Source organism: Salvelinus fontinalis, chromosome 39 (assembly GCF_029448725.1).
Source record: "Salvelinus fontinalis isolate EN_2023a chromosome 39, ASM2944872v1, whole genome shotgun sequence".
NCBI lineage: Eukaryota > Metazoa > Chordata > Actinopteri > Salmoniformes > Salmonidae > Salvelinus > Salvelinus fontinalis.
Window position 1 is genome coordinate 12,815,799 of NC_074703.1, and position 144,179 is coordinate 12,959,977.

Genomic DNA, 144,179 nt, shown 5'->3' on the forward strand with positions numbered 1-144,179 from the left:
TGTGTGGTCACCACCTGCAGAATCACTCCTGTTTTGGGGGGTGTCTTGCTAATTGCCTATAATTTCCACCTTTTGTTTATTCCATTTGCACAACAGTATGTGAAATTTATTGTCAATCAGTGTTGCTTCCTAAGTGGACGGTTTGATTTCACAGAAGTGTGATTGACTTGGAGTTACATTGTGTTGTTTAAGTGTTCCCTTTATTTTTTTGAGCAGTGTATTTATCATACTCCAAGAATTCAAACATATTGCACAAAATAATATTTTACACAAAGAATTTTACTTATTTTCCCCATAAACTGTAGCTGGGTCACATTTAACCCCAATATTCTCAAGGGTAATTGTCTGCTAAATTTCCTCTTGGATCACTGAGGTTAGGATATGTACTTACAGTGCCTTCAGAAAGTATTCATACCCCTTGACTTATTCCACATGTTATTGTTTTACAGCGTGAATTTAAAAAAGTGTTACCTTACCTTCAAATATCACGTTAAACACTATTATTGCACACAGAATGAGTCCATGCAAATTATTATGTGACTTGTTAAGCACATTTTTACTCCTGAACTTATTTGGGCTTGCCATAAAAAAGGGGTTGAATACTTATTGACTCAAGACATTTCAGCTTTTCATTTGTAATTCATTTGTTAAAAAAAATATATATACACTACCGTTCAAAAGTTTGGGGTCACTTAGAATTATCCTTGTTTTTGAAAGAAAAGCAATTTTTTTGTCCATTAAAATAACATCAAATTGATCAGAAATACAGTGTAGACATTGTTAATGTTTTAAATGACTATTGTAGCTGGAAACGGCAGATTTTTTATGGAATATCTACATAGGCGAACAGAGGCCTATTATCAGCAATCATCACTCCTGTGTTCCAATGGCACGTTGTTTTAGCTAATCCAAGTTTATAATTTTAAAAGCCTAATTGATCATTAGAAAACCCTTTTTTGCAATTATGTTAGCACATCTGAAAACTTTTGTCCTGATTTAAGAAGCAATAAAACTGTCCTTCTTTGGACTAGTTGAGTATCTGGAGCATCAGCATTTGTGGGTTTGATTACAGGCTCAAAATGGGCAGAAACAAACAACTTTCTTCTGAAACTCATCAGTCTATTCTTGTTCTGAGAAATGAAGGCTATTCCATGTAAGAAATTGCCAAGAAACTGAAGATCTCGTACAACGCTGTGTACAACTAGCTCTAACCAGAATAAAAAGAGGAGTGGGAGGCCCCGGTGCACAAGAGGACAAGTACATTAGAATTACATTAGAGTGTCTAGTTTGAGAAACAGATGCCTCACAAGTCCACAACTGGCAGCTTCATTAAATAGTACCCGCAAAACACCAGTCTCAACATCAACAGTGAAGAGGCGACTCTGGGATGCTGGCCTTCTAGGTAAAGTTGCAAAGAAAAAGCCATATCTCAGACTGTCCAATAAAAAGAAAAGATTAAGATGGGCCAAAGAACACAGACACTGGACAGAGGAAGATTGGAAAAAAGTGTGATGGACGGATTAATCTAAGTTTGAGGTGTCAGGATCATAAAGAAGAACATTCTTGAGATGCAGAAAAAATGGAAAGAAGCTGGAGGAGTGCTTGACACCATCTGTCAAGCATTGTGGAGGCAATGTGGTGGTCTGGGGGTGCTTTGGTGGTGGTCAAGTGGGAGATTTGTACAGGGTAAAATGGATCTTGAAGAAGTCACTCCATTTTTCAACTCCATGCCATACCCTGTGGATGGCGCTTAATTGGAGCCAATTTCTTCCTACAACAGGACAATGACCCAAGCACAGCTCCAAACTATGCAATAACTATATAGTGAAGAAGCAGTCAGCTGGCATTCTGTCTATAAGGGAATGGCCAGCACAGTCACCAGATCTCAACCCTATTGAGCTGTTGTGGGAGCAGCTTGACCATATGGTATGTAAGAAGTGCCCATCAAGTCATTCCAATTTGTGGGATGTGCTTCAGGAAGCATGGGGTGAAATCTCTTCAGATTACCTCAACAAATTGACAACTAGAATGGCAAAGGTCTGCAAGGCTGTAATTGCTGCAAATGGAGGATTCTTTGACGAAAGCAAAGTTTGAAGGACAATTATTATGTCAATTAAAAATCATTATTTATAACCTTGTCAACATCTTGACTATATTTCCTATTCATTTTGCAACTCATTTCATGCATGTTTTCATGGAAAACAAGGACATTTCTAAGTGACCCCAAACTTTTGAAAGGTAGTGTATATACAGTTGAAGTCGGAAGTTTACATACACCTTAGCCAGTATTTGGTAGCATTGCCTTTAAATTGGTTAACTTGGGTCAAACGTTTCAGGTAGCCTTCCACAAGCTTCCCACAATAAGTTGGGTGAATTTTGGCCCATTCCTCCTGAAAGAGCTGGTGTAACTGAGTCAGGTTTGTAGGCCTCCTTGCTCCCACACACTTTTTCAGTTCTGCTCACAAATTTTCTGTAGGATTGAGGTCAGGGCTTTGTGATGGCCACTCCAATACCTTGACTTTGTTGTCCTTAAGCCATTTTACCACAACTTTGGAAGTATGCTTGGGGACATTGTCCATTTGGAAGACCCATTTGTGATCAAGCTTTAACTTCCTGACTGATGTCTTGAGATGTTGCTTCAATATATCCACATCATTTTCCTACCTCATGACGCTATCTATTTTGTGAAGTGCACCAGTCCCTCCTGCAGCAAAGCACCCCCACAACATGATGCTGTCACCCCTGTGTTTCACGGTTGGGATGGTGTTCTTCGGCTTGCATGCCTCCCCCTTTTTCCTCCAAACATAACGATGGTCATTATGGCAAAACAGTTCTATTTTTGTTTCATCAGACCAGAGGACACTTCTCCAAAAAGTACAATCGTTGTCCCCATGTGCAGTTGCAAACTGTAGTCTGGCTTTTCTGTGGCGGTTTTGGAGCAGTGGCTTCTTCCTTGCTGAGCGGCCTTTCAGGTTATGTCGATATAGGACTCGTTTTACTGTGGATATAGATACTTTTGTACCTGTTTCCTCCAGGATCGTCACAAGGTCCTTTGCTGTTGTTCTGGGAATAATTCACACTTATTGCACCAAAGTACGTTTATCGCTAGAAGACAGAACGCGTCTCCTTCCGGAGCGGTATGACGGCTGAGTGGTCCCATGGTGTTTATACTTGCATACTATTGTTTGTACAGATAAACGTCGTACCTTCAGGTGTTTGGAAATTGCTCCCAGGGATGAACCAGACTTGTGGAGGTTTTTGTCTGAGGTCTTGGCTGATTTCTTCAGATTTTTCCACGATGTCAAGCAAAAAGGCACTGAGTTTGAAGGTGGCCTTGAAATACATCCACAGGTACATCTCCAATTGACTCAAATGATGTCAATTAGCCTATCAGAAGCTTCTAAAGCCATGACATCTTTTTCTGGAATTTTCCAAGCTGTTTAATGGCACAGTCAACTTAGTGTATGCAAACTTCTGACCACTGGAATTGGTATACAGTGAATTATAAGTGAAATAATCTGTCTGTAAACAATTATTGGAAAAATGATTTGTGTCATGCACAAAGTAGATGTCCTAACCGACTTGCCAAAACGAATGTTTGTTAACAAGACATTTGTGGAGTGGTTGAAAACAAGTTTTAATGACTCCAACCCAAGTATATGTAAACTTCCGACTTCAACTGTATATACACTACTGTTCAAATATCATTCCACTTTGAAATTATGGGGTTTTGTGTGTAGGCCAGAGACCAAAATAAATCGAATTTTAATCAATTTTAAATTCAGGCTGCAATACAACCAAATGTGGAAAAAGTCAAGGGGTGCGAATACTTTCTGAGGGCACTCTATCTGTTTCATAATTATTATTATGTTTTTTAAAATCAGATATTGTGCATTTTACCAACATTTTCACAAATTTCTCATTATCGTAAGAGTCCAAAAAAGTAATAAACCAATACATTTCTAATATTTTGTTCACATTTCTCGCCAAATGAAAAAACCTGAGTTAAACATAACACTGAAAATAAATTTAATTATAAAATTATAATAAAATTTATCAGACTTTTTTCCAATTTGAGTGTTTTAGCGGTTTGGTAGTGAGAAGGTCAAGTAAGGTAAAGTGGGTGATTGAGAATAAGAACCTCTATCTGAAGGCATTTAAATGAATACATTAATTTAACCTTAACTACTCCTCTGAATTATGCATCATAGGTTAATAAAACTAAATATGATAGTTTAATGTAAATGTCAACTTGTATTACATTTTTGATTTATGGACAAACTACAGCAACATATTTTGTGTTTTATTCAAATAAGATTGGTTTTTCTAAAGTAAAATTGTATACAATTTTGGACCAGAGAATTTTGTCTGGATGCATTTCGGGTAATGAGAATTTTGTATGAAAATGTACAAAATCCTTTCGAAAATTAAACATGGATTAAAATATACACTTTGCCAAAAACTATACATCTTAGTCCTTAGAATGATAGTTGATTTTTGCAGATGCATCATGGTTTTGTAACTGAATTTGCTACAGATATGTTTAAAACTGGTTTCATGATAATCACCCAGTTGCTGTTTTGTTCGGTGATTTAATTAAATTTAAAATCAGTGCGAGGTTACAATCTCTGCGCTCTGGAACGTACACTAGGACTAGGGACTGGGACCTGCCCAGTTTGATTTGACGTCTCCTGGAGAAAGGAAGTGGCTTGCTTGCAGCAGTTGAAATTCGTAGTACGTTTGAGCGACAGGACGTGGTTGGAGTTGTTCCGCGGAAGCAACAACAGCAATTAAAACGAATTTGTAGCCACGCTATGTTGCACTGGCCTGTCGCAGGAAAGCCTTTATTGAATATCTCACCAAATGTATTGCAAGTGAATGTAGCAGACTAGAAGTAGGATCGTGGGCCTGAAGAAAATGATGTCCTCCTGGCTAATGTACATATTTGTATATGTATTGGTCTGTGATGGAGTTGTAGCACAACTGGAAAGTAAGTCGTGCTTTTAATCTTTTAAAATAAAATTGCCATTTGATGAACTTGTATAACTTTCAGATTACATGAAGGTTGCTGGCTGAAAGCCAATCATACTCTAGCTAACGTCTTATTGTTTTATATGAAGACGATATATACGCCTTCTTTGAATCAGAGATATCAACTCCACTAACTTAATGAATTGTTAACCATTCCTATGTTTGGAGATGTTACCTATTGTTGCAGTTAGTCTTCACATTGAGGCTGGAGAAATTTGAACCACTCTCAAATTCATAGATGGAACTGTGGATGCACGGGCTGATAGTCCATGACATGAACTAACGTTAACTAGTTGTATTTTGAAATGGCATTGTTTGTTTACAAAGACTCACTTATCAACAAAAACAAACAATGGAGTAAAACATCCTTATTGTTTGGGGTATGATGAGGTGAAGACAGTTGTACTAGTTGCTGGAAAAGGGGAAGCATAGCAGTATTCAATATGTCTTCAACAGTAAAATAGTTACGTGGAATTAGTCAGGGATTTCAAAGTAGGCTATTATTGTACATGGTAAAAACAGTTATCTTGCCCTCAATTTCATACCCAGGTTGTAAAGGCTATGTAAATGATACACCAAACATGATAACATTCTGATTGTATACACCCACTCTTACCATGCCAGTATGCACAGCATTCAAAAATAGATATTTCTCTCATGGACTCTAATTCCTTTACTACTACATATAATTGAAATGTAGGGCTAATTACACTGCAAGTGAAATGGTCGCTAGTGAGGCATCTTCGGATTGGCTCTAGTGAACAGATTGGATGCCATTGACATTTAATGCTTGTGAAAGCAGCAGGCATTAGGAATTGGCTGCTTATGTTTTTCCCCCCACATCTCATGTTAAACGAAAGGAAAAGAACCCAACGTGGCAGTCATGCTTCTTTTTCAGTCTAACCTTTGTATCGGTCACGATGAGAATACAGTATACCCTTGCGCAAATTACCCTTGTACCCTGACAAACCATCTCATGTGTTGGAAGATTCAACAGAGAGAGACAAGAGACCAGTGAGAAAGACAGGTGACAATTCAGGAGGTATGGACAGACAGAGACCAGAAAAGTAGACAGAAGGCTGCACAAATGAAGGGGAGCAAGAGAGTAGAAAGTAAAAAATCCATATGTAATACACAATCAGTGAGAACATCCAGTTGCCTATGTGGAGATTAGCTAAGCAGTGTCACAACATTTACAATACAATAGTTATGTTGTGTGAGGATCTGGCCTGCCTTGTTTTTGGTATATGTTGTGGATTGAAGGTGTCATTCTCAGATGTACTTACGATAGGCTCACATCCTGGATGATGTTGTCACAACCACAGGCGTAACCACATAGTCACAGCACCCTGTGCGAGATTTATCAGTGGGCCGTCAACGAAAATCAGAACAGCAGAACTGGAAAGACATTCACACTTACGGGTGAACCAACTCATAAAACATTTTAGAAAAAGGCTCAGTGCTGTTATCCTTGCAAGGTGAGGTATTGAAAACAGCGGTGTCAATATATTTTACCCCTACATTTTTTGGGGAAAAAGTATTACTTGTTCATCTCTTTCTCTGAGCAATTGTATTCGTATAAAATGATGTAATTTCCAAATTTGTTGAGTATAGAATATACTGTAGCTCAGTATTTGAATTTCTTAATTTATACAGTCATTTTGGCTCATCTTTATCAACAGTGTCAATAATTTCAGAACCCCACTGTATATAAATGACCCTAGTAACAGGTTGTGGATAGCCTGGGATGATAATGCTGTAACATATATTTCCTCTCTCAGATCGGGTGGTTTTCCTGTTCAACACCTTTCAGAATATGAATGTGAATGAGAACGAGACAGTGCAGGCAGTGGTCTCCAGAATCCCCCCTGAAGTGTCCTTTATCACCCTCCAGTTCCACACACAGCACAGCAATGCTACGCTGTCCTACACCAGGGTAAGACACTGGCTCACGCACAAACACACATGCTCACAGTAAAATAGATTTTTGTAATAGTCTAATTCAGGTCAGTGTTCATTCATTCAATATGACCTATTACCCTATCAAACATGTACGAACAAACACACACGATTGGCACTGATTGGTCCACTGACTTGTGGAGGGAAGTCAGATGATGTGGAAACAGACTGGTTGCTCATCATGGGAGGAAGACGGGGCATGAGGCAAGGGTAAGATGGGTTGACCAATCCTGGCCTTGGTCACAGAGATCCTTAGGGTTGGGTGAAGAAATAGTCGCCAATCACCCTATCACACACACCGTTTCTAGTGACCCACTTGCGACAGAGTCTTGTGAGATTTGCAGACACTCTGACTGAGTAGAGCTGTGGTCATGTGTTAGGCTGGTCACAAGCTCTTTGGTGCTGACGGAAAACTTTGAACGCCTTTCCCTCTTACTACTGAAAACACTTTGAACTAACTCAAAGTAGTCCTAACTCAAAGTAGTCCTAACTAATGGTGAGAATAGGCTAAAGCAGTTAACATGCTCTGACTGTAGTGAAATCAACAATGAAAACTGTCCCCAACTGTTAAGGGGAAAATGTACCAAACACAGCATAGACAGTTAATGAGTGTCATCTGGAAGTGAATATCACTACAAGTCATTCTTTCTCCACTGTCAAAACCATCTGGCAGGTATAGCCTACAGCTAGGTGAGAAGAGGTGGTCAGCTGGGTATCTGTGCACATTTCAGTTTTACTTTACATTACAGGACTGAATAAAGCAGTAATTTGGTGACTGATTTGGATAGATTAGGGCTGTGTTGTTGACTGACTATTTGAGTGATTTTCTGGTTGTCTGGTCTGGTTGACTACTTTGGGCAGATGCCAGGGCTGGGCCTCTTTCTAACAGCGGTGGACTCAGGCCTTCTCTCACCCCTGATCCCCGGTCAGACCAAGCTCTCCTGGTTCCTGCTGGCCCCTGATGGGGACTCTGTGGCCGGCACTGGGGTCATCCTCCCCTACACCAGCTCTGGTATGTATGCCCTTCCATCTCCGCTTCCCAAAATAATCCACCAATTCCTCTACAGTTTTAGGTGGCCTCCCACTATCTGTCAAGGGGCAACAGTATGTTACTTTACATCACTGTTAGCATTCCAGGATATTTTACCTCTCACTACTCACCCTCAATCCACCATTGTTTTAACCACTCAATATACCATGTCAAAAGAATAGCAAGAGTATCTAGTAGATGTGGAACCTGTTTCAAACAAACCCCAAAACAAAGAATGTCAGTTGGATTATTGAACAAAACAAATCGTCGACTGAGGACAAATTTCAAAGCTGTTTTGCCATCCACCAAACTGATTATGTCTGTGTAGAGTAATCTGCACTCTACAATTTCTCCACAGTCACCAGTAGGCCATCTGCATAGACCAATGGTACAAACTCTCAACAGTCTACTACTGCACTGTCAATGGACCTCAAGAAAAAAACAGTGACTTTTGATTGGCTGGTTTTAATTACGTGTTTTCTCTCTCTGCAGACCCAGTCCCTGGAGCTTGTAATCTGGAGTTTGACCTGGACATTGACCCAAATGTCTATCTCCACTACAACCTTTTTGAGACTACTATCCACTTTGCACCTGCAAATATTGGATATTCAAGGTAACAACACATTAGAGGGTTTATATATGAGCATCGTGGATTTAACCACTTCTGTCTCACTGCAAACAAATGTGAGGCAGGGCACACTCTGCATATGTTTTTGATTATATGTTTTAAAGTTAACCCCGGTGAAAAGCCAACAATTAGCCAAAGAAATAGTCCTGTGACTGAAAGACAATGCATTCTTATGAGTGCATTATGTGCTGTCCTACATTTGTGTGGCTTTCGTTGTGGTGGAAGCAGAGTAAGACATTTCTTAATGCTAGGGCTCTGGCTAGGAATGTGCTTTAATAGAGAAAATAGATTTACCCACAAGTGGTGAGGTACAGTGATTGGAACCCAACCTCTTCAGAATTTTTGGATGGGGAAATCATTGATATTTTCTTATGTAAATAAAGAAAATACTTTGTTGCTATTAATCTGGCTATGGTGTGAAAATTATCATAAGAGTTGGCAAGACAGCCCAAACAGATCTGTTGACCAGGCTATGGGAAGTGCTGGCTCGCATTACACGGACTGCAGAGCGGAAACAAACACCCACAATCTTCCTGTTAAAATGTTAGTGGTCTGTAGACTGAACTGTATCTAAATTTACCTGGAACAAAAATAAACTGATATTTTGAAAAGCAAAAGACCAGGGAGTCTGGGGTGGTCTGTGGCAAAACATTTTTGTTGTTGAATGAGACAAAAGTGATGGGAACACTTATTTTGCGTAGTCTCTAAATTATATATATTTTTTAAAGAAAGAGACTACGGCCCTTTCTGTTGCATTTTCATATTGCTGTGTTTATTATTATTTGTAACAGCCCTTCTGAGCCATCTTATTTCATTGTGAAAAATATATGTTAAAAAATTGTTATAAAAAAAAATCAACATTTCTGTTTTAAAGCTAGAATCCTTAATAGGTGAAAGTGCCATGTCCGTTTCGGATATTACAACAACAACGAAGTTACTGTAAACAACCACTGTTTTTCTCATCTGACATCACTGCACACGCAGTGATAGAACAGCCAAGTATGCAGCGCAATTTTTTTTACCACGCTGCCAGACTCTTCTCTGTTGTCATCAACAAAACAATAACAAAGGCACTGGGGCGAACAGTGTCATTGTTTCCCCAAATGCACATTCGTACTTTAAAGCAAACTTTCAGAAACCATTGTGAACTGACCTCTGTTGGCACCTCTTCAGGGGCTCCAATCCGCCTGCCTGTGACACTGAAGTGGGTGAAAACACTCGCTGGCGCCTGAGGTACGACATCTACCAGTTCTTCCTGCCTGAGAGCGACCTATCAGAGCAGAGCCTCATCACCAGCATCCAGAGTGTGGCCAGTGTGCAGACCATGAGAGAGCATGGGGAAAGGGTGAGTTGATAACAGTGTGAATGTAGTGCAAAATGGACATGTATAAAAATACAGATTGTGATTTTAGACTGTGAACTTGCTGGTTGTGGTGTAATGGTATGGTGAGCTTTTATCTTTTTTTTTCTCCCTGTAGCTCATGACACTATCATCCAATGATAAGACAGAGGTAGTGTTTAGCTCCATCCCGGGCCAGGGTGTTATCTACTCTGTCATAGTCAGAGACCCAGTGCTTAACACCTCTTCCTCGTATATCCCTGTCCACACCTACGCCTGCAGCTTCTCCTCCACCCTGGATGGCTGTGACACTCTGGGTAAGTGGGACAACCAGCACTGGGCCAAAAGGGTCTTTTTGCAGGGAAACGTCAGTCAATATATGTCCATAAATGAGACATTTCCAAAGATATCTGAGTATTCCTGTCTGAATTCCCGGGGCCTTTTTCAATGAGACTTGTTGTTGAGTGGAACGAGAGCATAATGTCATTCTACACAGACATTTACTATACTGCAATCGTTCTGGCTGAGACCTTGAGGGCTATTTCCGTGGAAATCTTATGGAACCTTGAAGGACAGCATGCATTTAAGACCAGGGAAGATCAACACAAGTCCCCTGGGAATATGTTGTCAGCTGAATTCAGTTTCTACTTTGATTAGCAACTGACTTATGAACCCAGATGTCAACTCTCGTCAACAGTAACAAACTGTAACGGAGCAATAAGCAATTTCAGAGCAGGAGAAAGAAGACAAACAGTTGACACAGGGTCTGCTGCTCTTGTTAGACCAACAACAAGTTAGACCAACTATGGGGAAAGACAGAATGACTAAAGGTTGATGTACTTTCTTTTCTTCTAGGGAAGATATCCGCAAGGATCTTCTTCACCATCGCTGGTTTAGCTGGCCTCTTCGTGTGCTTCTTTGGTCACTGCTTCTTCAAATGTGGTGAGTAGGGGGAAACAGGTGTTGACTTACCACGTTTTCCACTACATCACTGGAAGATAAGTCTGGGAAGTCGAGGGCTTTTCCTCCCTATAGAACAGCAGTAATAAATAGCCGCTCCCAACTAGCTGTATCCCAGTTATTTATGGTTTGTGAAAGTCCAACTCTCATTTAAAGTTCATGCCAGCCAGCTAATGAAAATATGGGCTGGAGGTTAAAGGTCTTGTTGTAAACTGTTGCTCCCACATAATATGCAAAAACAATGTGAAAGAAAAATAATAAATACTCTTCGCTGGTCATGTTTTTAGTCCAGTAGCAGGTTTAATCTGGGTCTGGGAAACCAGTTGTAGATGTCATGCTAGAAAATGTGTGTTTACTGTGTTGCTCTCCCGTATGAAACTTTCCTCCCTTGTTCCCCTCTCTCTCTTCCTCTCTCTTAGAGCTATTCTGTATGGGCTTTGTCTTTGCAGCGTTTCTTTTTTTTGTCCTGATCACAAGAACTACAAAACTGGACTATGACAGTAAGTTTAAGTGATTTCTAATGAACATAAGAAGATTGTTGACCTTGTCAGCCAGGTTGATAAGGATATTAATTATGTAGTTTTTTCTATAGTAAACATTGGCTTCAGTTTATTTGGTCATATGCTTGCTCAGTTCTCTCTGTACTCCCGCTGTAGTTTTTAATTAGTCTCCAAAGCATACAGTATTTTGGAATGAAATTAGCCATACAAACTGTCTTTGTGGCAAGACAAATTGCATTAATTGTCACAGGTCACTCATAAATGCAAATTAGATAGTCATGCCATATGAATATGATTCCCCACCCCCCCACCCCCAATTATCCTATTTTCATTTGAAAGCTCCAGTCAGTGCCACCTGAAAGCATAGAGTTTTTCTGTGATTCAATCAGGTCAGCTCAGGTGAAAGAAACTCCTGTTGGTCTCATTAACTGAGAAATGCAATCAGATTAGCCATTGCTAAATCAGTACAGTTGTTACAGTATGGAGATAAGTGATGATATGGGACATGTGCCCCACATGCCATCTAAAAGGCCTAGCAAAATGTCACAAATGCATTTTATGCTTATCTTACAGTTTGTGTATGTTGATTTGGAGAAACCTAGAATGGCTTGCATTGGTGTTCGTGCTCCCCATATGCAAGGTGATGTCAGTGTTGGCTTGTACAGTGAGGGGGGAAAAGTATTTGATCCCATGCTGATTTTGTACATTTGCCCACTGACAAAGAAATGATCAGTCTATAATTTTAATGGTAGGTTTATTTGAACAGTGAGAGACAGAATAACAACAGAAAAACGCATGTCAAAAATGTTATAAATTGATTTGCATTTTAATGAGGGAAATAAGTATTTGACCCCTCTGCAAAACATGACTTAGTACTTGGTGGCAAAACCCTTGTTGGCAATCAGAGGTCAGACGTTTCTTGTAGTTGGCCACCAGGTTTGCACACATCTCAGGAGGGATTTTGTCCCACTCCTCTTTGCAGATCTTCTCCAAGTCATTAAGGTTTCGAGGCTGACGTTTGGCAACTCGAACCTTCAGCTCCCTCCACAGATTTTCTATGGGATTAAGGTCTGGAGACTGGCTAGGCCACTCCAGGACCTTAATGTGCTTCTTCTTGAGCCACTCCGTTGTTGCCTTGGCCGTGTGTGTCGGGTCATTGTCATGCTGAAATACCCATCCACGACCCATTTTCAATGCCCTGGCTGAGGGAAGGAGGTTCTCACCCAAGATTTGACGGTACACGGCCCCGTCCATTGTCCCTTTGATGCGGTGAAGTTGTCCTGTCCCCTTAGCAGAAAAACACCCCCAAAGCATAATGTTTCCAACTCCATGTTTGACGGTGGGGATGGTGCTCTTGGTCATAGGCAGCATTCCTCCTCCTCCAAACACGGCGAGTTGAGTTGATGCCAAAGAGCTCCATTTTGGTCTCATCTGACCACAACACTTTCACCCAGTTGTCCTCTGAATCATTCAGATGTTCATTGGCAAACTTCAGACGGGCATGTATATGTGCTTTCTTGAGCAGGGGGACCTTGCGGGCGCTGCAGGATTTCAGTCCTTCACGGTGTAGTGTGTTACCAATTGTTTTCTTGGTGACTATGGTCCCAGCTGCCTTGAGATCATTGACAAGATCCTCCCCTATAGTTCTGGACTGATTCCTCACCTTTCTCATGATCATTGCAACTCCACGAGGTGAGATCTTGCATGGAGCCCCAGGCCGAGGGAGATTGACAGTTCTTTTTTTTTTCTTCCATTTGCGAATAATCGCACCAACTGTTGTCACCTTCTCACCAAGCTGCTTGGCGATGGTCTTGTAGCCCATTCCAGCCTGGTGTAGGTCTACAATCTTGTCCCTGACATCCTTGGAGATCTCTTTGGTCTTGGCCATGGTGGAGAGTTTGGAATCTGATTGATTGATTGCTTCTGTGGACAGGTGTCTTTTTATACAGGTAACAAGCTGAGATTAGGAGCACTCCCTTTAAGAGTGTGCTCCTAATCTCAGCTCGTTACCTGTATAAAAGACACCTGGGAGCCAGAAATCTTTCTGATTTGAGAGGGGATCAAATACTTATTTCCCTCATTTAAAATGCAAATCAATTTATAACATTTTAAAGATTTTTTTGTTGTTATTCTGTCCATCACTGTTCAAATAAACCTACCATTAAAATTATAGACTAATCATTTCTTTGTCAGTGGGCAAACGTACAAAATCAGCAGGGGATCAAATACTTTTTTCCCTCACTGTATGTGTTAGTCATAGAGGATGGCGGTAAGCGTATGAATTCAGAATTACACACTCGAACCCTAATGTGATTTGGTCAATGGTGGAGCTGATGGATGGATGTCAGAACTCATCCAGGATGCAATTGGAAACTTCCCCAGTGCACAACACACAGTTCAGTTTGAAACAACACATTTCTGCATAGAACAAACATCTCACTGTAAAAGCACGTTCCAGTAATTAAGTTGGCGCACGGGTTCCAACATGCTGAAGAGCACATGATTTAGTGTAAAGACAATTTAAAGAATGTTAATCTATCTGTAGAGCAGTTGAGTTTAGAATTGATGGAGAAATTCCTGGACTTGCTTTCATTTATTTGGGGTGAGTCTGAGTTGGACCCCCTGCCAGAAGCTCATTCTTCTATGGCTCTATGAAAAATAAAGATATTTGTCCAACTCCCTCTCCGTCTGACCCTGACAGAAGTGTCTGTGTTTCCTCCCTGCAGTCCGCCTGACCCTGACAGAAGTGTCTGTGTTTCCTTCCTGCAGTCCGCCTGACCCTGACAGCAGTGATTGGCGTAGTGGGGGGAGTTATCCTGGTGATGAGCTGGTGGCGCTTCGGCTCAGTTATGTCCTGTGTCGTCGTCGTCGGTCTCATGCTGGGGTTCCTCATCTCCTCCATTGTCTTCTTCACGCCTGTCGGTAAAAGAACCAAAAAATACCTACATCAGATTATAATTTATTTGATTGACTAGTTCAAGCAGGATAATGCTCAATCAGATGAATGTTGTATGACACAGGAAGTATTGTAACAACGTTGTAAAAAAATTCTCATCACTTCCTCAGGTGACATACAGGTGTTCCGTTCGAATGTGGTGTTCTGGGTGACGTTCAGCTGCATCGTGGTGGTGGTACCGCTCTTCTTTGTCCGCTGGCCAAGAGAGGTAGGCCCTGATCCCTGCCCTTCTGCACGTTCCTTAAAGTGGCTGTCCAATTCAACGCCATAGTCCCCTCCCACTTTAAACTCAAGAAGGGCTTAGAACTTTCAAAGATTTGGGATGACAAATGTGGAAATGGAGCATATGGGTAATATTGCTGTGTGGGTGTTATCTGTCTGCAGGGTAACATCACTACGTGTGGTGTAGCTGGAGCCTATGCTGTGGTGCTGACTGTGAATGCTTACATCTATACCAGCCTATCCTACATCACTCTTAACATTCTCAAACGCTTCCTCAACGACAACTTTAGCAAGGCCTTTACTGATGTGCCTTTCCAGGACATTGGTGAGTAAAATCACTTCAGAGAGTTATTGTTTTATTTAACCTGCAGGCATGACTTATGTTGGGCACCTGATTTTGACCTACCTTTCAACCTAACATATTTTTGTCCTCTTGGTATTCCAGATTTCATCATGATCACAGTGTGGGTGGTTCTGGGTGTGTCTGGTATCGTGCTACAGCTCTACCGGGAACGCACACGGCCCTTCTTCCCCCCCAGCCCTTACCTCATGTGGCTGCAAGAGCGGGAGCGCCGCAAGACCAATGTTCTCGACCCAAGCCACCACACGTCCTCAATCCCTTCCCGTCTCCTCGCCCGTGCCCGACAGTTGACTGGCAGGAGAGAGTCCGCTGGCGAGCGCACACCCCTCCTCCTTTAAACCCACCCACTCAACTTAGACCCATTTTACCCAGCCAGGTAGACAGATTCACCCCACTAGGAGGGTGCTATGGGGTATGGGCTCTCTATCTACAGGGAAGCACCATTGCGTTTGGAGTCTTTCTATTCCAGGTTATGGATGTTTTGATTCCATTGATGATGGTAACAGTTCATTAAGGTATTATTTATATATGCTGTGGGAGGAACTTTGCCATAAAGTGCACACAGAATTTTCAAAGCATTATTTTTGAGCATGATTTGTTTCACTTCCTCAGTCTTGTGGTATTTGGAAGCATTTTCTTAGAGGGTACTGAGGAAGCTGTTACCGCTGCCACTTAATATTGTACCAAAATAGTTGGGCACCATCTCTCCTAGTACATCACAGTTCCTTTAAACAACAAGGGTTACAGCATACCGGTATGGGCAACATATGTGTTTTAATAGCACTGAATAGCACAAGAAAAATTTTGGAACAGTAAGATGGAGACGCATCATGCAGCCAGTCATTTTGAGGGGGCTTTGACAGCAACTTTTGGTAGGTGGGTATTCATTTTAGTGTAAAAGTAAGTATACTTTGTTTATCTTAACTTCTTCTGGCTGCAAGCCCGAGGCCGCCCACAATATGACAACAGCCACTTCAAGTGCAGGGCGCGAAATTCAAAATATATTTTTTTGAAATATTTAACTTTCACACATTAACAAGTCCAATACAGCAAATGAAAGGTACACATCTTGTGAATCCAGCCAACATGTCCATTTTACAGCGAAAACAGCGCGTATATTTATGTTAGCTCACCACCAAATACAAAAAAGGACAGACATTTTTCACAGCACAGGTAGCATGCACAAAGCCAACCTAACTAACCAAGAACCAACCAAACTAACCAACAAACAACTTCATCAGATGACAGTCTTATAACATGTTATTCAATAAATCTGTTTTGTTTGAAAAATTTGCATATTTCAGGTATAAATCATAGCTTACATTGCAGCTACAATCAGAAATTGCACCGAAAGCAGACAGAATAATTACAGACACCAATGCCAAATACCTAAATACTCATCATAAAACATTTCTGAAAAATACATAGTGTACAGCAAATGAAAGACAGGCATATTGTGATTCCAGCCAATAATTCCGATTTATTAAGTGTTTTACAGCGAAAACACAATATAGCGTTATATTAGCTTACCACAATAGCCAGAAACACAAGCCATTCCCCAGCAGTAAAAGTTAGCGATCGTGACAAACCAGTAAAAGATATAGAATTTTTGACTAACCTTGATATTCTTCATCAGATGACAGTCCTATAACATCAGGTTATACATACACTTATGTTTTGTTCGAAAATTTGCATATTTAGAGCTGAAATCAGTGGTTATACATTGTGCTAAGGTAGCATCTTTTTCCCACAACGTCCGGATATTTTTCTGACACACATATTCTGACCAAATAGTTATTCATAAACATAACTAAAAAAGACATGTTGTATAGGAAATGATAGATCCATTAGTTCTTAATGAAATCGCCGTGTTGGAATTCTAAAAATAACTTCATTACGACATACAGCTTCGGTATAGCTAGAGTACCCAAAAGCTAGGCGCCAACAACTAGTTCACATGTACGACAGATATATGAAATAGCGTCATAAAATGTTTCCTACTTTTGCTGATCTTCCATCAGAATGTTGTACAAGGCGTTCTTTGTCAAGAACAATCGTTGTTTGGATTTAGAACGGCCTCTTTCCCTCTCGATTTAGCAAGCACACTAGCCAAGTGGCACGAATCTCTCCATGTCAACAAACGGAAGAGAACGGAACACGGCAAAACTCGCGAAAAAATTGCAATAATCTGATTAAACTATATTGAAAAAGCATACTTTACGATGATATGGTCACACGTATCGAATAAAATCAAAACTGGAGATAGTAGTCGCCTATAACGAAAGCTTTTCATAAGGCAAATCCAGGTCCCTCCTCGCGCCTTCCTGAAAACAGGAAATGGGTGACACGTCATTCCAAGAGCTGTTATTCCACTTCAGACCAAGATAAACACCCCATTTCTTCTCTCACCGCCTCTTGACATCCAGGGGAAGGTGTATGACGTGCATTTATACTAATACGTATCATGCCCATTTATAGGCAGGACCTAGAAGAGAGCATAGTTTTCAGACTTTCCACTTCCTGGTCAGGAAGTTTGTGCCAAAGGAGTTCTGTTTTACTCACAGATATAATTCAAACGGTTTTAGAAACTAGAGAGTGTTTTCTATCCAATAGTAATAATAATATGCATATTGTACGAGCAAGAATTGAGTACGAGGCCGTTTGAAATGGGCACCTTTTATCTGGCTACTCAATACTGCCCCTGCAGCCTAAACATGTTAATACCACTCAATGAAATTGGAGGGCATATGTCCCCCCAGTTTTAATGGGTATGACACCACTGTCAGGGAGTTCTGGGTATGCCCATTTAGGCTCCAATGGCTGTAAATTGTTTTTAATGTTTTGTCAACATTTTCATATGCAAACTGTCACTTTTACACCATGTTTTGTAAAACTATTTAGAGGCCACTTTTTTTTCTCTTTGCTTTTTACAAATATAAACAATTACATTTTTAATTAATATGAGAGCTGTTATATTGAAATAGGCATGTGTTTAGGGGACCCTTTTTGTGAAACGTAGTTGTTGAATCAAACACTATTAGTGGTATGGGTGGGAACTTGCAGCCTAAAATGTATCCTCTTGATTTCATGGACATGTTTGATAGCACTCTAAAATCATAAACCACAAGTGGTAGGTGTAGGTGGATCCTGAGCACTGATGTTTATAGGAAATGGTGATATAGCCAAGCCCTTCAGTATTTCCTGAAGTGTTAAGCAGTAGCAGGAAGAGCAAACGACAAGTGCCACAGCCTCTATTGCTCTGTCAGGTGGCCTAACGCTTCATTAAAGTGGGCTTGCTGCTTATGTTCTCTATTGCCAGCTTTTGTTTGGTAAAGCATTTGTGTTTCCCCTATGACTTTTTTTTAGCAGTGGTGCAAGGGTAGCTGGGTGGGTGCATTGCTAGTATTGTAAGCACAATGTCCTGCCAGCTGTTCCCATAGACCTCCAATCATTTGAGCCAATGACTATTCCTTTAAAAGCACGCCTCTGCAATTTATTGCAGTGGTGGACCACCGCTAAATGAACCTAGGGGAAACACTGATTTTAAGGGAGTCCAATATGTGTCTTCTGAGACTTTTCTTTAGGTTCTTTGTCTCATTACCCACTCAGTATGAAAAGCTGGCTTGAGGCATTAATGATGTGTACAGGAGTTTGCCTGCAGTCACATGACATGGATTATTAATGCATTCCATGACCAATGTCAGTTTTTCCTCCAGATGTAATATTGAAGCTTGATTAAGTGGATCATTTAAGAGATTATTTTTCCTCTTGTGCAAAACAAGGTATCCTCAGATGCAGTGTAATATCCCACCAGTGATTTTGTAAATCCTCGCCATTTGCACACGATAGGATGTTGAATTAAAATTTGATAGGAAATGAATTGATCTTTTATGATTATCACCTGACAGGATTCAGATTAGGAATAGTGTCAAGGATGAAAGATTGAAATGCAAGTAGAAATGGCCATTTCTACTTTTCTCAGTCTCCAAACCAAAACGCACAGGGGTGTGAGGCCGACATTGTAAAGTTATAGCCATACTGTTGAAATGCCTCACTAGGAAATGCTTCTATGCACTAAGATTACTGATGAAGCTTTCTTAAAAGTTAAGGTTGCCTTCCAGTATTTTTCACTGCAGCTGTTAGGTACTTACCGTGTCATGTTTTAAAATGGGCTGTTTGTCTGTGTTTCTGTTTTGTGTGAGAAATGATTTGATAAATTGTTTTTCCTAAAAATCACTTGTTCATTTCTCTGCTCCTCTGTTCCCAAAATGTGTCATCAGTTAAGTTGTGATGTATCATGGTGCAACCATTAGGTCCAATTTAGTCTACATACAGTAAGTTGTGCATTCAAACGAGTCCTGTTCACGCATACGGTATTTCCACCTCTGGGTTTCAGCTGGAGGGCACTAGCCAAACTTTAACGTGTTTTATTGTCATTCAACAGCAGCACTTTAACGCATTCACACTTTAAAACCCCACAGGCTCATCAGATAGCACAATGCGTGCCAAAACAAAAAATGCATGACAGACTACACCGCTGGAGGATTTTCCCATTTGTCTCAGAGGCTTCCTAATGTATACCTCCATTGTAGTGTGACAGGTGGGCGGCAGTATGACCTGGGGCATCGTTCATTGTTGAGTGCCCTCTGGGAGTCTGTGTGGCTGTAGGTGATTGGGGGGGCATGGGCTGTACAAGGTGGCATATATATATATATATACATACACACACACACACACACACACACACACACACACACACACACACACACACACACACACACACACACACACACACACACACACACACACACACACACACACACACACACACACACACACACACACACACACAGTCTCTTCAAGCTAGTGTTGGTGTGGGCCTAACTCTTCCGCAGGCTGATGTCGGCGCTGGTCAACAGGGCAGACAGGGATGTGCTATCCGAGACCTCCTCTCTCGTCAGAACTAGGAAGGCCTCTTGACTGATCCCTAGCAGCTCGCGAAGACCACTGTTCTCCAGCTGCCCAAAAAAAACATGTATACATTTTTAATAGTATGTTTGAAATAGTACTGTTAGTACTCAGTCAATGCTTTTAGTAAACAGTGAGAATACAGACAACCTGTGTGACTCACCTCTAGTTGCTTGATCCTCTCCTCGTCTTCACACAACCTCCCCTCATCCACTTCGATAGCTTTCCTCATCACCGTAGCCATCTCGTTGATCTTGTCTATGTGCGCTTGCATTTCCTGCAGAGTCAAAATAGAAACTATATAAATATTTGCTTTGAACTTCCTCGATACAAAAGGAAAGGGTAGCTCCTGAGTATGATGTGACACTAGAAGAGGGTGGGTCACTCACAGTGGTGTGCTGCTCCTTTAATTGGGTGACAATGGCTGGGTCATCCTTCTTACTGGCCATGAGGAGTCTGAAGACCTGCTCCCTGTATTTAGTCATGATGAGCTCTATGGCCGACTGGTGTTCCTCCAGGGATGTTCTCAACTCTGCAGGGAGAGAAGACATGGATACACACATTATACTCACACTTTGTGGATTTATCCAGACAGGTTACTTTTTCAACTGGTAATATGCCTGTATTATGAAACCAATAAACAGAGTAGCTTAATTTGTTTTTCAGCTTATCGCACTCTCACACACTGCGCTACCTTTGTTTTCCTGCTGTAGGTCACGGATCTGCCGGTTTTCCTGCTGGATGCCCATGACGAGGCTGGAACGGGGCCGATGCCGGGCCACCTGGTTCAGCGATTCAATCTCCTCCTGATACTGCAAACAGAAACACAGAACTCCAGTCAACTTAGCTCAACAAAGGTCAGTTAAAGGCAAGTGTGTACCCTTTCCAACACCAATCAAAAGAGCTGCACCACCAGTGACATTACCTGTTTCATGGCCTCCACCCTCTTGTTAAGGGACGTTGTCTGTTCGATAAGTACCTCCGCTGCATTGTCATGGTTGCGAAGTCTTTCCACCAGCGACTTGGCGTCTGACAATACATTTTCTAATGAACACGTCATCCCCGTTTGAAAAGTTACACTGGAAGGAAAATAAAAAAGGTTAAGATGTCACTAAAGCCTCACCAAACATGAATACATTATTACATTTCTCCCCCTTCTCCCTAGAATGTGCACTTGCTCACTGCCCCTCAAGGATTTGAAAGCATTGGATTGGTATAAGAATGTTCTAGACTAGAGGGAGATCCAACCATATTTATCATATCAGTCCTAAAGTAACTTAGAGGAAGACTTAAGATCTAAGGCAAAGTTACTCATCATGCAAGGCTACATCTTGGCATCCATTACATAAATACCTGACTCAGATCTTGGCACATAGGTCCTGAGCTTTTCAAAATGCATGGACTAACAGTCTGACAGAGTCACCATATCCAAACAATACTAAACATCATGATCTGGACCCTCATTCATGTACCTTTACTGCCTAAGTAGCTAGCTAACTCGTATCTCCCGGTCAGCAGGGGCGTATTCATTACGTAAACCGTTACCCTTCAAGAACCAAACGGAAGCAAACAGAGAATAACGAGAGTTTCTACTGGACAAGTTAAGGTAGGTCCTGCCCCGTTTGCTTCCGTTTAGGAAACGTTTTACAATATAATCGGCGTAATGAATACGCCCCTGGTACAGCTAACCTTCAGAGTTTGTCTCTGACCAGTGGACATCAGAAGGATGTTTGCAAAATATTCGAACGGAGTACTTTAGCTAGCTGATAACCTACCTTTCCTTCCAAGCACGCTTAATCGGAATGATGTCGTTAGGCAGTTGTCAGTCAGATACTAGCTAGCTATCGTTACAGCTAGCGGATCAACAAGGTTAACGTTAGCTATTTAGATGCTACGGAAATCAGGTGAATCAGTCACTGAAAATACAAGCAAACAAAAGCTGAAAGAGTCTAATGTTGGCATTGTATTTAATTGAAATTTGATATACTTAGCTGTCAGAAGAAAAGTGAAATTACACATAAAACAAACCAATACTCGTAGATTTACCTTAGCGATAAACTCATTAGCCAAGCGGCACAGTTCCTGTTGTTACTGCTGCAGTCTGGGAAAAGTATGGGCACGTTCTTCAGATCAGAAGCTTTTTATTTATTTATTTATTTATTTATCGCCTCCTATAATTCCAGTTAGAATTTCTAGGTCTATCAGACACTTTTCCCCATTCGGATACTGATTTCATTATACACATTATATAGTTAAATAAAGGTTACATTAAAAAAAGGTATAATGATAATACATATATATATATAACATATCTGATACTCCTTTCCCAGTTTTGTTTTGTTTTCTTTGATTTTCTTTCATTGTTCGTTGTGTACTCCAACCTGCGGATGGCAACAACACGCTAAGAAACGTCTTGTCTGTCCGGAAATCCAAGGCGAAGGAGAAACAACAAAGATGGCGGACAGGCTAACGCAACTTCAAGATGCAGTCAATTCTGTATGATTCATTTTTCATTTCGCTATTAGTACACCCCACAAATTATTTAATGCTCAGCAAATTGTCATGTTACGTTTAGATTGACTGACTTCTTAGTATTTGCAAGTGGACTAGGCTGAATAATGACAGCTAGCTAGTTGGCTAAGTTCTCTTTTATTGGTATCTCGGTTGCAAAGTTTGCTGAGTTAACTTTAGTTACCTAACAAATAATCACGTTAATGTCTTATGATTGTGTTAAATCAATATTCTCTCGTGACAATATGTCCATGATATGTGTTTTTGATGTCATTCAGCTTGCTGATCAGTTTTGCAACGCAATCGGGGTGCTGCAGCAGTGTGCGCCGCCAGCTTCGTTCAGCAACATACAGACAGCAATCAACAAGGACCAGCCATCGAACCCCACTGAGGGTAAGGACCTGTCAGATATCAGACCCAAGTTGGATACCACCGTTTGCTACAATTCAAATGTTATTTGTCACATGCGCTGAATACAACAGGTGTAAACCTTACAGTGAAATGCTTACTTACAAGCCCTTAACCAGCAATGCACTGGTGTCAGAAGTGGGTTGTACTCCACAGAAATAGAATCCTTGATTCTATTTCTATGATGTACTCTCCTGTGATGCTGTTGGAGGTAAGGACGGACATAGGAAGTGTTGATAATTGGATAATGGAGAAGGGCGAGCCGGTCAAGGATCGATTCAGACAAGGTGATAAATTGTATGACAAGCGACAGTTTAATTATGAGTAAAGATATCTGGTACAAGCGTATACGGTCTCGTTCCTTCGGCTCATAGAGAACCTCCAGAAAAAGCCCAGATAACAGAGTGCATATACATTTTATACAGTACAGAAAGTAGGTTGAGTCTGGAAGTTCTGGTCCTCTGGTTGGTTCTGATGAGTTGGGCGAGGTCTCCTTCAGGCTAGTATCACTGTCCCATTGGCTCTGAGTAGAGTTCTTTGTCTTCAGAAATGTTCAGACTGAAGAGGAGTTTTTGTGTTTGCGTAGATGTTCCTGTCTTATCTGTGTTTATGAAAGGTTTACGTCAGCCCTCTGTCCTTGGGTATGTGTGTGTCTCAGTACCTCGTGAAATACGGTACCAAGCACCCTTTTCTTGTCAGTGTTTATAAAAGGTCTATGTCAGCCATCTGTCTCTGGGTGTGTGTGGGTCTCATTATCTGCTTTATGAGTTTGTGAGAAACCCTGTTTTGAAAGAAGTTAGTTATAACAATGTAATAGGGATATGCTTGTGTTATATTAAATGGTATTTATTACAGAAGGCACTTGAAAGAAAGTTGGAGTGCTTCCAGTTCTTTGGGGTTTGTATAACGAACCTAGCCAATGTAAGTCTGTTACAACCTTCCCCATGTTGGAGCAGTGTGTTTGCCTTAGGACAGGGTGACCCAATTTCGATAGACACACTCTTGCCATTCGCTTACATTATGTTAGCCACTAGCAATGTAAATCATTTGACACTTTGCTGATACAAATTTAATCTAATTTTGCACAAATATATTACAATTTGTCAGAAATCATGACATTGACCGGACAGCACTATTTGCATATGAAAAGTTTACGGATTACACCTTTTAATTTGAAATGTGGTTGTTTTTTCTTTCCCTAGAGTATGCCCAACTATTTGCTGCACTGATTGCCCGGACAGCTAAGGATGTGGATGTGCTGATTGACTCACTGCCTAGTGAGGAGTCCACGGCAGCTCTACAGGTATGGAGGCTGAATTTACTCCTGTGATTCAACGGGAGTGGAAAACCACCAACTAGAGTGCCATTCCCATGTTGAAAATTATTATAGTACGTTCTTTCAAGTGAAAGCGATAGTTCACTTCTAATTCTGTATTGCTATACTCTTACTTTGGAAATAGCATGTGGGGCCTGGGGAGGATTGGCTGGAATCTGTAACTACTTTGGTTGCAATCCAAGTCAGACTTGCAAGTGGCTATCATTAGCATTGGTTACCATAGCCCTGCCCCGGACATACAAACAAATAGCTTTGGTAAATCACCTTATAAGAAGTGTAGGTGGGAATATTGACTCTCCACTCTCACTTTGGCACACATTACTTCAATGAGTTCACACTCAAATAACTACAATTTCTATGCATTTTGTATGGAGATTTGATCAACTTTCTTTGCTTCCTCTTTTTCCCCTCACCCCCTCTCTCACCTTTCTTATCTTACTCCCTGCCCCTCTCCCTAGGCGGCCAGTCTGCGGCAGTTGGAGGAGGAGAATCATGATGCAGCGGCACGTCTCGAAGAGGTGGTATACCGAGGGGACTTGCTACTAGAGAAGATCCAAAGCGCCCTGGCTGATATTGCTCAGTCACAACTTCGTACTCGCAGTGGAGGGCCCAGCCAGACCACACCGCCTGAATCATGACCCCACACAACATGGGGCAAAGACATTCTCACATCACATCACTTTCTCACATAAACTCACCAGAGGGTGCAAATGTGTGCAGGAAATCAAATAAAGAGCCCATCTGAACAGCTGACCTCTCAAGGTGAATCTATGGAAAATACTTCTCGCAATATGTGAGTGGGACATTGGGAAGTTGGTGCTTGGGGAATTCAGTGAGGCCATGAAGTTGGTGCTTGGGGAATTCAGTGAGGCCATGAACTCACATGTTCCTTTACACAAGGACCTTGAGTTCTGCCAGCAAGGAACTGTTTACCCTGTCCTTTTCTTAGCACACTCTATTTTGGATTAAACAGCACTGCTCCGGCATCAACATCTGCTGTCATTTTCTTAACACTGGTTATTTTGAGGATGCTAGTTAAGGGTCTGCTGTTGGTAGACATTTTTGTACATACTGAAAGAAACTGGTAAAAATAACAACAATCCTAAATTGATAGAAGCCCATTTTACATGCTGCATGCCAGTAAATAATAACGCTTTACATGCAAGCCCTGTTGTGTTTTAGAAAGTAATGTTTTGTATTTTATACCAATGTTTATTTCAAGGCATAAATGGCATTTTAAAATTAAGTCAAGTGTTTGCATTTTATGTGGGATGTTAGTGCTGCACATTTTGATATGCAACACAGACAAACCTTGGCCCCACAGAAAGATGGCTTTCAGAATGCTCCTGTTTTTTAAAGTCTTTTATACTGAGTGGATTCGATTAAGCAGCCCGGATTGAACCAGGCTATGGCCCATCACGTGACTGGGCGAACTCAGTGAGGGAGGTGCACCCTGCTCAAATCGAACGGTAATCTGCGCAGCTCGGTGATATTGTCACCATTGTGCATCATTCAGAAACATGCTATTTTCCATCAAACTAGTTTTCATTGGGACGGCAGATAAACCCTTACAATCAAAAGTAATACATTTGCATGTGAAAAGACAATCCTACTCATTACTACACATGCTTATCCTACATCACTTTTGTTTTGAGCAAATTTGGTACCTGGCTCACCACAGGGAGACAGCCCAGTTTCAAAACGAATGCAAACAACGCTAACCCAATTCCCCCGGCACATAATTAAACTCCTTCACTAGCTGGGAAACCGGCCTTCAACGTTTAATAGACGTGAGAAGTGTTCCCGAGGCTTCCTACATTGCAGTCCTGTCAGATCGTTAAATAATTCCCTGTAATGTACTGTATTTTCAATTACTACAACGTAGGCGGCTTGGAACGCAGGCATGCTCAAGGTAAACCAGTGGACCGAACTGAAAAAGGCATATTACTTTCCTCTGATTGGTAGAAAGCTAGTTTACGTCCCCCAATATTTCCACGAGCGATTGGTTAAAATAAACATCCCTTTCATTTTCTCTTCTTCTATTGGCTAATCTAGGTGTCATTCATGTAGCAGTACTTGCGTGGAGTGAGAGCATTATGTTTTTAATGCATCCATTCCGGGAGTAACGTTAATTGGGTATTTTACTATTTATAGGGAGGGTTCGAGGTCGAAGATGGATGAAAGGAGACGAGCAACGCATACCAAACCCTTGTACTGATAGTCTTGTTAAATATCAGAAATAGTTGTCATTGACTCGAGTCTTATTTTCTCCATACACCGTCCGTGTTTGTAATGTGTGACGCTAGTTCACGCTAGATAGCTAGTACCGAACGTCGAGTCTTTCCCCTCATCCCGTAGCCAAATTTACGGACCTAAATTCTGTCATATTGGAACAGGGCTAGGCAGCTAGCCTAGCCATCAATTGAATCTGGAGCAGGATACAGAGGTAGGTAAAAGCTATTATTAAACCCACGTCTGTCTGTCTGGTGGGAGGGCTTTTCGGTATAGTTTTGACATTATGGTCAACGCCGATCAGCAACTATGAAGAATGACAGCATTCAATACAGTTATCTTCTTTTTGTCAGACTTGTCTCGTTGCATGCATACCTGTGGTTTTGTCATGTTTGTTACGCACCCCAATGCATAAATCATGACAATGACGTATTCATTATCACCTGCTCGTACTGTCCTTATTATAAACACTGGCGCCACATAAGCAGCGTCCTCATCATGGGCATCTTCTTATAGACATTGAGTCATTGTAAGGACATGTTATTTCATTCAATTCCATTCTAATTTTGCGTCTAAGTCCAATAATTTTGGATCTAGCTAGGTATCAAATTCAATAGTTAAAAATTCTAAAATAACAATGGAACCTTCGAAACACTGGTTTCAAATCAAACATCACAATTCACAAGCTTTGGTAGGGCTATTTCTGATGGCCTTATGTCAATTATGCCTGAGTAGTGATGAGATACATAATGTCTGAAATCCACACAACAAAGGACATTACTACTAGCTTAAATCTCAGGAAAATACAATATGTTGTTGTTGCTAAATTGACATACCTAATAGTATAATTAAAGATGGCCTTTGCATAGGTGAAGCAGAAGAAACTTCAAGGTTGAAGTTTTAGGCAGCAGGAGCCTGGTGCACAACTCATGAAAACAGGCATAAGGAAATTGTGTTGTGATTCATTGGCCTGGTACATGAGCTCAACCCTAGTGACCAGTTCCCCAAGACACTCTTCCTCACTGCCTATTGAGATGTAGCTGAGGGCATGTAGCTTGGTGTTGTTCTTGGCTGTGTGTATGTGTCCCAGACAGCCCCCTTCCCTCTGGCATCATGACTGGGTCTTTTCATGCTGAAGGGGAGTTGCTTCCTGTCCGGTGCTGACTCGCAGGGTGGAGACCACTTGGTTTCTTGATTGCATGTTTGTTAATGTTTGTTAAAAGCTATTGAATGTACAGTAGGCTTATGATGAATATCAGTACATGTGTATTGGGCCTCAGTCAGTCAGTGTTGTCTTTGTTTCCCTTTGCACTACAGGATAGTATGGCCATGACGGGAGGGACTGCAGCTGCCCTTCCCATGAGCAACCACACTCGGGAGAGGGTGACCGTGGCCAAGCTGACAGTGGAGAACTTCTACAGCACTCTGCTGACACAACACGAGGAGCGAGAGACGAGGTGCGTGTCTCCTATAGGCCACCCATTCTCCTATAGGCCAACCATGCATGTGACAGCCAGGTGTTCTGAATATTTGCATTTGGCAATGCAAGCTTGTTTTAGGCTACATTTTTAAGAGGACCCAAATAGTGGGTTGTTATGTTGAGAGAACGAGAGACTTTGTTCTTTATAAAATGGATGGGGTTTATTTCAACCCGAGCATCCTCACATTCGTGAGCTAGCGTCACAATCACAACTGTTTAGCCAGACTGTTTCAGAATAACTAGACTGGGGTAGACTGGTTTCAGAGTAACTAGACTGGTTTCAGATGAACAAGACTGGGGTAGACTGTTTCAGAATACCTGCATGTTCCCCTCTGTTTTTCCAGGCAGAAGAAGCTGGAGAAAGTCATGGATGAGGAAGGCTTGATAGATGAAGAGGTAAACCTCCACTCGTGTGGAACGATGGCTTTAATTCCAATAATGGATTGGAATCAATGTCGTGGGTAGCACTTTCTTTGCATGTTTGTCACATCTACTATTTTAGAGGAAACCACATGTACCTGATTATTGGTGTCTCTGTGCCTATGTTTCTCAACAGAAGGTCATGCGACGCTCCCAGCACGCCAGGAAGGAGACAGAGTTCCTGCGGCTGAAGAGGACCCGGCTGGGCTTGGATGACTTTGAGTCACTAAAGGTCATTGGTCGAGGCGCCTTTGGAGAGGTGTGTTATGATATCTCTCTCTCTTCAGTTTATTTTCTTTATATAGACCTTTGCGTGTATGCTGGTATTGATTGTGGATTAATATGGTCTTTACTGAAGTTTTCAAGGTTTGCAATGCATGGTTTGGTCTGACCACTCATTTATAAAGCAGTTAGCAACTAATTACACTTAAGCCTCTCAAATGTGGCATACTCATGTGTGACTCCTACGTTTGTCCTCAGGTCCGCTTGGTGCAGAAAAAAGACACCGGGCACATATATGCCATGAAGATCTTGAGGAAAGCTGACATGTTAGAGAAGGAGCAGGTGGCTCATATTCGGGCAGAGAGGGACATCTTGGTGGAGGCGGACGGGGCCTGGGTGGTCAAGATGTTCTACAGTTTCCAGGATAAGAGGAACCTATACCTCATCATGGAATTTCTACCTGGAGGTGAGTTTCTCTTGTTGGCCACATTCTGACTCCACAAATTACATCAAAACTTTTTTTAAAATTAGATATAATTACTGGGAATAAATATAGTGACATTACACAATTGTACATAGAGACCATCTATAGCAGGGATCTTTAACCTTTCCCATCATGTTAGTAATAAACTATTTTCACATCTTATCAGGTGAATGATGATTTCAAGGAGAAGCAATCAATTAATAGATTTGGTAGATAGTTTTTCATTTTTAACCTCCCCACATTGTAATTGAGAGGGAAGTGTGAACTCTAACCTGGCCAAAAATCTATATCCAAGTTAAGAAAGTTTACCAGCAGCTCCATTGAGTGTAATTAACAATGAGTGTAATTAACAATAATGAGTGTAATTGGGAGCAGATGGGATGGGGGCATCTGGTTTTGGCTTAAGCAGCATGAGTCCATGGACCCATCCTGTCTGGTGTCTACGGTACAGGCTGGTGGTAATGGTGTGGGGAATGTTTTCCTGGCACACGTTAGGTCCCTTGATACCAATTGTGCAACATTTGACCGCCACGCCTTGTACTATCCATGCCCCGATGAATTCCGTCTGTTCTTGAGGCAAAGGGATGGGTGTGCCTAGATGGGCGTACCTAAAACTGGCCACTGAGTGTATATTGTTTAATTTAATTGGTCATCTGTTACTCACATCATGTAAAAAAAAAAAAAAAAAACAGGGGGTTAGTGGCATAGTGTCATTAATATCAATTCAATGTGCAGGTGACATGATGACCCTGCTGATGAAAAAGGACACCCTGTCTGAAGAGGCTACCCAGTTCTACATAGCTGAGACAGTCCTGGCCATCGACTCCATCCACCAGCTGGGTTTCATCCACAGAGACATCAAACCTGATAACCTGCTTCTGGACTCCAGGGTGAGACACGGGCCTGGTCCAGGCCTACCCCTGTACACAAACAGACACATGCCCAGAGAAGCATTCACTTACAGATGGCCAATTAAAGTATATAATAACCGTTTTGTATTGAAGGTGTGATGAAGAGTCTTATTTTTTTCTTCTGCAGGGCCATGTAAAGCTGTCTGATTTTGGTCTGTGTACAGGACTGAAGAAGGCCCACCGTACAGAGTTCTACAGGAACCTCACACACAACCCTCCTAGTGACTTCTGTGAGTCACTCTTTACAACTTGTGAATCATTCATTTTTATTTTCACTCAGACAAAATATAATTTGTTTATTCAGTGGTTTTTATGGTAGAACACTGCCATGTCTTTGAACTTGCAATATTCCACAGCCTTCCAAAACATGAACTCAAAGAGAAAAGCAGAGACATGGAAGAAGAACCGGAGGCAACTGGTAAGAGTTTGTGCATGTGAGAGACTATATTTTATTGCCCATTATATCTTTGGTACCGCCCTTCCCATTGGTCCTTTGAGTAGGATCCCTCAGGGATCTCATGAGTGTTTTTGTTAAGGATCCTCTGAACACCACAGACCATGGGCTGTGAAACAAGCACACCCAATACTGTAGCCTTTGGGTTGTTTTTACTTACTAGTGTCTCCCCATCTGTTTAACCAACAGGCCTACTCCACAGTGGGAACACCAGACTACATTGCCCCAGAGGTGTTCCTGCAGACGGGATACAACAAGCTCTGTGACTGGTGGTCTCTGGGGGTCATCATGTATGAGATGCTGATAGGTATGTCTATGTAACCGAGTCAATTACAACATGCCCAAGTCTGTTTCATTATGAACTCAAAGATAGCCAGCTAACTTTCTGAAATAACGTCCTAACTCATTGTTCCTACTTTGTAACATACTGACATTCTCCCCTGGTGTGTCTCTCAGGGTACCCCCCGTTCTGTTCTGAAACACCCCAGGAGACTTATAGGAAGGTGATGAACTGGAAGGAGACCTTGGTCTTCCCCCCCGAGGTGCCCATCTCAGAGCGGGCCAAGGACTTGATTCTCAGGTTTGTGGTCATATGATACCTTATAGGATATCCACTGGTGTGTGTGTATGTATCAGAGTGTGTTGTCTTTTTAGGAAAACATTCTTATAGCACATTACTGGTATAATTCTTTAGTACTTGTTATAAACATGTATGAACCTTTTTTAATATCTTATTGTAAGTCTTATATGTTAGGCCAATGTCTCCCAATTTAGAAAAATTGAAGCTAACTCAAAATAGCTGTTACTCAGTCATGATCATTATGAGATGTTAATAAGACATAAGATGGTCATACATGGTAATGTCATGTCTTATAATGCATTATAACTGGATCGTGAGTTATATCTGCAGGCTGTTACCAAAATTATCACAATAATTATTACATTCACATCCACAAAAACATGCCGTATCAAACTGCAGTGAAGTAGACATTTTATTTCAGCGCAATGGATTTCCTCTTGTGAAACAAAGGCTTTGGTGCTCCAACAACATGAACCCATTTCAGGTACTGTAATGACGCTGAGAACCGTGTTGGTGCTGTGAGCGTTGAGGAGATGAAGAGTCACGCCTTCTTTGAGCCTGTGGACTGGGAACACATCAGGTATGTGTTGTGTTCTTCAGTACTGACATGTGTGTGTCTAAGCATGTGTAATGGCAATATCTTAAAGGAGGTATAACATGCAATCACATCCCCCAAAAAAGGCAAGTCATGTAGCCTTTATTGGGTTGTCTTTGATGCGTTTCAGCAAAATGCATTTGGAAAAAGGTTTTAAATAGACCAACGGCTCACATTTGCCTTCCTTCCATAGGGAAAGACCAGCCGCCATCTCCATTGAGATCAAGAGCATTGATGACACATCGAACTTTGATGAGTTCCCAGAATCGGACATCCTTCAGCCAGGTAATAATAATCACTTTGTCTCTATTACTACTTTCTATACATGAAATTCAGCTCAAAGTTCTTCACAATAAGCATGAAATGATAAAAATGTAAAAACTATTAAAGCAGAAGAAACATTTGTGCTGCAGTGCCGGTTTGCTTTGGTGTACAGGAATCTTTTGAGTCATCATCTCTGGCGCAACTCCAATTTCGATTAAATAGGACCCATAGTCCTATTATTCACACATTCCTACAGTTCTGAGGTCTAGATTAATTTCCTATTCAGTGTTGCCCTCTAGTGGCAAGGAGACAATAACACTGGTATTAACCTTAATACACTGTTGTATATAATTTACAATCTTGTTGTTTCAGTTTCCAACGTGACAGAACCAGACAAATCGAAGGACTGGGTGTTCCTGAACTACACCTACAAGAGGTTTGAGGGGCTGACTCAGCGAGGCACCATCCCCACATACATGAAGGCAGGGAAGGCCTGAGATGAGGGCATGAGGGAAAATGGGAGAGACAATGTGGACACAGGGTTGGGCGGTAAACCCCTGCTGTGCTGAAAGCACAGGATCAAGAATGATGAGGAGGTTCTTGGTTTCATGCCTCACTGGGGTTTTCCTGCTTGGTCAGATCCATTGGGGCACCAATGGCAAGAGGAACAGGGATATAAATAATACATGTATCGTCTTATGCCTTGCTTGGGCTGTTAATGGGGAAGTTTGTTTTACAACTTAATGTTCGATGGTTCCTCAACCTGAAAAAAACAGAACTTCCCCTTTTGAAATGACTACTAATAGGTGACTAAATCAACAGGCGCGTTCCTCTGCCCAGGCGTTGCTGAAGTATGCCAAATCTTACAACACCTGGATAGGTATTTTACCTATTGGCTAACCACATGTTATAGCCATCTGGTGCCCGACGGCGGAGTCGATGACGAGGTACGCAACCATTGGTTGATGCAACGTCTGAGCAGGGGAACGCGACCATCATCTGCATGTTTACACACCGATTTGCAGGGTCTAAAACACTGTAGAAGGACTGCCTCACACAGGGTATTCGTTGGGGGTTATCCTAGTGACCTCATGACTGAAGAAAAATGCATATAGTTCATGTAAAGTAAACGTTGTTTTCTAAACTTGTAGGTATAAAAAGTTCTAACAGTTCAAGTCTTTTATGGGTGCCATTTTAGCCAAAAAGTTTAATTCTAGTTACAATGCAAATAGTAATCCTTCCGTCATGGAACGTTCGCTGCTAACATGGAGTATGGTGAGCTATCCATGCATGGATTAATCCCAGAGCCATAGATACATTGTGGTGTCTATTTAATGCCTTGATAATCTGGAATTAATAGCTCTAACTGATTTAATGGTGTCAAAGATGCATAGAAAAGTGTTGTCTTCTAATGGTTGAGGTAAATGGTAATGTAGAATCAGATTAGTTTTTGCAAGTTACAGGACGAGTCATGGATGTCAATGAAAATTAAATTCTACTAATCCTTAAAGGTAGCAATATGATGCAGAAAGTAGAAGGCATATTGGGTTAATTTCCGCAACAACTAAGAGTGTTGAAGCGTGATACTCAACTTCTATGCTTTTTTTGGTCCTGTGGCTACCACGCTGTATACGGTATGAAGCGCAGATGCTGTGTGTGACTGCGGGAGAGCAATGTCTTGCATCTCGATCATATCAATATCTGCGATGCTGCTCGTGGCAATGTCATTTCGCTGAGTCTAATTTTACAGGAGTTACATTTCTGTTCAAATTTATTGACAAAGATGGTGCCTTTTTTTTTTTTTTTTTTTAAGAACATCGGAAATCATGTTTGATCTCCACTTCACATCGCTCCCCAAAATGCATCCATTTAAGTTAGGAACAACATTTAATTAAATGTACCTTTTTATAGTCACCCTTTAGTGAACACCCGCTGTGTGTGATGTCATAAATATAGATATTCAAATTTAGGAGTCAAACATTTCAGCGATTCTGATTTAGTTGTGCAGAGGTGGTTAGCACAACTTGCATATCCAGTAAACTAAATTCATGTAATGTTGCCCTGGCTATCTGGCACAGGTCAAAGTTCAAATGCTATGTGATCTGGAGCAGGTGTAAATTCAATGTTTTAAATTTTTTATTTTGACAATGAACAAATTGATAAATCCCCAAATGTTTGCAGTAGTAAACACACCACAAATTAGGGTGCATCATGTGTTGATGACTAAAACAAAATACCTAAAATATAACAATGCAGAAAGATAGCGCAATAACTGGAAGTCTATGGGTAACGCTAGTTAGCATTAACTTGCAAAACTACCTCTTAAGTTCCTTCATACTGGACACAGACCTAAAGGGTAACCAGGACTTTATCTGACTCTGGGGAAGTAGATAAAGGGCCTCATTGCCAAAATCCCAAAGTATCCCTTTAATTTGTAAATTATTCAAGGGAAATAAAAACATTGTTTACGTGGAGAAGAGAAACTACTTTTCATAAAAGTTAACTTAACTCAAATTCATTATTTGATGCATTTGTTCATTCTGAACTCCATTTGACTTTCACCAGAACATGTTACAAAATATATTAAAGGGATAGTTCACCCAAATGACAAAATTACACATTGTTTTATATCCTTTAAGCAGTCTATGCTTTGTTACCAAATGTTAATGTTTTAGCATTTGTGGCACAAATAATTGTCATTTGGGTGAACTATCCCTTTTATATTACTTGGTGGCACTGGGAGGGGTTGTGTATGTGTGGTAGGGGATTTGCACAAAATGCTGATAGGTTTCCATCCAATTGGTGACAGATTTATGCAAATATTCTAAAATCTGTATAAAAACAATGTGCATTTTCCTACCAGAAAGGTTTCCATCAAATTGATTTGTTGTGGATGAAAGTCTGTGCGTGATGACGCAGTGCACATACAAAAACTTTTGCGGATAAATTCCAATGTACCGAATAAAAAAGACAAGCTAGATGGGTTTCTATCGCATTTAACTCTACTGATGGTTTTGATACACAAAAAGATTGCGTTATATAGTCATAGTCAATTGTCAATCAGTGTTGCTTCCTAAGTGGACAGTTTGATTTCACAGAAGTGTGATTGACTTGGAGTTACATTGTGTTGTTTAAGTGTTCCCTTTATTTTTTTGAGCAGTGTATAACGTTGTGGGGCTGTAAAGTGCTCTGAGACGCACGTTTACTTTCGCTGTAGACAGGCTGTATTCAATTCTGCCGATTATGTTGCAAACCGTTTCTTAAAAGAAAGCAAACGGGACGAACGTGGACTGACTTGCCTCAATTTGTCCAATAGAAACTCGTTTTAGTTGCAAAACGGAATGCAACTGTTTGAACTAATGATTTCACCCCGGGCTTCAGACGGGGTAATGAGACAGCTGCTACACGTGACGGTTATATGGTTGTATAAGGCAATAATATTTAGGTCAACGCGATTCTTGTTTGGCAAGTGCATACTTACACTTGCATAAAGTCTCGTGCAGATGTCTCGAATAACAGGTGAGAAACATATGTTCGAAAGAGGGGGAAAAAGACCACTCGAATGAGTTTACTTATATATGGTCATTTGTCAGGTTGGACACGGATATTTACACGAGAAAGCAGTGTTTTCACTCACAACACGAAATCGTTCAATTATAGGGAGCCTGTGTATTAGCCTATATAGACAATCACTTTTCCCCAAATAGATGCAAAATTACACTTTAGCCTATCATTTAGAGGATAAAATGAAAGTTTCATTCCTAAATCAGGCTGAAATATGAGCTACACTATAGCCTATTGATAAGGGACTCATGCAGAATACTCTTTAATTAAAATTGTAATGAAAGTGAAATCTTGGCGTTTCATGAATGGTTGTTCTACTTGCTCTGGGCTAGACTATAGCCCACGAAACGATTGTGTGTGAGCGCAATGAACAGAGTGTCCCCTTCACGGGTGGTTTGAGTGAATGAATGCGAGTGTAGTGGTGACTGGTGATAGAGGGGAAGACCGATTGACCTCTTCCGCGTTTTCCTGGAGTTGTGTCCTCATTACCCAAGAGGCTACTTTATCCTTGCACGTGTAGGTCTACGTTTGTATGTCTACCCCCTCCCCGCCTTAGTACAGAGAGAGGGGACGAAAAAATAAAGTTAATTTATACAACAATCCCCCGCCTCTTCTCCCCATCTCTCCTACAGTAGGCTACTTGTACCACATTTGGCTACTCTACCACTTCCTCGTGTTCTGCGGCGCCGGGTTGCTGCTGACCGGCTCCAGCCATGTCCAAAGAGAATTTAGCCGCCGGCGGCAATGACTGGACCGCAGACAAACGAACAGGTACCGGTTTACATATTTGTACCGCGTTCAAGACAACTCGGAAACTGAGCTCCAGGTTGAAAAGGATCAAAATCAACCAATAGGAAACTACGCAAAAACCGTACGCAAATTCTCACTTGGAGGTTCTGATCTTTCCGAGTTGTCGTGAAAGCACCACGTGTGAGTTCTCAAGGCTATGAGGTGATAATTTTTTTATTTCACCTTTATTTAACCAGGTAGGCAAATTGAGAACACGTTCTCATTTACAATTGCGACCTGGCCAAGATAAAGCAAAGCAGTTCGACACATACAACAACACATAGTTACACATGGAGTAAAACAAACATACAGTCAATAATACAGTGAAAATAAGTCTATATACAATATGAGCAAGTGAGGTGAGATAAGGGAGGTGAAGGCAAACAAAATATATATATAAATAAATAAATAAATAAATATATAAAAAGGCCATGGTGGCGAAGTAAATACAATATAGCAAGTTAAAAAAATAACACTGGAATGGTTGGTTTGCAGTGGAAGAAGGTGCAAAGTAGAGATAGAAATAATGGGGTGCAAATGAGCAAAATAAATAAATACAGTAGGTAAAGAGGTAGTTGTTTGGGCTAAATTATAGATGGGCTATGTACAGGTGCAGTAATCTATGAGCTGCTCTGACAGCTGGTGCTTAAAGCTAGTGAGGGAGATAAGTGTTTCCAGTTTCAGAGATTTTTGTAGTTCGTTCCAGTCATTGGCAGCAGAGAACTGGAAGGAGAGGCGGCCAAAGGAAGAATTGGTTTTGGGGGTGACCATAGAGATATACCTGCTGGAGCGCGTGCTACGGGTGGGTGTTGCTATGGTGACCAGCGAGCTGAGATAAGGGGGGACTTTACCTAGCAGGGTCTTGTAGATGACCTGGAGCCAGTGGGTTTGGCGACGAGTGTGAAGCGAGGGCCAGCCAACGAGAGCGTACAGGTCGCAGTGGTGGGTAGTATATGGGGCTTTGGTGACAAAACGGATGGCACTGTGATAGACTGCATCCAATTTATTGAGTAGGGTTTTGGAGGCTATTTTGTAAATGACATCACCGAAGTCGAGGATTGGTAGGATGGTCAGTTTTACAAGGGTATGTTTGGCAGCATGAGTGAAGGATGCTTTGTTGCGGAATAGGAAGCCGATTCTAGATTTAACTTTGGATTGGAGATGCTTGATGTGAGTCTGGAAGGAGAGTTTACAGTCTAACCAGACACCTAGGTATTTGTAGTTGTCCACATATTCTAAGTCAGAGCCGTCCAGAGTAGTGATGCTGGACAGGCGGGCAGATGCAGGCAGCGATCGGTTGAAGAGCATGCATTTAGTTTTACTTGTATTTAAGAGCAATTGGAGGCCACGGAAGGAGAGTTGTATGGCATTGAAGCTCGCCTGGAGGGTTGTTAACACAGTGTCAAGAGAAGGGCCAGAAGTATACAGAATAGTGTCGTCTGCGTAGAGGTGGATCAGAGACTCACCAGCAGCAAGAGCGACATCATTGATGTATACAGAGAAGAGAGTCGGTCCAAGAATTGAACCCTGTGGCACCCCCATAAAGACTGCCAGAGGTCCGGACAACAGACCCTCCGATTTGACACACTGAACTCGATCAGAGAAGTAGTTGGTGAACCAGGCGAGGCAATCATTAGAGAAACCAAGGCTGTCGAGTCTGCCGATGAGGATGTGGTGATTGACAGAGTCAAAAGCCTTGGCCAGGTCAATGAATATGGCTGCACAATACTGTTTCCTATCGATAGCGGTTAAGATATCGTTTATGACCTTGAGCGTGGCTGAGGTGCACCCATGACCAGCTCTGAAACCAGATTGCATAGCGGAGAAGGTATGGTGGGATTCGAGATGGTCGGTAATCTGTTTGTTGACTTGGCTTTCGAAGACCTTAGAAAGGCAGGGTAGGATAGATATAGGTCTGTAGCAGTTTGGGTCTAGAGTGTCTCCCCCTTTGAAGAGGGGGATAACCGCAGCTGCTTTCCAATCTTTGGGAATCTCAGACGACACGAAAGAGAGGTTGAAAAGGCTGGTAATAGGGGTGGCAACAATTTCAGCAGATAGTTTTAGAAAGAAAGGGTCCAGATTATCTAGCCCGGCTGATTTGTAAGGGTCCAGATTTTGCAGCTCTTTCAGAACATCAGCTGACTGTATTTGGAAGAAAGAGAAATGGGGAAGGCTTGGGCGAGTAGCAGAGGGGAGGGCAGTGCTGTTGACCGGGGTAGGGGTAGCCAGGTGGAAAGCATGGCCAGCCGTAGAAAAATGCTTATTGAAATTCTCAATTATAATGGATTTGTCGGTGGTGACAGTATTTCCTATCTTCAGTGCAGTTGGAAGCTGGGAGGAGGTGTTCTTATTCTCCATGGACTTTACAGTGTCCCAGAACTTTTTTGAGTTTGTGTTGCAGGAAGCAAATTTCTGCTTGAAATAGCTAGCCTTGGCTTTTCTAACTGCCTGGTTTCTAGCTTCCCTGAAAAGTTGCATATCACGGGGGATAGTTTATTGTAGTCGATGCTATGCGCCGGGTGGGATTGAGGGGAGCTGTTTCCATGTCTTTCGCTTTGAAAAACAATTTTGGTTCTCCCCCAAAATGTAGGTCAGTGGAGCACACTCGAGGAAGTCCTGGGACGCGCTCGTGGAAGTTTAATAATTTTGAACATATTTGTTGCATTCTACCATGTAATTTCGCAGGTAGGAGTTGGCGTGATTTTATTAGAATATGTGCATGGTGGAATTGTATTTATGGTAAACCTTGTGTAAAATAGATATTCTGTTCATGCCTTTGGTAATTTTGCCTAGACTAATAATCTATGTCGGTTAGCCTGTTAATCAAATAAAATGGCACCAATCACGAAATTTATGCTTGGATTAAGTTTGCACCATATCCTGTTCAGTCGCACGTATAGCCTAAATAGTGTTTTATATATGTGTTTGGGTAGCCTAAAGTCATATCCTAGCCTACATGTTTTCATAGTTGTAGAATTTCAATGTATCGCGGCAAATTTGTACTTTTGGTGACGAGAATTTCCCATGTCTAAAGCATTCTGATGCATTGCCACATGTTCGTAACTTGATCTCCATGACCGCATTGTGATTCTGGCGATGCATGGTAAAATGTTAAAGAATATTTTCAATAAGTGGGTTATGAAGCAGTTTCCAAATTCTCAAGGTGGGTGGGTGGATTTATTAGAACGCAGCCCAAAACAACTATTGTTCAATCCCGAACGTGCAAGCTAGGCTAATATGCAGCATGCATGCTTAATAACATCATTTCCCATTCTGTAATTTGTACATAACATCCAATAATGTACATGTTATGAATGTAGTTTGAATATGGTCACTCATGTCGCTCCTTTGCAAATAATACCTATTTGCAGCATAAAACATTTGTAAAAAATGTATAGGCCTGCCTGGCACATTTTAATTGAGCCTATATGCTACATCAAATAGGCTAGCTGCGCTTTGGCCAATATGTAATTTGTTTAGGCTATGTAGGCCTGTGTTCAGTTATTTTGTAAAATACCAGAGCCCATAACTTGATAACTATTCAACGCAAGCTGCACGTGAGCGTTTGGACTCTTATATAAGAGGTCAACTGTAGGTCAATCAAGCTGCAACACTTGGGATTTAAAAAAAAATTCTTGCCTCTAGTCTTTATGCATTACCATCATACCCCAATAACATGTCCTGGGTTGGTTTATATAGGACTATAGTTTCACGTTAACAATATGAAATGCAAAGGGACACAATAAGCAAATATGGTGTGACTTTCCTTTATCAATAACAACATTATCCTTTTTGGGAGACTACTGACAGTCTTGCTCTGGACATTGGTTGACAATTCTTAATGGTGTTGTAGGCTTATCACCCAATTACTGTAACAATATTTATTTATTCCTGACCTTAATAATTATTGATCTTAAAGTAGTACCAGACCTAAAGGTGTTCTAGGATGACAAACGTTACACAGAAATGGATAAAGAGAATGGACAGAGGAAATAATGTATTACATAGCACTCTGTTAGGCAACCAATTGTTAAAACCGTATTGCCCAACAGTCAACTGTACTTCGCCTGAATAGCATAGATTCCCCCATTACAAGATGTATTGTTTTGTATATTTGAATAAACAAAATGTATTCTACTGTCAGCCCTCTTTCTTAGTATTGTATCTCATGTATGCATGTGTCCAACATGATATTGTCGTTTTGTCTGGCCCCTAGTATTATTCAAAACCAATGCAGAGGTTGGTGTGGGGGTGGGGTGATTCCTGTGGGAGTGAAAGGGGAATGGCTGTCCTCGGGTGAACTAGTCAGATTGGCCAGTGTGACAGGTGTAGAGTTGCCTCCCCGTTGGCTTAAAAGACAGCCAAAGGATTGGAACTATTTTCAGATAATAAAAACAATCTTCCTTAAATTAATGGAAGTGTAAAGCTAACATTCCTCTGACAGAAAATGTGCAAACACAAAGAGGTATGATTAGCCATAATTTGCTGGGGAGGAAGGTAGCCTAGTGGTTAGAATGTTGGACTAGTAACCGAAAGGTTGCAAGATCGAATCCCCAAGCTGACAAGGTAAAAATCTGCTGTTCTGCTCCTGAACGAGGCAGTTAACCCACTGTTCCTAGGCTGTTATTGAAAATAAGAATTTGTTCTGAACTGCCTTGCCTAGTTAAATAAATTAATGATTAACGCATAATTCATTCTAGGCTTTTACATGTAAGATTGATGAAGTTTGTGCAGGATAACTTCACTGGAACCTCCCTTTTTCCATGAGAGATTATGGGGAGATGAGAAAGGCTAGTTATTAGTGTCCAGGTTTACATTATGCACTATCGGGTGTCTACAATTTCCTACAAGTATAATATAGAATTTGAATGGAGAAAGATATGTGTAATGTAAACTAGTAATTAGTATAAGTACCCTTGTTTATCAGGTGATAAACTACATGCATTTTTTTCAGTGAATATAATCGGGATAGGGAATCTGAACTCGGATACTCACCAATACTGCTTTAACTAGATACTGCCATAACATCATACTGCCATAACCTTATACTGCCATAACATCATACTGCTGTGCTGTCTAATCAACTTTTAGACATTAATGTTCTAGTTGTACCAATAACCCTATCAACACACTGGGGTTCTTGTGTGAGAGTGAGTTCTTATGTGAGAGTGGCACGTGAGTAGTGAGGGATAGGGGAGGTTTATTATGAGGCACCAGCCACAGGAATCTCATCTGATGAGGGAGAGTCCTTTTGAGGGGCCATTAATTTATATGGGCTGTGACTGCCAGGGTTTTCATCATTATCATCAGCTGAAGACTTGGTCCAATGGAGTAGTGCGATCCTCGCCACATTTATCCAGCCAGGAGAGGGCATCATCCATGGAAGGTTCAGAAGCTGTATTAGCAAGCTCCAATTAACTCCGTCACACAAGCCTTACTTGTCATCTCTTAGGAAGCCAGGTGTAATTTAGTGTATCATTCAAGGTGATTAAATTTTCCTTGTTTCTGCACCACCCACTCATGTCCTGCACAACCAGGGAACTTGTTGAGGTCTGGTTCCCAGTTGTCAGTGAGTTTGCGTTTCCCTCTGCATCTCCTATTAGTGACAAGAACTGGATCAACATTTAAGAAGAATACTGTCAATTTTTTTCTTTCAGTGAACAGAAATTAGTTTCTGCTTGTATCCCAATCCCCCTAAGACACACACACCCTAAGGGGTTGGAAGCACACTGAGCATATAAGGATTAACTGTCTTGTTCAAAGGCACAACAGCAGGAGATGACATGGAGAGAGGCTGGCCTAGCCAGCTGCGTATTTACCGTATTTCTTTGATTCGAAGTAGGTCAACCAAATGAATGTGTAGCACAACTAGTTCCCCACATAACTGCCTAATTGTATTTGATATGACATTGTCTTCCCCTTTAGTTAGTTACTGCAAAATATGGATCTCCACTCTTCGCTTTACAATTGTGTTGGATTTTATGAAATGTATGATTAGAACATCATTTATATCAATTTTCAGTTAATAAATGTTAATGTATCAAAGCATTCTAAATGTACCTCAACCCTGAGCTACTCACTGTCTTTGTCAAACATCAAAAAGCCACAATGTTTCTACTTGATTGTGCAACAAACTTTTTCAGATTTGTCTTAACTATTTTCATGAAAATTGAAAAATAACTAAACGGAGATTAACCCTACATGATGATACAATTACAGAATTAGCAAAATTATAAAAATTACCGTAGTTCCACTACCATCTCTACCTGTGGGATATTTCCACTTGTTTTGCTTTTATGCTACTACAATTTCTCATGCATGGTGAGATGCCTGCAGGAAAAGGAAGAGAGAGGGCAGGGCTGGAATTTTTTCTGCATTCCACCTCAATGTCAGAAATTACCCCCAAATTCCTAGATATAGCCTAGGTTAGTTCATTAACCATTATTTATAAACATTTGTTACATTAGAAGCATTAGAATCCCAAAACATCTTCCACCTTTTAAACAATATTTCAAATAAAATGTCACCGTAGAATGGGGAGACGTGCAGGAAGTAGGTAAATGTTACAGCATTATATAAGCAGTGAGGTAAGGCGATAGCAGAAACCATCAGTCAAACACATGCTGGGGGAAAACTGGGATAAAGCCAGTGGTTAGACGCCCTCTAATGGTAACTCATCACGTGCTGCGCGACAGCCGGGAGAAAATGTCTGCCAGAGGTTGGTGTCTGGTAGGCTGATTTAGGTTGGAGAGTTCATTCACCTCACCTGCCAGATTTATGGCTTTCAAGATGATCAGTTACAAGATGCAAGGCAATTTCCAGTTAGCTGAACTTAAAACTAATTTACACTGAGGAACATTTGTCAATAGGCTTACAATTGAGAGTTTATTTACGGTCCTCTCAAGTGGATGTTAGTTAGTGCATACACACGTATTATGTGACTGATCAATACAAGAACATTTATATTTATAAGACGGTTTAAAAGTATTTTTATTTTGAAACTTTTTACACAATATTTTGCACACTCCCAGGCAGCTTGTAGTGATACAACGTTCCAACCATGTGTATAGGATGCTTGAGGTCAACATCCATTGAGTTGGTATTTGGGCCATCTTCTGGGGAAAGCAAGTAACTGCATTCATTCGTTATTTTATTTTGTCAGTCCTGTTGAGGGTTTCAGTTGATTATCGGGGATATGTGAATGTTATTCATGGAGGTTTCCAACATTGGCAAATATAATAATCTCGGGCATTAAACAAAACACCAACCCATTTTGTCCCCGTAATGGTGTCAGTGCTACAATAATGCATCGATTTGACCGTGGGTGAATTACAAAGGATGAGAAATCTAAGCTAATGTGTCAGTTTTGTATGGTTCTTGTGCCTGTGGTTTAGGACCCTTGCAGTTAGGAGAAACCAATAGCCTTCCTGTTTCTCGGCCTGACGTCATAACGCCCCACCTGGCAGGAGCCATGCCTAATGTCATAACCCCCCACAAGGCAGGAGCCATGCCAATCCAAGAGCTGTCTAGGAAACGGAAGGGGGATATAGACAACAGGTAAGAGCAGAGAGACCTCACCTTTCATAAATCAGCATAAAAATAACAATATTCTTATTTTTGTCTCTTACCCGGTGGACTTATATTTTGTGTTCTCTATGCAGGGAAAATGGTGATGCTGAAATGGAGGAGCAACAGAGCAGGTATTTGAAGATTATTTAGCAATGAATTTTATTTCAGCACTAATCTTGGCAAGATCTCTCAGAGCCAGGCCAAGTGTTGAAATGAATCATTTTAAATAATAATAACTATTTCCCATTCCAATTCAGATCGGAAGACGATGATCAACAGGTGACAATAAAATGCTTCAGGTAAGAGCCTGGCATACATATTCATTTGGTATATTGAAAGGGAGTTAAAGGCCAAATGCAGCCGTTAAAAAAAATCTCAATATCAAATCACTTCTGGGTAACAATTAAGTACCTTACTTTGACTGTTTTCAATCAACATGGTCAAAAGAAACACAAATAGCTTCTTAGTAAGAGCAGTTTCTCGAGCAAGAATTTCTCTAGGACTGTCTGAGTGGTCCAGGGGAAAACTGAAAACTAGCTGTTTGGCAGATTCACCAGGCAGGCCAAAACTCCATCCCACCAAAACTGGCTGAAATTTCAGGCTGTCATTTCAAACAACTCTTACACTAAAAGGGTATTATCGTCATTTTCACAATTTCACAGTATTATTCCAACACCATGTTGCGGAAATATATATAAAACACAGGAAAATCCCATTTTTGACTGAACTGGCTTTAGCAAACAGGAGGATACTTTAATATTATATATGACATAATACTACAGTAGTAGTAATACTAATACCGATACTGAAGCTGGTGGTACGATGCGAGCAACCACATCAACGTAACGCCAATAATAACAATAACACACACACCCTAAAGGATATCATGCTGACTTGATAGCAACCCATCAGACACCTGTATACTTAAGTGTGTGAGATATGTGTGAGAGAGACAAATAAGTGTATTTGTGCCCTCACTCACAGGGAGCCACACAGCCAAATTGAAAAGCGGCGGAGGGACAAAATGAACATCCTTATTGACGAGCTGTCAGCCATGATCCCCTCCTGGAACCCCATGGCCAAAAAGCTTGACAAACTCACGGTTCTGCGAATGGCTGTGCAGCATCTCAAAGCCCTGAAAGGTAGGCCTCATCATTCCAAACTGCCCCTACAATACAGTATCACACCAGGCAATCTGTGCAGCACCACACATCTCTTTAAGTTAGGTCTCATGAAGCTATACTAATGCAGTAAGAGCCTAGGACACATTGTGGCGGGAAAATACACAGCTGTGCACAAATAGCTTGGTTCATTGCTGCGTTCATTGCTGATAATATAGATTTAATATTTCTGTATATTTTTAACTCAATTTATGATAGAAATGTCGAGCTCCTAAGGGACAGGTACAACACAGACAACAGCTCAGTGCTGTGTTCGTCTCGTCAGCAGGTGCCAGCAGTTCCTTTACTGACTTTAACTACAAACGCAAGCCTTCGTTTCTGCCTCAGGATGATCTCAAGCACCTGGTGCTCACGGTAGGCCGCCCTTCAATCTGTCTCAATCTCTTTCTCCAATCAACCAAGATCAATCCCATTTGGTATTGTGGCAGCAGTCACAACAGTAGGGTAGGATTATGTGGTCTGTCAATTTCAGTTTTTGTGTGTTGAGTCTTCTAGGCTCCAAAAATAGCTGATAATTTTGGTATTGATATGGGAAATATAATATTAACCAATAATATAGTGACCTAGGATTATTCCTTTATGATTACAATGATGAGGTGAAATCTACAATTGTGTGGTTTTTATCTTCAAAGTGCTACATTTTATCCAAAGTTATGAGAGCGCGGTGGGCATGTTTCTTCTTCAGACTCTAAGTATACACTTTCTTTCTTGGACAGTAACACAGGTATACCCTCTGGGTTTGCTACAGTATTTTTCCATTCAGGCATTAACTAACTTTACTCTGGAAAATCCCTAATTAGAACAGGATGTGTCAACCGCTCAATTCTTTGTAGAATTAAATCATATAGAAATAGCCAGTTCTTTCCCCTCGCTTGGAGTGTTCTGTTGTTTAACCTTTGCCTGCTCTGATCTCCCACAAGTGTGCATGTTTGTCACACAGAGTCTGCCATTTTAGAGTAAACAGAGAGAGTAGATACACACTGATGGTTTCAAAATACTGTAGCAGTGTCAGTGTTTTCATGGATCCAGATTGAAATATATTGAGGTCGTGCCGTGTCTCATTTCCCCAGGCTGCAGATGGGTTCCTGTTCGTGGTGAGTTGTGACAGGGGGAAGATCCTCTTTACCTCAGAATCCGTCTTGAAGTTCCTCAACTACAGTCGGGTCAGTGAACTGGTTATACTTAGGCAATAAAGCCAGAGCGGGTGTGGTATACGGGCTGATATACCATGGCTTTCAGCCAATCAGCTTTCAGGGCTCGACACACCCAGTTTATAATATACGATAAGCAGGTCTGGCAGTCTTAATTTACTACTTAATTCTAAATTGAGCTAATTATTGTGGTGGATTCCAACAATGTCACTATCACTCAATCCTATCTGTTATCCACTTAAATACTCTCAATGACAACTTTAGGAAAAGTCCATTACTTAACAGTGCTATCCCATTCATTTAGTTCCATGGTTTGGTTTTCTTTGGCCATTTGTAACAGGCACCCCATGCCCCTACCACTCTCATTGATTGTTAGCTAGCGGTGGCTAAAGTTAGCAGACGTTTGTAGTGGCTGTCTAAAGAGAACTGAACCATGTATTCTCCTGGCCCATAGACTACTTACATGGTGAGGAACTATCTAACATCAAAATGTAAAATACTGAAATTCCCTTTTAATACCTTATCATTTCTGTACCAAAGTAAAGTTATATCTGAATCTGTTTCATGCTTTATATTGTGGAGATGATGCTTGAAGTGGAGACTGGAGGTTTAATCAGAAAGTTCAGGTGGTTCTGAAGTGGGGATCTGAATCAGTTGTTTCCCCTAGTTCAGAAGTATAGTTGGCTAGCTCACACAAGATTTGGTTCCGGGTTCTTAGATGAATAATTTGGTTCTGATAATTAAAGTGCTGTTTTTGTTTACAGTTGGAACTAATTGGACAGAGTCTTTTTGATTATGTCCACCCGAAGGACATTAGTAAAGTGAAAGAGCAGCTGTCAGCCTCAGGATTATACCCTCGTGAACGGCTCATAGATGCCAAAAGTAAGTCTGCAAAGACTTTATTTAAATGTATCTGTTTCTGGGATTTTCATATCTATTTCTCTGTTTTGATTTGTTTTTGTCTTGTTGAGATGCAGTTAAAGCTATGTCACCACTATAACGGTATTACTTTAAAGAAAGTTGCAGCTTTTATCTCAGTTCTATTAGCACAGGGGAAAGAGCAGAGAGCCTGCGTTCTGTTTGTTGTTGCTTTACTGGTTTACACTTTGCCCTCGTTCTCTTTTGAGGTCACAGTCACTTTCTTATTATGTTCTGTCTTCAATGTGTTTTTTTAATATTATAAATATGAGATGATGTTGTTGAATCATAGGCTCTCCCGGTTCTTTAGCAGGGTTACAGGTGCAGGACCTTCCTGTGGGAGCAGTTCAACTGTGTACAGGGGCACGGCGCTCCTTCTTCTGCCGCATGAAGCACAGCAGAACAGTTATGAAGACAGAAGACAAAACCATCCAGCCCAGCAGCCCCAAGAAAAAGGGTGAGAGAGCCATGCAGAGACACCTTCACTCAATACATCGTAAGAACAGAGCAAAACGTAGTGGTCATCAACCCAGAAGCACAATTTATTTTTCTTGATTCCACCTCACTGAGGTAGTTGGTTAGCCCTGATAGGGCCATGATTGAAATTGCATATGGGCATTAAATGTATACACAAGTTTTATGTACACTGTCTCCCCCTGTAGAGTCTCAGCGATACTGCACTGTCCATTGCACTGGTTACATGCGGAGTTGGCCATCCACCCAGCTGGATGCTGAGAGCGACGATAACGAGTCCTCCCATCTGTCCTGCCTGGTTGCTGTGTGCCGCGTTCACCCTAACGATGCCTGTCAGCCCTCACGAGAGGTCAAGGTCAAACCCACCCAGTTTGTCACTCGCTTTGCAATTGACGGCAAGTTCACCTTTGTGGACCAACGGTAAGTTGTGCCTCTTATTCCCTCCACAAACCTTTTTGCGATTTTCGCTCATTATTAAATATTCTTGGCAAGTGTTGGCATAATTTTGAACAAATATTGTTCATAAGGGGGCATTGTGGGCATAGCCTTCACGTGGTGAAAAACACTGGGAGGAAAATAAAACCGAATCTATACCCTGTGAAAGTAACCACACCTTTCGATTTACTTCTGGATCAAGTCCGCTAATCTTTTCAACAGGCTTACCGATTATATAATCAAATTCGTAATATATACAGTATATACAGTTATATTTGTTTTTACTGAGTTTTTGCACTTAAGACCCTTGCACTACGTTTTTGCCCATTGAAGACCATTCAAAAAGTCTACAAAAGTTAAAAAACTACAAGGCTGAGGGGCAGTCACTTCCTGGTAACTTTCATACCGTATTGTTCTCAGAGTTTTGTTCAGATTCTATCTCTTTCTGCTGAGTTGAGTATGTTTTGATACATACTGTAATGTTAAATTGGCCTTGGTTAACATTACAGTTATACCCTGGGTAACCCAACCTGTGCTTGTATTAACAGCGAAAGAAACAAATAAAGAGAAAAGCAATGACGTTGGTTAAGGCAGGCCTGGCAGGCAGTCATCTTGGATAGAGTTTGCCATGGCACCCCCTACCCATACCACAGTGGCTGTAAGTGTAATGGGGTTTCCCCAAGTTTTCCAGCAACTGGTCTGAATGCATTCCAAATGAGACAATATACCCCTTGAAGAGATGACTGTACTGATTATTTCAAGAGATGGCAACAGTACAATACTAATACTATTGGTTTGAAATACAGATTATAAGTTGAAAAATGTTTACTTGGAACATTGTGTTGGAAATATCATTTTTTATATAGTAAGCATGTCACGATAAAGACCTAACTTATCGATTGTCAAATAGGCAGCTCCATTTCACAACGGGAGCACTTTCACGTATGTGAATTTGTTATTGTGACCCAGGCTGTCTTAAAATGTAACACTGGTGGTGAGATCTTCTGACCAACAGCAGAGAGTGCATTGAAGGCGTCAGTCCAGTTTGATTTACAGTTGATGTCGGAAGTTTACATACACCTTAGCCAACTACATTTAAACTCAGTTTCACAATTCCTGACATTTAATCCTAGTAAAAATTCCCTGTCTTTGGTCAGTTAAGATCACTACTTTATTTTAAGATTGGGAAATGTCAGAATAATAGTAGAGTTATTTATTTCAGCTTTTATTTCTTTCATCACATTCCCAGTGGGTCAGCAGTTTACATACACTCAATTAGTATTTGATAGCATTGCCTTTAAATTGGTTAGCTTGGGTCAAATGTTTCAGGTTGCCTTCCACAAGCTTCCCACAATAAGTTTGGTGAATTTTGGCCCATTCCTCCTGACAGAGCTAATGTAACTGAGTCAGGTTTGTAGGCCTCCTTGCTCGCACACACTTCTTCAGTTCTGCCCACAAATTTTCTATGGGATTGAGGTCAGGGCTTTGTGATGGCCACTCCAATACCCTGGCTTTGTTGTCCTTAAGCCATTTTGCCACAACTTTGGAAGTATGCTTGGGGCCATTGTCCATTTGTAAGACCCATTTGTGACCAAGCTTTAACTTCCTGACTGATGTCTTGAGATGTTGCTTCAATATATCCACATGCACCAGTCCCTCCTGCAGCAAAGCACCCCCACAACATGATGCAGCCACCCCTGTGTTTCACGGTTGGGATGGTGTTCTTCGGCTTGCAAGCATCCCCCTTTTTCCTCCAAACATAACGACAGTCATTATGGCCAAACAGTTCTATTTTTGTTTCATCAGATCAGAGGACATTTCTCCAAAAAGTACAATCTTTGTCCCCATGTGCAGTTGCAAACCGTAATCTGGCTTTTTTATGGCGGTTCTGGAGCCGTGGCTTCTTCCTTGCTGAGCGGCCTTTCAGGTTATGTCGATATAGGACTCGTTTTACTGTGGATATAGATACTTTTGTACCTGTTTCTTCCAGCATCTTCACAAGGTCTTTTGCTGTTGTTCTGGGATTGATTTGCACTTTTCGTACCAAAGTATGTTTATCTTTAGAAGACAGACCACGTCTCCTTCCTGAGCAGTATGACGGCTACATGGTCCCATGGTGTTTATACTTGCGTACTATTGTTTGTACAGATGAACGTGTTACCTTCAGGCGTTTGGAAATTGCTCCCAGGGATGAACCAGACTTGTGGAGGTCTACACTTTTTTTTCTGAGGTTTTGGCTGATTTGTTTAGATTTTCCCATGATGTCAAGCAAAAAGGCACTGAGTTTGAAGGTAGGCCTTGAAATACATCCACAGGTACACCTCCAATTGACTCAAATTATGTCAATTAGCCTATCAGAAGCTTCTAAAGCCATGACATCATTTTCTGGAATTTTCCAAGCTGTTTAAAGGCACAGTCAACTTAGTTTATGCAAACTTCTGACCCACTGTAATTGTGATAATGTGAATTATCAGTGAAATAATCTGTCTGTAAACAATTGTTGGAAAAATTACTTGTGTCATGCACAAACTAGATGTCCTAACCAACTTGCCAAAACTATAGTTTTTTAACAAGAAATGTGTGGAGTGGTTGAAAAACGAGTTTTAATGACTCCAACCTAAGTGTATGTAAACTTCCAACTTCAACTGTATGTTTACAGTATAATTCATATTATCTGTAAGTGATTTTATTTTTGTTACTTTTGAGTGAGATTCTTTCTACTTTGTCATTTAATCCCAATTCAGAGAATAAGAACCCAGCTCACTTTACCGTGGTCAAATGTTTGACAATCATTCCAGTTACTCTTTTCCATAGAAACAGAAAGGCTGCATCATGTACATTGATGATTATAGTTAGTATTTATTGTGCCTTTCTGAAATGATGTACATAGTTAGAGCTGGTAAGTGGACAGAAGATATCAACCTGGTACTGTCGTGGGTTTATAGAGAATAACAGCCTCCTTGTCTCTGTCCTTCAGAGCCACTACTGTTCTGGGCTACTTGCCACAGGAACTACTGGGGACGTCTTGTTACGAGTACTTCCACCAGGACGACCTGCAACACCTCGCAGAGACACATAGGAAAGGTAATTTTGAATAGTTTGGTTGTCTTTCGTATCGCAAACAGATATGAATTATATTTCGGTTGCTTTATTTTGGGTTACAGAAAATGACCAGGTTCTTACCTTTGTCGCATGGTAAAATGGTAATTACACCATAATAACCTGTGCATTACTTGTTTTTTTTTGGGTGGGGGGTGATTCAAGCACATTTCAGTGATAGAAGTGCTGTTTTGTGTCTCAACAGTTCTCCGCAGTAAAGAGAAGATTGAGACCAGCTGCTACAAGTTCAAAACTAAACATGGCTCCTTCGTCATGCTTCAAAGTCAGTGGTTTAGTTTTATAAACCCGTGGACCAAAGAAGTGGAGTTTATTGTGTCAACAAACCGAGTTTTGTAGGTGCCTTTTCACATTAGGTCTAGAATGTGGTTTGAACAATCTATAATGATATTCAGTAAAATACATTTCATTTAATAATCTGCTTCGAGTCAAGACAAGTTCAGTCAAAATTGTCCCATTTTGGACCCAAAATGTAGCTGTTGTTCAAGAGTCCTCAGCGTTGTACTAATGACATCATACAAGGGATGTACAATGATTTGTCGTCTGTTCCCTCTCCACACACAGGGGACCCGGTCACACAGAAACTGAACAGCCGAGCAGCTCCAAGCTGTTGGACGGTAAGGAAAGGAATATTTGTCCTGGTCATTCTGGATGTTGTTTGGGTGTGTGGACCGACCTCAGCTCATTGTCCTGACCCCTCCCTCTGTTACAGAAGAGAGCAAACGTACTATCCTTATCCCTGGCATCTCCAGTGGCATAACCACTATGATCTACGCTGGCAGCATAGGGACCCAGATAGCAAACGAGCTCTTGGACTCCAACAGGTGTGTTGTGTGTATTATGGCATTGTTTTACAGAGCTTTGTTTGACCACCAGGAGGAAGCTGGTACTTGTACAGTCAGCTTACATCGTTTTTTGTTTTATTGGCTCCTGAACATTTTGTTACATTAGTTCTGCTTTCTTCCACCGCCAAAATGTCTCTGTTGCATAGACGATGTCTCTGTGTCTGTGCAGGGTCAATTGTTCTCCATCCAGTGGAACCTCCAGTCCCTTCTGTCCACCTCAGGACAGGTCTCCAATGGTCTCCTCTCATGCCAACGTGAGTCGCCTTACCTACCTCACCTCTCATCCTGCAGTGTCTTTAGGGAGGCAGTAGTTGCATGATGACTATAAAAAAAAAACTATTTTCATTACAGCATAAAGGGAGAGAGCATGGTGTTTTTTACATGCAGGTCACGACCATAACCCCTGGAGTTCTCCCTATGAACATATGCCTTGCATAGACTACAAACTTTTAAACTGATTATAATATTTTGATGTACTTTAACTTATCAATAACCAGGGTAAATATTACCCCTCTTAATAGGTGCGCTTGAATTGTTTTGTGAATGGAACTTTTTATCAAAAAATCTATAGAGTAAAGATGTTATATATTGTTATGTACCCACTTCTCCTCTTGCAGACACCAAATGATGAGGTGACTGACTCAGATACAGTGAGCAAGTCTGGATCAGAGTCTGCTTCAAAGGGGGCCACATACGCTGGTAGCGACACACATATGGACACAGGTAGTTACCATTCAAAATCCTATACAAAGTCATTTTATTCAAAACATTTATTTCACCTTTATTTAACCAGGTAGGCCAGTTGAGAACAAGTTCTCATTTACAACTGCGACCTGGCCAAGATAAACCAAAGCAGTGCAACAAACAACACAGAGTTACACATGGGATAAACAAATGTACAGTCAATAACACAATAGAAAAATCTATATACAGCAGTGGTGGGCCGTCAGGGCCTGCAAGGCCTTCTCTGCTGGCCTAAACATCATCAGAATATAATTTTTTTTTAAATATATTTTCCCACAAATATGTATTAAATTATTCCCCAGAGTAAGAGTTATACTCTTCATTTCATAGCTTTCCTCTTGGTTGCACTGCTTCCAGCCCCAGGTTGAGATTTGGAGGGCTGGTCTTTATGTTAGATCTTTTATCCAATCATATTCAGCCATCATGTGTTGCCAGGGGTCTAAAATCTGCCCCCAGGCCTTCAGAATCAACAGTGCGGGCGCTTGTCACTTATAGTGAATGGAAATGAAAATTGAATGTCAACCAATCAGCTTTAGAGTTGGCTATTGTACGCCTGCTGGCTGGCTCCAGTGTTACACAGGAGCCAGCTAGCAGGCGTAGTGCGTGCACGTCTTTTGATTGGATTACCAATATTGAGAGGCAGGTCCTATGGAGATCTAGGAAACTGAATTTGATAAACAAATTAATTTGCGTACTACTAAGCTGTTTTTTCAACCCACAATGGCGGAAGGAGGAGAAGATATCGATTTGGTCGAGGATATAATTATAACGCCATTCTCAAGACGAACTTTTCAAGAAAAGTTAGACATTGTAAGGAGAGGTCGCCCGACGCCACAAAGTCTGTCACAGGCGGGAAAGGGCTTCGTTCGCTCGCCACTTTCAAAGTTTCAACTACGAGCGCTGTCAATGGCTCCTTGGCTCCGAGAAGCACTGCAAACTGTACTGCTGGGAATGCCTATTATTTGCAAGTGATCGATTTGGTGTTTGGAGCCACACTGGCTTTGCAAACTTGAGTTGTCTAACCAAGGCAGCAACGAGACACCAAAGTTACAGCTGTGCACTAACAAGCAATGGTGCTTTTGAAAACTTTTGGGGACACCGGAGTGGATCTACAGCTCAAAGAACACGCGCGCAGGGCAACGGAGCTGCACAATGAAAAGGTGAAGGGAAATATTGAAAAGACTCATTGATCGTGTCATGTTTTTGGGTAAACACTGTTTACCCAAAAATGTCAATTTGTCAATTTCAAGGTGACGCAACGCCTGGTTATACTGCGTTTCTGTCTAAATGTATAGTGTCTAGAGCCATGGCATCATAATGAGGTAGATTAATTCGGGTGGGACTGTGTAATACCTCACTGAAGGCCCAGGCCCCAGGCTCACGTCACGCCACTGATATACAGTGTGTGCAAATGTAGTAATACTAGGGAGGTAAGGCAATAAATAGGCCATAGTGGTGAAATAATTACAATTTAGCAATTAAACACTGGAGTGATAGATAGTGCAGAAGATGAATGTGCAAGTAGAGATACTGGGGTGCAAATGAGCAAAAAAATGAATAACAATATGGGGATGAGGTAGTTGGGTGGGCTATTTACAGATGGGCTATGTACAGGTGCAATGATCGGTAATCTGCTCCGACAGCTGATGCTTAAAGTTAATGAGGGAGATATAGACTCCAGCTTCAGTGATTTTTGCAATTCATTCCAGTCATTGGCAGCAGAGAACTGGAAGGAAAGGTGGCCAAAGGAGGAGTTGGCTTTGGGGATGACCAGTGAAATATACTTGCTGAAGCGCGTGCTACGGGTGGGTGCTGCTATGGTGACCAGTGAGCTGAGATAAGGCGGGCTTAGCAAAAACTTATAGATGACCTGGAGCCAGTCGGTTTGGCGACGAATATGAAGTGAGGGCCAGCCAACGAGAGCATACAGGTTGCAGTGGTGGGTAGTATATGGGGCTTTGGTGACAAAACGGATGGCACTGTGATAGACTACATCCAATTTGCTGATTAGAGTGTTAGAGGTTATTTTGTAAATGACATCGCCGAAGTCAAGGATATGTAGGATAGTCAGTTTTACGAGGGTATGTTTGGCAGCATGAGTGAAGGATGCTTTGTTACGAAATAGGAAGCTGATTCTAGATTTAATTTTGGATTGGAGATGCTTAATGTGAGTCTGGAAGGAGAGTTTACAGTCTAATAATGATCAGTGATCGGTTGAAGAGCATGCATTTAGTTTTGCTTGCATTTTAGAGCAGTTGGAGGCCATGGAAGGAGTGTTGTATGGCATTGAAGCTCGTCTGGAGGTTAGTTAACACAGTGTCCAAAGAAGGGCCAGAAGTATACAGAATGGTGTCGTCTGCATAGAGGTGGATCAGCGAATCATCAGCAGCAAGAGCGACATCATTGATGAATACAGAGAAAAGAGTCGGCCTGAGAATTGAACCCTGTGGCACTCCCATAGAGACTGCCCGAGGTCCGGACAACAGGCCCTCCGATTTGACATACTGAACTCTATCAGAGAAGTAGTTGGTGAACCAGGCGAGGCAGTCATTTGAGAAACCAAGGCTGTTGAGTCTGCCGATAAGAAAGAGGTGATTGACAGAGTCGAAAGCCTTGGCCAGGTCAATGAAGACAGCTGCACAGTATTGTCTTTTATCGATGGCGGTTATGATATCGTTTAGGACCTTGAGCGTGGCTGAGGTGCACCCATGACCAGCTCGGAAACCAGATTGCAATCTTAGAAGCAATGCATTTACATGATCTTTCATTTACCTAGACTGTAATCAATCAGACAGTTTTTTAAGTGTATGTTTGGGTTACTTAGTTATACTTAGAGTGATCCCTTGGTTAGGGAAGTTTACATACACTTAGGTTGGAGTCATTAAAACTCGTTTTTCAACCACTCCACAAATGTCTTTTTAACAAACTATAGTTTTGGCAAGTCGGTTAGGACATCTACTTTGTGCATGACACAAGTCCTTTTTCCAACAATTGTTTACAGACAGATTATTTCACTGATAATTCACTGTATCACAATTCCAGTGGGTTAGAAGTTTACATACACCAAGCTGACTGTGCCTTTAAACAGCTTTGAAAATTCCAGAAAATGATGTCTTGGCTTTAGAAGCTTCTTATATGCTAATTGACATCATTTGAGTCAATTGGAGGTGTACCTGTGGATGTATTTCAAGGCCTACCTTCAAACTCAGTGCCTCTGCTTGACATCATGGGAAAATCTAAACAAATCAGCCAAAACCACCGAAAAAGAATGATGGACCTCCACAAGTCTGGTTCGTCCTTGGGAGCAATTTCCAAACGCCTGATGGTAACACGTTCATTTGTACAAACAATAGTACGCAAGTATAAACACCATGGGACTACACAGCCGTCATACCGCTCAGGAAGGAGACGCGTTCTGTCTCCTAAAGATGAACGTACTTTGGTACGAAAAGTGCAAATCAATCCCAGAACAGCAGCAAAGGATCTTGTGAAGATGCTGGAGGAAACGGGTACAAAAATATCTATATCCACAGTAAAACGAGTCCTATATCGACATAACCTGAAAGGCCGCTCAGCAAGGAAGAAGCCATGGCTCCAAAACTGCCATAAAAAAGCCACACTACGGTTTGCAACTGCACATGGGGACAAAGATCGTACTTTTTGGAGAGGTGTCCTCTGATCTGATGAAACAAAAATAGAACTGTTTGGCCATAATGACTGTCGTTATGTTTGGAGGAAAAAGGGGGATGCTTGCAAGCCGAAGAACACCATCCCAACCGTGAAACACGGGGGTGGCAGCATCATGTTGTGGGGGTGCTTTGCTGCAGGAGGGACTGGTGCACTTCACAAAATAGATTGCATCATGAGAGAGGAAAAGTATGTGGATATATTGAAGCAACATCTCAAGACATCAGTCTGGAAGTTAAAGCTTGGTTGCAAATGGGTCTTCCAAATGGACAATGACCTCAAGCATACTTCCAAAGTTGTGGCAAAATGGCTTAAGGACAACAAAGTCAAGGTATTGGAGTGGCCATCACAAAGCCCTGACCTCAATCCTATAGAAAATGTGTGGGCAGAACTGAAAAAGCGTGTGCGAGCAAGGAGGCCTACAAACCTGACTCAGTTACACCAGCTCTGTCAGGCAGAATGGGCCAAAATTCACCCAACTTATTGTGGGAAGCTTGTGGAAGGCTACCTGACACGTTTGACCAAAGTTAACCAATTTAAAGGCAATGCTACCAAATACTAATTGAGTGTATGCAAACTTCTGACCCAATGGGAATGTGATGAAAGAAATAAAAGCTGAAATAAATCATTCTCTCTTCTATTATTCTGACGTTTCACATTCTTAAAATAAAGTGGTGATCCTAACTGACCTAAAACAGGGATTTTTTTTACGTGGATTAAATGTCAGGAATTGTGAAAAACTGAGTTTAAATTTATTTGGCTAAGGTGTATGTAAACTTCCAACTTCAACTGTATGACTAACATAACTTTGTGTATTGGTTGATTTTGATGACAGCCCGTTCTCCCCCAGGAGAGAGCTCCCAGATTGACCTGGACAGCATGGTGGGACCAGGCCTCGGTATCCTGAGCAACGATGAGGCTGCCATGGCCGTCATCATGAGCCTGCTGGAGACTGATGCCAACCTGGGAGATGCAGTAGACTTTGACAACATGCACTGGTCTCATTAGCAGAGATTCAAATGCCATGAATTTAGGAGAAGAATTTAGATTCCAATTCAAGATTAGAAAAATTATATTTATTCTTATCGACATTACTTCATTTATTTATTCAAGCATTTTCAAAGAGGATTTCTTTATATTCCTGAATTGGGATTTCAATTCACTTCCAGAATTGAAATGGAATTGACCCTCAACTCCATCAGTCCTTAACTCTGTAGTTTATGGTTAGACAAACTCCATCCAGGGACTCTTTTCGTGTGCTCGGCTACCAAGAAAACAGATTTATGTGCTTCTGAGGGACTTCTACAGCTCTCTGTTTAAGTTTCAGCAAGAGATATCCAGCCTGCGCTAAAACCAGCTAACTCTTTGGTGGCTTGCACAGCGGGTTCAATTGGTGGGGATTTTTTTTTATCAATGTTTCAATGTAACTGAATGTATACTAAAAACCACCCGAGTTTGCCTATATCTGGGGGCTCACAGATCGATACCAGTTCGGTACTCTTGGGGTTCCCGCCGGTGTGAAAGTGATCAACTCAAATTCCAAGGGAGTGGACGAAGGCATAGGTTAATCAATTACAAAGTATATTAACTTTGAACACTGATCACTTGTGTGAATAACTTGAAATGAAACATTACAACTGTGTCTTCACTCAAATTGTCATTGTCTGTTATTACAAAGTGAAATTGTATATTGTTCTGTCTTTTTGCTCTTGCATTGTAGGCTTCTGTGTAGGTGAATCAATATTGCTGCCATGTCTATTGTAAAGACAGCGGCATACCTTTTTCTGAAGTCACTCAGAGGTAGAGCTGCTTCTCTTAATGTTTTCATTTACACTGAAACAGAACACCCTGAAGATGCACCTGCAGGGATGTAATGGAGGCTAAACGCACACACTTTTTAAGTTTGTGAAAAGCATTTACACATTTATTATGCAACGTTGGCGTTGTTAGCAATAGCGTGTGTGTTGCCTATCCTAGAGGAACACAATGGAAATAAGCTCTCAGGCTTTATTATGTTTTGTCCTCAATGGTTTTAAGTATCTGGTCTTCAACTTTTTAATGATCAAATAAAATTCTCACTGCCCATCACCACAACCAGCATTCAGCGCTTAACCACTTTAATTCTTTACTACCTCATCCCTGTGTATCTGCCTTATACAAACACATCCTAGTTGATTTGAAATGTGGAGGTGTGAAACTAATCCAGACAAGGAAAATAATGCTTGCAAACAACCTTTTGAACCTCGCTTCAACAAACTATTGCAAAAGACTCTTTAGTCCCAGAACCAAATATCAGTGAATCCGTAAAGACTTGAATTGTAATGATGTGTGCACTCCTGCAGTGTTGATTATTATTGAACTTTTTGGGTGAGGGAAGATCATGGCTTCATGTGCAAAGAATCAAGTAATCTGGTACAGAAAAGCAAATTAATTGGCTGCATGTCAAACTTTGATATTCTTTGGCTCTGACCAATGTATCCACGCTTAATTCGCAACAAACTCTCCTAATCTTGAAGAGGTTTGTTACACGTGGTGGAGAATGCGGGCATATGGACTGACCATACTGCTGGTTAGGTAGAATATATATATTTTTCAGTTAGCACTCGAAAGGGGAGTCAGGTTTTTTTGTAGCTTTGTTGGTTACGTCAGTTTGCTCGGGGAAATAAGTATGGAGTATGAGGCAACTAGAGTTCAACAAATTGCTCATCAGGATGCAATGCGAATGTATCAGGACACGTTACAGGTTCAGCACCGCACCAACCAGCTGCTCAGAGAGGAGCAAGAGAGAAATACCCGGGAGTTAAGAGAAGGCCTAAAGGGGCTAGCGGACCAAATTGGGGCTCAGTTACCAGCTGCAAATACCCAGAGGCGGGCCAATCATTTTCTTCAGAAAATGATAAAGCAGGATGATGTGGAAGCATATGGATGAAAAAACCTGATGCACATGATTACGATAAACTAAAGGGAGAGATTTTGACTAGACTGGGAGTGACCGATACCGTGAGGGCACATCGCTTCCACCAGTGGTCCTACCGACCTGGACAACCCCCGAACACAGATGTTCGACTTGATTCACCTGGCACGGAAATGGTTGCGACCGGAGACCCGTTCATCCGCCGAGATCTTTGAGATCATCGTACTCAACCAGTTTCAGCGAGGTCTACCCCAAGAAGTTTGACGATGGGTTGGCCAGAATGAGGTACTTTCTGCCGACCATCTCGTGGGCCTGGTTGAACGGTATTGTACGGCAGGAACAGCTGAGCAGGCACAACAAACATGTGCATGATGAAGGTTGAAGGGAAAGCGGTTGAAGCACTGTTGGATTCCGGTAGTATGCTAACCCTGGTCATTGCAAACCTAGTGCCGACTCATAAACTGGATACAAGTCAGGATATCAGTGTTACGTGCATTCATGGGGATACCCGCTCATACCCCACAGCCTAAGTGAGCATACAAACCGAGAACGGGCTGCTAGATTATGAGGTCGGCGTGGTCCCAAAGATGCCATATGATGTAATACTGGGTCGATTATTTGCGAAGTTAGGCCAAAAGAATGGCATTTTTGAGAAGCCAACAACCCTGACCAAGCAGGAAGTAGCATGTAGCCTTCAACCAAAGCCAAGAAAAGAGATGGTCTCCCAGGGGCCAACGTCACAGGTGCTTGTAGGGGAGGATGAGGAAGAAGTGGCAGACCTCGTCCATAACGAGCAGCCCAGTACTAGTGGGGCCAGGGTAGATCTGGATCCAGAGGACGACTATCTAGAACCAACAGACCTGGCAGGGTCCCTGACTAATTTCAGGATCCAACCCTGCAGCAAGCCAGAGCAGATGTGCAGGTCGTAGATGGTACTCCCATAAATGATGGGACGGTGCCTAAAAGTTTTCCCCACTTCATCGTGAAAAAGGGTTTGGTGTAGAGTCTCAAAAATAGGGGTTGATGTGGTGGAACAGTTGCTGGTCCCCACCCGGTACCGGAGGACAGTACTGGATCTAGCTCACGAGCACATTCTGGGTGGACACCTTTTGGTATTGATAAAACCCGAGGCAGGATTGTAAGGAGGTTTTACTGGCCAGGAATTCAGGCTGAAGTGGCTCGGCATTGTGGAGAGTGCCCGGAGTGCCAGTTAACAGCTCCCAGACCAGCTGTTAAAAGCCTGTTAGTGCCACTCCCAATAATCGAAATGCCATTTGAAAGGGTAGCGATGGATATAGTGGGCCCACTACCCAAATCCACCAATACATTCTGGTCATTCGAGATTATGCCACTCGCTACCCAGAAGCCATTCCCCTTCGGACGATGGCTTCCAAAAATATTGCCAAGGAATTAGTGCTCCTGTTCACCAAGGTAGGGGTTCCAAAAGAGATCCTGACTGACCAGGGGACCCTTTATGTGCCGCCTTATTGCGGACCTTTGTAAATTGTGGCAGGTGAAACAGTTGAGGACATCGGTTTACCATCCTCAGACGGACGGGCTGGTTGAGAGATTCAACTGCACCCTGAAGTCAATGCTCAGGAAGGTAAGTGATAAGGTTGGGAAAAACTAGGATTGCATGTTGCCGTATCTGATGTTTGCCATTAGAGAGGTTCCCCAAGCTTCGCTGGGGTTTTCCCCCTTTGAGTTGGTATATGGGAGGCACCCCCGGGGAATCTTAGACCTCGCCCGGGAACCTGAGAGCCCCAATCCACCCCGTATACTAGCGTTATAGAGCACATCACGGCAATGCAAGACAGGATAGCCACAGTCATGCCCATCGTCAGAGAGCACATGAGACAAGCACAAGAGCACCAGCGGCACGCTTATAACTGGCAGGCTACCCTGAGGGAATTTCAACTGGGAGATAAGGTGTTAGTGCTGTTTACCACGATAGTGCAAACTACTAGCCACATGGAAAGGGCCATATGAAGTACTGGAGAGAATAGGATAAGTTCATTATCGGCTCTGACAGCCAGGTCGACGGCCCCCGGAACAGATCTATCATATTAAAACCTGTTAAAAGCATGGAGAGAGAGAGAAACACTAATGGTCACGTACCCCACACCCACTCAGGAGACCGAAGTAAACATTTCACCTACTCTGTCCCTAGCACAAGTAGAGGAAGTAAAGACCCTGATCCAGAAAAACAGATGTGTTTTCAGAGGTACTTGGCCGAACTGAGTTTACGGCTCATGATATTGTTTCCCTACCAGTATCGGACTGTTTTCTCTACTACAACGCCAGATTCCCGCCGTAAGCCCTGGACCATTACTCCTGATCATCACAGCTAGCTAGCTGCCACCGAGTGGCCCAGCCCTGACGCTAGCTATGAGCCAGGTCCACCTCCCGGCCTGCTCAGTGATCACTCGGCTACTCAGCTGATGCCTCCCGGACTCTTCCCCAACACAGCTAGAATCCACTACTCCACCTGATACTTGCCGTAAGCTCTGGACCTTTGCATCGGATCATCGCTGCTAGCTGGCTGCTACCGAGTGGCTATAGTGGCTAACGCCCCTGCCCCGAAGCTAGCACCAGTTAGCCGCGAGCCAGGTGCATCTCCCGGCTAGCAAACGTAATTACTACAACTACAATACCTCTTTCGCCAACTGGCCTGGACCCTTTGTCGACAAGGAGCCCCGCCGTTCCACCACGACTGGTCTGCCGACGTAACTCCATCCACTGTACCCTCAACGGGCCTTTGTCGGAGCTGGCGCTTCTACTAGCCCCTGCTTGCTAACTTTAAACGCCGTGTCTCCCGCTTGCTAGGTAGTAACGACTACCCAGCGGCTTCCCTGTTTCATCTATTGCTGTTCACTGGACCCTATGATCACTTGGCTACATAGCTGATGCCTGCTGGGCTGTTCATTAATCACGGTACTCCATTTTGTTTATCTGTCGGCCCCAGCCTCGAATTCAGGCCCTGTGTGTAGTTAACTGACCCTCTCTGCCCATTCATTGCCATTTTACCTGTTGTTGTTGTCTTAGCTGATTAGCTGTTGTCTTTGCTAGCTCTCCCAATCAACACCTGTGATTGCTTTATGTCTCTTTCGAATGTCAATATGCCTTGTATATTGTTGTTTAGGATAGTTATCATTGTTTTAGTTTACTGCGGAGCGCCTAGTCCCACTCAACATGCCTCAGATACCTCCTTCATCCCACCTCCCACACATGCGGTGACCTCACCCAGCATAACTAGTGCGTCCAGAGGTGCAACCTCTCTTATCGTCACAAAATGCCTGGATTTACCTCCCCTGTTCACGCACCCCACCATACCCCTGTCTGTACATTATGCCCTGAATCTATTCTACTACGCCCAGAAATCTGCTCCTTTTATTCTTTGTCCCCAATGCACTAGACAACCAGTTTTGATAGCCTTGAGCCGTACCCTCATCCTACTCCTCCTCTGTTCCTCGGGTGATGTGGAGGCTAACCCAGGCCCTGTGTGTCCCCAGACACTCTCATTTGTTGATTTCTGTAACCGAAAAAGCTTGGGTTTCATGCATGTTAACATCAGAAACCTATTCCCTAAGTTTGTTTTACTCACTGTTTTAGCACACTCCACCAACCCTGATGTCCTCACTGTGTCTGAATCCTGTCTTAAGAAGGTCACCAAAAATTCTGAGATTTCCATCCACAACTACATTTACCGTCAAGACAGAACTGCCAAAGGGGGAGGAGTTGCAATCTACTGCAGAGATAGCTTGCAAAGTTCTGTTATACATTCCAGGTCTATCCCCAAACAGTTCGAGCTTCTAATTTAAAAAAAATGAATCTCTCTAGAAATAAGTCTCTCACTGTTGCCACCTGTTATAGACCCCCCTCAGCTCCCAGCTGTGCCCTGGACACCATATGTGAATTGATTGCCCCCCATCTATCTTCAGAGTTCATTCTCTTAGGTGACCTAAACTGGGATATGCTTAACACCCCGGCAGTTCTACAATGTAAGCTAGATGCCCTCAATCTCACACAAATTATCAAGGAACTCAAGAGGTACAACCCTAAATCAGTAACATGGGCACCAACATAGATATTATCCTGACCAACTTGCCCTCCAAATATACCTCTGCTGTTTTCAATCAGGATCTCAGCGATCACTGCCTCAATGCCTGCATCCGCTATGGGTCTGCGGTCAAACGACCACCCCTCATCACTGTCAAACACTCCCTAAAACGCTTCTGCGAGCAGGCCTTTCTAATCAACCTGGCCCTGGTATCCTGGAAGGATATTGACCTCCTCCCGTCAGTCGAGGATGCCTGGTCGTTCTTTGAAAGTAATTTCCTCACCATCTTAAATAAGCATGCCCCTTTCAAAAAATGTAGAACTAAGAACAAATATAGCCCTTGGTTCACTCCAGACCGGACTGCCCTCAAACAGCACAAAAACATCCTGTGGCGTACTGCAATAGCATCGAATAGTCCCCGCGATATGCAACTTTTCAGGGATGTCAGGAACCAATACACGCAGTCAGTCAGGAAAGATAAGGCTAGCTTTTTCAAACAGAAATGTGTAGCTCTAACTCCAAAAGGTTTTGGGACACTGTAAAGTCCCATGGAAAACAAGAGCACCTCCTCCCAGCTGCCCACTGCACTGAGGCTAGGTAACACTGTCACCACCGATAAATCCACAATAATCGAGAATTTCAATAAGCATTTCTCTACGCCTGGCCATGCTTTCCTCCTAGCTACCCAAAACCGCAGCTACTTGCCCAAGCCTCCCCAGCTTCTCCTTCACCCAAATCCAGATAGCAGATGTTCTGAAAGAGCTGCAAAACCTGGACCCATACAAATCAGCTGGGCTAGACAATCTGGACCCTCTCTTTCTAAAATGATCCACCTCCATTGTTGCAACCCCTATTACTAGATTGTTAAACCTCTCTTTCGTATCGTCCGAGATTGCTAAAGATTGGAAAGCTGCTGCGGTCATCCTCCTCTTCAAAGGGGGTGACACTCTAGACCCAAACTGTTATAGACCTATATCCATCCTGCCCTGCCTTTCTAAAGTCTTTCAAAAGCTAAGTTAATAAACAGGTCACTGACCATTTTGAATCCCACCGAACCTCCTTCGCTGTGCAATCCGGTTTCCGAGCTGGTCATGGGTGCACCTCAGCCATGCTCAAGGTACTAAACGATATCATAACCGCCATCGATAAAAGATTGTACTGTGCAGCCTTCTTCATCGACCTGGCCAAGGCTTTCGACTCTATCAATCACCATATTCTTAATGGCAGACTCAACAGCCTTGGTTTCTCAAATGACTGCCTCGCCTGGTTTACCAACTACTTCTCAGACAGAGTTCAGTGTGTCAAATTGGAGGGCCTGTTGTCCGGACCTCTGACAGTCTCTATGGGGGTACCACAGGATTCAATTCTCGGGCCGACTCTTTTCTCTGTATATATCAACGATGTCGCTCTTGCTGCGGGTGATTCCCTGATCCACCTCTACACAGACAACACCATTCTGTATACATCTGGCCCTTCTTTGAACAGTGTGTTAACAAACCTCCAGACGAGCTTCAATGCCATACAACACTCCTTCCGTGGCATTCAACTGCTCTTAAATGCTAGTAAATCTAAATGCATGCTTTTCAACCGTTCGCTGCCCGCACCCGCCCGCCTGACTAGCATCACTACTCTGGACGGTTCTGACTTAGAATATGTGGACAACTACAAATACCTAGGTGTCTGGCTAGACTGTAAACTCTCCTTCCAGACTCATATTAAACATCTCCAATCCAAAATTAAATCTAGAATGGGCTTTATATTTCACAACAGTCTCCTTCACTCACGCCGCCAAACATACCCTAGTAAAAGTGACTATCCTACCGATCCTTGACTTCGACGATGTCATTTACAAAATAGCCTCCTACACTCTACTCAGCAAACTGTATCCAGTTATCACAGTGCCATCTGTTTTGTCACCAAAGCCCCATATACCACCCACCACTGCAACCTGTATGCTCTAATCGGCTGGCCCTCGCTACATATTCGTCGCCAGACCCACTGGCTCCAGGTCATCTATAAGTCGTTGCTCGGTAAAGCTCCACCTTATCTCAGCTCACTGGTCACGATAACAACACCCAGCACCCAGCACTCACTCCAGCAGGTATATCTCACTGGTTATCCCCAAAGCCAACACCTCCTTTGGCCGCCTTTCCTTCCAGTTCTCTGCTGCCAATGACTGGAACGAATTGCAAAAATCGCTGAAGCTGGAGATTTATATTCCCCTCACTAACTTTAAACATCAGCTATCTGAGCAACTAACAGATCGCTGCAGCTGTACATAGCCCATCTGTAATTAGCCCATCCAATCTACCTACCTCATCCCCATATTGTTTTATTTACTTTTCTGCTCTTTTGCACACCAGTATTTCTACTTGCACATCATCATCTGCACATCTATCACTCCAGTGTTAATTTGCTAAATTGTAATTACTTAGCTACTATGGCCTATTTATTGCCTTACCTCCTCACGCCATTTGCACACACTGTATATAGACTTTCTTTTTTTATTCTATTGTGTTACTGTACACTTGTTTATGCCATGTGTAACTCTGTGTTGTTGTTTGTGTCGCACTGCTTTGCTTTATCTTGGCCAGGTCGCAGTTGTAAATGAGAACTTGTTCTCAACTAGCCTACCTGGTCAAATAATGGTGAGAGCCAAAGAAAAAACAGCCTTTGCAACCCCTGACGGTTTGTTTCAATACACCGTCAGGCTTACATGGGGCCCCAACCACCTTTCAACGACTAATGGACAAGGTCCTAAAACCGCACCAAGCGTATGCCGCAGCCTATTTAGATGATGTAGGGATCTACAGCCCAGATTGGGAATTCCACTTACACCGGGTTCAGGCAGTGTTAGACACCCTTAGGAAGGCAGGGCTCACGGCGAACCCTGCCAAGTGTTACGTGAGGTTAGAGGAAACAGAGTATCTGGATACACCGTGGGAAGAGGGTTAATCAAACCCCAACGTAAGAAGGTGGAGGCAATTAGAGGATGGCCGAAAACCAGTAAATAAGAAGCAGGTTCGAGCCTTCCTAGGGTTGACCGGTTACTACCGGAAGTTCATCCCAAGTTATGCCACAGTGGCCGTCCCACTCAGCAACATGATTAGAGTCAGTCAAATGAGCTAATACAGCAGTCAAATTGAATAATCACATTTTTTAGTTTCAAGCCTTTGTAATTTTTCCAACCCACTATTTCAAATTATATAGTTTTCCATTTTCTTATTTAAAAATGTCTAACCTGTAAAATGTATATTTTGGTAGTGTTTTTCCAACTTTCTAATATACCTTTTTCTGTTTAGAAAATGTAAGTTGAAATATTGGTGTGATTTGTAGGAAAAACAGAGTGATTTCTAAGTCTGTAGGTCAAGTGGATGCTACCACTACAGTGAGGGGGGAGATCAACCTAGCCTACCTACACTGTAGTGCAATCTTGCCTGTCCAAAGTGCACTGAAAAAAAGGTTCTTAAATGGTTCTTCCTCAGCTCTTAAGGTTAATTGGAGAACTCTTGCCCAATAAATAACCTTGGAGTTAAGTGAGGAGTTCTTGACATGGCATCCACGATTCATCAGAATTCTAAAAGGTACTTGAAATGTTTGGAGGTTAATTACCTATAGTTAGAAATTTGGTGTGGTGTGGTGTAAAATAACCCTCATGTTGGTGTTAATAACCATACTTGAACCAAAACCACGCTAATCATTATATTTCCCGGCATGCTCTATTGCAGGTAGATTTTATATTCCAATATCTATGTTTTTGCATGTAATTGATCTTATGCTACCCCAGTTATGAATAACACTTATTTTCTAAACTAATCCAATCTGTTACTTGGACTTTTTGCAACCATTACTGAATTGGTTGTTCCAGTTTAGAAGTTTTAGGTAGTCTCAATTCAAATTTCACAACCCTGACAATCATTCTGAATACAAGTTAGGGTTGAACAAAAATGTTTACACATCACTTTGAAAGCCAGCATAATGTGACTTGCAGGCCTGATGTGATTCGTTTCAGGCCACTGTACTAGGGTAAATTTAAGGCCTTCAAAATAACTATGTAAAAAAATATATATATTTTGAAAAAGTTTTATTGGAGCATTTTCCTTCAAAAACAGCTCAAATTTCTTTTACATCATTTTGTATATATAAAAACGGCATAAGATGCATTAAAACTAGCATTGAATATTACATTTACATTTGTTAAAAAGTACAAGTTGTTCATTTAAAAAAAATTAAAAAAAACATGAATAAAAGTACTTTTTCTTGTAAAAATCCAATCTGTAAAAAGCCATTTAAAATGTGCACAAATGATTTAACAAAAGTAAAACATTTTTAAGACATTGATTGATTTGATTTGTTGAAAAGCTGTCTTCAGTCCTTTGTACGGGAACGGGTGAGTCCTTATCAAACTCGCCTCCTTCTGCTCTTCTGAATCAACTACCCTCCTCTCCCTCGGGGCCAAGAGGAGATCCCTCCCCAGACGCATCGCCCTAGGCCCGTGGCCGCCGGGACCTTAGGTGTTGTGGGGGACACTTCGCCTGGGGTCGAGGCCCCCTTCTTTACCACCCCAGGGCTTCCGTGGCTACTAAGGCCACTGCCCTGGGGGGTGGTCTCAACCCATTTTCCTACCAGCAGGTTGTGGGAGGACCACAGTGCATCCATCAGACACGTGAGGGTGGGCCAGAACTTAGTGAAGGCCTTCGGTGGAATAGGCCTTCGGCCCACCCCATACAGCATGAGCTGGGGTGTTAGGCCCTCCCCTGCTGGCAGACACGGGGAGATCAGTGGGCCTGCTTACTTTCCCAGGTCCCTGGCGGCTCTGTACTCCCAGAGCAAGTGCCTCACCAACTCCACTTGGCCGCAGCCCGGTCGGGGGCACGTGCGCATGGGTGACCATCCAGGACAGGTCCCGGTGCCGATTCAGCAGAGCAGGATGGGCCACATTGCACCAAACCGTTGTGGGCTCGCCTATAGCAAGCTCGCGCACTGGACACACTGGTTCCCGCTCCTGCACAAGAGAGACGAGAGCGATGTTTACTTAAAACAGTGACTGCCTCTTTTTCCAGTTTAAAATGTCTAATAAACCTTTGGAGCTGGACGTTGTGTGTAGGGGAGCAGGAAAGAGACTGAGGCTTGCAGGTCAACTGGGATCAGATCCCAGACAGAATTGTGCAAGGGCCTAGGTCTTGTTGTTGACCAGGGAGGTGGCAAGAGTAAGGTGTAACGCTGTGCAGTGGCTGCCCAGGAACAAGAAGAGGTCAGGCAAGCCTTTAACCCCCCCCCCCCCCCCCCCCCTCTTGGACCTGGGTCTCTTGACCACCTCCCTACTCAGCCTCTCCCACTTGCTTCCCCACAGGAAGTGAAACAGCATCCGGTCCAGGGCTAAAAATGTTGCTCTTGGGGGGAAAAAACAGAACTAATTAATAGAAGCCCTGGCAAAATCACAGCCTTAATGATTAAAACCTTTCCCTCAAAAGTCAGCTGTCGAAGTCCCCAAAATCCCAGTCTCACTGTCCCTAAAATCCCATTCCAGTTTCCACTCCCTCCTCCTTCCCGCTCAAACTTTACACCCAGTACCCTTATGTCCGTCGTTTTAACAGTCAGTGGTAGTCTGGTCAAGTCTGGGTCTGCGCATGGTTTGAAAAATTGGGCCTCTGTCTTGTCTCTGTTCAGTCTCGCCCCAGAGGCTGGTCCATACCAGTCAGTCCTGTCAATGGATAAAAGGTCAGTGAATAAAATGTTGCCATCGTCCATATAAAAAAAAACACACTTGGTGGTCATCCTCCCCAGGATACCCAGCCCACTGATCCGTTGGTCCCTTCTCAAGACCTGTGCCAGTGGTTCAATATAGGGCCACAAACAGAAGAGGAGATAATGGACAGGCCTGACAATGCCACAGTGTACTCCCACTGCTTTTGACAGATGCACATTTACAAGGATTTTGCTGGTGATATCCCCATACAGCAGTCCCACCCAGATAGGAACTTTTCCAGGAAGCCCATTTTTTGCAGCACTTGAAGAGGTACTGGTGTGAGACCTGAAAGAAAGCTTTTTCAAAATCAAAATTTAGGACAAGGCCCATGTTTCTGTCTTTTACATAACAGATGGCATCTCTGATCAGTACCGGGATGTCTGTGATCTTCCTTCTGGGAATGGCACAGGTTTGGAAGGATCATCTCCCCTAAAACAGAAGACATTCTGAGTGTTAAAACCTTAGTAAAAAGTTTACAATCAATTTAAAAGGGTAATCAGTCTCCAGTTTCAGGTCAGTCCTGTCATTTTTATTTTGTAAAAGATTCACGATTCCTACTCTAAAACTGTCAGGCAGTCTGAGTTGTTCAAAGTCTGTAAAAACAGTCAGAAGTTTGTTGGATAAAACATCTCAAAAGGTCAGATAAAACTCCAAGGGGAGGCCGTCCTCCCCCTGTGATTTTCCCCTCTTAAAATGTTTGTCCATTGTCCAGTTCTGTCATTGTCAAGTTTTTTGTGAGGTTGTCTGCATTTGGTATAGTCCTGTCGATGCATGTTAAAACCTCCCCTATAGTTTCCTCACACATATATTTTACCCCAAACAGTTCCCCATAAAAATCCTCAACTACTTCATGGATTCCCTCTGTTTCTGTCTTTAAAACCCTATCTTTGTTTTTGCACCCTGTCATTAACCTTGCTATCATCTTTTAAAAAGTACCTTGTGCAATTTCCCCCCTCTTCTAACTCCTTTACTTCTTAAAACAACCCCCTTGCTCCTCTGTACTGCTAAAAATGCCATCTCTTTCTTTACTTCAATTTCATGGTTATAATAAAAACCCTGTTGAATTAAAATACCTTTCCAGTCGCATCTGCAGTCCCACCATGCATCAATCTTTTTCTTTGCTTTTTTATCTCTCTAAAGAAGGTCTTCGTCCTACCCTTCACCATTTCCCACCACTGTGCTTGTGTGTCAAAGAAGTCCTGTAGCGTCTGCCACTGGCTGAACTGCTCCCTGACTAACTACTCTATCATCTTCTAAAAGGGAGCAGTTCAGTTTCCAGGGCCCTCCTCCTACAGTCACACCCAAAGTTAGTGAAAGGGTGCACGTCAGCATTACGTGATCTGAGAAGAAAGCAGGGGTTATTCTAGCATCAGCTGGGGGGGTAGTCACAGGTAAATGTGAGAGGCTCTGGTGCCATCACCACTGAACCAGGTGTTTTAATGATTTTTTTTTTTCTTTTGGAAAAGTTTTGTTGCATTTCCTTTAAAAACACCTCATAAACCATTTTCACTTAGGAACTCACTTGGTGAAGGTCACAGGACTGAACAGGAATGAATGTAACAACCCTTTCTCTGTCACTAGCAAACAGTCATGGATGATACTGGTAACTCTAAAATTCACTCGAAAGGCACCATGGGAAATATGCAAATAATGCTCAACACCCTCCAGTGTTAAAACCCCCAATTGCATTTATCAGTGCAGTTCCACAAAGAACCATACAAGTTTTTTTTTGTAGAACCTTAAATTGATTTCAAAAATGATTCTTCAAAGAACCATCCCATGTCATGTTCTTCAGAGAACCTAAAATGATTCCCCTATGGAATCGCTCTGAATAACTTTATTTGGTTCCAACTGGAACCTTTTAATTTGTAAGAGCGTAGATGAGTAAGCTACCCTAACCTGTAATAGTAGGCTACAGTGGGCAAGTGATAGTAAATTAGACTATAGCCTATCCAATGGCTGCAGGAGGAGTGAATCTTCTTCTCCTCCTCCTCCTCTCTTTACACAGTATACCTGTAGTTGTTTATCCTACAATGGGACAGAAAGTCCATGGGACTTGCTGAGATTTACCAACAGAGTTGACAATTTTTCAACATCATGGAAGGTTCAGCAAATGTGCCCAACTTTGGCAATGATCTAAATAATATTTCATTTCCACATGAGGTAATGCAATACACAGAATCATTATTGTGAAATACTGTATAAACCTTTACGTTGAACCTATTGGCCACTTGCATAACTGTTGAGAGTTTAGAATGTCATAAATAAATGATTCAACTGTATTGCTGCATTTTGGTTTAATGTGGTCTTCAAATAAATGACAAGCTTACTGTGCAAGCTAATGTGAAATTAAAATGTGAAATCTTACATAGATTTTTTTTTATTTGTCATGACTTCATTTTTGGACACTGCTCTCAGTGTCTCAGGTACAGTAACTGTTTGCTTAACAGTATAGCTTCCTTTCTCACGGTCTGTGATCTCAGATCCTCTGTCTTGCAAACACACGAGATGGCCCACTTGACAACTTCTTAGCATGTTGCAACACTGAAAAGTTAGGCATTCAGTGGTGTGGCTGGAGGAGTGAGGTTTTCAATCCAACTCAGTTACCAACTCATAGCATTGGTGATTTATCAGTAGAAATGTACCATTCACACCGTACATGATTCTTTACAGTATTTTGAATAACACAATGTTCTAATTTCCCAGAATTAAATCAACAAGATCTATTGAACTGATATTGATTTCTATTTAAGCCAAGTGTATGGGTGTCCATTCTACCATGCCATATCAATGGGAGTTGGAGAATGGACGTGGCTGGTCACGTATCCCAGATAATGAGGGGGTTGAAGGGGACCACTGTGACCCAGCAAAGACCCAGAGGTATGCATGTCCATAATGTGTTGTTAGGATGCTGTGAGACAATGGGGATGTGTAAAAATTAAATAAAAGCATTGAAGATGTTTATATGTCCTACAGTTGCTACCATGCTGTGTTGTCATGTGTTGCTGCCATGCTATGTTGTTGTCTTAGGTCTCTCTTTATGTAGTGTTGTGTTGGCTCTCTTGTAGTGATGTGTGTTTTGTCCTATATATTTATTTAAATTTTTATTTTTATTTTTTTATCCCAGCCACTGTCCCCGCAGGAGGCATTTTGCCTTTTGGTAGGTCGTCATTCTAAATAAGAATTTGAATACCACTGGTTAACTTTATCACCAGGACCCTTGGGCACTGCAAAGTTCACCACTTTGCTACGGTTTCCTCCCTGGACCAGCCAGATGCTGTCCTTGCTACCAAGTGGACCTGGGAGGAAAACCATGGTGGCTGGACTCCATATTTGTCACTAGTATGTAGTGATGATACCTACTTTCTCCCTCTGTTATGGCACAAAGAAAATAAGGTGTGTGTGTGTCTCCTAAGACTGTGGAGGACCTAGAGAGGGTGTACAAGCATCCCTTTCTCAGCGATTGAGTTTACTGCTGGGCGGTTCACCTATGAAGCCTATTTGGAAGAGAGGCATATCAAATGTGGATTCAGTATGGCTTAGGTACAGTACAGTTAAAATACTGGTCATAAAAACAGGTTTGCAGAACACTAAAGATTGAACAATGAAACATGTTGTCCCATCTGAAACTCACAGGATAGTCAGATGTCATTGTTGATAGAGAGTACCTTGTATGTTGTGTCTGTAGGTTACTCATCCATTTTTGTACACCTGTTTAATTCTCTGAACTGATACATATTTTTAGTCATGATCCAGATAAATACAAGCTCACACAATCAAATATTGGTAAGAAGATGTCCGATGTCAAATCATCCATAGATGTTCAGAGAGCTACTGGGTAAGAGTGAAATATGGCAAACTCAATCAGTGATTGATTTTCTAGGGGGGAGAGTGCAAAACCCTGGTCTATGGAAGTTCTATGTGCTGTAGGTTTCTTAAAGGCAGTTATATTAAAATTCAAAGTTATTTCATTTTTTTCTTTAGTTGGGTTTTGATTGACCAAAGTATATTCCTTTTTAGGCAAAGAGATCAGATGAAATCCTCAGGGACAAGCATCAATGAGAAGCAGCTTTTCCATGGAACTGACTCCAAACATGTTGACAGCATTTGCAGAAACAACTTTGACTGGAGGCTATGTGGCACAAATGGAACTTCATTTGGAAAAGGTTGGATGCCAGTATAGTAGTTTATATTGTGCATTCAATGTTTAACAAATGAATAACTGTTGGCACAAACAAAGCCAGTGACTATCATAGAGTAGGCCCAATGGATAAATGGCCAGTCACATATTCTTACATAGGAAAATGTCCAACTGGTTTAATGAAGCTTGTAATATCCTATCCCTTACTGTCAGTAAGAACATAGGCAATTCATAGCTAATATTTAATAAGTTAAAGCATATATTTTAAACACTGGGCTAAATGTTGTCTAATACATCTAATTTTCAGGAAGTTACTTTGCTAGGGATGCTCAGTACTTCACACAGATTCACCAGTCAGTCAGGTTTGAGGTCCATGTTTGTTTGTCAGGTGCTGGTGGGAGACTACACTGTGGGAAACTCCATCTATGAGAAACCGGAGGATCCAGCTTCTATGACAGCTGTGTGGACAACATTCAAGACCCCAAAATGTTTGTAGTTTTTCAAAAGTATCACGTTTACCCCGAGTACAGTGATAATTCTTCTCCACCAAACCCTGCTACCCAGCCAAATCCCATTGTCCAATTGTTACAGATACAAGTATTCTGTGTGTGTATTTCTTTTCTCTCCTTCTCCCCTTCTCACAGGTGGCAATCATCATTCCCCAATCAGTCATCAATCAGTCGCTAATCAGAAGACACCTGCTCCTTTTCTCTTACCCAATCACATTCCCTTTCCCTTGGTTTAAAAACCCTGTCAGTTGTTTTCTTTAGAGCTCAATCTCTTGTGTTTCAGTCTCTCTGTAGCGCAATCTCTCTGTCAATGTCATCTGTATGTAGATATCTTGGTTTTTGCAACTACATGTCACTTTGTCCCCACTGGTGAGTATTGGTTTTGTTATGGTGTTTGTTTGACGGTGGGAAAAGGGGGTACCAAGATAAGTCGCCCATGGACATACATTACCCGTAGGAATACTTTGTATAAAAACACTAGTTAGAACTGGGCGGACCACCCACTGTATTCTTGGTTAGTTAGCTCTTGGTGAAGTAGTCTAGTCTAGCTCAGGGGTGTTTTTGGATACTTATTATTTCTTTCCTTGGGTCCAGCTCAGCCCCTTTTCCTGCTCCCCCCATTACCGTGTGTTTTCAAATAAACCATGAGTGTTTGACGGTAATTTAGTTGTCTGTGGTTATTTCGTTCTCACTCTTACTTTTTCACTATTGTAATTTGTATGAGTTATGTTACGGTCTCGTTACCATCCCCCCCCCCCCCCCCCCCCCCCCTAGACTGTCGGGCCAAAATGGATTCGTAACACCAACCAAACCCTACTCTCCAGCCAAATCCCGTTGTCCAACCAAACGGTACTTCCCAGCAAAATCCCAATGAATTGTTGTCAGTGTTTATTCTGTATGTTTAGTTGGCCATGTGGCATATACTTTTGTTTCTGTCACGATGACGACTGACCAGGCCTTGGTGAATACATGGGCCCTCGAAAGGCACTTAAGCCCAATTGCTCCAGGGACGCTGGTATGGCTGACCCTGGCTCTGACCCCATCTCTGGGGGCATCTTTTTTTGTCAACATGTGTCATTGGTGTGATTTTTTTTTTTTTTTTTTTTTTTTTTTTCACGAAGGCTTAGTAAGAACTTACTAAGGATGGAGTTGACCCCCACTGCACATGCTTAGGTTAATCAATGGATGCTGAGTAAGATACAATCATTAAAATATATATATATATACATATTTTGTTACATATACAATTTACTCACGTTACACACACACATATGGGACTTTAATACACAGCATTAACATAAAATATATATTTTATTTTGTATATACACATTCTATTTTGGATAGATAATACTCAGACATCTCCGGTAAACATTATACAGTATATAGTTTGGTAATAGATATATTACCAAAAACAATCATGAGCTTTTTAATCCCACCCTTCAGCTACTTCAACCCATCCCAATTATAGTATCTGTAGACGACCCTCTTTATTTCTATGTGCCATATATTTTTAAACTGTGCTGTGATGTCTTAACTTTCTAAACGCATAGTATCAACAGCTTGTGAGGTAGCTCTTTACACTCATACACAGGTTCAAAATAGCAGATTCGGACACTGATAATTGCGCTAAATTGGAACGCGGTGACTTTACAGAATTTGGCCCTTGAGTGCTTTTATTTGGCCTCCCAAGTTTTCTGAGCAACAAATGTTGAGGGAAATGTGCAAATGGCATGCTGACTACAGGAATGTCCACCAAAGACATTGCCAGACAATTTAATGTTAATTTAATGTGATTTAATGTGAGCTGCACTACCTGAGCCACTTGTGTGGGTTGTAGACTCCGTCTCATGCTACCACTAGAGTGAGAGCACCGCCAGCATTCAAAAGTGACCAAAACATCAGCCAGGAAGCATAGGAACTGAGAAGTGGTCTGTGGTCACCACCTGTAGAATCCCTCCTTTATTGGGGGTGTCTTGCTAATTGCCTATAATTTCCACCTTTTGTCTATTCCATTTACACAACAGCATGTGAAATTTATTGTCAATCAGTGTTGCTTCCTAAGTGGACAGTTTGATTTCACAGAAGTGTGATTGACTTGGAGTTACATTGTTGTTTAAGTGTTCCCTTTATTTTTTTGAGCAGTGTACTAATTGAGTGTATGTAAACTTCTGACCCACTGGGAATGTGATTAAATAAAAGCTGACTTCAACTGTAGGTGGTGGGGAGCCTCAAGTAAAGAGAAGTAATGCGGGCCAGAGTTGGCAGCCTGTCTTGTATCCAGTCCACTGCTGTCAGTGGCATCAGTTTTGTCTATTGACATGTACAGTGCCTTCAGAAGGTATTATATACATATTGACTCAAGACATTTCAGTTTTTTATTTTTTATATACATTTCTAAAATGTTCTACAAACGAAATTCCACTTTGACATTATGGGGTATTGTATGGAGATCAGTAACACAATCTCAGTTTTGTAATGTACTTTTCTTAGTCAACCTTGTGTTCTTTTTCTTTGTGTTCTTGAACGTAGCTCTGTCTTTAATTTTTGTTCATTGATTTCACCTGTGTTCGTTTCTCACCTGGTCTCATCAGCTCCCTATTTAGTTCAGTTCTTTCTGTTTGTATGGTTGTGAGATTGTTTGTTTTTGACTGCCTACCTGTGTTTGACCATGGCCTGTGACCTCTTCCTCCCTTCTGGGAAGGTGTAATAAACATCTGCCACGCTCTGCTCATGAATCTACAACTTTTTCTCTCTGAGAATTCATTACAAGTTTAATCCATTTTGAATTCAGGCTTTAACACAATGTGGAGTAAGTCAAGGGGTATGAATACTTTTGAAGGCACTGCACCTGTGTTAATCCTCTTCAGACATCAGGGATTTTGTGCACACAGTTCTTCCGCTCTTTCCTGGATGCTTCCAATTGTGCTGGGTCGAATATATGAATAGTTTAAGAACTAGGCTTGGGTGCCTCTCCATCACAGCCTGCTGCCTTGAAGAGCTCTGCCCATCCATCTCTCTCTTGCCCTGGAAGTTCATCCAGGTGTATGTGGTCTGCTGGTACCAGTCATCTGTCTCTGCCGTGCTGCCGTACACTGTTAGGTCACACCTGTTGTTTACGAAGCTTGACAAATACGATTTGATTTGTGTGCACTCTAGTGTTGGTTTTTCTTTATCTTGGGCGAGGTATGATCATGACATGGTGTGCATAGAATTAAGTATTCTGATACAGAAAAGCAAATTAATAGGCTGCATTTAAAACATTGATATTCTTTAGACTGTTAGGAATGAATTGTTAAATATCAAATCTGAACATAAACAAAGTTTAAAATTAAACGATTGTTTTTATCTTAAGTTTGTAAATGTCATTTCTAGGCAATGACGTTAATACAATATGGGTACTACATTTCAACTCAGAATTTGAATATAAAATAGGTTTCTGAATGCAATAGTTATTAAAGTTCTAATCCAGTCTCCTTTTCACCTTATTTAACACCTGATTTACTTAACAAAAGGCATGACATGACCTGACACAAGGGGGGGGGGGGGGGGATTATTGTTCCTCAAGCAAGGTGGGAGGCCAATGACATCACTTCATATCATCAGACCAACTCCTAAAATGCCCTATGTCTTAAGTTTGCAGTTGTGTCTACAAAACACTATTTAAACTTGGGATATCGCTTCTCAACAGGAAAAGTTCAAAAATGACGTCTTTAAGTTTAATTGTCGCTGCTTACACTACGGTCTTCCTTTGGACAGTGAGTGCCTGCGCTTTACTCTTAAGTCTATTGTGCATGTACTGATGGGAAACAATGTTCATGTCCTCCCAGCAGCTCCATCCCACTTCTGGTACACATTGTAACTAATTCAGAGGGTACTGACCTGGACTCAAACCCAGGTCCTGGTGACTACCTTAGCCAATACTGTATATGTGTCACCTACATTTGAAGAAATTGACAAACTATAGAGTCAGGAGTCAGAGGGATGAGTCAGGTATTTCGTTATTTCCTTCCATCAAAGGGCAAAGTGCAGGGACATTGCCCCTTGATAGTTAATAATGCTTTGGCTTATGGTAATTTACGGTAAACCCTTTGCCATTTCCTTGTACGATATAAACAGCATATTCTAAGTGTCATAGTCTCAGAGCACACTAACTTACTAGCTACTACAAGGTAAGCATTCTCACTTCTTGTTTTGAGGCTTACCTTATCACTCTTTTTGTGTACAAGATAAAGTAATATATCTAGAACCTTAAAACAATTATTTGGCTGTCCACATAGGATACATTTTTTTGGTTCCAGGTAGAACCCTTTTGGTTCCAGGTAGAACCCTTTTGGTTCCAGGTAGAACCCTTTTGTGTTCCATGCAAAACCCTTTTTGGGTTTTACAGAGGATTCTACACATAGCCGAGGGTCCTACACATACACACATTACTAGCCCTGTATTAGCGAACACATACAGACTTTTGTAGCGCATGCAAAAAAAAAATGTAATGGCAAAAAAAACAGGTGAGTGAATGACCTGTTGTTATTTCTCTTCTTATTGTCTCTTTACACACAGCATGGCTTGCCATATTCATATACGTGAGGATGCGGACAAAAGAGAGATTGAGATCACTGGGAATACCAATGATACCATGGGATATGCTGAGACTTTGCTACAGACCTACCTATTTCGTAAAAGCATGAAAGGTGCTGCAAATGACCCCAATTTGGGACATTATCAAAATATTGTTTCATTTTCTCCCTAGCTAATGCATTTACACATAATTACAAAACCATTCATTACATTATTAGTAATGCTAAATATAAATATTTGGTTCATTCCTAGATTAGAGTGTGTTTTGGGTAGTGTAATCTGTCAAATATATTTCAATAAAAGTGACAGGATTGACCATTACAATTTTTTATTTATTATTTTTTTTAAATGTAACCTATTTAACTAGGCAAGTCAACAAGGTTGACAATTTAATTTTAAATCAGCCATAATTAACTTTGTGACTGGGGGATTGGAAGCTTGTTCTATGTAACAGTGAGGGGAAATTGAATGCAAGCTTAACAACAATATTTGAACTTGTTAAGCCTATCTATCTATGGGTAACAGGGTTGACGTATTACATGCTCAGTTTTCCACTTCAAAACACCAGAAAATAGCCAAAGCGTAGAACCAGATTTTTAACTATGATTTAACTATTAATATTCAGTGTTTGTTTTGAAAAACATCTTTTTAAAGGAATAGTTTTACCATATTAAAACGAGAGTCCAGTTCGCATTACAAGGTTGAATTTAAACCTAGTAAATGATTTACTAATCACATTAAATAAGCTAAAATCTTCCATTTTTACTTTCCCAAAAATGACAAAATAACTAGGGCTTTACAATGATGGTGAAAACATGGGTAGATCTTGGGGTCAAGTGGGTTAAAATAGAGATTTTCAGAAAAAAAACACTGCTATTGGAATTTTAACATGGTTTAGTTTAGTTAGATTGTAGATGTATGTGATCCAACTGTTAAATTGAGTGGTTTATTTACAGACGTATTGTCTAAATGACATTAAAGTCACTATTTGTCGAATGACCCATTTATTTTGAGCCTACTTGCCACAACGGATACACAGTGCCTTCAGAAAGTATTCAAGCCCCTTGACTTTTTGCACATTTAGTTGTGTTACAGCCTGCATTTAAAATTGATTACATTTAGATGTTTTTGTCACTGGCCTACACACAATAACCCATAATGTCAAAGTGGGATTATGTTTTTATAAAATTTTACAAATTCAAAATCTTGAGTCAATATGTATTCAACCTCGTTGTTATGGTAAGCCCAAATAAGTTTTAGAGTACAATTTTTCATAAATTGCATGGACTCACTCTGTGTGCAATAATAGTGTTGAACATGATTTTTGAATGACTACCTCATCGCTGTACCCCACACCTACAATTATCTGTAAGGTCCCTCAGTCGAGCAGTGAATTTCAAATACAGATTCAACCACAAAGACGAGGGAGGTTTTCCAATGCCACGCAAAGAAGGGAACCTATTGGTAGATAGACATTGAATATACCTTTGAGTGTGGTATTAATTACATTTTGGACGGTGTATCAATACACCCAGTGATCAACAACCAATTTGACAGAACTTTAAGAATTTTGAAAAGAATAATGGGTAAATGTTGCACACTCTTAGAGACCCAGAGAGGCTCAAAGCTGTAATCGCTGCCAAAGGTGCTTCTACAAGGTATAGACTCAGGGGTGTGACTACTGTGTAAGTTAGATAAATTACACTACTGTGTAAGTTAGATAAATTACACTACTGTGTAAGTTAGTTAATTACACTACTGTGTAAGTTAGATAAATTACACTACTGTGTATGTTAGTTAATTACACTACTGTGTAAGTTAGATAAATTACACTACTGTGTAAGTTAGATAAATTACACTACTGTGTAAGTTAGATAAATTACACTACTGTGTAAGTTAGATAAATTACACTACTGTGTAAGTTAGTTAATTTACACTACTGTGTAAGTTAGATAAATTACACTACTGTGTAAGTTAGATAAATTACACTACTGTGTAAGTTAGACAAATTTGAATTCAGCCTGTAACAACAAATTGTTGAACAAGTCGAAGGGTATGAATACTTTCTGAAGGTCTATTTACATAATCATTGAGATTCTAGAAGGTAATGCATTGTTTCTGTTACTGTATTTCTGCACTTTAACTTCATATAGTCTTTAAAAAACTTGCAAGCTTTGCAACCTAATCTGATATTGAAATGTGAAATCTTACATTTTTCACAGAAAAAAAAGAAATTTGTCATGGCTTCATTTTTGGACGTTGCTTTCAAGGAGGTACAGTATAACACTGCGGTATTATCAGTGGAAATGCACCATTTGTGATATAAATTCTTCTTTACAGTCTTGACAAAAATGTATGTTATAATTTCCCAAACTTAATCAGCAAGGTTTATTGCACTGATATTGATTTGTATTTAAGATAGGTGTATGGGTGTCCATTCTACTATGCCATATCAATGGGAGGTGGAGAATGGACTTGGTTGGTCATGTATCCCAGACAATGAGGGCATTGAGAGAGACTACTGTGACCCAGCAAAGACCGAGAGGTATGTATCTATTTTAAACTGTGAGACAATTACAAAATGTGTAAAAATGAAGTAAAAGCCTTGAAAGTGTTTTTATGCCCTAGCCATGGAATACCACCAGTGAACTTTATCCTCATGATCCGCGGTCACAGCAAAGTTCGGCGACTTGCTACAGTTTCCTCCCTGGACCAACCAGAAGCTGTCCTTGCTACCGAGTGGGCTTGGTACTGGGAAGAAAAGGATGAATGCTGGAACGCATTTTGGTCATCAGTATGTAGTGATATCTAATTTCACCCTCTAATATGGCACAAAGAAAAGACGAAAGTATCCCTAATGTGTGTGTGTGTGTATGTGTGTGTGTGTGTGTGTGTGTGTGTGTCCTAAGACTGTGGAGGAACTAGAGAGGGTGTACAGTGATCCCTCTCTTGGCTCAGTGTATGAGTTCACTGCTGGACGACACACCTATGAAGTCAATTTGGAAGGTAGGCTGATATTATCTACCTGCTTTAGTATCTACCTGCTTTACTTTCTGAACTGAGAAATATATTATTTTTTAGACATGATCCAGAGTAACAAGAGCTCACACACCCAAAGACTGGTAAGAAGACGTCCGATCTTCAAATCTCCCATAGATGTTCAGAGAGCAATTTGGTAAGAGTGAAATACGGCAAACTGAAATATTGATTTTCTAAAAAAAAAAATACTACATTTAAATAATCTGGGCAAGATTATGTAATTAAATTTTGGTTCACCAAGGGTGATATTTGAGTGAGTCTCCAGATTTGTATTAGCTACCTTTGTGGTATGATGAGGACAATATGATCATTGATGACAATTTGTATCCCCTCACTTCTTCCTTAAGCATGTCTAATACCAACACTTTGATTGTGCCACCTTACTGGGACCAGTCTCGATTGCCTGGGATCGGCTTTGAGGTAATGGACAAACATCCAAAAAGCATAAAACATACATGCATTGTGTTAATGTTCACTGTGGATGGGATGTTACATTGAATGATCAGATAAACTTGTTTAAATAAGACCAGCAATTATATCCTTCAGGAAAGATGGTGTAGCATGCAAAACCATTCTGTGTTGTCTAGAAGCATGTATTATTATGAATGAGCTTATGAGGGGGTTTTCTATGTCTTCACAGATAGTTTTGTTGCCAAGCTCAACAGCTGAATACAAAGACATTAAGGCCCATTTTGAGAAAACCGCGGTGGGGTTTCACATACTCACCATTGAGAGAGTACAAAACCTTTACCAATGGAACTTCTATGAGCTGTATGTTTCTTGAAGAGATAGTTCACTCAAAATACAACTCTATTTAGTTTTTTCTTCTTACTGTAGCTGGTTCAGATTTACTCATATTTTTATTTTTATGCTATCAACATTTAGAAAATAATGTAAGATATGGATCATATTTACTAAAACTGATGGAAGCTGATCTCTATGCAAAATAAAATCATACAGTTGAAAGGATAGTTCACCCAAATTACATTGTGGTTTCCTTACCCTGAATGAAGTCAATGGATAAGGTATGACAGCATTCCATTCAGGTCAATGGTACCAATTTTAGACTTTTTTGCGCTTCATGCCCACATCTATAAGTAACTTAATTGAGCTGCACAATCAATTTGAGATACTTTAGGATGATTCGGACATAAAGTGCGAAAAACTACAGGGTAAACTGTAATTTGGGTGAACTTTCCCTTTTATGAACAAAGTGATTTTCTATATATCAGTATTCAAATACTGTACAGTAGATATACAGTGATTCTGCATTTGAACATTTGAATGGCACCTTTGTTAGTCTTACTAAAATGTACATGATTGCCTACTGTAATAAATCAATTCCAACATATTCCTTTTTAGGCAAAGAGATCAGATGAAATCCTCAGGGACAAGCATCATGGAGAAACAGCTTTTCCATGGAACTGACTCCAAACATGTTGACAGCATTTGCAAAGACAACTTTGACTGGAGAGTATGCAGAAACAATGACATTCCCTATGGAAAAGGTATGATGCCAGTACTGTGTATATGCAATACCCAAATTAATAACTGTTGTATTGACACAATTTGATTGTCTATGCCTGTGAATATAGATTATTATGGATAACTCGCAAAATCTGGTCCGTTCACGTGCTATCTGAATTTTTGTAAATATACGTTTCCAACTTGTATGTTTCACTTGAATGACACCCCAACTCTTAATTACCCCAACACTTAAAGTGAAAATGTGGGAGAAAGTTTCCGATTTGTGACGTTTCATCGCTGACCTCTTACCTTTTCAACCAAAAGATGACACAAAATCAGTTTGACAATTACAACTTATTAATGTTGATAATGTAGCTAGTTGACCATATAGTCAATGTTAAGCAAGCTAGATAATGCTATCTAGCTACCTAATTCTATCTAGCTAGCTAAAATCTTATTGGTTGAAGAATTGCTCTGACTTAAGAAGCACTTACACCACATTCACAAAATTAATTATTAAGTAAGCATTTCATATTGTGCTGTACATAAATCCGAGACACTCCATATAGTATGATATGTTACAAATTACAATTCGTATGATATGTTAAGAATTTCAATTCGTATAATATGTTACGAATTGCAATTCGTACAATATAATACGTATTTGCATACGTAAAATATGTCACAAATTACAATTTGCTGTGGCTAACTTTAGCTAGGCTAGGGGTTAGGGCTAAGGTTAGGGTTAAGGTTAGGGTTAGCTAATATGCTAAGTAGTTGCAAAGAAGCAAGTAGTGCAAAGTTGCTAATTAGCTAAAGTTGTCCATGATGAGATTCGAACATACAACCTTTGGGTTGCTAGACATTCGCATTATAAGCCTACCCATCCACCCGGACCAACCACCCTTGATTTTTGCCTTAAGTGACCTCTGTTTTATGTAACCCCACCAAACATAACATATCATACTAGTAAGTCGAACATTTCTGACAAGTTCTGACTAGCTGCATTAAACACAATCATGTCAGATTTACAACTTCCTTATTGGGAAGTTTCCCTCTTCCGACGGGCACGTGAATGCAGCAATAGTATAATTAAACAATAAATTCTCCAAATACGCAGTCATATATTCCAAGCAACAAAACTGGTTTTATAAAGTAAATTTTTTGTAAAAGAAAATCTAAGCTAAACATTATTCATTTATTTCAGGAAATTACTTTGCCAGGGATGCTAGTTACTATACCAGCCAGTCAGGAGTGAGGTCCATGTTTGTTTGTCGTGTGCTGGTTGGAGACTACACTGTGGGAAACTCCAGCTGTCTGACACCACCTCTTAAAGAAACAGGAGGATCCATCGCCTATGACAGCTGTGTGGACAACATCCAAGAGCCGCATGTGTTCGTGGTTTTTAAAAAGTCTCAGGTTTACCCTGAATACCTTATAAAGTTTTAAAACCATGCTCCCACCCCAAATCCCTTGGTTTAACCAAACCCTACTGCCAAGCCAAATCCTGCTTAATTGCCAAAACTACAATGACAGGGGGAGCACAGGATTTATAAGGATGAGTCTTGTCCTTGAGGCAGAACTGAGCAATTTCCACTGGGCCAGCTGCAAAGTGAAAATTGGCTATATTATAATTCATGAAAATAAAAAGTAGCTTTTTGGTAGGGTTAGGTATAATGGTCACCAGTGTGGTTAAGGTTAGGGTTAAATTTAAAATCAGATTTTATGACTTTGTCTATGTGTCAGCTAGTTAACACTCTGCAGAGCTGCCTACAGAACAAGATTCATGACAAAAATGCTCACCTGTATGGCCGCTCGACCCAGAGGCATCATTTCCATGGGCACGTGTCCCCTCAGATATGTTCAATATACACTACAAATGCTGATGCTCCAGATACTCAACTAGTCTAAAGAAGGCCAGTGTTTTTGCTTCATTAATTCAAATAACAGTTTCAGCTGTGCTAACATATGGTTTTCTAATGATCAGTTAGCCTTTTAAAATGCTAAATTTGGATTAGCTAGCACAACGTGCCATTGGAACACAGGAGTGATGGTTGCTGATAATGGGCCTCTGTACGCCTATGTAGATATTCCATTAAAAATCAGCTGTTTCCAGCTGCAACAGTCATTTACAACATTAACAATGTCTACACTGTATTTCTGATCAATTTTATGTTATTTTAATGGACAAAAAATGTGCTTTTCTTTCAAAAACAAGGACATTTCTAAGTGACCCCAAACATTTGAATGGTAGTGTATATACAGTCGAATTAAAACGTTTGGGCACCCCTCTGAGGCTGCATAATAATTTACTCTGTCTTCACAGAAAATGATCACAGTGGCATGCCATTCATTTTCTAATAAAAGCTGAATCCTGGGGTATTGTCCAGACAAAGATTTTTAGTGTAGCAATATTAAGTTGTATGAAATTAAATCAGATGTGAAAAATAGGCTATGCAAAAATGTGTGGGGGGGGGGGGGGGGGGGGGGCTATGTATAAAGATGTTTGTAATTCCTACACGGTTCATACAATAATTTTGACAAAACCATTAAATTATAGATGAAAGTCTACACTTAAAGCATATCTTGACTATTTATTTTCCAATCCATTTTGGTGGCGTACAGAGCCAAATTTATGCAAATTCTGTCACTGGCCAAATACTTACGGACCTGACTGTGTTTTTGTTTTTGTTGTTTCTCTGTAATACTAGCCACCTAACAATTTTATGAAGTTGGCTTAAGCTAGCCAAGATAGGTTCCCAATCTCGCAACCTCAACTAGCCACCAAGAAGCCATTTCAGGCTATCAATCAAGTTAGAGTAGCTATCTTAGCTGGCATGACTCTACAAAAGCAAGCAATTACTAGATGCACTGAATAAGATTCAAATTCCATTAAATCTTTTACCAAGATTTTAGCAGAGATGCAGAGAAGCCTTTCCTTAAAAAAATAACCACCTGTGAGGAGGATACAGAAAGCTCAAGACATATGCAGAAAAATGAACATATTTTTTACATAGAATTAAGCATAATGATTATGTCTCTAGTTTGCAGGAAAAAAGCTGTTTCAGGTGTTTTAAAAATGCTAAATTCTCCAATTTCACCCCCCAGCCAACCTCACATACTTTGTGCCACCTCCAATTTTTGGGGTGCATGACGCCCTGGCTGGACCTACAGTATGTGAACTGAGCCACAATTACAATTAGCCACAATAGTGGAATCGGCAGTTCCCCTTCAATATAAAAGTCCCACATTATATATATTTTTATTTTACCTTGATTTAACTAGGCAAGTCAGTTAAGAACAAATTCTTATTTACAATGACGGCCTAGGAACAGTGAGTTAACTGCCTTGTTCAGGGGCAGATGACAGATTTTTACCTTGGCAGCTCAGGGATTCGATCTAGCACCACCCTCCCCACTTTTGCCCTCAGAACAGCCTCAATTTGCCAGGTCATGGACATTACAAGGTGTCGAAAGCGTTCCACAGGGAAGCTGGCTCATGTTGACTCCAATGCTTCCCACAGTTATGTCAAGTTGGCTGGATGTCCTTTGGGTGGTGGACCTTTCTTGATACACACGGAAAACTGTTGAGCGTGAAAAACCCAGCAGCGTTGCAGTTCATGACACAAACAGGTGCACCTGGCACCTACTAACATACCCCGTTCAAAGGCACTTACATATTTTGGATTGCCCATTCAACCTCTGAATCGTACACATACACAATCCATGTCTCAGTTCTTATTTAACCAGTCTCCTCCCCTTCATCTACACTGATTGAAGTGGATTTAACAAGTGACATCAATAAGGGATCATAGTTTTCACCTGGATTTACCTGGTCAGTCTATGTCATGGAAAGAGCAGGTGTTGGTTAGGACTTGTAAGTAAGCATTTGACTGTAAGTATTTGACCTGTTGTATTCGGCGCATGTGACAAATAAAATTTGATTTGATCGTAATATTTTGTATACTCAGTGTATATATGCACTATACAACCATACCTATGGATTGTGCACTGATGACATGGGGTATCTGCCTACTTAGTGACACCCACAGAACACAATTCTGAAGAGTTTACACAAATATTAGCATCTTATTACAGGCCTTACAGGCCTTTTACATGGAGGGCGACGGCTGCCGGTGACCATAAGCAAGTAAACATTTACTGTAATATTGACATGCAAAAAATGAATCGCTATAACCACACAAGTATGTATAAAAAGTATTTACAGTCAACAAAAAATGATTTACCCAAAAATAGATTAGAAAACAATGATTTCTGATTGTCAGACATGACTCTGTAAACTGGTCATGTTAGCCAACTAACTGAGGGGCAAAATAGCTGGTCTGTTGTTTCATCACATTGTAGTATTCAAGTCCAGGACTTGAACTTGTCTCAGACCTTTGTTACACGACTCAGACTCGAGTGATGACTCGGACTTACACTCTAACAATGGTGAGGTTGTTGTGAGAATGTCTCTCTCCCTTGCTAATTCAACATGCTCGCAGGTACAATAGCTACTGAATTACATTACATTACAATTACATTTGCATTTAGTAATTTAGTAGATGCTCTTATCCAGAGCGACTTACTCACTAACTGAGCATTCATCTTAAGGTAGCTAGGTGAGACAACCACATAACACAATCAAAGTAAGTTAAACTTTTTCCCAATAAAGCAACAACCAGCAAAGTCAGTGTAAGTAAGAAAAGGCAAGTGCGAGTTTTAGTGCAAGAAAGCAAGGGTGTAATTTTTTTTATATAAATTTTTTTTGCAAGCTATCCTGTCTAATGTGCAAGACTCTACATATTAGTTCACGTACTATAGGTAAAAAATGTTGGACCACAGCCTTTTGCAGGTTAACAGTAGGGTTTGTTCGGACTGAAGGTGCAGTACCAAGGGAGCCGTGACTCGACTTGGGACTCGACTATAAAATACTCAGACTTGTACTTGGACTCGAGGTTGAGTTCCTTGACTATATCACTAGGCTATCACCATGCAGCCTTCGTAATCTACTGTGATTGGTCAACAAAGGCGAACATCAGTGGTTTTCACATGAAATGCCGCTGCACCCCCTGGATAGCCTAGAACGTTTCTCCCCCTGCCACTTAGCTTAATTGAAAATCGATCTTTTTCTGGGCTATAGTAGTGAAGGCCTAATTTAAGATTACATTTTTTTTATACTTATACTTTTTTAAACTTAAAGGGATCCTAAAATTCTAAATTAAAAAACTAAATGATCCATAGTATGACCATCTTAAAACAATTACGTACCCCAACAACATAATAGTGTTGGAAGATACCAGTCATTAAAAATATTCATGTGATCACTGATTGGCCAGCTCAGCCAATGAGCCAAAAAATTGCATTGTGTTCCATGAAGAAATAGCAAGCATTTTTTAAACGGTCTATTTGAGATACAAGTTTCAGGTGTTTTTTTAAAGTGTTTTTTATGCTTCGGCTACAAATACAAGTATAGAACAAGTCAACAACAATATTTGGGTATGAGTTAACTGAATATTAACTTTTAAACGTGTGATTTTCACTGGACAGTTACTCTAATTTCCATGCCCTCACCAGCACCACAAGCCATGTAGTCAGCCTGGAAAGCGCCCACTGGCTTGAAAATTAATACAGATGACCTCCATAGGCTAGTTAACAGTGTGGCTAGCTACTCAATCTGCTACCACAGTTATCGACTGCTGTTTTTCCCTAATGAGGAGAGACCTGAGAGAGCAGATAGCTGTGTTTGCAAGTTTGACCTTGAATAGGTAATAAAAGCACTTTTGTTTGAATTTTACTGTCTCACGAGCTTCTGTACTAGAAACTTGCCACAATATGAAACTGATGTTTTTATCTTGAAAGTTTGTAAACGTCATTTACAGGCAATGACTAATATTTAACATCTGCATTTCAACTCTGAATTTGAATATTAAAACATACAGTGCCTTCAGAAAGTATTCAAACCCCTTGACTTTTTTCACATTTTGTTTGGTTACAGCTTGAATTACAAATGGATTAAATTTAGATTGTTTGTTACTGGCCTTACCACAGAATACCTGATATGTTTTTCATATCTGAATTATGTTTTTCAAAATGTGTGCAAATGAATTAGAAATGAAAAGCTGAAATATCCTGTATCAACAATTATTCAACCCCTTTGTTATGACAAGCCTAAATATGTTCAGGAGTAAACATCTGCTTAAAATAAGTTGCATGGACTCACTCTGTGTGCAATAATAGTGTTGAACATGATTTTTGAATGACTACCTCATCTCTGTAGCCCACATCTGTAAGGTCCCTCGGTTGAGAAGTGAATTTCAAACACAGATTCATCCACAAAGACGAGGGAGTTTTTCCAATCCCTTTCAAAGAAGGGAACCCATTGGTAGATGGGTCAAAAAATGTACCATTTTTTATGTACAAGCTTCCATGTTTTCGCTCTGTCAATTATGCCAGTATTGTGGAGTAACTACAATATTGTCGATCCATCCTCAGTTTTCTCCTATCACAGCCATTAAACTCTAACTGTTTTAAAGTCACCATTGGTCTCATGGTGAAAACCCTGAGCGGTTTACTTCCTCTCCGGCAAATTATTTTGGAAGGATGCCTGTATCTTTGCAGTGACTTTATCAGGTATCAAGGTAAGACCCAAGTGCAGACTGTATGAAGTAACAATGTTTATTGTAACAACAGGGGCAGGCAAACGACAGGTCAAGGCAGGCAGGGGTCGATAATACAGAGTAGGAGCAAAGATACAGGACGGAAGGCAGGCTCAGGGTCAGGGACAGGCAGAGTGGTCGGGCGGGTGGGTACAGGGTCAGGACAGGCAAGGGTCAAAAACCAGGAGGACGAGAAAAAGAGAGGCTGGGAAAAGACAGGAGCTGACAGGACAAACGCTGGTAAGCTTGACAAACAAGATAAACTGGTACAGACTGACAGAAAACACAGGTATAAATTCCCAGAGGATAATTGGGGAAGATGGGCGACACCTGGAGGGGGTGGAGACAAGCACAGGTGAAACAGATCAGGATGTGACAGACAGTAAAGGGGTGTGAATACTTTCCAAAGGTGCTGTAGGCCAGTAGAGGCAGATGCTTCCAGCAACTTGCTGATGCCGAGGAACAGAGTGATGACTCAATCACGATTTATGACATTGTTTGGATGGCTGACCATCTGTGGGCTATCACATGGGTCAAATGCACCTTATCCGTGGTAATTTCTGGGATGAGATGTTCCCATGGAAGTCTTGGGGTCTCTGACGCCATTAGAGGTGTGAACACTGATGAAAACCTTAATCGCCGAAATGAATGTAACGGTGTGAATTAAATTGTCAAGTTCGGATTGTTTCAAGAGTTCATGAAGAGCTATTCATTTGTGTATATTTTATTGTACTCTAAATGCTATTCATTTATTGTTACAGAGAAACCATGTTATTCTGTTCAACGGGCGGCGGTCAGTTCCCAGAGGAGCGACACAGATCATTTAGATGTGGTGATTAGATTAGAGACTGAGTGAAGTTTTATGCCTTTTGTTTTATTGTTTTGTGCCATGCAAATTGATGATAATTAGATGAAAGGCGATACTGGGATATGGCACTCAGATTTGGAAACCAATCTCCTGGTTTAGCGTTATTTTACACTATAGTGTGTTTTAAATTTAGCCTATAGGCTTTTAGATATTTTGCATCTTTTGACATCTTTTGAACAATTATGTTATGTACCATTTCAAAATGGTATTCTTATTGCATAACTAATAAATCTGATTACCTTTAAATGGATGCAAACTGTAATGATTCTTGAATTATTATTTGGTGAATGGTCTAATGGTAAATGTTATTCACACTATACATAGCATAAATGCGTGGCCTCTAACTGTGCAGCTCTGAGCTAAGGTTCTCAATAATTTAATGCTGGGACATTGAGTGCAAGAACATTAGCTCTTTGTCACTTAGCCTCTTCATAATTGCGCTGGGGAGTGCGTTCATGCAGGAACCATTGGGGTGATGGAGGGGCGGCGTTGATGCAGGAACCAATGGGATGCTCGGGCGTTGGGGAGGGTTAATGGAGGAACCAATGGGATACTCGGGGGGGGGGATTCCTGCATACAGGGCTGCAATTGCAAGCTATAGCACGTGTTCGGTTCTCCGAGCTGAGGTCACTAGGCGCCAGCCAAATTCAAGCATGGTAATGCCTTCACTCTCTGTCATCCTCAGTCAATGTGGATTTCACCCATCTACACAGTTGATAATAGTCACTTCGGGGGCTGGGCAGCCCTACACTTTACTCTTTATACAGATAACTCAAGAAATCTGTCGTAAACTTTGTCGTTTTTGCACGGGAGATCTTAGTTGCGCAATTTTACATCTAAGATGTTTGGTGCAGTACTTCTCAAGTGAAAAAATGTGCATGAATACTTGTCGTTGAATGCCAAAAACACAATTAAAGAATCCTTACTGACGAGCAATTATTGAAGAAGGGGCGTAGACTTTGGCTACCAACTTCGGCTTGCCTCAAGAAAAAATGCCTTGTGCACAAAAGAGCCGTAAAAACCCACACCGAAGACCAAAATGAGCAAAAACGTCACAAAATGTCATAATGTGCACAAACTGTTTCGGATGGGAAGCATACGGACAGTCAAGTCTCTGCATCTGTACTAATGGGAAACAATTTCCACGATCTCCCAGCAGCGCCATCCGACTACGCGCTAGTCGGTACTCTGACATTTCTGACATGCTGATTCGTTGAACGTGTTGTGTATAACTACAACCAGTAGTTGTAGCAAGTCGGAAATGTCAGAGTTTCCTAGTTCTGTGTCACGTTCCTGACCTGTTTTCCTTTGTTTTGTATTTATTTAGTTGGTCAGGGCGTGAGTTGGGTGGGCTGTCTATGTGTGATTTTCTATGTTGGGATTTTGTGTTCGGCCTGGTATGATTCTCAATCAGAGGCAGCTGTCAATCGTTGTCCCTGATTGAGAATCATACTAAGGCAGCCGGGGTTTCACGTGGTTTTTGTGGGTGTTTGTTTCCGTGTTTGTGTTTTCACCACACGGTACTGTATAGGTTTCTGCACATCGTTTATTTGTTTTGTAAGTCAGTTTCAGTTTCGTTATAATAAATCATCATGAACACTAACCACTCTGCGTTTTGGTCCGATCCGTCTCGCCTCTCCTCGTCCGAGGAGGAGGAGGATTATGACACCCGTTACATTCTGACTACTGCGTGAACGCGGCATATAACCAACCATAAAGTCAGAGGTCAGGGGGCTGAGTCAGGTATTTTTTAATTTACTACCATCAAAGGGCAAAGTATGATTTGGCTTATCATAGTAATTTACAGTAAGCCATTTGCCATTTCCTTGTATGATAGACTATAAACAGCATTTATCTTAGTGACAATCTCAGAGCACACTTGAGGCTGTATCTTACTACTACAAGGTAAGCATTCTCACTTCTTCCTGTTTTTAGGCTCCTAATGGCTCAGATGCAGTTTCTCCAAGGTTTTGGCTTTCTTTAACTTGTATATATAGACAAGATTTTTTTGGTAGATTTGATGTACATTTAAGTAAGTGTACAATGCCCTCTCAAAGAATGATCTTTATGCAGCTGAAGCAAACACCTGTACACAGATCTCATAAGTAACTGATATTATGCATAAATAAAATATGACATAATTATATATACATCATTATAAATGTATTACATTATTATTATATTAATATTATATTAGGTATATAATAATAATTGCTAGACCTCTGATATGTTTACTGTTATACCCTAAACCTATACCGACCCTTGTAAACTGACTGAATGACCTGTTGTAATTTTTGTAGTTGTTGTGGTTGTTCTTCTTCTTATTATTGTATCTCTGCACACAGTATGTCTGTACGTTTTGTTCGTATATGTGAGGATGCGGATAAACGAGAGATTGAGATCGTTGGGCCTATCAATGAATCCATGGGACTTGCTGAGACTTTCCTACAGACCTCCCAATTTCATAAAATCATGAAAGGTGCAGCAAATGTGCCAAACTTTATCTACATATTATAACTTATTATAACTTTCCCGTAGCTAATAAATTGACACATAATTACAGAATCTTGAATCATTTGTATTAATGGTAAATAAAAACGTGTATTTGGAGAATACTGTCCAGAACAGAGAGAAACTCACAATTATGAGAGTCTAGAATGTCATGTCTTGTTTAATTAACTTTATTTAACTGAATTTTGGCATCGTGTGTTCTTCAAATAACTTCCAAGCTTACTTTGCAAACTAATCAGAAATTGAAATGTGAAATCTTACATTTTTTTCCAGAAAAAAATGAAATTTGTCATGACTACATTTTTGGATGTTGCTTTAAAGGAGGTACAGTATAACACTGGAGGTATTATCAGTTCACATTGGTGTTCTAATTTCCCTGACTTAATCGGTACGGGTTTATTGCACTGATATTGATTTATATTTAAGATAAATGTATGGGCATCCATTCTACTATGCCATATCAATGGGAGGTGGAGAATGGATGTGGCTGGTCACGTATCCCAGATAATGAGGGCATTGAGAGAGACTACTGTGACCCAGCAAAGACAGAGAGGTATGTATGCCCAAAAAATCATCTATTTTAAACTGAGAGACAATTACAAAATGTTTAAAATGAAGTAAAAGGTGTTTTTATGCCCTAGCCATGGAATACCACCAGTGAACTTTATCCTCATGATCCGCGGTCACAGCAAAGTTCGGCGACTTGCTACAGTTTCCTCCCTGGACCAACCAGAAGCTGTCCTTGCTACCGAGTGGGCTTGGTACTGGGAAGAAAAGGATGAATGCTGGAACGCATTTTGGTCATCAGTATGTAGTGATATCTAATTTCACCCTCTAATATGGCACAAAGAAAAGACGAAAGTATCCCTAATGTGTGTGTGTGTGCGTGTGTGTGTGTGTGCGTGCGTGCGTGTGTGCGTGCGTGTGTTTGTGTGTGTGTGTGTGTGTGTGTGTCCTAAGACTGTGGAGGAACTAGAGAGGGTGTACAGTGATCCCTCTCTTGGCTCAGTGTATGAGTTCACTGCTGGACGACACACCTATGAAGTCAATTTGGAAGGTAGGCTGATATTATCTACCTGCTTTAGTATCTACCTGCTTTACTTTCTGAACTGAGAAATATATTATTTTTTAGACATGATCCAGAGTAACAAGAGCTCACACACCCAAAGATGGGTAAGAAGACGGCCGATCTTCAAATCTCCCATAGATGTTCAGAGAGCAATTTGGTAAGAGTGAAATACAGCAAATGTAATTAATAACACATTCAAATAATCTAGGCAAGATCATTTAATTAATTAATTTAATAAATAAAAAAATATATAAGCCTATATACATTTTTTTTATAGTAGTACATTAGTAGTAGTACAGTAGTCAGATGTAGTAGATCGGGAGGATATGAAGAGGGACAAACAGTAAGGAAATGTTAGATCACAGACAGGAGAGCACAAGGTGACACTTGACCTCCCGTTGCCGGGGGAATATATGGTCTGGTACGTTTATGCCTCCAAATTTGTAATAGCTACACTACCGTTCAAACGTTTGGAGTCACTTAGAAATGTCCTTGTTTTGGAAAGAAAAGCACATTTTTTGTTCATTTTAAAATAACATCAAATTAATCAGAAATACAGTGTAGACATTGTTAATGTTGTAAATGACTGGAAACGTCTGTCACGTCCTGACCATAGAAAGTCTGTATTTTCTATGGTAGAGTAGGTCAGGGCGTGACTAGGGGTTTTAGTCTAGTTTAATATTTTCTATGTGTGGTTCTAGGTTTAATTTTCTATGTTGGGGTTTGTGTATGATTCCCAATTAGAGGCAGCTGATAATCATTGTCTCTAATTGGGGATCATACTTAAGTTGTATTTTTCCACCTGTGGGTTGTGGGATATTGTTTGAATGTATGTGTTTTGAGTTAGTGCACATAGCATATCGGTAGTCACTGTTAGTTTATTGTTTATTTGTTTTTTGTCGTTGCTTAGTTTCACTTTCATTAAAATATGTGGAACTCAACATACGCTGCGCCTTGGTTCAACATTCATTCCAACGAACGTGACAACAGCAGATTTTATTTTAGGGAATATCTACATAGGCGTACAGAGGCCCATTATCAGCAACCATCACTCCTGTGTTCCAATGACACGTTGTGTTAGCTTAATCCAAGTTTATAATTTTAAAAGACTAATTGATGATTAGAAAACCCTTTTGCAATTATGTTAGCACAGCTGAAAACTGTTGTTCTGATTAATGAAGCATTACAACTGGCCTTCTTTAGATCAGTTGAGTATCTGGAGCATCAGCATTTGTGGGTTCGAATACAGGCTCAAAATGGACAGAAACAAAGAACTTTCTTCTGAAACTCGTCAGTCTATTCTTGTTCTGAGAAATGAAGGCTATTCAATGTGAGAAATTGCCAAGAAACTGAAGATCTGGTACAACGCTGTGTACTAGTCCCTTCACAGAACAGCGCAAACTGGCTCTAAACAGAATAGAAAGAGGAGTGGGAGGCCTCGGTGCACAACTAAGCCAGAGGACAAGTACATTAGAGTGTCTAGTTTGACAAACAGACGCCTCACAAGTCCTCAACTGGCAGCTTCATGAAATAGTACACGCAAAACACCAGTCTCAACGTCAACAGTGAAGAGGTGACTCCGGGATGCCGGCCTTCTAGGCAGAGTTGCAAAGAAAAAGCCGTATCTCAGACTGGCCAATAAAAATAAATTATTAAGATGGGCAAAAGAACAGACACTGGACAGACAAATCTAAGTTTGAGGTGTTCGAATCACAAAGAAGAACATTCGTGAGATACAGAAAAAATGAAAAGATGCTGGAGGAGTGCTTGACACCAACTGTCAAGCATGGTGTCGGCAATGTGATGGTCTGGGGATGCTTTGGTGGTGGTAAAGTGGGAGATTTGTACAGGATAAAAGGGATCTTGAAGAAGGAAGGCTATCACTCCATTTTGCAACGCCATGCCATACCTTGTGGATAGCGCTTAATTGGAGCCAATTTCCTCCTAGAACAGGACAATGACCCAAAGCACAGCTCCAAATTATGCAAGAACTATTTAGGGAAGAAGCAGTCAGCTGGTATATATAATGGAGTGGCCAGCACAGTCACCAGATCTCAACCCTATTGAGCTGTTGTGGGAGCAGCTTGACCGTATGGTACGTAAGAAGTGCCCATCAAGCCAATCCAATTTGTGGGAGATGCTTCAGGAAGCATGGGGTGAAATCTCTTCAGATTACCTCAACAAATTGATAACTAGAATGGCAAAGGTCTGCTGCAAATGGAGGATTGTTTGACGAAAGCAAAGTTTGAAGGACACAATTATTATTTCAATTAAAAATCATTATTTATAACCTTGTCAACGTTGTAACTATTTCATATTCATTTTGCAACTCATTTAATTTCAAACAAGGACATTTAGAAGTGACCCCAAACTTTTGAACGGTAGTGTACCTTTAGCCCTGTTTATACCTTGCACTAACATGTGGTTTTCCACATCTGATCAAGAGGATCAAATCACTATCTGAACAAGGTGTCACATCTACACATGGTATTAATGTCTCTTGTCTATTCACAGTGTCTTCATTCTGACCAGATTTAATGTTCCTTCCTTTTTTTATTAAATGTATTCATTTTAAAATAATTATGGTCAATGTTTCCACCTGTCAATGATTTTAGAGGATGGATAATGACAATTGAAATGGTTTGTCCATCCAAATCCGCCAGGAAGATCCTATCACAATCAGTTCATAATTTAGATATTCTACACCTGTCTTTAAATGTGGGCACAATCAGGACACAAGATACATGTTGTAACGGCGGTCCTCCTCCTCTTTAACCGAAAAGGAGGAGTAGTGGGGGAACCAAAATGCAGCGGAGTTTGAAGACATGATTTATTAAAGAAAAAACACGAAAACACGAACTTGACTAATAAACTAACAAAACAACAAACGGTGTAGACAGATCTGGACGACGGACTCACATAACACACGAGAACGCACGAACAGGGAAAAAGCCTACACATAAATGATGATGAACAAACAAACCGAAACAGTCCCGTATGGTGCGACAAACACTGACACAGGAGACAACCACCCACAACGAACACTGTAAGACAACCTACCTAAATATGACTCTTAATTAGAGGAACGCCAAACACCTGCCTCTAATTAAGAGCCATACCAGGCAACCCATAAGCCAACATAGAAACAGAAAACATAGAATGCCCACCCAAACTCACGTCCTGACCAACTAACACATACAACAAACTAACAGAAATAGGTCAGGAACGTGACATAACCCCCCCCATAAGGTGCGAACTCCGGGCGCACCAGCACAAAGTCTAGGGGAGGGTCTGGGTGGGCATCTGACCACGGTGGTGGCTCAGGCTCCGGGCGAGGTCCCCACCCCACCATAGTCAATCCCAGCTTCCATTTCCCCCTATTAATGACCACCCTCATCTTACCCCCACTAAATCCTTTTGGTAACATCGACACCAGGGGCAGCACCGGGACAGAGGGATAGCTCAGGACAGAGGGATAGCTCAGGACAGAGGGATAGCTCAGGACAGAGGGATAGCTCAGGATAGTAAGGTAACTCAGGATAGAGAGGTAACTCAGGATAGAGGGGCAACTCCGGACTGAAAGGCAGCTCCGGACAGAGAGACAGCTCTGGACTGAGGGGCAGTTCTGAATAAATAGCCGCTCTGGGCTAAGGGACAGCTCATGACTGGCTGACGGCTCTGGACGCTCATGGCTGGCTGACGGCTCTGGACGCTCATGGCTGGCTGACGGCTCTGGACGCTCATGGCTCACTGACGGCTCTGGCAGATCCTGTCTGGTTGGCGGCTCTGGCAGATCCTGTCTGGTTGGCGGCTCTGGCAGATCCTGTCTGGTTGGCGGCTCTGGCAGATCCTGTCTGGTTGGCGGCTCTGGCAGATCCCGTCTGGTTGGCGGATCTGGCAGATCCTGTCTGGTTGGCGGCTCTGGCAGATCCTGACTGACGACTGGCTCTAGCGGCTCCTGACTGACTATCGGCTCTGACGGCTCGGGACAGACGGGCGGCTCTAATGGCTCGGGACAGACGGATGGCTCAGACGGCGCTGGGGAGACGGATGGCTCAGACGGCGCTGGGGAGACGAATGGCTCAGATGGCGCTGGGGAGACGGATGGCTCAGATGGCGCTGCGGAGACGGATGGCTCAGATGGCGCTGCGGAGACGGATGGCTCAGACTGCTCCTGTCTGGCGGAAGGCTCTGGCTGCTCCTGTCTGGCGGAAGGCTCTGTAGGCTCATGGCAGACGGGCAGCTTTGCAGGCTCATGGCAGACAGGCAGTTCATGCGCCGTTGGGCAGACGGCAGACTTTGGCCGGCTGAGACGCACTGTAGGCTTGGTGCGTGGTGCCGGAACTGGAGGCACCTGACTGAGGACACGCACTTCACGCCTAGTGCGGGGAGCAGGGACAGGGCACACTGACCTCTCGAAGCGCACTATATGCCTGGTGCGTGGTACCGGACTGAGGGCACGCACCTCAGGACGAGTGCGGGGAGAAACAACAGTGTGCACAGGACTTAGGAGACGCACATGTGGCTTAGTGCGCGGTGCCGGAACTGGAGGCACTGGGTTGGAGACACGCACCATAGGGAGAGTGCGTGGAGGAGGAACAGGGCTCTGAAAACGCACTGGAAGCCTGGTGCGTAGTGTAGGCACTGGTGGTACTGGGCTGGGGCGGGGAGGTAGTGCCGGAAATACCGGACCGTGAAGGCGTACTGGCTCCCTTGAGCACCGAGCCTGCCCAACCTTACCTGGTTGAATGCTCCCCGTCGCCCGACCAGTGCGGGGAGGTGGAATAACCCGCACCGGGCTATGTATGCAAACCGGGGACACCATGCGTAAGGCTGGTGCCGTGTAAGCCGGCCCGAGGAGACGCACTGGAGACCAGACGCGTTGAGCCGGCCTCATGACACCTGGCTCAATGCCCAATCTAGCCCTACCAGTGCGGGGAGGTGGAATAACCCGCACTGGGCTATGCACTCGTACAGGAGACACCGTGCGCTCTACTGCGTAACACGGCGCCTGCCCGTACTCCCGGTCTCCACGGTAAGCCTGGGAAGTGGGCGCAGGTCTCCTACCTGCCCTCGGCCCACAACCTCTTAGCCCCCCCCCAAGAAATTTTTGGGGTCTCCTCTCGGACTTCCAGCCACGTCTCCTTGCTGCCTCCTCATACCACCGCTCTTGGGCTCTCGCTGCCTCCATCTCCTCACGAGCGCGGCGATATTCCCCAATGTGAGCCCAGTGTCCTTTACCATCCAGCCCATCCTCCCAAGTCCAGTAGTCCTGTGTATAATCCTGCTCGACTTCACGCCGCTTGGTTCTGGATAGGTGGGTGGTTCTGTAACGGCGGTCCTCCTCCTCTTCAACCGAAAAGGAGGAGTAGTGAGGGAACCAAAATGCAGCGGAGTTTGAAGACATGATTTATTAAAGAAAAAACACGAACTTGACTAATAAACTAACAAAACAACAAACGGTGTAGACAGATCTGGACAGACGGACTCACATAACACACGAGAACGCACGAACAGGGAAAAAGCCTACACATAAATGACGATGAACAAACAAACCGAAACAGTCCAGTATGGTGCGACAAACACTGACACAGGAGACAACCACCCACAACGAACACTGTGAGACAACCTATCTAAATATGACTCTTAATTAGAGGAACGCCAAACACCTGCGTCTAATTAAGAGCCATACCAGGCAACCCATAAACCAACATAGAAACAGAAAACATAGAATGCCCACCCAAACTCACGTCCTGACCAACTAACACATACAACAAACTAACAGAAATAGGTCAGGAACGTGACACATGTCAGCGTCATTCCTGTAACACTCATATTTTCCCATTGATTGTAATGTACTGACACGATCGTCAACCCAGTGACGCTCATCTTTGCCATTGACTGCAATGTATTGATATAAGCATCAATTGGTTGACTCTCATATTTTCATATTGACACCGCAAATCCTGCTGGAAGCATGACCAATTGGCATTAGTCTCAATGGGTTTAAATCTAACTCATTGCAAAAACATGACAGGATGACTGTTGAGGCTTTTGATTGGTTATTCAAATTACATTATTCACTGCCGTTTTCAGCCAAGATTAGAGTTTTGTACTCAGTTGAAAACAATAATAGAATTCTTCATTGCATTGTATTCTAATCAATAGCGGAGAGTTTCAAGCTTTTAACAGTGGACTGGAAGCCTAGCCTGCATGGGGCTGTGCTATGACAAGCAAAATATCAATCACAACTTTACTTTTTGTTAACAGGATAATGCCAAGACCGTCACGTTGTATAAATTATTGAAGACAGGCGCAGGAATACGTAATAGGGTGTTTTAATACTCCACCCAAAAATACAACATGAGACCCATAAATACAATACACGGGACCATACCTGTAATAACAAGTGCACAACAATACACGGGAAGAAGCCCGTAATAATGAGTACTCAATACACGCAGCACGAAGCCGAGACAACAAAGCACAGGTACTCACAAGACCAACGGACGGGAATAATAACCGACCAAGACAATGGTGAACAGAGGGGACATATATACAATTACTAATCAGGGGGACCGGGAACCAGGCGTGCATAATGAGACAGTTCAGTGACGCCTAGAGACTGGTGACGTAGACCTCCGAAACTGGTACACGGAATGAGCAGCAGTACCAGGGGATCCGTGACAAAGACACAATGTACCAAATGAATTGATAGGGAAAGTCTAAAGGGGAGCGAGAGACAGGCATGTGATAGTGATGATGAAGACGTCATCAAAAATGATATGCTGCCTGTAATATAGCCTAAATAAGGATCAGTGGTTAATCAATTCTAATAAAGGGAGTGGTTAAAGACATTCCAGTCAATGGGTAAAGATAAGTGTCACAGTGTTGAAGCATCAATTCATTGATGCTCATCTTTTCCCATTGACTGCACATATAAGTATCAATTCTGTGACAATTTTATTTTCCCATTGGCACCACAAAGCCTACTGGGAGCATGACCAATTAACATAACCGTCAATTGGTTGATGCCTAACTTTTTGAAAAAATGTGACAGAATGACGTTTTCCCATGATATGTTTTTGGATCATAACATTTCCTTGATTAATTGAGTGACAATATATCAATGTATTAGAAACATGACAGGCATAGATATGGTCAATGGAAAAGGGAAAACGATTAACGTGAAAAAAGGAAAGTGCACTCCAATGACACTTCATTTTTATACAAACCTTCAGTAAAAATACATTGCAGTTCTGAAATCATTATTGGTTCTCGCGATGAAGGGAAATGATCAACTCAAGCTCCAAATGAAACACCATCCGTAACTGCAGCAACAGAATTATGGCTGCCCATTTTAATTACGCTTTAATTACGGCGTGTGGTGCCGTCTGTGGTGCAGTCTGTAGATTATGGCATGTTTCTGCTTTAATTACAGCACATTTTGACGTATTTTAGCTGTCAGTCAGACTACACAAAAGGGAAGAGAAAAAAAGCATATTTAGGCATTCATTCTTGAGTGGTTAAGGGTTAAGGTTTGGCATAGTGTTAAAACAGAAAAAGTAAAATTACTAAATGAGTGCCTATCACTGGGGTTGAACCCCCAATCCTCCCAGTTTATTCCTCTCCTTAACCCATCCACAACATAGGCACTCACGTTGCCCCTAGTGGCTTGTATGCAGAAACAATCTGGCCGATGTGCACACATTTTAATACGAGGGGCTCTATTTTAATAACATGGTAGTCGGTGCCAGGCACACCGGTTTGAGTGTGTCAAGAACTGCAATCCTACTGAGTTTTTCACACTCAACAGTTTCCGGTGTGAATCAAGAATGGTCCACCACAAAAAGGACATCCAGCTAATTTGACACAAATGTGAGCAGCATTGGAGTCAACATGGGTCAGCATTTCTGTGGAGTCCATGCTGCGACGAATTTAGGCTGTTCTGAGGGCAAAAGAGGGTGCAACTCAATATTAGGAAGGTGTTCCTAATGTTTTGTACAGTCGGTGTAAGCCTACTGTAAAATGTAAAAATTAATTTCTAAATGTAAAAAAATGATCACTGAACAATTTAATGGAAACATGGCTACTGACACCTTTCAAGGGCATCACACTTAATGAGTCCAAACGTTTCACAGAATCTGGACAAAAATAGTGTTCAATATAAATAAAAAGGGGAATGTCTGACTTTTTGGCTATTGTGGTATTTTGATGATGCACATAAGGCTACTTTGTCAGCCTCCGTTAGCAAAATCAATGCCATAACCAATTGCTTTACCACTAAGACCAGTCTTAAATATCCGTAGTTTCCCTCACTGAAATTCAGCGCAAGCCCGTTGATGTTAGGCAGGTAAATCGCAGAACCTGGCGTAAAGGCTAGAAAGTGCCAGTGAGATAGATTTGACATGACAAAATTGCAATCTAACGTGCGTTTGACACTTGCGCCTCATTACCGCCAGCCGAAAATAGCTCCCCAGGTGTAAATGTGAAGGCCTTGTTCGGAATGTAATCCTATCACAGCTGTTCGTATAAGGATAATGCAAGGTGTAAATTACCCCTTTGTATCCCCTAACTTCTTCCTTAAGCACATCTAATGCCAACTCTTCGATTGTGCCAACTTACTGGGACCAGTCTCGATTGCCTGGAATCGGCTTTGAGGTAATGGACAAACATCCAAAAAGCATAAAACATACATGCATTGTGTTAATGTTCACTGTGGATGGGATGTTAGATTAAATTATCAGATTAACTTGTTTGAATACAAACCAGCATCATATTGTTCTGAACAAATTGTATAGCATGCAGTACCACACGGTGTCTTCTAAAAGCATGTATGATTGTGTATGAATGAGCTTACGAAGGGTTTTTCTTCACAGAGAGTTATGTTGTCAAGCTCAACAGGTGAATACGAAGACATCAAGGCCCATTTTGAGAAAACTGTGGTGGGGTTTCACATACACACCATTGAGAGAGTACAAAACCCAGCCCTATGGAAGTTCTATGTGCTGTATGTTTCTTTAAAAAATAGTTCACTCAAAATACAAATCTATTCTGTTTTTTCTTCTTACTGTGGACGTCTCTGATTGACAGTTTTTAAGTGCATATTTTGATAATCATGCTAACATTTTGGTATTATGAAAATATGTGGATGATATTTACTGAAGCTGATCTCAATTCAAAATAGAAATAACACAGTTAATGAACAAAGTGATTTTCAACACTATACAGCTTCTAATGAGTTATTTTATGATGTTAGCCTTGATTTATGCAACTGTACAGTGATTCTGCATTTACCATTTTAATTACACATTTGTTAGTCTTATTAAATGTAAATAATGGCACACTAAAATAGGTTGATTCACGAATATTCCTTTTTAGACAAAGAGATCAAATGAAATCGTCCTTGACAAGCATCAATGAGAAGCAGCTTTTCCATGGTACTGACTCCAAATACTTTGACAGTATTTGCAGAGACAACTTTGACTGGAGAATATGTGGGAAAAATGGAACTTCCTACGGAAAAGGTAGGATGCCAGTACTATGTATGCAATGTTTCAATAAATCCAAATTAATTTTACATTTATATTTTAGTAATTTAGCAGACACTTTTATCCAGAGAGACTAAATAAATGTTGTATTGACAATTTGCTTTTCTATGTCTGTGTGTATTGAATATCATTATGGGATAAATAATATAATTCAAAATGTTTTCTCTAAAAGTGAAGTCACATATTCTTACATAATGAAATGTCTCTGAACACAACTGGTTTAATAAATGTTGTAATTTTATTTTTCCTTACTGTCAGTGTGGACAAAAGCTATATATAAATAGCAGATTGTTTTTAAACACCGGGCTAAACGTTGTCTAATATATCTTATTTTCAGGAAGTTACTTTGCTAGGGATGCTCAGTACTCACACAGATTCACCAGCCAGTCAGGATTGAGGTCCATGTTTGTTTGTCAGGTGCTGGTGGGAGACTACACTGAGGGAAACTCCAGATATGAGAAACCACCTCCTAAAAAAAACGGAGGATCCAGCTACTATGACAGCTGTGTGGACAACATTCAAGACCCCAAAGTGTTTGTAGTTTTTGAAACGCATCAGGTTTACCCCGAGTACCTCATACAGTACTGTGATGGTAACTCCACTGGTAACACTCAGCAAAACCCTGTTCCCCAGCCTGGCCCTGCTCCCCCACCAAACCCTGCTCCCCAGCCATATCCCTCTGATTCAGATGAACCTGAATATAATTGTTGTGTTCAGTGCTTGTTAAGGACTTTCCGTTGGCCATTATACATTTGTGTTTGCTGCTGTGATGATTGACCAGGCCTTAGTGAATACAGTGGGGGCGGGGATCGAGGGATTTTACAAAACACTCCTAGTTTGTGTCATCTGCCTTCAAACTCATTGTCTTCATTTGTTATTGTCATTTGTAACAATTCGTGTTCTCCATTTGTAATATATCAATTATCAAGTTCAATAAAAAAGTCAACTTACTAACACCCCTATTGCTATGTATTTTTTTATTTACACTGTGTGTACATAACATTAAGTCCACCTGCTTTTCCATGACTGACCAGTTATTTCTCAAAATGGTGAGAGGATCAAAACCAGTCTGAAGACATCTTGTTTCCTGACTAAAAAGTAAAAAGCATGTTCAAAGGAGACTTTCCGTTGAAAATGCTTTTTCATCTATGACTAGGCTTAATCTGAGTTTTGAAAATTGGTCAATAGATTGTGGAGCAATGGATTTCTCTTTGGTTTCCAGACTTGAAGGTGTTAGGTTCAAACCCTTCAAAACATATTGTAATTTCAAGTATAATAAGAGCAGGGTACTGTAGGATTGAAATCTATATGCTCTAAAGCAGGGTTCCCCAACTGGCGGCCCACGGGCCCAATTTGTCCCCCCACGTTTTCTGAGCAAAAAATAATAATACTTTTTATTGTTGGACATAATAGACTAAAAACAACAGGACATCATTCCCAAGTGATTTTAATTGAAGAAATCTGTTTCCAAGTATTCCCACGCATAATAGAGAGAAACATGTGATCGTATACAAATGTTACAGTATGTTTTAGTCAAATTTTAATTTACATTTACATTTTAGTCACTTAGCATTTTTGTCATTTATTATTATTATTTAAAAAAATGTTTGGGGGGCTCGATGTGAGGAGGAGGATTATTAAAGATACTCTTTGAAGAGGTAGGGTTTCAGATGTTTTTAGAAGATGGGCAGGGACTCGCTGTCCTAGCTTCAGGGGGAAGCTGGTTCCACCATTGTGGTGCCAGGACAGAGAAGAGCTTGGACTGGGCTGAGCGGGAACTGCCCTCCTGGAGGGGTGGGAGGTTCGAAACCTGAGGTGGCAGAATGAAGTGCTCAGGTTGAGGTGTAGAGTTTGAGCATAGCCTGAAGGTAGGGAGGGGAAGTTCCTCTTGCTGTTCTGTCGGTAAGCACCATGGTCTTGAAGTGGATGTGAGTTTTGACTGGAAGCCAGTCGAATGTGTGGAGGAGTGGGGTGACATGAGAGAACTTGGGAAGGTTGAAAACCAGGCGGGCTGCAGCGTTCTGGATAAATTGCAGGGGTTTGATGGCACAAGCGTTGAGCCCGGCCAACAGTGAGTTGCAGTAATCCAGACGAGAGAGGAAAGTAGACCTGCTCCACTTCCTGTGTACTCTTCGGATGTTGTAAAGCATGAACCTGCAAGAGCGGGTCACTGCTTTGATGTTTGCAGAGATCAACAGGGTGTTGTCCAGGGTCACGCCAAGGTTCTTTGCACTCTGGGAGGGCGACACTGGAGTTGTCAACCGTGATGGAGAGGTCATTGAGTGGGCAGGCCTTCCCCGGGAGGAAGAGCAGTTCTGTCTTGTTGAGGTTGAGCTTGAGGTGGTGGGCTGACATTCAGGTTGAGATATCTGCCAGAGATGCGTGTCGCCACCTTGGTGTCAGAAGGGAGGAAGGAGAAAAGTAGTTGAGTGTCATCCGCATAGAAAAGACCATGTTAGGATATGACGGAGCCGAGTGACTTGGTGTATAGAGAGAAGAGGAGAGGGCCTAGAACCGAGCGCTGGGGGACACCAGTAGTGAGATTATGTGGTGCAGACACAGATCCTCTCCCTGTCACCTGGTAGGAGCGGCCTGCCAGGTAGGATACAATCCAAGAGTGTGCATAGCCTGAGACGCCCAGCACTAAGAGGGTGGAGAGGAGGATCTGATGGTTCACAGTGTCAAAGGCAGCAGATAGATCTAGGAGGATGAGAACAGAGGAGAGAGCGTCAGCTTTGGCAGAGAAGTGACACAGAGAAGAGCAGTCTCGGTTGAGTGACCCATCTTGAAGCCTGACTGGTTAGGGTCAAGAATATTGTTCTGAGATAACAATAAAGTTGATCAGAGACAGCACGCTCAAGTGTTTTGGAAAGAAATAAAAGAAGGGATACAGGTCTATAGTTTTTTTTTTTTTTTTTTTTTTTTTTTAATTGTATCCCCTTTTCTCCCCAATTTTCATGGTATCCAATCGCTAGTAATTACTATCTTGTCTCATCGCTACTCATCGCTCATCGCATCGAAAGCTATGCGTCCTCCGAAGCACAACCCAACCAAGCCGCACTGCTTCTTTAACACAGCGCACCTCCAACCCGGAAGCCAGCCGCACCAATGTGTCGGAGGAAACACCGTGCACCTGGCCCCCCTTGGTTAGCGCACACTGTGCCCAGCCCGCCACAGGAGTCGCTGGAGCGCGATGAGACAAGGAAATCCCTACCGGCCAAACCCTCCCTACCCCGGACGACGCTGGCCCAATTGTGCGTCGCCCCACGGACCTCCCGGTCGCGGCCGGCTGCGACAGAGCCTGGGGGCGAACCCAGAGACTCTGGTGGCGCAGTTAGCACTGTGATGCAGTGCCCTAGACCACTGCGCCACCCGGGAGGCCCTGGTCTATAGTTTTTGACGTCAGATGAGTCGACTGTTGGTTTTTCTCAGGAGGGGAGCAACTTGGGCCATTTTGAAGTGAGAGGGGACGCAGCTAGTAGTCAGGGATGAGTTGATGAGGAATGAGGAATGGGAGAAGGTCTCCAGAGATGGTCTGGAGAAGGGAGGAGGGGATGGGGTTGAGTGGGCAGGTTGTCAGGCGGCAGAAAGAGGTCAAGATGTAGGGTAGTTCTGTGTGAGTGAGACCAGTGGACTCGATAGGCTGAGTGAATGAGTAGCGGATATCGTCAACCTTTTTTTCGAAGTGGTTGACAAAGTCGTTTTCACAGAGGGAGGAGGGAGCGGGGGGTGGAGGATGAAGGAGGGATGAGAAGATGGAAAAGAGTTTCCTAGGGTTAGAGACAGAAGCTTGACATTTAGAGTGGTAGAAAGTGGCTTTAGCAGCGGATACAGAGCAAAAGCTGGTGAAAGGATGATAGGATGATAGGTCCTCCGGAAGTTTAGTTTTCCTCCATTTTTGCTCAGCTGCCCACAGTCCTGCTCTGTTAGCTCGCAATGAGTCACTCAGCCACGGAGCAGGAGGGGAGGGCCGAGTTGGCCTGGAGGAAAGAGGACAGTGTGAATCATAGGATGCGGAAAGGGAGGAGTGTAGGGTCGAAGAGGTAGAATCAGGAGACAGAAGAGAGAAAGATTTAGCAGAAGGGAGAGATGATATAAGAGGACAGAGTAGTGGGAGAGAAAGAGTGTTTGGGCTTCTTGTGCTCAATTTGCTGTCTACTAATTATTTGTAATTATGTTCCGGCCCCCCGACCATCCTCTCAAGGACAAAATTGGCCCACGGCTGAATCTAATTGATGACCCCGGCTCTAAAGTCTTTTAGATTCAATGGTTCTCCTCAGCCTATTAATTTGATTGGACTGCACAATCAATATATTCCAAAACTGTGACAAAAACACTGCCCATGTGTAACAATGGTATTGATCCTGGGTCTGAACTTCTCATTTGTGATATAGGAATCACATGTAACAGTAATCACAAAAATCTAACAAGCAAAGCTTTGGTGTGGCACAGAGGGATAGTGCTCCTGTCAAACAGTCTGTCACGATCGTGTGGAGGATTGACGGACCAAAACGCAGCAGTAGGAAAGTAAGCCATATTCCTTTTATTGAGGAAGAAGGCAAAACGAAACAAAAACACTTACACACTAAACAAAACAAGAAAATGATCGTGAAGCTAAATAACGATGTGCACACACAGGCTACAAACGTATCACATAGACAACTACTCACATCAAATGAAAGCCTATGGCAACCCTAAATATGGCTCCCAATCAGAGACAACAGAAATCAGCTGTCTCTAATTGGGAACTCATTCAGGCAACCATAGACTCTCCTAGACAACTAAACATACATAGACAACGCTAGACACATGTACTCAACACAAACCCATATACTACACCCAACACCCCCTTTACCATAGAATCACCCAAAACCAACAAAACACAAACATTCCCCATGTCACACCCTGACCTAACTAAAATAATAAAGAAAACAAAGAATACTAAGGCCAGGGCGTGACATAACCCCCCCCTTAAGGTGCGAACTCCGGGCGCACCATTACACAGTCTAGGGGAGGGTCTGGGTGGGCTTCCATCCACGGTGGCGGCTCCGGCTCTGGTCGGGCAACCGGGAGCATTCAACCAGGTAAGGTTGGGCAGGCTCAATGCTCAAGAGAGTCAGTACGCCTGCACGGTCCGGTATTTCCGGCGCCACCTCCCCGCCCCAGCCTAGTACCTACAGTGCCTACACCACGCACTAGGCTACCAGTGCGTCTCCTGAGCCCAGTTCCTCCTCCACGCACTCTCCCTGTAGTGCGTGTATCCAGTTCGGTGTCACCAGTGCCGGTACCACGCACCAGGTACAGAGTGGGCTTTGAGAGTACAGTGTGCCCTGTCCCTGCTCCCCGCACTAGTATCAAGGTGCGTGTCCTTAGCCCGGTGCCTCCAGTTCCGGCACCACGCACCAGGTCTACAGTGCGACTTATCCGGCCAGAGCCATCCGTCTCACCAGCGCCATCTGAGCCATCCGTCTCCCCAGCGCCAACTGAGCCATCCGTCTCCCCCAGCGACATCTGAGCCATCCGTCTCCCCAGCGCCGTCTGAGCCATCCGTCTGCAATGAGCCTGCAAAGCCGCCCGTCTGCCATGAGCCTGCAAAGCCGCCCGTCTGCCATGAGCCTACAGAGCCGTCCGCCAGACAGGAGCCGCTAGAGCCGCCCGCCAGACAGGAGCCGCTAGAGCCGCCCGTCAGACAGGATCTGCCAGAGCCGCCAACCAGACAGGATCTGCCAGAGCCGCCAACCAGACAGGATCTGCCAGAGCCGCCAACTAGACAGGATCTGCCAGAGCCGCCAACCAGACAGGATCTGCCAGAGCCGCCAGCCAGCCATGAGCATCGAGAGCCGTCAGCCTGCCATGAGCGTCGAGAGCCGTCCGCCAGCCATGAGCGTCGAGAGCCGTCAGCCAGCCATGAGCGTCGAGAGCCGTCAGCCTGCCATGAGCGTCGAGAGCCGTCAGCCTGCCATGAGCGTCGAGAGCCGTCAGCCTGCCATGAGCGTCGAGAGCCGTCAGCCTGCCATGAGCGTCGAGAGCCGTCAGCCTGCCATGAGCGTCGAGAGCCGTCAGCCAGCCATGAGCGTCGAGAGCCGTCAGCCTGCCATGAGCGTCCAGATTCGTCAGTCAGCCAGGAGCTGCCCTTCAGCCAGAAATGGCTATATACCCAGAACTGCCCCTCAGTCCAGAGCTGTCTCTCTGTCCGGAGCTGCCTTTCAGTCCGGAGTTGCCCCTCTATCATGATCTCCCTCTCTATCTTGATCTACCTCTATTTTCTGATCTATCCCTCTGTCTGGTGCTATCCCTCTGTCTTGATTTATCTCTCTGTCCCGGTGCTGTCCATGTTATTGATGTTACTAAGAGGATTTTGTGGGGGTAAATTGAGGGTGGACATTTTTAGGGGGAGAGGGAGGTTAGGATTGATTATGGTGGGGTGGTGACCTCGCCCGGAGCCTGAGCCACCACCGTGGTCAGATGCCCACCCAGACCCTCCCCTAGACTTTGTGCTGGTGCGCCCAGAGTTCGCACCTTATGGGGGGGGTTTATGTCACGTTCCTGACCTATTTCTGTTAATTTGTTATATGTTTAGTTGGTCAGGACGTGAGTTTGGGTGGGCATTCTATGTTTTCTGTTTCTGTGTTGGTTTTTGGGTTGCCTGGTATGGCTCTTAATTAGAGGCAGGTGTTTGGCGTTCCTCTAATTAAGAGTCATATTTAGGTAGGCGTTGTCACAGTGTTCGTTGTGGGTGATTGTCTTCCGTGTCTGTGTAATTGTTTGCACCATACGGGACTGTTTACGGTTTGTGTAGTCTAATTGTCCTATTCGTGCGTTCTTCTTGTGTTTTGTGAGTTCGTCGTATAGGTTTGTCTACACCGTTTGTTATTTTTGTTAGTTTATTCAAGTTCGTGTTTTTTCGTTAATAAAATGTCATTTCACTACGCTGCGCCTTGGTTCCCTCAATACTCCTCCTCTTCCGAAGATGAAGAGGAGGAGGACCGCCGTTACACAGTCACAGTTCTCTCCTTCCTCCAAGGGTTCAAATTCTACTCCTACATACAGTAGCTTGCGAAAGTACTCACCCCCTTGGCATTTTTCCTATTTTGTTGCCTTACAACCTGGAATTAAAATATATTTTGGGGTTTGTATCATTTGATTTACACAACATGCCTACCACTTTGAAGATGAAAACAAACACGAAATAAGACAAAACAAACTGAAAACTTCAGCGTGTATAACTATTCACCCCCGCAAAATCAATAATTTATATAGCCACCTTTTGTAGCAATTACAATTGCAAGTCTCTTGGGGAATGTCTCTATAAGCTTGGCACATCTAGCCACTGGGATTTTTGCCCATTCAAGGCAGAACTGCCTGGTGTACAGCAATCTTTAACCTGTTGAGGATGGGGGCGCTGTTGAGACTATTTATGCTAATTGGGTAATTTTTGAAACGGCTTCCCACAAAATCCTTGATCGTACAATATGCATATTATTATTATTATTGGATAGAAAACAGTCTATAGTTTCTATAGGAATTGAAATTTTGTCTCTAAGTGGAACAGAGCCCATTCTACAGCAATTTCCCTGACATGGAGTCAGATTTCAGAAATGTTGGCCACTGTTCTGAAGTCAGTTAAAAGGGCACTGTTATTGCTATGACTATACGGACACTTCTTACGTCTTCCCCTGGATGCCTTTACGTGATGACGATTCCAATGGGGTCGATTGCGCGTTCACAGGCCCTATAAATTAAAAAACCCTGTAGCTAGCAAGTCTTTTCTTGGTGCGTAACGCGCGTGGAGGACACCGACCCGCTCCTGTTCCAAGCTTTAGTTTAGCCTGTTATATTTCTCCGGTCATCTTTTCACTCGTTATAGGAGTTAAAAACATCATAAGGTAGTTAATTTAAAGCGTTTTATAGCAATTTATATCCGTTTAGTGCGATTTTGGGACATTTATTTTTGAAACGATGTGAATAGCTGGGCACGCTTTTCAGTTCATCCCGAACGCAGTTGGCATTTCCACATGGCAAGAGGACAGCTTTCCACCAAAAGACGATTAGACCCAAGAAAGGATCCTTTGCCCAAGATACTGATGGAAGAACAGCTCAAAGTAGGACATTTTTATTATGATAAATCGTGTTTCTGTCTAAACATTTTAGTGGCTTAGGACGCCATGTTTTTTGACGTAGCTTCGCTTGGCGCAAACTGTATTGAAAAGTAAGGATAAATTAAAAAATGTAATTCCGCAATTGTATTAAGAATTAAATTGTCTATCAATCCCTGTCCACCCTATATTTTTTAGTCACGTTTATGAGTATTTATGTATAAGAGTAGATCACTGTCTAAGTGGCGCAAGGACATTTTCTGACCAGCTGAGCTACATTTCACATTGTCTAACCATGATTTTGGTGGCTAAATATAAACATTTTCGATCAAACTCTATATGGATTGTGTAATATGATGTTACAGGAGTGTCATCTGAAGAATTCTGAGAAGGTTAGTGAAAAAATTAATATATTTTTGGCGATGTTGACGTTATCGCTCACTTTGGCTAGAATCAATGCTGGGCTGCTATGTGCTATGTGCTATGCTAATATAACGATTTATTGTGTTTTCGCTGTAAGACACTTAGAAAATCTGAAATATTGTCTGTATTCACAGGATCTGTGTCTTTCGATTCGTTTATGCTGTGTATTTTTACGAAATGTTTGATGATTAGTAAGTAGGTAAACACGTTGCTCTAAGTAGTTTTTCTATTCCATTTGTGACGGTGGGTGCAATTGTAACCTATGCCATCTACCTGACATATGCACTTTTTTCTAACAAAACCTATCCTATCCCATACCATAAATATGTTATCAGACTGTCATCTGATGAGTTTTTTTGTTGGTTAGGGGCTATAAATATCTTAGTTTAGCCGAATTGGTGATGGCTACTGGTGTTGGTGGACAAATAAAAGATGGTGGATTATGCTAATGTATTTTTAGGTAATAGATGTACATCTTTACATATTGTGTCTTCCCTGTAAAACATTTTAAAAATCGGACATGTTGACTGGATTCACAAGATCTGTGTCTTTCATTAGCTGTATTGGACTTTAATGTGTGAAAGTTAAATATTTAAAAAAAATATTTTTTTTGAATTTCGCGGCACTGGTTTTTCAGTGGGGGGGGGGGGGGGGGGGTGCCGCTAGCGGCACGCTGATCCTAGACAGGTTAAGTCAAACCACAGATTCTCAATTGGATTGAGGTCTGGGCTTTGACTAGGCCGTTCCAAGACATTTAAATGTTTCCCCTTAAACCACTCGAGTGTTGCTTTAGCAGTATGCTTAGAGCTATTGCCCTGCTGGAAGGTGAACCTCCGTCCCAGTCTCAAATCTCTGGAAGACTGAAACAGGTTTCCCTCAAGAATTGCCCTGTATTTAGCGCCATCCATCATTCCTTCAATTCTGACCAGTTTCCCAAGCCCTGCCGATGAAAACCATCCCCACAGCATGATGCTGCCGCCACTATGCTTTAATGTGGGGATGGTGTTCTCAGGGTGATGAAAGGTGTGGGGTTTGCACCAGACATGGCGTTTTCCTTGATAGCCAAAAAGCTAAATTTTAGTCTCATCTGACCAGAGTACTTTCTTCCATATGTTGGGGAGTCTCCCACGTGCATTTTGGCGAACGCCAAACGTGTTTGCTTATTTTTTTCTTTAAACAATGGCTTTTTTTCTGGCCACACTTCCGTAAAGCCCAGCTCTGTGGAGTGTACCGCTTAACTTCTTTGGGACAGGGGGGCAGTATTGAGTAGCTTGGATAAAAAGGTGCCCAGAGTAAACTGCCTGCTACTCAGTCCTAAAAGCTAGAATATGCATATAATTAGTAGATTTGGATAGAAAACACTCTGAAGTTTCTAAAACTGTTTGAATGATGTCTGTGAGTATAACAGAACTCATATGGCAGGCAAAAACCTGAGAAAAAATCCAACCAGGAAGTGGGAAATCTGAGGTTTGTAGTTTTCAACTCTTTGCCTTTCCAAGATACAGTGGAAATGGGGTCACATTGCACTTCCTAGGGCTTCCACTAGATCTCAACAGTCTTTAGAACCTTGTTTGATGCTTCTACTGTGAAGGAGGGGGGAATGGGAGCTTAACCTGTCTAGGATCAGCGTGGCGCTAGCGGCACACCCCCCCCCCCCCCACTGAAAAACCAGTGCCGCGAAATTCAAAAAAAATATTTTTTAAAAATATTTAACTTTCACACATTAAAGTCCAATACAGCTAATGAAAGACACAGATCTTATGAATCCAGTCAACATTTCCGATTTTTAAAATGTTTTACAGGGAAGACACAATATGTAAAGATGTACATCTATTACCTAAAAACACATTAGCATAATCCACCATCTTTTATTTGTCCACCAACACCAGTAGCCATCACCAATTCGGCTAAACTAAGATATTTATAGCCCCTAACCAACAAAAAAACTCATTAGATGACAGTCTGATAACATATTTATGGTATGGGATAGGTTTTGTTAGAAAAAAGTGCATATTTCAGGTATATGGCATAGTTTACAATTGCACCCACCATCACAAATGGACTAGAATAATTACAATGAGCAACGTGTTTACCTAACTACTAATCATCAAACATTTCGTAAAAATACACAGCATACACGAATCGAAAGACACAGATCCTGTGAATACAGACAATATTTCAGATTTTCTAAGTGTCTTACAGCGAAAACACAATAAATCGTTATATTAGCTTAGCACATAGCAATTAGCAGCCCAGCATTGATTCTAGCCAAAGTGAGCGATAAAAGTCAACATCGCCAAAAGATATTAATTTTTTCACTAACCTTCTCAGAATTCTTCCGATGACACTCCTGTAACATCACATTACAACATGCATATACAGTTTGATCGAAAATGTTTATATTTAGCCACCAAAATCATGGTTAGACAATGTGAAATGTAGCTCAGCTGGTCAGAAAATGTCCTTGCGCCACTTAGACAGTGATCTACTCTTATACATAAATACTCATAAACGTGACTAAAAAATATAGGGTGGACAGGGATTGATAGACAATTTAATTCTTAATACAATTGCGTTATTACATTTTTTAATTTATCCTTACTTTTCAATACAGTTTGCGCCAAGCGAAGCTACGTCAAAAAACATGGCGTCCTAAGCCACTAAAATGTTTCGACAGAAACACGATTTATCATAATAAAAATGTCCTACCTTGAGCTGTTCTTCCATCAGTATCTTGGGCAAAGGATCCTTTCTTGGGAGAAATCGTCTTTTGGTGGAAAGCTGTCCTCTTGCCATGTGGAAATGTCAACTACGTTCGGGATGAATTGAAAAGCGTGCCCAACTTTTCACATCGTTGCAAAAATAAATGTCCCAAAATCGCACTAAACGGATATAAATTGCTATAAAACGCTTTAAATTAACTACTTTATGATGTTTGTAACTCCTATAACGAGTGAAAAGATGACCGGAGAAATATAACAGGCTAAACTAACGCTTGGAACAGGAGCGCGCCGGTGTCCTCTTGGCTCATGACGCAGCTCCCAAAGAATGACTAGCTTCAGGGTTTTTTCATTTGTAGGGCCTGTGAACGCGCAATCGAGCCCGTTGGAATCGTCATCACGTAAAGGCATCCAGGGGAAGACGTAAGAAGTGTCCGTATAGTCATAGCAACGACAGTGCCCTTTTAACTGACTTCAGAAAAGTGGCCAACATTTCTCAAATCTGACTCCATGTCAGGGAAATTGCTGTAGAATGGGCTCTGTTCCACTTAGAGACAAAATTTCAACTCCTATAGAAACTATAGACTGTTTTCTATCCAATAATAATAATAATATGCATATTGTACGATCAAGGATTTTGTGGGAAGCCGTTTAAAAAATTAGCCACATTAGCATAAATAGTCTAAACAGCGCCCCCATCCCCAACAGGTTAATGAGTCAGGTGTCTGGCATGAGCTGGTCATGCGCGCTCACGTGAGAGTTAGCTGCATTCCATCGTATTTCTACAGACAAAGGAATTCTCCGGTTGAAACATTATTGAGATTTATGTTAAAAACATCCTAAAGATTGATTCTATACTTCGTTTGACATGTTTCTACAAACTGTAATATGACTTTTCTTCTGAACCTTCGCCTGGACTTGCCCGCGCGTCGTGAGTTTGGATTGTGTACTAAATGCGTGAACAAAAAGGAGGTATTTGGAAATAAATTATGGACTTTATCGAACAAATCAAACATTTGTTGTGGAACTGGGATTCCTGGGAGTGCATTCTGATGAAGATCATCAAAGGTAAGTGAATATTTATAATGCTATTTCTGACTTTGTTGACCCCACAACATGGCGGATATCTGTATGGCTTGCTTTGTTGTCTGAGCGCTGTACTCAGATTATTGCATGGTGTGCTTTTTCGGTAAAGCTTTTTTGAAATCTGACACAGCGGTTGCATTAAGGAGAAGTGGATCTAACATTCATGCATAACACTTATATCTTTTTGCAATGTTTATTATGAGTATTTCTGTAAATTGATGTGGCTCTCTGCAAAATTAACGGATGTTTTGGAACTACTGAACGTAACGCGCCAATGTAAACTGAGCTTTTTGGATATACATATGAACTTTATCGAACAAAACATACATGTATTGTGTAACATGAAGTCCTATGAGTGTCATGTGATGAAGATCATCAAAGGTTAGTGATTAATTTTATCTCTATTTCTGCTTTTTGTGACTCCTCTCTTTGGCTGGAAAAATGGCTGTGTTTTTCTGTGACTAGGTGCTGATCTAACATAATCGTTTGGTGTGCTTTCATCGTAAAGCCTTTTTGAAATCGGACACTGTGGCTGGATTTACAACAAGTTTATCTTTAAAATGGTGTGAAATACTTGTATGTTTGAGGAATTTCTATTATGGTATTTCTGTTGTTTTGAATTTGGCGCCCTGCACTTTCACTGGCTGTTGTTGAGGTGGGACGCTACCGTCCCGAATATCCCAGAGAGGTTTTAAAGTGGTCCTATGGACAGATACTACAATCTTATCTTTGGTCTCTTTGTTGCCTCTCTGATTAATACCCGCCTTGCCTGGTCCGTGAGTTTTGGTGCGCGACCCTCTCTTGGCAGGTTTGTTGTTGTGCCATATTCTTTAATTTCTTTAATAAGGGATTTAATGGTGCTCCGTAGGATGTTCAAAGTTACGGATATTGTTTATAACCCAACCCTGATCTGTACTTCTCCACAACTTTGTCCCTGACCTGTTTGGAGAGCTCCTTGGTCTTCATGGTGCCACTTGCTTGGTGGTGCTCCTTGCTTAGTGGTGTTGCAGACTCTGGGGCCTTTCAGAACAGGTGTATATATACTGAAATCATGTGACAGATCATGTGACACAGATTGCACTTTATTTATTTCACTAATTATGTGACTCTGAAGGTAATTGGTTGCACCAGATCTTATTTAGGTGCTTTATAGCAAAGGGGGTGAATACATATGCACGCACCACTTTCCATTTTTTATATATTTTTTAAATTTCACTTCACCAATTTGGACTATTTGGTGTATGCCGATAACATGAAATTCAAATAAAAATCCATTTAAATTACAGGTTGTAATGCAACAAAATAGGAAAAACGCCAAGGGGGATGAATACTTTTGCAAGGCACTGTATGTATAGCTGTGTTAGCCAGAAAACAATGGTTTAAATATAATGAATTAGCTGAGGTAATTAAATCAGTGGTGTGCGGATAATGCTGTTGTCCATCAGTCCATCTTCTGTCTCAGAGAGATGGCTTTAAATGCTAGTCTTACTGCTACTTAAAGCTGTCACCTTGTCCCTGACATGGTTTAAGGATCACACCTTTTTTAACATTTTTGTCTAAAATGACATACCCAAATCTGCCTGCCTGTAGCTCAGGACCTGAAGCAAGGATATGCATATTCTTGATACCATTTGAAAGGAAACACTTTGAAGTTTGTAGAAATGTGAAATTAATGTTTGAGAATATAACACATTAGATCTGGTAAAAGATAATACAAAGAAAAAAACATGTGTTTTTCCCATCATCTTTGAAATGCAAGAGAAAGGTCACAATATATTATTCCAGGTTAGGCATAATTTCGATTTTGGCCACTAGATGGCAGCAGTGTATGTGCAACGTTTTAGACTGATCCAATGAACCATTGCGTTTCTGTTCAAAATGTTATATCAAGTCTGCCCAAATGTGCCTAATTGTCTTATTGATACACTTTCAAGTTCATAGCTGTGCACTCTCCTCAAACAATAGCTACTGTAAATTGGACAGTGCAGTTAGATTAACAAGAATTTAATCTTTCTGCCCAAATCAGATATGTTTATGTCCTGGGAAAGTTTCTTGTTATGCGTATATGTCTTTGTCTGTCGTCTCTCTGTTGAAACCACTCAATCCGTCGGTGACGAATAGTTCGACAGAAAGTCTCTGGTTGTGTAAGTTTCTGGTTGTCCACCAGAGGTCACAATGTCCTCAGTTGTAGTAGTAGGCTTTCTTTGTTCTGGAAGTGTTCGTCAGAATGGATACATCAATGGTCATTTGATGAGATCTTCCTTGTGTCTTTGGTCAAAGTTCTAGACTATTTTACATTACCCAGCAACAGACTGAGAATGTTTGGTATAGTCTTCGCCTTCACTTGTAGAGAGTTTGAGGGTCTTACCATTTGTAACATATTCAGCTCGCTCTGTACGCATTCTGGTCTGGTAGAGTTGAACCATTCATGATGTCTGGCTCAACACTGTCCGCCTGCTTGGTCTCAATGGTTGATTATTCAGGGTACAGCTAGGGCCACTTTACACACCGGCAGCAACCTGGCATGTTTTGGTCTAATGTATATTTTTGTGAGCAGTCCCTTTTATGCACTCGCCTTGGAGGGCGGTTCCATCACGTTGCCACAATGTCTGTGCTCGCGTGGTTACTGACTTGGCAAAAGTCTATATGAAAAACAATTTTCTAATTTAGAGGACTAAAATCACATTTCATCTTCTCACAAATAGTTTAATATTTAATCATATAAGTTCGACAACATTTAGATGTAAATCTGATAACTGGGATGTATACATTTGTAGAGTTACAGTTATTTAGTTATACCGTCCTTAATGATATCGCAAAACAACACACTTTGGACAGGATTTATTGTTTGGATCCCCACCAACCCTTTCCCACATTATTTATGTTAGAAATATTGTTTCAATGTCCAATCTTTTGATGGTAAAGTACTGCAAAGTCTCTCTGTTGTAACACTCAGATCAGACATTCCATTCTCCATACCGCCGGGCCAGAGAGAGAAAGTTTACGATTAAAAGTAATCAAACAGCCCCCTTCTTCTCTGGTGGGGGGGGGGCTCTCTTTGATCCTCACCCAGGAGGGAAAGGCATGACACTCCTTTTGGTTCCCAATGTTCTGGGCATTCTGCCAATTGGTCTGAGGAGGAGGTCACAGTCACCTGCACAAACCAAGATAGCGTGAGAGGAGATGATGTTTACAATTCAACGCTATCTCTTCAGACAACAACATTTTCCCTCACATTCCCTCCTTTTATCACTCTATGATAATTATCGTTAAATTTTAAGGCAAGCATTAGATTACAGCTTCTATCAAAGGTGGTTTTATACTTCTATTAATGTAAACAAAATCATCATATAAAACCAGACTCTATCGTTTCAAACCCTTCACTCTGGGTTCTACAATCTAAAATACACACACATACTCAAGGGATCTGTAGACTCAGATTGTTTCCATAGTTCTTACCACAACTGGGTTGCATTGACTTGTTCTGTACTAGTCAAATATTAAACCTGTTGTTTATCAAATACAATAGGGCCTTCAAAAAGTTGGTGCTGACTAATCAGCTCAGTATTCGGTACTGAAACATTTATTTGGATCTACTTCAATTTTGGACACTGTTCCACGTAATGTAAACAGATGATTGTTTTAGATTACATTATGTAATAAATGATATTTTTATTAACCGTAATACACAGCTATAACATTGCCATAACTGCTTCCTGTTTAAAGCAGGTTCTGTTGCAACACTCTTCTTTATACTCCATAGCAAACAAGTTCTATCTTAAACAGATACGAACACACACACACACGCACACAAGCACCCCTCCTTTAAGGCTGGGTTTCAAGAACAAAGAAAGCAATCAAGAACCAATGGAACACCGACACAAGGCCCGGAAGGAACCACCTTCGACTCTCCTCGACCAGTCAGGAGAACAGAACTACAAGACTCAACCTACGTCATTTAATGTATAAATGTAATGCACACCATGTTTAGCGCTCTCTTTTCCTGCTAGTTCCCTCTGAGCTAAACGAATGAGCCCGTGCACGCTTGTCAAGATATCTTTAACTCTGAATAAACTGCCTTCACAATATCGAAGTCCACCCTGTCCAGCGTCTTGACTTGGTCTCATTTCTCTAGTAACGAATCATCAACAAAACTTGGTAGCAGAGGATGGTTTACTCTTGAATTCGATCCATAGAAAGTTGATGTGAGAAGAGACAAGTCTAAGACAGATTCCGGAAGGACGGGTGACCTGTCCTCAGGAGCCATCGGTGATTCGACTTGCCTCAGGAAACTGATCAGAGAGCTCGACTAAAAAAGGTAAGCAGAGCCTGTTAAATCAAAATCTGCATAATTGTATCATAGTCATTATCCACATTTTGATCAGTGGTACTGGGCGTGAGTATGAATTACTGTTAAATTCTATGAAAATTCATTAACAATTCTAAGGCATTGGTTAACCTGTTAGGCTGGCTGTCCTGACATCGGTACACTTATGACAACATCCAGCTCAATTGCAGGGCGCGAAATTCAAAATCTATTTTTTAAAAATATTTAACTTTCACACATTAACAAGTCCAATACAGCATTTGAAAGATAAACATCTTGTTAATCCAGCCAACGTGTCCGATTTTTAAAATGTTTTACAGCAAAAACACCACGTATATTTATGTTAGTTCACCACCAAATACAAAAGAGGGCAGACATTTTTCACAGCACAGGTAGCATGCACAAAGCCAACCTAACTAACCAAGATCCAACCAAACAAACCTAGAAACAACTTCCTCATATGACAGTCCTATAACATGTTACACAATAAATCTATATTTTGTTCAAAAAATGTGCATATTTGAGCTATAAATCAGTTTTACATTGATGCTACCATCATAGCTTCAGTCAGAAATAGCACGGGAGTAGCCAGAGTAAATACAGACACCAACGTCAACTACCTAATTACTCATCATAAAACATTTCAGAAAAATATATGGTGTATAGCAAAATGAAAGACCAAGATCTTGTGAATGCAGACAATATTTCCGATTTTTAAAGTGTTTTACAGCGAAAACACAATATATCGTTATATTAGCTTACTGCAATGGCTAAAACACAACAGCATTGATTCCAAGTAATCGGTAGCGATAGCACAGCTCGACAGATATATGAAATAGCATCCCAAATTGGGTCCTTATCTTTGTTGATCTTCCATCAGAATGTTGTAAAGGGGTCCATTGTCCAGAGCCGTCTTTGTTTGGATCCAGAACAAACTATTTCCCTCTTGAATTAGCAAGCACACTGGCCGTGCGGCGCTAACCTCTCCTTCTTGAAAAAATTCTTCCAACGCATCACGTCTAAAGTCCCGAATAAATTTCAATAATATAATTAAACTATATTGAAAAAACATACTTTAGGATGATATTGTGACATGTATCAAGTAAAATCGAAGCCGGAGATCATATTCACCTATAACGACGGTTTTCCAGGATGCAATTCCAGGTCCAACTTCGCGCCTTCGGAAAAAAAAATAATGGCGGACCTCTCACTCCAAGAGGCTGTATTCATTCCCAGAACGAGATATTCAAGTCTTTTCTGCTCTCACTTCCGCATGACACCCAAGGGAAGGTGTATGACGTGTTTCTATAGTCCCAAGTGACATGCCCTTTTATAGACAAGCTCTTGAAAAAAGACCTCGCTTTTGGAAATCTCACTTCCGGATAGGAAATGGGCTGCAGAAAGAGTTCTGGTTCACTTAGAGAAATAATTCAAACGGTTTAAGAAACTAGAGAGTGTTTTCTATCCAATAGTAATGATAATATGCATATTGTACGAGCAAGAATTGAGTAGGAGGCCTTTTGAAATGGCCACCTCTTTCCAGGTTACTCAGTGCTGCCCCTTGCAGCCATAAGAAGTTAAAGATATCTGTGACAATTAATAAATTACATAAGTGTTTTGTTATGTGAATCAAGTGCATCAGTAAACCTGGGACTAGTTGAATTAGTGTTCAACTAGGTGCATCAGTAAACCTGGGATTGATAAGTGTTTATGTAAATCAAGTGCATCAGTAAACCTGGGACTAGTTGAATTAGTGTTCAACTAGGTGCATCAGTAAACCTGGGATTGATAAGTGTTTATGTGAATCAAGTGCATTAGTAAACCTGGGACTAGTTGAATTAGTCTTCAACTAGGTGCATCAGTAAACCTGGGATTGATAAGTGTTTATGTAAATCAAGTGCATCAGTAAACCTGGGACTAGTTGAATTAGTGTTCAACTAGGTGCATCAGTAAACCTGGGATTGATAAGTGTTGAAATTGTGTATCAAGTGCATCAGTAAACTTGGGACTGGTTGAAGTGGCATTCAACCGGGTGCATCAATAAACCTGGGATTGGTAAAAGTCAATTGAGTCAAGAGCATCAGTAAAACTGGGGTTGACAAGTGTTGAATTTGATTTGAATTGGTTAAAATGTTATGTAAATGATTGAACGTTCCACGAGACCGATTGTTACCAAATATTGATAAACTAAATTAGGACTGAGCCATAAGTGACCGCCGAGTCAAAAATCAAAGACTGTAAGGCCCTGTTGCAGCCGCCGTGCTGAGCGTGGACTTGATTTTTTCCCTCTTGTGTTGTTGGTATTTCCTTAAGTGCTAAAATTATTTTGATAATTACTATAGAAGCGCTTAAATTTACTAACATATTGTTCCAAAATGATATTGTTGAAATACTTTAGGAAAGTATTTAATTAATTCATTGAATATACGCTAATAAAACTTTTGGTGTACAAATTTAGTGCTAAAATTATTTTGATAATTACTATAGAAGCGCTTAAATTTACTAATATATTGTTCCAAAAGGATATTGCTATAATACTTTAGGAAAGCATTTAACTAATTCATTGAATGGGCACTGATAAAACTCTTTGTGTACGAGGGTGAGGCACAAGAGATAAGTCTGTGTCGGCACCAAGAATACATCGCTGGTTTTAACCAGGGACGGGCTAAGTACGCTAAGATAGTGAAAAGATCACACACACAAAACACATAACCTATGCAAGATGACTACAACTACAGTGCCCAAACTCAAATTCAATGAATATTTAGACCAAAGGATACAGGATAGAGCAGGGGGAAAGGATCAGTATAAAACGATAAAGAAAGCATGGGAGGGAGTAAGACTGAAATGGACACAGGCAGGTTACTTTAGCGGAGGTGCCCCATCAAAGGGACAACTTCTCTCTTTGGAGAAAGGATTAGAGGAGGCGGTAAAAGTGGGCGTGGAAAGTGAGGTGGAGAGAAATAAGAGTCACGTATTAAAAAAAAAAGGGACCAAACATAGGGAGAGAGCTGAGGCAGAGTTGAGAATAGGGACTTGGGCGATAGAGGAAACGCGAAGGGCACTCCCATACAAGAAACCAGACATGATGGGGGTAGCCACTGCTGCCGCACCTGACGCTACTAAGGGAACGACTGACAATAATGACACCGCCACCACCACTCCAACTGCCCCAACCACACTATACCCGGAAGTCCCAACGGAAGTGACACAACCACCCCCTCCCTATTCCTTGGGACCCACAAAAGGAGGTCCATCTCAAAATCCATTTACCAACCCCCCGCAAAATCCTTTTCTCGCCCCTCCTGTAATACAGGCCCCTGTATTTGTGGTTCAGGGGGGACACCTTAAAGGGAATATGACCCTAGGAATCTCTGAAGGGCAAATTCTATGCGAGGAGAGGATCCAGAACAACCAAGGCAGGGAAGAGAGGGACGGATCATGCACCCAAGGACGTGGAGGCGGGTCTAACCCAGCCTCCCTTTCCGATGGGAGGACAGGGGTGTTACAGTTCACCTCTACCCCAAACCCAGACTGGTGGCAACGGCGTGATAGCCAGCAGGCCACTGGAGGGTCGTGGTCAGAACCCAGAAGTCAACCCAGAAGTCAACCCAGCGAGGACGATGAAGGAAGGGCCAGATCTGGACCTAACAGCGTGGAAATGGAGCACGAGATAGATCGCCTACAAAAAGAGCTGGGGGAATCCGTCACTCTGGCAAAGACAGTGTTGGAAAAAGCAGAAAGAGAGGGAGGCTCTTTCCATGTTGAGGGAGTAATGATGGGGAAGGTGACAGATCTAGTTGACCCGATCAGAAGGTCCGTCCGAATGCAAGAACTACAAAGGAAGGGTGTCTCGTCCAGGGAACACTGGAACCAAGGAGGACGTGGAGGATCCGAGATGCAGATGCCTCTGCGACCCAGTGTAGACCCAAGGTATGAAGAATATCAATCGTGGAAGATGACAGACCTGACTACCCTAATGGAACAATTACCTAGCCTACACGGTGGCGCCTCTGCGTGGCTACTACAACTCCAGACCCTAACCTCCGGTCTACGTCTCTGTCTAGGAGACATGAAAGCTCTTCTGGCTAGGGCAACCGACCATAGCACCATGATATCACTCATAAAAGAAGCAGATATGGACACAGCAGCACCCTCCGTTTGCCTGGGAGACATCCGTCAACAGCTGTGGGGTGTGCTACGAAGGGCATATCCCACTGAAAGAAATCATGCAACACTGTCATCATTCACCATCAACCCAGGAGAGCAACCAGCTGCCTACCTGGACAGGGCAAAGACCACATGGAGGACTGTCCATGAAGAACCATACGACCATACAGAGACCACGGTCAGCATGTGGAAGGAAATGGTGGTGAGCGGGGCTCCAGGAGAAGTCCGGACAAGACTCAGGCACGGTGGGACTAATGGCACTTCCCCAGGCTCAGTTCAACTCACATGTGCATCACCATATCGCCCAATACAACAAGGATAAGGGAGGAGCGGACACACAAGTCCAATATCTCCAAGTACAACTGTTGAAACTTCAACTGAAAGAGGCCCAGAAAGGGGAAAAGCCAAAGAAACAGATGGTGGCTGAAGACCCACCAGACATCTCTCAAATTATTGAAAAAACTGTCTCTCAAATGATACAACAACAACAACAACAACAACCCGGCCCTGTCACTCAGGGGATTCCCCAAGTAACACAAAACATGGATCAACCTCTGCCCATGGTCACTCCACCATACTATCAGCCACCACAGCAAGGCTATCCCTCAACATGGGCACCTCAACCACGCTATTCGTCTCCCTGGGGGGCTGGACAACCATATCAGGGGGTTATAAATTGTTTCAATTGTAAACAATCTGGACATCTTGCACGCCAGTGCCCACATCCATTGACACCAGCCCAACAACACTGGATGTCTACGAGGGGACGTTTCGCCCACCCAAGAGGACGTGGTGGGGTTCGGCCCCAACTGTACCAACCAAGGACAGGTCCTCAACCTGCATACAATCACCCAAACCCTGACCCGAATCAGCACACACCTCCTCCCTTGCAAGGCATGTCAGACGAGTATGCCCCATGGCCCTGAAGTTGCCCACCACCACCAGACGGGGGAGGACGGCAGCATTTTCCTCTCCACACAGAACCAACAGTCCTGTGTGAGGTGGAAGGAGTTGCCCACCAATTTCTAGTAGATACAGGGTGTACATACTCTGCTATCAGATCCCGTCAGCAACTCTCTTCGGAATCCATTCAGGTGGTGGGGGTATCAGGAACACCCGAAGCACAAAAGAAAACAATCCCTTTACTCTTCTCTTGGGGCCCATCAATTTTGAAACATCAGTTCCTATACTGCCCCAACTGTCCTATTAATCTCTTGTGCAAACTGCAATGTTCAATTTACCTTACTGACAATGGCGTTGAGGTCTCAACTCATCCTATTCCCTCAACACCAGACCACCCCGTTAAAGTACTGATGTTACCTATCATTCCAACCCTAGTTCTGTCAGCAACACAAGAAATCTATTGGCTGAAATGCACTGCTACAGGTCCAGGGACCCCACATATCCAGTTCAAGTTCAATCAACTGAAATCACAGATCTACACGTTACACCCATACAAAACCCCACAAGCTGCAATTCACTGTACACTCAATGTGACAGACAATGATGTCAACCCATACACAGATGACTGGGATGAGAACATGATGCACCTTACACCATCTATAAGGTGCTGCACCATTGTGTGTGGACAAGAGGGGGTGGCAGCACCAGTCATTCTACCACCACATCTGAAATCCTGGTACCTGCTGGGGGAAGAATCTGCTCCTCATGTCACACTTGCCGTAGGAAATGGTTTCGAAGCAAGGAGTCTGGGGCCAATGATCAGACGGGCATCCAAACTCCAGTGGGAACCCACCCAAACACCTGGCATACACAAGGCAACAACTGAGAACATGTGGAGGTTCCTGGCTATAGAAACAGAAGAACACTGTCTTCCTGAACGCCTGACCTTACCAAGACACCATGGTAAACCATATACTGATCACCCTTCTACAAAAGCATTGATCTCCACCATCGATGATGATATTTGGACCACATCCCCATATGATGTGGGTCAACTCCAAGTTGCCCCTGTTACCATCACCTTACTGGACCCAGATCAGACACCTGTATACCGCACACAATATCGTTTGAAACCTGAACAGACCATAGGAATCAAACCAACAATTGATGGCCTACTGGGGGCGCAAGTGATCTATCGAACTGTATCTCCATGGAACACGCCAATTCTACCAGTCTTGAAAGCTGGAGGTGAAACATACCGGATGGTTCAAGACTTCCGAGCAGTGAATGACGTTACTGTACCAATCGACCTACCTGTCCCTGACCCTCACATCACACTGAGCAATCTCTCGCCCAAACACCAATACTTCACGGTAGTGGATCTGGCAAATGCCTTCTTCAGCATCCCACTCGATGAAGCTTCTCAACCACTCTTTGCGTTCACTTACGAACATCAACAATACACTTATTCGGTTCTCCCACAGGGGTACAGGTGTTCCCCTGGAATTTTCAACCACATCCTGTAGACACACCTGGCTGAGTTGATAATCCCTGAAGGAGTGGTACTGATACAATATGTAGGTGACCTTTTGCTGGGGGCTCCTACCTCAGATCTCTGTCTACAAATGACGAAACATTACTGGACTTCCTGGCCATCAAAGGATACAAGGTGAAGATGAGCAAAGTTCAGTCCTGTCGCAGAACTGTTCTTTTCCTTGGAAGAGAAATCTCAGGAGAAGGAGCGGGACTCTCCAAAACCCACAGGGATTCAATACTCCATCACCCATGGCCCGTCACCGTCTCAGGAATGTTGTCATTCCTAGGCTTGACGGGGTACAGCCGGACACATATCCCTGACTACACGGCCAGAACTGAACCACTGAGAGAAATAGTGCGTGAGGCGGGACCAAGGAACCTTCACTCATCACTGAACTGGACACCTGAAGCATCAACAGCTTTTGCACTCCTGAAAACAGACCTATCAGTGGCAGCTGCATTAACTACACCAGACTACAAACACAAGTTCCATTTGCATGTTTCTGAAAAGGAAGGATTCACGTCATCCATCCTATTCCAGAAACAAGAGGGGGAGAGAAGGGTGTTAATGTACCACTCCTCCAAACTTGACCACATTGAAGTAGGACAGACTACATGTTCCCGGTATGTGGCTGCAGTGGCAAAAGCTATGGAAAAAACAGCTCACCTTGTAATGTGCCATCCATTGGAAATCCACACCCACCATGGGGCTGCAGCATATCTGATGAGCAAAGAATTCACGTTCAGTGCTGAAAGAAAAACAAAAATCCAGAATAAATGCACCCAATCACACATCACATTTGTGAACACCGATAAGAACATGGCAGACGCACTCAATGCAGAGGAAGGGCTACCCCACGCTTGCGCAGAAAGAGCAGCACAAGAACTGAAACTGAGACCTGACCTGGGAAATGAACCACACACCAACCCTGACCTATGGCTGTATACAGACGGATGCTGCTATAGGGGAGAAGAAAGAAACATAGCAGCATATGCAGTGGTGCAGCAGCTCCAGGATGGATCACACGTTACTCTGGAATCAGCCATCATTCCACATCCTGCATCAGCCCAATTAGCTGAAATCATAGGATTGACACAAGCTTTGGTGAGGGCAAAAGGAAAGACAGTGAACATCTATACCGACTCGGCCTATGCTCATGGAGCGGTCCACACGCATGGACCACAATGGCTGAGACGAAACTTCACTACTACAGGGAACCTCCCAATTAAACACAAGGCACAGATGGAAAAACTGATAATGTCAGTCTCACTACCTGAAAAGGTGGCCATCATGAAGTGCAAAGGACATCAACAATTAAAGAACAGAGTCAGCGAGGGAAACGATGCAGCTGACAAAGCAGCCAAGAAGGCTGGAGGATACACTCCAAGACAGATGATACTATAACCAGATCTATCCCAAACTGAACTCACCCCTCAAGACATAAGAGAGCTCCAACTCTCTGCAGGACCCTATGAACACTCAGTATGGGGACAGAAAGGGGCCACCAAAGGACCTGACGAATTATGGAGGTGCCATGATGGCAGACTAGTGGCCCCTGCAAACCTATGTCCAGAACTCATACGAGAGGCTCATGGGCCCACCCATGAAGGCAAACTAAAGTCTTTACAGAAGGTGTCCTACATCTGGTGGCATCCCCACCTAAAAGACTTGACTGACCTATTTTGTGACGAATGTAGCAGTTGTGGCAGTTACAACCCTAAGAAACCATATCAAACACTCATGGGCTCTTACCCAGTCCCTAACGCTTGTTTCCAGGATATTAGTATAGATTACACAGACATGGGGCCAGATAATGTGACTAATGGAAAAAGATACATTTTGGTAATGGTAGACAGATTTTCTAAATGGGTTGAGGCAATACCAACGGCACGGGAAGATGCCAGGTCGGTCATTAACTTCTTGAGAATACAGGGGGTGCTGTTTTCGCATTAGCATAATTTCCTCTACAGATTAAACTGCCTCTTATTCAATTATTGCTCTTACTATATGCATATAATTAATACCATTGGATAGAAAACAATCTATAGTTTCTAAAACCGTTTCAATTTTGTCTCTAAGTGAAACAGAAGTCATTTGACAGCACTTTCCCTGACCAAGAAGAAGAATGCAAGATGTGTATGCTCGCTTCAACGCTCTGCCTATATATGGTCACGCCACCTATGACCCGAAACACACTTCATTCGTCTTCCTCTGGGTGTCAAGAGGACGTCAGAGGAGAATTTTTTTGTTTATCTTGTACTGACGTGAAATAAGACCTATTTCTTTGGCGTGACCGACAACTTCCGGTTCTCTGAATCGCGCGATTTGTAGGTGTGATTGTCTTCTGTTTTGCTGCCGTTACGGATGAAAACTATCTCCGTCTCGAAGTTTGTTTGATACATGTGACCATATCATCTTAACCTGTCTAGGCTGAGGGTGCCGCTAGCGGCACTCCCCCCCCACCCCCACTGAAAAGGCAGAGCCGCGAAATTCAATTATTATTTCTTTTTTTTAAATATTTAACTTTCAACAAATTAAAGTCCAATACAGCTAATGAAAGACACAGATCTTGTGAATCCAGCAAACATGTCCGATTTTTAAAATGTTTTACAGGGAAGACACAATATGTAAAGATGTAAATCTATTACCTAAAAACACATTAGCATAATCCACCATCTTTTATTTGTCCACCAACACCAGTAGCCATCACCAAATCGGCTAAACTAAGATATTTATAGCCCCTAACCAAGAAAAAAACTCATCAGATGACAGTCTGATAACATATTTATGGTATGGGATAGGTTTTGTTAGAAAAATGTGCATATTTCAGGTAGATGGCATAGGTTACAATTGCACCCACCGTCACAAATGGACTAGAATAACTACATAGAGCAACGTGTTTACCTACTTACTAATCATCAAACATTTCGTAAAAATACACAGCATACACTAATCGAAAGACACAGATCCTGTGAATACAGACAATATTTCAGATTTTCTAAGTGTCTTACAGCGAAAACACAATAAATCGTTATATTAGCATAGCACATAGCACATAGCAGACCAGCATTGATTCTAGCCAAAGTGAGCGATAACGTCAACATCGCCAAAATATATTAATTTTTTCACTAACCTTCTCAGAATTCTTCAGATGACACTCCTGTAACATCATATTACACAATCCATATAGAGTTTGATCGAAAATGTGCATATTTAGCCACCAAAATCATGGTTAGACAATGTGAAATGTAGCCCAGCAGGTGAGAAAATGTCCGTGCGCCATATTAGACAGTGATCTACTCTTATACATAAATACTCATAAACGTGACTAAAAAATATAGGGTGGACAGGGATTGATAGACAATTTAATTCTTAATACAATCGCGGAATTACATTTTTTAAATTATCCTTACTTTTCAATACAGTTTGCGCCAAGCGAAGCTACGTCAAAAAACATGGCGTCCTAAGCCACTAACATTTTTCGACAGAAACACGATTTATCATAATAAAAATGTCCTACTTTGAGCTGTTCTTCCATCAGTATCTTGGGCAAAGGATCCTTTCTTGGGTCTAATCGTCTTTTGGTGGAAAGCTGTCCTCTTGCCATGTGGAAATGCCAACTGCGTTCTGGATGAACTGGAAGCGTGCCCAGAGATTCACAGCGTTTCAGAAATAGATGTCCCAAAATCGCACTAAACGGATATAAATTGCTATAAAACGCTTTAAATTAACTACCTTATGATGTTTTTAACTCCCACAACGAGTAGAAACATGACCAGAGTAATATTACTCCCTCCACTAATGCTTGGAACAAGTGCGGGTCGATGTCCTCCAGGCGCATTACGCAGCAAGAAAAGACTTGCTAGCTACAGGTTTTTTTAATTTATAGTGCCTGTGAACGCGCAATCGACCCCATTCAAATCGTCATCACGTAAAGGCATCCAGGGGAAGACGTAAGCAGTGTCCGTATAGTCATAGCAATAACAGTGCCCTTTTAACTGACTCCAGAACAGTGGCCAAAATTTCTGAAATCTGACTCCATGTCAGGGAAATTGCTGTAGAATGGGCTCTGTTCCACTTAGAGACAAAATTTCAACTCCTATAGAAACTATAGACTGTTTTCTATCCAATAATAATAATAATATGCATATTGTACGATCAAGAACTTTGTGGGAAGCCGTTTCAAAAATTACACGATTAGCATAAATAGTCACAACAGCGCCCCCATCCTCAACAGGTTAACCTGTTATGGCTGCACGCTGAATATTGAAAAAACTGGAAAATGTGTGCACATTTTCAAACGGCCTCCTAAGAAACTTTTTATTTTCCAATATGCATATATTTACTACTGTTGGATAGATAACAGTCTGTAGTTTCTAAAAAGGTTTGAATTGTTTCTCTAAGTCGAACAGAAATATTTTTACAGCCATTTTCCCAGCCGAATTGAGTTTCCCAAAATGCGATGTGTCTCTTTAAGACCTTCTCTATAAAAGGCCATTTGACTTAGGACCATAGGGACACGTCAGAGGCGTACCTTAGACTGTAATGCGGAAGTGAGAATTGAAAGGGGTCGAATATCTCGTCCCTGGACTGAATAACAGAACTTCTTGTGAGACATGCGCAGTTAAAATAAAAATCCGGGCGCGAAGGATAATTTGATCTCGGCTTCTGGAACAAGGTAGGTAACTTTGAATATGATGCCTGACTACGATATTATTTGCTACATGTCACAAAATCATCCTAAAGGTTGTTTTTTCAATATACTTTAATTATATTATTGCAATTTATTCTGGACTTTAGATGTGAAACGACGGAAGAATTTTTTGAAGAAACGCTTTCTGGCGCAGCAATGCTACCGTGCTAGCTAACCAAAGAGGGGAATCCTTCGTTCTGGAACCCAACTAAAGACTCTACTGGACATTGGACCCCGTTACAACATTCTGATGGAGTACCAAGAAAGATAAGACCCAATTTGGGATGCTTTTTCATATATATGTCGAACTGTTGAATGCTAACGCTGCTAACTATGCTAGGCTAGCGCTTGACTAGAATCAATGCTGCCTTATGCTAGCTTATGATGTTAGCTAATATAACGATATATTGTGTTTTCGCTGTAAAACACTTCAAAAATCGGAAATGTTGTCTGTATTCACAAGATATCTGTCTTTCATTAGTTATCCACCATATGTTTTTCTGAAATGTTTTATGAGGTGTAATTAGTAGCCGACGTTGGTGTATGTATTTTCTCTGGCTACTCCCGGCTGGATTCAGACTCTAGCTATGTGTTAGCATTTTTGGGTAGCATCAATGTAAAACAGATTTATAGCTAAAATATGCACTTTTTATGAACAAAACATAGATTTATTGTGTAACATGTTATATGACTGTCATCTGAGGTCGTTTTTTCTGGGCTCTTTAGGTTGGTTTTAGTTTATTTCGGTTGGTTGTGCATGCTACTTCAATCATAATTCATACTTCATAATCATAATTCATACGTGTCTGTCCACTTTTGTATTTGGTGGTGAGCTAACATAAATATATGTGGTGTTTTCTCTGTAAAACATTTAAAAAATCGGACATGTTGGCTGGATTGACAAGATGTTTATCTTTCAAATGCTGTATTGGACTTGTTAATGTGTAAAAGTTAAATATTTTTAAAAAATAGATTTTGAATTTCGCGCTCTGCAGCTGTTGTCATTTTTGGTCCGAGGTCGGGCTTGCACCCCAAACAGGTTAAATTAACTACCTTATGATGTTTTTAACTCCTATAACGAGTAGAAACATGACCAGAGTAATATTACTCCCTCCACTAATGCTTGGAACAGGTGCGGGTCGGTGTCCTCCACGCGCATAACGCAGCAAGAAAAGAGTTCCTAGCTACAGGGTTTTTTAATTTGTAGTGCCTGTGAACGCGCAATCGACCCCATTCAAATCGTCATCACGTAAAGGCATCCAGGGGAAGACGTAAGCAGTGTCCGTATACTCATAGCAATAACTGTGGCCTTTTAACTGACTCCAGATCAGGGGCCAACATTTCTGAAATCTGACTCCATGTCAGGGAAATTGCTGTAGAATGGGTTCTGTTCCACTTAGAGACAAAATTTCAACTCCTATAGAAACTATAGACTGTTTTCTATCCAATAATAATAATAATATGCATATTGTACGATCAAGAATTTTGTGGGAAGCCGTTTCAAAAATTACACGATTAGCATAAATAGTGACAACAGCGCCCCCAGCCTCAACAGGTTAATGTATGTTTTTTCAATATAGTTTAATCAGATTATTTGAATTTTTTCGGGAGTTTTGCCGTGTTCCGTTCTGTGACTTTTTTTCTTTGGCCAGTCGACCAGTACATATGCTAAATGAAGAGGGAAAGTTGCCATTATGAATGGATTGAACGACTCATCAGGACTAAGGACACCTTGATCAACATTCTGATGAAAGATCAGCAATAGTAAGTCCCAATTTACGATGTTATTTCATATATCTGTCGTGCATGTGAACTGGTCGGGGGCGCCCAGCTGGTTCTGGCTGGCGTGGCTATGCCTATTTTGCGCTACATTTTGTTTTCGCTATAAAACATTTAATAAATCAGAAATATTGTTTGGATTCACCAGATGTTGGGCGTTCAATATCTGTACGCTGTGTATTTTTTCTGAAATGTTTTAAGACAAGTAATTAGTTATATGACGTTGATCTCTGTAATTGTTCTGGCTGCGTCAGCACTATTTCAGATTGCAGCTGCAATGTAGAACTGTGATTTATACCTGAAAAATTCACATTTTTCAAAAAAAAACTATGCTATACCATAAATATGTTATCAGACTGTCATCTTATGAACTTGTTTCTTGGTTAGTGGCTATATATATTTTTATTTAGTCGAATTGGTGATAGCTACTGACGCAGGAAAAAACTGTTGGAGTAAAAAAATTGTGTCTTTTGCTAACGTGTTTAGCTAATAGATTTACATATTGTGTCTTCCCTGTAAAACATTATAAAAATCTGAAATGGTGGCTTTATTCAAAGGATCTGTATCTTTCATTAGGTGTCTTGGACTTGTGATTTAATGATATTTAGATGCTACTATTTAATTGTGACGCTATGCTAGCGATGCTAATCAGTGTGGGGGGGGTGGGGGGTGCTCCCGGACCCGGGGTAGGTACTCGGTAGAGGTTAAGTGGCTGCAGACCGAACTCATACCAAGGTATGGAGTTCCAAGACAAATCCGATCCGACAACGGGTCCCATTTCAGCAACAAACACCTGAGACAGGTGGAGGAAAGATTTGGTATTGTGCACAAATTTGGGTCAGTGTACAGGCCCCAATCTCAGGGCCTCGTGGAACGCGCCAATCAAACCCTTAAGGCTAAGATAGCCAAAGTATGTGCAGGTTCAAAGTTGACATGGGTTGAAGCCCTGCCCCTGGCGTTGATGGCCATGAGAGCCTCTCCAGGTGCAGGCACCCATCTCTCTCCTCATGAGATAATGACTGGTAGAGTCATGCCTGGTCCACCAAGGGAGGGAGGTCATATGCCCGCCCTTGATGTACAACAAGTTGTAATGTCTGATTATGTGAAAAAACTGACGGAACTTTCCGCAGCTCTCTCCACACAGATTCGCAAGGTCCAAGAGGGGGAGCTGCCGAGAGACACGCCACCACTGAAGGTAAAAGTTGGGGACTGGGTGAGGGTCAAGGTCCACAAGAGAAAGTGGCTGGAACCCAGGTGGACTGGAGCATACGAAGTGAAGGAGGTTACTTCACACTCAGTCCAGGTCAAAGGTAAATCAGGCGCACCTTGGCACCACCTTACACATTGCACTCCAGCCCCAACTCCTTCCAGAACTTTAACTGAATTCAGGGCCGACTTGAGCGACCTACATTCGATTCCAATCACAGAAACCTCAGTTGGTGAGAATGTGGGAACAACTCCCAGTCACACGAACTAAGGCATCTCGCCGAGGGACGGGATATATCCCACCCTGGGCGAGATTGGGGATATCTGGTCCCTTGCTTGTTATTTTCATGGTAGTTACTGGTGTCTCCCTAGGAGCTATCACATGGCCTACACAGCAGCTTACACATCCATCCATCTCACAGTCTATGACTACTAACGACACGTCTAACATCACTACACCAGCCACTAGGGTCAACATACACAAATGAAACATTAGGGCCGCAGACCAATCATGCACACCGAAACAAGTTAGGAGCACTACCTTATGTGTACCTCCAAATACGACCACTACTACCACACTTCCTTGGGGGGGGGGAGTTCTAGGGATGGCCATGGTAAACCGGCTATGTGGAGTGCTAAATTCGTCTGGTATATGACAAAAGGAGGGCTACTAGGATGGTCCTGGAAAAACCTAGTTGGGGAGAGTGGTCCCGACTGGTCCGATTGGTCTGAAGGAAGCGAGGTTGTCCTTTGGAGAAATAGGCTGACATTGACCAAGATTGGAACTGGTTTACAATTGGTAATTAGACCATCTGATGCTCATTCTGGTTGCCAGCATTTTATCTTGGCCCCATGGGCAGACTCTAGTAGTGGCCAGCCATATTGGAACCAGGAAATCTGTTTTAAACATCAAGACCAGGCATCTTCGGTTACTGTAAGGGATGATAAGACTATACATATCCCTGAATCTAAAGGTGTGGGCGAGTGGGGCCCTGTTACTATGGCAACTACTCTCCCAACTTTTGATGATACTATTTTGACTGCTACAGGTATCTCCGGATTTTCAAATAATTGGCTTCTGTTAACTGAGGGAGCAGCTAATTTGACTTCGCAAAGTTGTGTTGTTTGCATGGGAGCTAGGCCATTACTCCGCATTATCCCTGCCACCATTGATAATGAGTGTCTGCTGTCTGTAATGGCGAATGATAATCCACCCGCGAATTGCTCCCTGTGGGATAAGATATACCCAGTGGTTACCAATGAGCTTAGGAAGCCGATATTCTCCACTAGTGCGGCTCGAGCGAATTTCACTTGTGTCAATATGACAGTAGGAAGCAACCAATTGGGTGAACTACCTGTGTGTTGGTGTTTGAACACTCATATACTTACGGATGTCTTCAAGCCAACATCAAGAGCGGATGTGTGGTGGTGGTGTGGGGGCACTCATCTGTTTGACAGACTTCCCCGTAATTCCACTGGCGTCTGTGGACTGATAACTCTACTTTTGCAAATTTCTGTCTATCCCACAGGAGTCCAGGAGCTACTTATCCGAATACAAGCCCAAGGTCCGGATTATTGGTTAACCAGGACCAAGTGCTCGGTTGGCACATCTCCTGGGGACCCAACATATATCAGCGCTATCGGCGTCCCCAGGGGGGTGCCAGATGAGTACAAATTGGTTGACCAGGTGGCTGCTGGTTTCGAGTCATCCATATGCTGGTGGTGTACTGTCAATAAAAATGTTGATCGGACTAATTACATACATTTCAATGTTCAAAAACTAGGCAATTGGACCCAGCAAGGATTCGAGGCAGTCCATGGACAACTGGCGGCAACCTCACTCATGACCTTCCAAAATCGTATTGCTGTAGACATGCTCCTGGCAGAAAAGGGTGGTGTCTGTACTATGTTTGGTGAACAATGTTGTACCTTCATACCTAATAATACTGCTCAAGATGGTAGCCTTACGGTGGCTTTGGAGGGCCTTAGAACCCTTAATGGTAAAATGAAGAAACATTCTGGTGTGGATACTTCTATGTGGGATTCATGGATGGATGCTTTTGGGAAATATAAAACTCTGGTGTCTTCTATCTTGGTTTCAATTTCTGTTTTTGCTGCTATTCTTACTCTTTGCGGCTGTTGTTGCATACCATGCGCCCGAACTCTTCTCTCAAGAGTTATAACCTCTGCCGTTGATCGAATCATACTGATAGAGCCCAGATGTTCCCTTTGCTTGATACTGAGGAACAGGAAACTGATTTCCTATTTGAATAATGCTTACTGTTGTCACGTCTCTCTTGAGACGTGAAGAGGGGGAATAAAAAAATTGTCTTCTGACAAATTTTACTGTTGTCACGTCTTTTAGACGTGAAGAGGGGGATTTGTAATAAATTATATTTTTATTAACCGTAATACACAGCTATAACATTGCCATAACTGCTTCCTGTTTAACTTATGGCTGCAAGGCAAAGTGTTGAGTAGCCAGTGAAATCGTGCCCATTTCAAACGGCCTCCTACTCAAATCTTGCTCGTACAATATGAATATTATTATTCTTTTTGGATAGAAAACACTTTCTAGTTTCTAAAAGAGTTGGAATTATTTCTCTGAGTGAAACAGAAGTCCTTCTGCAGCACTTTTCCTGACCAGGAAGTGAAATGTCAGAAATCAATGCTCTTTTCAACTTGATGCCTATACATGGTCTTAACACTTAGGAGTCTGCTGACACTCTATACGCCTTCCTATTGGTGTAAAGAGGATGTCAGAGAAGATTTTTTTTTGCTCCTCTTGGTCTGTGGTGGAAAAAAAACTATTTCTTTGACGTGACCGTCCACTTCCGGTACTCTGAAGGAAGTGGGATTGACTTCTGTTTTGCCTTGGTAACGAACGGCTAACGTCTCCGGCTCTAATTTTTTTTGATACATGTGACCATATCATCGTAATGTATGTTTTTTCAATATAGTTTAATCAGATTATTGAAACTTTATTCGGGAGTTTTGCCGTGTTCCGTCCTCTGACTGTGTTTACGTTGGAGAAATTTATGCCACTCGGCTAGTGCCAATGCTAATTGAAGAGGGACATTTGCCATTCTGAATCGAAACAACGACTCATCTGGACAGAGGACACGTTCTTCAACATTCTGATGAAAGATCAGCAAAACTAAGACCCATTTTATGATGTTATTTCATATATCTGTCGTGCATGTGAACTGGCCGTGGGCGCCCAATTATTTCTGTCTATTGTAGCTACGCTAATATAGCGATACATTTTGTTTGCGCTGTAAAACATTTAATAAATCGGAAATATTGTTTGGAATCACAAGATGCCTGTCTTTCAATTGCTGCAGACTATGTATTTTTCAGAAATGTTTTATGATGAGTAATTAGCCATTTGACGTTGGTGTCTGTAAATATTATGGCTGCTTTCGGTGCAATTTCGGATTGTAGCTGAAATGTAAACTATGGTTTATACATGAAATATGCACATTTTTTGAACAAAACATATGCTATACAATAAATATGTTATCAGACTGTCATCTGATGAATTTGTTTCTTGTTAGTGGCTATTTATATCTTTATTTGGTCGAATTTGTGATAGCACCTGATGGAGTAAGAAACTGATGGAGTTAGAAAAGTTGTGTCTTTTGCTAACGTGGTTAGCTAATAGATTTACATATTTTGTCTTCCCAAGTGTACCGGTGTCGGGCTTCCCCCGTAACAATTTCTGTTTGATATTCACTTTCTGCTTCACACTCATTAATTGTCTATTATTATTTTGAGATGAATTAAATACATCGGCCAATTCAGAAGGGGAGAGATAAACAGTTATTATAACTGGTCTAGCACTGTCATTGGAATGTTCTGTCCGTAAGGTTTCTGGCACCTGAGACAAAATATATTGGGAAGCAGTGTCAGACCCACACTCCTCCTGTGGGAGTGGTTCAATTTGCCTGCTTACTCATTGGTTTAATAACTCATCATTTGGGATATCAACGAAAACTTAACTTTTACTGCCTCAGAAACCCGGATCCGGGATCACCCCCCACCCCCCCACACTGATTAGCATCACTAGCATAGCGTCACATTTAAATAGTAGCATCTAAATATCATTAAATCACAAGTCCAATGTAACGGTCCTGACCAGTTTTATGTTGTTTTTTTATGTGTAATTGGTCAGGGCGTTAGTTTTGGGTGGGCAGTCTATGTTATCTGTTTCTATGTTGGTTTTGGTTGCCTGGTATGGCTCTTAATTAGAGGCAGGTGTTTTGTGTTCTCTTCTAATTAAGAGTCATATTTAGGTAGGGTGTTCTCACTGTTTGTTTGTGGGTGATTGTCTCCTGTGTCGTTGCATGTATTTACCATACGGGACTGTTTGGCTGTTCGTTTTCGTTTCGATGTCGTCTGTTTCCTGTTCGTGAGTTTACGTTTCAGTTATGTAAGTTTATGTTCAGGTTTCGTTCTACGTCGTTTTCTTGTTTTGTATTTTGTGAAAGTGTTTTTGTTATTCGTGTTGCCATCAGTTTTTTTTCCAAATAAAAAGATGGCTTATTTCCCTCAAGCTGCATTTTGGTCTGATGATCCTTCTCTCCTCTCCTCGTCTGAGGATGAGGATAGCGACAGCCGTTACAGAATCACCCACCACGCTAAGACCAAGCGGCAAGGGAAAACTCAATGGAGTAAGGGACAGGTAAACCAGGACTCATGGACATGGGAGGAAATATTGGATGGAAAGGGACCATGGACTCAACCAGGAGAATATCGCCGCCCTAAAGCTGAGCTGGAGGCAGCAAAGGCAGAGAGGCGGAGATATGAAGAGGCAGCAAGGAGACGTGGCTGGAAGCCCGAAAAGCCAGGGGAGCAGCTGGAGGCACTGGGGAGAGCAGAGGCTACCGGAGAGAGGAACCGGAGCTATGAGGGAACGCGTCTGGCACGGAAGCCCAAAAAGCCCGTAAGTAATTCCCAAAAATTTCTTGGGGGGGGGCTAGGAGGTAGTGGGCCGAGGGCAGGTAGGAGACCTGCGCCCACTTCTCAGGCTTACCGTGGAGAGCGGGAGTACGGGCAGGCGCCGTGGTACGCAGTAGAGCGCACGGTGTCTCCTGTACGAGTGCATAGCCCAGTGCGGGTTATTCCACCTCCCCGCACTGGTAGGGCTAGATTGGGTATTGAGCCAGGTGTCATGAGGCCGGCTCAACGCGTCTGGTCTCCAGTGCGTCTCCTCGGGCCGGCATACATGGCACCTGCCTTACGCATGGTTTCCCCGGTTCGCCTACATAGCCCGGTGTGGGTTATTCCACCTCCCCGCACTGGTCGGGCAACCGGGAGCATTCAACCAGGTAAGGTTGGGCAGGCTCAATGCTCAAGAGTGCCAGTACGCCTCCACGGTCCGGTATTTCCGGCGCCACCTCCCCGCCCCAGCCTAGTACCTACAGTGTCTACACTACGCACTAGGCTACCAGTGCGTATCCTGAGCCCTGTTCCTTCTCCACGCACTCTCCCTGTAGTGCGTGTATCTAGCCCGGTGCCTCCAGTTCCGGCACCACGCACTAAGCCACCTGTGCGTCTCCAGAGCCCTGAACACACTGTATCTTCTCCCCCTACTAATCCTGATGTGCTTGTCCTCAGCCCGGTGTCACCAGTGCCGGTACCTCGCATCAGGTATAGAGTGGGCTTTGAGAATGCAGTGTGCCCTGTCCCTGCTCCCCGCACTAGTAGGAAGGTGCTTATCCTTAGCCCGGTGCCTCCAGTTCCGGCACCACGCACCAGGTCTACAGTGCGCCGTATCCGGCCAGAGCCATCCGTCTCCCCAGCGCCATCTGAGCCATCCGTCTCCCCAGCGCCATCTGAGCCATCCGTCTCCCCAGCGCCGTCTGAGCCATCCGTCTGCCAGGAGCCTGCAAAGCCGCCCGTCTGCCATGAGCCTGCAAAGCCGCCTGTCTGCCATGAGCCTACAGAGCCATCCGCCAGACAGGAGCCGCTAGAGCCGTCAGCCAGACAGGAGCCGCTAGAGCCGTCAGCCAGACAGGATCTGCCAGAGCCGCCAACCAGACAGGATCTGCCAGAGCCGCCAACCAGACAGGATCTGCCAGAGCCGCCAACCAGACAGGATCTGCCAGAGCCGCCAGCGAGCCATGAGCAGCCAGAGCCGTCAGAGAGCCATGAGCAGCCAGAGCCGTCAGAGAGCCATGAGCAGCCAGAGCCGTCAGAGAGCCATGAGCAGCCAGAGCCGTCAGAGAGCCATGAGCAGCCAGAGCCGTCAGAGAGCCATGAGCAGCCAGAGCCGTCAGAGAGCCATGAGCAGCCAGAGCCGTCAGAGAGCCATGAGCAGCCAGAGCCGTCAGAGAGCCATGAGCGTCGAGAGCCGTCAGCCTGCCATGAGCGTCGAGAGCCGTCAGCCTGCATAGACCTGCCAGAGTCCCTCAGCCAGGATCTGCCAGAGTATATCAGCCGGGACCTGCCCCTTGTCCCGGTGTTGCCCCTTGTCCCGGTGCTGCCCCTTGTCCCGGTGCTGCCCCTTGTCCCGGTGCTGCCCCTTGTCCCGGTGCTGCCCCTTATCCTGGTGCTGCCCCTTATCCTGGTGCTGCTCCTTGTCCCGGTGCTGCCTCTTGTCCCGGTGCTGCCCCTTGTCCCGGTGCTGCCCCTTGTCCCGGTGCTGCCCTTTGTCCCGGTGCTGCCCCTTCTCCTGGTGCTGGCTGTTTATTTAGGGGATGTGAGTTTTAGGGTGGGCATTGGGAGGGGAAGACAAAAACGGGGAGTGACTATGGTGGTGTGGGGACAGCGTCCAGAGCCGGAGCCACCACCGTGGTCAACTGCCCACCCAGACCCTCCCCTGGACTTTGTGCTGGTGCGCCCGGAGTTCGCACCTTGAGGGGGGGGTTATGTAACGGTCCTGACCAGTTTTATGTTGTTTTTTTATGTGTAATTGGTCAGGGCATTAGTTTTGGGTGGGCAGTCTATGTTATCTGTTTCTATGTTGGTTTTGGTTGCCTGGTATGGCTCTTAATTAGAGGCAGGTGTTTTGTGTTCTCCTCTAATTAAGAGTCATATTTAGGTAGGGTGTTCTCACTGTTTGTTTTTGGGTGATTGTCTCCTGTGTCGTTGCATGTATTTACCATACGGGACTGTTTGGCTGTTCGTTTTCGTTTCGATGTCGTCTGTTTCCTGTTCGTGAGTTTACGTTTCAGTTATGTAAGTTTATGTTCAGGTTTCGTTCTACGTCGTTTTCTTGTTTTGTATTTTGTGAAAGTGTTTTTGTTATTCGTGTTGCCATCAGTTTTTTTTCCAAATAAAAAGATGGCTTATTTCCCTCAAGCTGCATTTTGGTCTGATGATCCTTCTCTCCTCTCCTCGTCTGAGGATGAGGAGAGCGACAGCCGTTACATCCAAGACACCAAATGAAAGATACAGATCTTGGGAATAAAGTCACCATTTCAGATTTTTTAAATGTTTTACAGGGAAGACAAAATATGTAAATCTATTAGCTAACCATGTTAGCAAAAGACACCCTTTTTCTTTGTCCACCATTTTTTCTCAACACCAGTAGCTATCACCAATTCGGCTAAACTAAGATATTGATAGCCACTAACCAAGAAAAAACCTCATCAGATGACAGTCTGATAACATATTTATGGTATAGGATAGGTTTTGTTAGAAAAATGTGCATATTTCAGGTATAAATCATAGTTTGCCATTGCAGCCACCATCACAAATCTCACCAAAGCGACTAGAATTACTACAGAGAGCAACGTGTATGACCAATTTACTCATCATAAAACATTTCATAAAAATAGACAAAGCATAGCAATGGAAAGACACAGATCTTGTGATTTCAGACAATATTTCAGATTTTCTAAGCGTTTTACAGCGAAAACACAGTAAATCGATAAGTTAGCATACCACATGTGCAAACGTCACCCCAGCATGAATTCAAGCCAAAGGGAGCGATATCGTTATCATCGCCAAAAGATATAAATTTTTTCACTAACCTTTTCAGAATTCTTCCGATGACACTCCTGTAACATCATATTACAACATACATATATTGTTTGTTCGAAAATGTGCATATTTAGCCATAAAAAAACGTGGTTATACAATGAAAATAGTAGCAAATCAAGCCTCAACATGTCGGACGTCATCTTTCATAGTGATCTAGTTTAATCGAAAGCTAATCATATACTTGACTAAAAAATACAGGGTTGACAGGAATCGAAAGACAAATTAGTTCTTAATGCAATCGCTGATTTACATTTCTAAAATTATCCTTACTGTGCAATACAGGGTTCGCCAAGCGAAGCTATAGCAAACAAAATGGCGGAATATGCGTTTAAAATATTTCGACAGAACAACGATTTATCATATTAAATATTTCTTACTATGAGGTGATTTTCCATCAGATTCTTGGGCAATGTATCCTTTCTTGGGTCTAATCTTCTTTTGGTCGAAAGATGTCTTCTGTCCATCGAAATGCCCACTAACGTTCGACCGGGACCCCGAAACGTGCCCAAAGCTTCAAAGAGCATCACATAGAAATTCCTCAAAATCGCACTAAACGGATATAAATTGCTATAAAACGGTTTAAATTAACAATGTTATGATGTTTCTAACTCCTATATCGAATTAAATTACAGACGGATAAATTTCACGTTGATAACCGAGCCTTTGAAAATGGCATCCCGAGGTCCTCTTCTGCGTAATGGCCAGAGTCGTAAGGGGGGCTACCCTCACTCCTTGGCCTTTTATAACCTCTGAGAGCTACGCAGAAAGCCCATTCCACTTCTCATTGGTTACTGACATCCAGGGGAAGGCGGGTGCAGTTCATGTCGTTCCATAGGATATACACAGACTTTTAAAACTGATCTGAAATCAGAGCTTCGCTCTCAGACCATCGCAGTACCTGTCATGGATTTCGCTGTAGAAAGAGTTCTGGGTCACCCACAGACAAAATTCCAACGGCTATATAAACTAGAGAGTGTTTTCTATCCAATAGAATTAATAATATGCATATTGTACGATCAAGAATTGAGCACAAGGCAGTTTAATTTGGCGACACCCAGAAATAAAAAATGCTAACTGCGCCCCCTATTGACAAAAGGTTTTAATCTGGGGTACAATAAATTGTAGCAATAAGTTTAGTTAACAATTCTCTACCTAACAAGTTACGGTTGGGTGGGTGAATACAGAAAATCATGTTCAACATTCATTGATCCAATGGAATAGGACATAGGTTTTATTTCAAAATGTATTACTGGGTTGGAGGAAAACCCATAAGCGTTTATAGTTTTATTGGTTAGGGGTAAGTCAAGTCCCGTACCTTTACCAAAAGTGGAGGTAGTAGCACCCGTATCCACCAACATAGGAATTTCTTTCCCTTGTAATTTTACCATAATGTTTGGGCCAGATTGGTCTACTATTAAAGATGTTGTCTCCCCTGAGAGGCATCCCTATTATGGCTGGTTAACTTCAATTAATTCTTGACGAAGCCTCTGATTTGGCATGGTGATGATATTTTGCATTGGACGCTGTTTTAAAAGCATAGAAATGCGCCAATCTTTGTCCGAGGCTTTATTTCCCAGACCCTTTAGACAGTCATACTCATCAGAAAACTTGGTAGTGGTCATTCCATACATTTCCAACCAAGCAGAGGCGTCACGAAAGTCAGAAATAGCGATAAAATGAATCACTTACCTTTAAAGATCTTCATCTGGTTGCAATCGCAAGGGTCCCAGCTACATAACAAATAGTCCTTTTGTTCGATGAAGTCCTTTATATCCCAAAAAAGTCAGTTTCATTGGTGCGCTTGACTCCACCGG

At 42.0% G+C, this 144,179-nt stretch overlaps 6 protein-coding genes and 1 long non-coding RNA gene across 12 annotated transcripts; 6 read left to right on the forward strand and 1 right to left on the reverse strand.

The window, feature by feature from the left end:
• The first annotated feature begins 4,662 nt into the window (after positions 1-4,662).
• On the forward strand, positions 4,663-19,222 carry LOC129838274 (transmembrane 7 superfamily member 3-like). The gene is made up of 12 exons (XM_055905129.1): positions 4,663-4,990; positions 6,813-6,967; positions 7,852-8,002; positions 8,513-8,633; positions 9,822-9,993; positions 10,127-10,304; positions 10,843-10,929; positions 11,367-11,447; positions 14,217-14,369; positions 14,514-14,611; positions 14,788-14,950; positions 15,071-19,222. The coding sequence occupies exons 1-12, from the start codon at positions 4,918-4,920 to the stop codon at positions 15,322-15,324; spliced, it is 1,686 nt and encodes a 561-aa protein (XP_055761104.1). The 5' UTR covers positions 4,663-4,917; the 3' UTR covers positions 15,325-19,222.
• A 175-nt stretch (positions 19,223-19,397) lies between these two features.
• LOC129838275 (FGFR1 oncogene partner 2 homolog) lies at positions 19,398-22,116 on the reverse strand. The gene is made up of 6 exons (XM_055905130.1): positions 22,001-22,116; positions 20,880-21,033; positions 20,649-20,766; positions 20,344-20,486; positions 20,118-20,231; positions 19,398-20,004 (listed from the first exon to the last, which is right to left on the reverse strand). Exons 1-6 carry the CDS (start codon positions 22,015-22,017, stop codon positions 19,867-19,869), a joined length of 684 nt encoding a protein of 227 aa, XP_055761105.1. The 5' UTR covers positions 22,018-22,116; the 3' UTR covers positions 19,398-19,866.
• Positions 22,117-22,310: 194 nt separating this feature from the next.
• LOC129838276 (mediator of RNA polymerase II transcription subunit 21) lies at positions 22,311-25,455 on the forward strand. Its single transcript, XM_055905131.1, has 4 exons — positions 22,311-22,450; positions 22,744-22,858; positions 24,076-24,176; positions 24,668-25,455. The coding sequence occupies exons 1-4, from the start codon at positions 22,409-22,411 to the stop codon at positions 24,845-24,847; spliced, it is 438 nt and encodes a 145-aa protein (XP_055761106.1). The 5' UTR covers positions 22,311-22,408; the 3' UTR covers positions 24,848-25,455.
• Positions 25,456-26,276: 821 nt separating this feature from the next.
• Positions 26,277-34,829, forward strand: LOC129838243 (serine/threonine-protein kinase 38-like). The gene is made up of 13 exons (XM_055905059.1): positions 26,277-26,655; positions 27,759-27,898; positions 28,266-28,317; positions 28,478-28,600; positions 28,822-29,029; positions 29,783-29,937; positions 30,086-30,188; positions 30,315-30,376; positions 30,602-30,719; positions 30,869-30,992; positions 31,477-31,572; positions 31,781-31,872; positions 32,224-34,829. The coding sequence occupies exons 2-13, from the start codon at positions 27,765-27,767 to the stop codon at positions 32,346-32,348; spliced, it is 1,392 nt and encodes a 463-aa protein (XP_055761034.1). The 5' UTR covers positions 26,277-26,655; positions 27,759-27,764; the 3' UTR covers positions 32,349-34,829.
• Positions 34,830-34,932: 103 nt separating this feature from the next.
• LOC129838242 (basic helix-loop-helix ARNT-like protein 2) lies at positions 34,933-58,561 on the forward strand. 6 transcript variants are annotated; one of them, XM_055905055.1, is made up of 17 exons: positions 34,933-38,889; positions 43,599-43,761; positions 43,866-43,904; positions 44,031-44,072; positions 44,758-44,915; positions 45,220-45,308; positions 46,025-46,117; positions 46,870-46,987; positions 47,334-47,480; positions 47,686-47,917; positions 50,910-51,016; positions 51,237-51,384; positions 51,614-51,666; positions 51,762-51,873; positions 52,064-52,148; positions 52,512-52,617; positions 57,176-58,561. In XM_055905055.1, exons 1-17 carry the CDS (start codon positions 38,715-38,717, stop codon positions 57,331-57,333), a joined length of 2,025 nt encoding a protein of 674 aa, XP_055761030.1. In that variant the 5' UTR covers positions 34,933-38,714; the 3' UTR covers positions 57,334-58,561. The 6 variants fall into 6 exon arrangements, with proteins under 6 accessions (XP_055761030.1, XP_055761029.1, XP_055761033.1 ...); XM_055905054.1 differs by having other exon boundaries at positions 45,223-45,308; positions 57,161-58,561; XM_055905058.1 differs by having other exon boundaries at positions 45,223-45,308.
• Positions 58,562-80,905: 22,344 nt separating this feature from the next.
• On the forward strand, positions 80,906-81,431 carry LOC129838870 (uncharacterized). The gene is made up of 3 exons (XR_008756918.1): positions 80,906-81,067; positions 81,183-81,279; positions 81,355-81,431. It is a non-coding gene; the product is annotated as an uncharacterized LOC129838870 (long non-coding RNA).
• An 11,683-nt stretch (positions 81,432-93,114) lies between these two features.
• LOC129838871 (protein mono-ADP-ribosyltransferase PARP12-like) lies at positions 93,115-104,372 on the forward strand. The gene is made up of 8 exons (XM_055906104.1): positions 93,115-93,369; positions 93,458-93,623; positions 93,777-93,873; positions 93,949-94,042; positions 102,474-102,546; positions 102,765-102,895; positions 103,267-103,412; positions 103,774-104,372. Exons 1-8 carry the CDS (start codon positions 93,251-93,253, stop codon positions 104,211-104,213), a joined length of 1,266 nt encoding a protein of 421 aa, XP_055762079.1. The 5' UTR covers positions 93,115-93,250; the 3' UTR covers positions 104,214-104,372.
• The last annotated feature ends 39,807 nt before the right edge of the window (positions 104,373-144,179 follow it).

Coding starts and splice junctions, on each gene's coding strand:
- LOC129838274 (XM_055905129.1), top strand. CDS start 4,918: ATGATGTCCTCCTGGCTAATGTACATATTTGTATATGTATTGGTCTGT. Junction 11,448..14,216: donor TACAAAACTGGACTATGACA/GTAAGTTTAAGT, acceptor TCCTTCCTGCAG/TCCGCCTGACCCTGACAGCA. Junction 14,951..15,070: donor TGTGCCTTTCCAGGACATTG/GTGAGTAAAATC, acceptor TTGGTATTCCAG/ATTTCATCATGATCACAGTG.
- LOC129838871 (XM_055906104.1), top strand. CDS start 93,251: ATGGGCATCCATTCTACTATGCCATATCAATGGGAGGTGGAGAATGGA. Junction 93,370..93,457: donor GACCCAGCAAAGACAGAGAG/GTATGTATGCCC, acceptor TTTATGCCCTAG/CCATGGAATACCACCAGTGA. Junction 94,043..102,473: donor GATGTTCAGAGAGCAATTTG/GTAAGAGTGAAA, acceptor TTCTTCCTTAAG/CACATCTAATGCCAACTCTT.
- LOC129838243 (XM_055905059.1), top strand. CDS start 27,765: ATGGCCATGACGGGAGGGACTGCAGCTGCCCTTCCCATGAGCAACCAC. Junction 28,318..28,477: donor AAGGCTTGATAGATGAAGAG/GTAAACCTCCAC, acceptor GTTTCTCAACAG/AAGGTCATGCGACGCTCCCA. Junction 30,720..30,868: donor CATGTATGAGATGCTGATAG/GTATGTCTATGT, acceptor TGTGTCTCTCAG/GGTACCCCCCGTTCTGTTCT.
- LOC129838242 (XM_055905053.1), top strand. CDS start 38,715: ATGCGCCGGGTGGGATTGAGGGGAGCTGTTTCCATGTCTTTCGCTTTG. Junction 47,918..50,909: donor TTCACCTTTGTGGACCAACG/GTAAGTTGTGCC, acceptor TCTGTCCTTCAG/AGCCACTACTGTTCTGGGCT. Junction 52,149..52,511: donor TGGTCTCCTCTCATGCCAAC/GTGAGTCGCCTT, acceptor CTCCTCTTGCAG/ACACCAAATGATGAGGTGAC.
- LOC129838276 (XM_055905131.1), top strand. CDS start 22,409: ATGGCGGACAGGCTAACGCAACTTCAAGATGCAGTCAATTCT. Junction 22,451..22,743: donor TTCAAGATGCAGTCAATTCT/GTATGATTCATT, acceptor GATGTCATTCAG/CTTGCTGATCAGTTTTGCAA. Junction 24,177..24,667: donor AGTCCACGGCAGCTCTACAG/GTATGGAGGCTG, acceptor CCCTCTCCCTAG/GCGGCCAGTCTGCGGCAGTT.
- LOC129838275 (XM_055905130.1), bottom strand. Junction 20,767..20,879: donor GGGTGGAGGCCATGAAACAG/GTAATGTCACTG, acceptor TTCTGTTTGCAG/TATCAGGAGGAGATTGAATC. Junction 20,005..20,117: donor AGAGGATCAAGCAACTAGAG/GTGAGTCACACA, acceptor TTTTTTGGGCAG/CTGGAGAACAGTGGTCTTCG.